At 48.6% G+C, this 125,028-nt stretch overlaps 1 protein-coding gene and 2 long non-coding RNA genes across 5 annotated transcripts; 1 reads left to right on the top strand and 2 right to left on the bottom strand.

Annotated features, from left to right (window-relative positions):
- The first annotated feature begins 4,738 nt into the window (after positions 1 to 4,738).
- Positions 4,739 to 117,043, top strand: htr4 (5-hydroxytryptamine receptor 4). Of its 3 annotated transcripts, XM_086222328.1 has the most exons (8): positions 4,739 to 5,163; positions 44,392 to 44,470; positions 63,138 to 63,251; positions 68,775 to 68,975; positions 78,678 to 78,831; positions 82,988 to 83,589; positions 97,916 to 98,015; positions 111,525 to 111,555. In XM_086222328.1, exons 2-7 carry the CDS (start codon positions 44,415 to 44,417, stop codon positions 97,977 to 97,979), a joined length of 1,191 nt encoding a protein of 396 aa, XP_086078454.1. In that variant the 5' UTR covers positions 4,739 to 5,163; positions 44,392 to 44,414; the 3' UTR covers positions 97,980 to 98,015; positions 111,525 to 111,555. The 3 variants fall into 3 exon arrangements, with proteins under 3 accessions (XP_086078454.1, XP_086078453.1, XP_086078455.1); XM_086222327.1 differs by lacking the exon at positions 97,916 to 98,015 and having other exon boundaries at positions 111,525 to 117,043; XM_086222329.1 differs by lacking the exons at positions 97,916 to 98,015; positions 111,525 to 111,555 and having other exon boundaries at positions 82,988 to 83,593.
- On the bottom strand, positions 23,474 to 29,296 carry LOC147251545 (uncharacterized). The gene is made up of 3 exons (XR_015119080.1): positions 29,251 to 29,296; positions 25,721 to 25,796; positions 23,474 to 25,005 (listed from the first exon to the last, which is right to left on the bottom strand). It is a non-coding gene; the product is annotated as an uncharacterized LOC147251545 (long non-coding RNA).
- LOC147251544 (uncharacterized) lies at positions 77,664 to 80,867 on the bottom strand. Its single transcript, XR_015118970.1, has 3 exons — positions 79,836 to 80,867; positions 79,011 to 79,260; positions 77,664 to 78,901 (listed from the first exon to the last, which is right to left on the bottom strand). It is a non-coding gene; the product is annotated as an uncharacterized LOC147251544 (long non-coding RNA).
- Positions 117,044 to 125,028: the final 7,985 nt, after the last annotated feature.

Below are 125,028 nucleotides of genomic sequence, written 5' to 3'. Positions count from 1 at the left end.
TACATGAGACGATCTTGAGCACTGAGAGGACAGAAGGTGAACGGTGCAGCCAGAGCAGCCATTACACCAGAGCGCAGAGATCCAGCAGGCCCGCCACCTTGAGACCTCCATGAGCCGTCAGGGAGGATAAAGTTTGGTTGCACTTCCTTTGCCCCGACTGCGCATTTGGGTGGTCGGGGTTAATGCGGTGCTTCTGGAGCTGGAGAGAGAGGAATGATGCGAGCGGGAGTATCGGATCATGTGTTATTCATGAACTGTCCTCTGACAGGGTCAGGTGGAGGACCAGGTTAGAGGTAGACGCCCATCATGTTCCAGTACTGTTTGCAGTATCATAATCACAGGCTCATAAAACACCCATGCTTGCTCTTTGTGCTGGCACGACAACAAAACTTTGTACAAGTACCCAGAATGAATTACGGCGCCACATAATGAAAGGAGAGTCTCTGTCTGAGACATTTGCATAATCAAGCAGGAGCTCACGACCCAGGTGAGATGGAGGCTCTCTCTGCAGTCTGCAGTCACTCGGGAGAAATGCAGGGGAGGGCAAACAGGGTTTAGCATCCTAAATTGTAAGAACCTGAAGGGCAAAACACACATTTTGAGTGACTGTCGCGCCGCCCCGCTCGCTTGGTAAAAGTCAGTCTAGCTCGCCCGGCGGCCTCTCGCCCTCTCCCTCACTCCGCATTCACGTAAACAAGAAAGATCATCCAATAATTCGTAACTCCCTTAATTCCCTAAGTGTGGCGGTCGGCATCCTCCAAAAAAAACAAAAGAAAAAAGGAACAAGAAAATAAGAACAACGAAAAGTTCCTCAGTCCTGAGTGAAAGGGAGCAGAAAGAAGAGAAACAAATTCACAGTGATATCAATTTTTAAAAAATGAAGTTGCGCAAATTAAATGGTTTACATTCTTACTTACTGTCACCGCTCTCGTTCACCAGGATCGTACTCAAACTCGACCCATTTCATTTATTTCATTAACATACGTTGGTGTTTTAATAGGGTTTTTTTAAATATACTGTTTGATTTAGAATCTCCAGTGATTTCCTCCGACATTTCATTTCTTTTTATGTCTTTCCCTTTTAGGTTTTAATGACTCTCTCTCTCTCTCTCTGACACACACACACACACACACACACACACACATACACACACAAAAAACATTTGCAAATCCATTTATTTAAGTGTGGAAAAAAAAAGCCCCTGAATTTACAATTAATTTGCTTTCAGTCACTTTATTGTTTAATTGTAGCCTCCAGTTCGAGACTCCGGAACAGCAGCCACCTCGTATGGCTCCTGCTACTGTATCCATCCACCGCTCCCTCCATCTCTGCATACAGATGTCCTCTTCTTCTACAGATGTCACATGACTTCCTGCTCCTCCCACGATGACACCTGATTGTTTCTCTATGTTCAGGTCATTTTCACCACTTGTGTCCTGCTTGTTCTTCTGTTCTCATGAGATTAAATACATTGGGAAGGAAACGACTTCTTTCTGTAATGTTTTACCTTCCGTAACCTTTTGAAAAGCTGCTTGATGACTGAAACGTGCACCTGTTAACAAGCGTCAGGCTCTGAGATGCAACCACTTTCAAATTCTTGGTTTTGTAGTTGTTGTTATTTTTTTAATGACCACAACATCAGAATTAAACTGGTTCAAACAGGGCAGAATCTCAAAGGAGTCAAGTCTGCAAAGGCTTTTTTCAGACACATAACCAGTAAAAGTGCTTCTTCTAACCGGAGGTGAAATCCACTTACGCAGGAGACAGTCGACGTCCATGTCGTCTCCCTGACTGAATTATCAAATTAAGTCACCGACCAAGAATCCTGGATTGGCTTCCAGTGCTTCTTCAGAAGCTTGTAAATGGTTGATTAGGCCTGTTAGTGACGTGCAGCGACTTACCTGGAACATGAGACGGAGACACGGCAGGTTGTATCGCTGTCCTCGTCTCTCTGCAGCGTTTAACGGCCAGTATTTCTGGAGGCGGCGTCCGTTCACGTCTCTTTAAGGAAGCTGCCCGAGCAGCAAATCCTCGCTCCTGCATGTTTTATCATATTTGGCTTCCCGTTTGATCTGCAACAAACCCCTTCATGTGTGATAGTTTGTGCTGGAACACATCCCTGCTGCCGTGGGATTAAATAGTCGGGTGGAAACTCGCACCACAGCAGGAGACAATTAAGCCCCGCCCACCTGACGGGGAAACAAAATGTCCCTCTACATGCCACCATATATTGCGATTTTCAAGTTTTCGTCTGTATCAATGCGCACAAAGATTCAGGAGAAAAACTGTTTGACGCCTTTTGACGGGGGTTTGCTAACACTTCCCACCCACTATCATTCATTGCGCTAAGCTAACTAGCGTTCCAGCAGCCTCAGTTCCCTCGTGGAACACAGAGGAGAGGGAATAAAAAAATCAGTGTGCGTTCAAACCGAGCGCAGGACTCGCAGAAGCAACGTGAAGCCTCGCCCCCTGGAGAGTTTCCTCCCCTCGCCTGTCAGGTTTAGAAAAACTGGTTTTACTTTTGTTGCTTTAATGTCCCACATTTGCTGTTTGACAATCACCAAAGGACGCCTCACTCGTATTTAAAGTCAATCAGTGATGAATGAATAATAGCAGCACGCACACAAAAAAGAAAACACTTGCATTCCATGTTGGAGATTTAGATCATCGACGAGGTGACGCCGTTGTGTCACGAAGATCTGGTATTTCCTGACAGGAGTCGCTCACAACTCACGGACGAGAGACGGTGAGTTCAAGGGTTTGAAGCCAAACCTGCCTGATCACCTTGATAGGTGCACAGCAACAACGCCAACATCCTGTCCACTTCGTCCCGGTGTCATGACACACGGACGCTTGTGCTCTTTGCTGGGACCACCGGGACACCACGCCGTCCACGCCGCTCCTCCGAACTTTGAGAAAGAGCTTTGAAAAGCTCACAAGGGGACGTCTTCCCACAAACACCGTCTCGCTTTTCTGCGGTGGAAAATAAAAATGATTGTTATTAAGTTGGACGTTGTTTCATATTTCAGCACCACAGACGGCCCGGATCGTTTGGCGCCGGCAGCTGAAGTCCCGCTGGTTGAGATCATGAAACCTCGGAAAGTAAAAAAAGAGGAAAAAAAGAATGCTGGAGTGGAAAACAGAGTTTTGATTGTGGTAGTTAAAGCACAGTTTAACATTTATAGATATGTAATGTCTGACGATCCGGCCTGCGCTGCCCTCTAGAGGCGTGTTCTGCAACAGCTTCGAGCTGGGTGGAGTCAGAAGAGCTGCGACCACACCCAAAGTTTGAGTGAATCAATTCATTTTGGCAAAAGTTAAGATGTAACAGATTTGATTTCGCTTCATCCAGGCGACGTGGGATCCCTGAGCCACAGCGTGAAGCTGAAGGAAAAAGGAAAATGGAGTTCAAACGATACGAAAATCCTTGTTCTCTGCCACCCAGCCGTTACCAAACTTCCCTCCAGGGTTCCGCCCCGTTCTGCCGTCTCGTTGCTCATTCGTCTCTTCTGAAGAACCTTAAAGACGTCCTCGCCGCTGTCTCTTTGTTTAACGTCCAACCATCTGAGGGAAGCGACATTCGGAGGAAAAACAGGAGGGATAATTACAGGCCAGACTACCGGACTTCAAAATGTGACGATGCCACCATGACACCACCTGGATATGATGTCTCTGTCGCCATGACGACTGGTGCTGCTCCTGTAACACCGCAGGAATTTTCAGAATTAAGATTCTAGTAACGATACGCACGGTTCGTCCCTCTGAGGATGTCCTCACCTCACACGTGAGAAAGTAAACCCTCCCAGTGGTCACTCGTTTGTTTGGCGCGGAGCATTAAAGTCCTTAAACGCCACCTGCTCTTCGCTCTCGTTTAAAAATTCCAGGTTAGGTGCAAGAATTTTTAAAACGTGTAATTTAAGGAGTTTAACTGCTGGCTGATTTCATTTTTTTAAACCTGAGTGTTCCGGATCAAATGTAGGCGAAAACACAGTGGATGGTGACGCGTGTTTCAGCTTCTGTCCCTTCTTCACTCCTCATCTGCTGCTTATGACACAACAATAAATACATGTGATTTATGGACTTGTGCAGAGGTTTTAGGAATTAAAAAAACCCTCTGCACAAGTCCATAAATCACATGTATTTATTGTACAACAAAGTATAAATCTAACATTCAGTTGTTTTTGTAAAGATTTTTTAAATTATCTCCATTTTTTTATTTGATTCATGAACGACACAAGATGAACACCCTACTATAAACGCCAGGCGTTCACCTGATGATGAGGTAAACCGGCTGAACATCAGAAACTCTTAATTTAATCCTGAGTCGCGTCGTTTTTTCAGCTGTGACGTCACCCTCCAGGTGAAATTGGGGCTTTTTTGAAACCTCAGCACCCACAGGAGAAACCTTTGGAATCTGACAAAGATAGACGGCCATATTTGAATGAAGTTAGGAATCAAATCCTTGTTCAAATGTTTTTTTGAAACAGAAGTGAAACTCAAACAAAACGAGACGAAGCCTCATTATGAAGGGCAGTAAACTTCACATTTAATAATCATCGATGTCGAGTTGCTTCCATCTGATTTATCAGGATGAAATCAAATATTAGCGAAAGCACCAACGAGGCAAAGCTCAGGCTCCTTCCACCGCAGCGCGCAGCGTGACCCTGGGGGGCGGGGGGTCCTCGGCCCGAGCCGGGCTCCCGCCTCCTCCTGAACCATCCGTGGATGAAAGTGGAGTGACAGCGACAGTCAGAAGTGAGGGAGAGAGAGACAGAGTTGCTGTGTCCTTCCCTGGCAGCGGGGCTGAAGAAGAGGACCGACACCAGCGCGGGTTCGTGTCCACGGACGGTCCGGACAAGCTTCGGAGCGCAGCGTGTCCGCGGCGGGCTGAGTGCGCGCCGGCGGGGTGTCCTCACCTCCCCGGGAACCTCCTCCTGTCTCCCCGCCAGCTTCTCCTTCCATCCCGCTGCGGCTTGTGGCGCACGGACTCTCCAGCAGCACCACTTCCCTTCTCTTTTCCTATTTTTTTGTGGGGGCTGGGGGGCTGGGGGGGCTCGGCCATTAGTTTCGCCCTGATCTCGAACTGAAGAACGATGTGATTCGGGCTCGTTGGGGATTTAGTCGTGACACGCTGGAAGGACCCGGCGTCTCCGCTGAGAAATGGTGAGTGAAATCCGCCTTTATTCCCGCAGATTCTCCCGCGTCCAGCTCGCTCGTCTCCGCGGCTGAGGTGACGTGACCTGCACCGAATCGACAACATCGATCCGTATTTTTTGTGTCAGGGGAGTTTGTGAAAGTCCTGGAATCCTCAGCTGGGTTCGCGTCTCTCTGCGCCTCCAACTCAGTTTGTTTTTTCCTCCCTGAGCGTGGATTATGTCATGAAAGGGCTCGCGATGCTCGTCCTGCGTGACCTGGATGACTCACGTCATCGGGAGTCGTTGAGTTCTCAATGCTAATCGAGTTGATATCGAGTTGATTATTGAATATTGCTCGGCAGTCCTGTGACCTCCACGTGTAGACCCCTAATTTACCGCCTGGTATTGATCTCCTTAATGCGGATTAGGGTATAGAGTTTTCCATAAGTGTGTGGGTGTGTGTGTGAGTGTGTGGTATCCTGCAGCTGTGCCTATTATTCGATCAGTAATCGATCTATAACATGGGCTATTGATCCTTTGGCATGTGTCCCCTGCTACCAGCCTTGTTATTGCATTTTTATGGGCATTTCCCCTTTGACCTGCTGCAACATATTTATAGTTGTTGTGACATCCGCGTCGTCTGCTTTTTTGTGTAGTGTTTATTGATTTTTGAGGAACATGTCATGAGCTGCGGGGAGATGTCGAAGGTCGACGGTACTTTTGTCCCCTGCAGCTGCAGAGGAGCACAGGTTTGACTGCAGAATTCCACCAAGTTTGTCAGAAAACCCTCGGCGTTTAGGAGCCTCTTGAAAAAAGTGCCTTGTTTTACCCGGCGTTAGTGGGTTAAATCAGGTGGAGCAGTGGTCCTCACTGTGGCCCCCCAGCAAGAAGGTTGTGGGTGGAGCAGTGGTCCTCCCTGTGGCCCCCAGCAAGAAGGTTGTGGGTGGAGCCCCAGCTGCAGCACGGGGTCTTTCTGGGTGAGTCTCCATGTTCTCCCTGTTCCTGCTGGGTTCTCTCTGGTACTCCAGCTTCCTCCACAGTCCAAAGACATCAAGAGGGACCAGATTAATCCAGACTCTAAATTGACCGTAGGTGTGGCTGGGAGAGCCAATGGTCGTCTGTCTCTATGTGTTGGCCCTGCCATGGACTGGTGACCTGTCCAGGGGGAAGGCTGCTGGGATAGGCTCCACCCCCACCACCCTCAACAGGAGAAGAGGGAGAAGATGGAGGGAGGGATTATTTTATCAGTGAAGCTAAATATGTGATCAGCCAACAGGTTAAACTTCTGCGTTTCATCCTTTCTTGCTCTGAATGGAGCCTCGTGTCAGGCCGACTGCAGGACGGTAAGACTTGGACCGTACAACCTGCACAGATCAAAACCATCAAATTGTAATGAACTACTCGTTGTTGTTGTTTTTTTACTTTTTATACCTTCTTGCAAAATGTGTCTTTTACTGTGCAGACGTGTGTCTCATTTCACTTGCAGGGCTGAATGTAGATGGAGTGGACGTCCTGGACACGTTGTGTGTAAAATGGTGCATTGTGACACGTTGTGTTGTCGTCTACAGACTTGTGTTATCAACTCTGGTCCCCGAGGGCTTGGCGGTGATGATGTAATATTTATGGGCCAGACAAGCCCAGCCCAGTTCGATCAAAGGTGGAGGTGCAATGTGCCGTAGCGGCTGATATGATCAGAGGATCCCACCTGCATCGTTCACAGTTCACGCCTCTCAGCTCACCCGTGACCAGCCAGACGCTGCAGGTAGGGAAGCATGTGAGACGGCTTGGAGCGCCGCTGGCGTGCTCTCGCTTTTACCGTCGATGGAAATTGTTTCACGTGTCAGTTCTGGATCAGTGGGTTTTAATCAGGCTCAGATTGGGGGTGCATGAGACCCCTGGGCACAAGGCCACAGACAAGTAATGATGCAGTCCTATTAAGGTCTTCTGTTTCTAGACACACATTTTGGAGACGGGCTTTTATACTTAAATCGAGGGCGTGTGATTATCGTATTGCTCTTGGAAAACATCAGTAACATCCAAATATTTAAGCAGTGATTCAGACTTTCCTCCCTGGAACACAAGCCATCGGAGTGGCTAAGTGAAAGGTGCCATCTAGAGGTTGTAGTAATTATGACCATGTGGACATGAGACATCTGTACATGGAGGTGGAGGGAGCAGAGGATGGACACAAGGAAGTAGACGGGTGGTGCAGGAGGTGACTGACAGCTGTAGTTCCTGCTGTTTTCATGGGATGTTTGAGCGCAGGACAGACGCGCTAGCAGATACGGCGCTGCAGGCGTCACGTGCTCTTGGGTTTTTTTTTACATCCAACTGACGGAGATCAACTCGGAAGACAACAAAAGTTCACAAGACTTTTGTACGCTAGGATCATCCTTCTGACGTGTAAATTTGATCGCTATGAATGAACTCTTGACCTCATGACTCTGCTGCGGTGGCGTTTCATGTCTGTGGCGACCTCCGCCTTGCTGAGCCACTTGTTAGCAACCGCCATTTTTAAGACACAAACGCTCGGCAAGTCACGAGTGTTGTATTTAATGATTTTTTGTTTTGTTTTTAACCAAATGTTGAAATCTAAACTTGGGTTAAGTGCAGCCGGGATTTGGAGACGAGGGAAGCGGAAGTTCCAAATGCTAACGAGGACTCATCGCTGCTCCTTGCTACGAGGGAGCTGCCGTGACAGGGTTGGAAGCTGTGCTGCTAACCCGTCTGCTGCTGCGAGCCGTGTTTGTTTAACTTAACCCCTCCCTCAGATTTCCTCTCTCTACATGGATGTCCGGCACATTTTGAAACACTGTACTTGGACATCAGGCCGCTGCATCTCAAGCAGACGCCAAACGATGGCTGCAGCATCAGTGGAAGACTCCAGGCGGGAGACCATTGTTAATTACAGGACGAACACCTGTTGCAAAGAACTTTCTAGTACACAAACTCAACACGTGCTGAGTGCATCCTGCCCTCTCCCTCCTCCACTGAAATCTGATCTCTGTCGTGTTGCCGCCCACGTTGGGCAGCAGATTGTTCACGGCCTCTCAGACAGAGAGGAGAGGCTGATTTGGACCATTTAAACAAACAAAATATCATAAAGTGTAGTACTTCTAACTCTAATGCATCGCAAGTTGGATGGCAGTAACATAGGCTCACGTTACTGATGTAGGCTGCTTTTAATGTACCAGAGTGAGTCAGGCGGCGCATCAAACCAGATTAATCTCCAACAACCAGACCTGAAATCAGCTCCAGGTGTAGAGTCACAGGGTTGCATGAACACACTCCTGGAGCTCCATGCTCTCACCGCCGTCACGACAAGAAATCGTCTTCTTTTAGAGGAGACACATGAGAAGGAGTAGCTGGACAGCAGCAGCAGGTCCAGCTGCAGCAGCAGGTCCACAGCAGCAGGTCCAGCTGCAGCAGCAGGTCCACAGCAGCAGCAGCAGGTCTAGCAGCTGCAGCAGCTGCAGTAGGTCCAGCAGCAGCAGGTCCAGCTTCAGCAGGTCCGACAGCAGCAGGTCCGGCAGCAGCAGGTCCAGCTGCAGCAGGTCTAGCAGCAGCAGCAGCAGCAGCAGCAGCAGCAGCAGCAGCAGCAGGTCTAGCAGCAGCAGCAGCAGCAGCAGCAGCAGCAGCAGGTCTAGCAGCAGCAGCAGCAGCAGCAGCAGCAGCAGGTCTAGCAGCAGCAGCAGCAGCAGCAGCAGCAGGTCCTTTTCTTTGTGAAAGTGACGGCTGGAGGTGAATCTCTGCTTTCACATTATCATACATTTATTATATTTATTACAAGAAGCTCTCATCCAAATGCAACTGAGATTATTTTAAGATTTATTGCTTCGGTGTCCTGTTGGGTTCAGGCTGTGCTACTGTGTTGTTGTTTTTGTTTTTTTGTTTTTTGGAAGGTCTGAATAGCATTTTAGTGTGTGTGTGTGTGTGTGTGTGTGTGTGTGTGTTCCTGAATGTGTGCCGGTCTTGAAAATGTCTTCAGGAATACATTTGTGTATTTTTGCATGAAGGCCAGGGACTCGTTGCCACCTGCTTTGGAAATCAGCCTCATAAACCCCCAGTTTCCCTCCAGTCTGAATCACACTTGGCTGCTTTGACTCGTCAGCTACTTGATTGGACAGTTAGCAGGAAAATTTGGACAAATGCATCATTCATTATTTATCGCAGAGAAATGCCAAGTTACTGTTTCTAACAAGCCAAGACTAGTAATATCTTCTAGTCCGAACTATTATTTGGCTGCTGATCAGAGAGAAATAAAATGTTGGTCTCAGCAACTCTGGGGAGAATGTTTCATTAGTTTTGATGTTTTATGAAGGGTGATGGACCGGGAGGAGACCCCAGGGATGAGAAGGGAGCTTCTCTCCCATCAGATTTATGAATGCGCCGGGATCCCCCAGGAAATGTTGGGGAGGGCTGCTCAGCCTCGGCTGGAGACCAAGAAGACAGGTTGATTTTAGATCAAGATGAATCCGTAAGCACAATGCTAGGAACTTTTCTATGTCTTCAGCCTGCTGGAACGAATTTCTGACTTGAATAATCATGCGTCAGTTAAAGTCTTGGCGGCTTTATGGTCAAAAACACTTGGGCAGGAAATATTGAGACAGATTGATTTGAGGGGATGTTGTCGATTTGCTGTCACGCAGTGGCGATTGTCCGCTGAACAACAACATCAACAAAAGGAAGCTGCAGATGAGAATTTGACACCCAAGAATTCCCACCTGCAGCTTCAGCTCGGTTTGTCTCAGCACTGAGGCTTCTTGAAGTCCAATGAGAAAGATAACACAGAATAAAGGTGAGCAGCCAACGACGTGTCTTTCTAGAGATGAAAGATCCGTGACGCGGCTCTCATCGAGCGATCGCTGTGCACGACTTCGGTGCAGAGGTCAGCTGGTAATCAACCATCCACCGCCCACCTGCTGAATGCGGTTTCACCATTTTCTGGTGCTGAGGAGAATAATAACAACAGTAACAACACAAAAATAGTCTCTTTGTTTTCGTTTGACTCACTTCTTCTTCACTGCTGCCAGTTTGTTGGGAGCAGTTAAAGAGGCTTGTGAGAGCCTGAGTCAGAGTTTGGACCCGCAGCTTTGTAGATAACACAAGCAGAGTACTTCACTCTTCACGGGGACGTTGGTGATTACCGTCCCGACCTGCATGGGTCCTCGAAACATCGGCCGGTCCCGTGATCACGTCTGGTGGCTGGAGTGGTCAGAGCTGCTGCTGTACACGCTACAGGCCTGAAGAAAGGACTGAGGTTCATGCCGGCAGAAGATATGTCAACATTTGGTCTGCGGCAATAAAACGTATCAGGAAATTCCGCACTCGTGGGTCTCAAAGTCTCTCGTGTCTCAAAAACCGCAGTTGCAAACAGGTGACTCAGCAAAACTCCCAAGGTTGCTGAGGACATTGAAATCAGGAGTCTTTTAGGTCGTTTGTTCGTGTCATAACGTTTATCTGTAATCATGGAAGCTCTGTTGATTCGCGGCAGTTAGCGACTGAACAAAATTCTCATGAACTTTTCTTTGCAAAAGAATTTATATTCTGAAACGATCCCAAATCCAGTAAAACAGCCCCCCGGTCTTTGGTGGAAAGATGCTAACTTCCTGTTGGACTACAAACGTTCGTCTCTCTCAATAGAAAAAACCTCTTTAACCCCTGAAAGCGCCAGCGGCAGGTGTAAATTAACAGATGGGAAAACATGATGTCTTCATTTATTCAGTGTTTCCACAGCTGAAACTGTGACGGCAGCAGGTAGCGTTGAGCTCTATGTCAAGGAGCGATAGAGAATGTGAATGACTGCTGCTACCTCCTGTGTGTGTGTGTGTGTTTGTGTGACTGTGTGTGTGTGTGTGACTATGTAATGAATCAGCTGATTGTCAGGTGAGGACGGGGGAGTGTGTTGTACCCTTTCCACACTGAAGAACCCGTGTCAACGTGGCTTTTTGGACCTGTGTTTGCTCAGCATCAGGGCTCATTCAAGCTTCCAGCAGACCCGGGTCTGAGCTCCCCCTGTGAGGCTGCGTGCCTGTGTTTCTCTCTCGTACGCCATCGCGCTGACAACGTCATCATTTCACACAAACGTGCGCTGGAACACAGAGGTAAACAAACGACAACATGGACGTCGCAAGTCGAATATTAGCGTTGTCGTTGTGTGCATTGCAGTGTTGTCTCTTTTGCAAAGCATAGAAACTCGGCACAGACTGGAAAATGTCCGAGCGCCAATGCAGCGAAGGCGGATGGAGTTTTTGGCGAGTCTGGAAGGGAGCCGAAGAAGCTACAGGCGAAGCCTGACAGGCGGCACAGTGACAAAATGAGGATGGGACAGGAAGGTCGTGGGAAACCAAGACGACACGGGTTGCATTTTTCATGCTGCAGGCGAGCCGAGCGGAGCCGAGCCGCTAAACACTCGGGTTCAGAGTGCAGTGTGAAGGGGGTATTAGAGACGCATGCGGGAGTTAACTGCGTCGAGATCACCGTGGCGAGCTGGGACTGACGTTACACTCACTCACGTGTCTTTGGGGGCGTGTCCAATCCTTTCACATCACTGAAATGATGAGTAACCTCGTGTGAATGTAACCAATTAGAATCACCTCCCTCTGGTGGATCTGGTGACTTTGATAATTGAAGGTTGGGGCCTGGGTGTTGCGCTCCATTGTGTTGATGGCCAGCCTGGGGGCTGCTGACTCACTCCCCCCTGTTGCCTCAGGCTTCATAGGGCTTCTGGCCAGACACAGTTGGGTGTTTGTGTGTGCGTGTGGGGGGGGGCTGGATGAGGGTGAGTGACCCTGCCGCTGCACGAGTGCCTCCTCGGGTTGGAAACAAAAGACCACCTGGGGCGCTGAACTGCAGCCAGTAGTACGATCCTTCCATGCGCCACGTGAAACCCCTCGCCGTAGGTGACGGGGGACGCGTGTGGTCGTCCACGGTGCTCCCCAGAGCGCCAGGGGAGGTGCAGCCAAGACCAGAACAGCTTGGCAGGGAGAGCTGGTGATGTTCACTTGAGAGAAAGACAAATACCCATAAACAAAAAAGCCCCCCAGCACGGCACTCCTCACAGATTTGATGATTTAAATCATCAGTGACGTCACACTGCTGCTCCTCCAGGGTGAATGAACATCGTCTCTCCTGATGGGGACACGCACTCATGATACATGCTGGGGGGGGAGCAGGATCTGCCACAGAGGCGACGCAGGGAGGGTTTAAGATGTGATCTTTTGCTGTTTCATCTGCTGTGCGTCTGGAAACAAAAATTTTACAGTGTTGTTGCATTAAGGACCAAATGTCACACTGTCGAATTACCAATTCAGACCCAGTCGTCAGAATTATTTACATAAATTAATTTGCATGAATTAGTTTGTGGAGGGAAACTTGCTGACACCAGGTTGTTCTGAGTCAGCCGGGCAGGAAGAAGTGTGATGTCCACATCCTGCAGACAAATGTGAGAGTGGAGCACAAGCGGTCTGGTCCTGGTGCGTCTCACGCTGCCGCTCGGAGTGGGAAAGGTTTTGGTTATTCAGCAGCGAGTTATTGCTTCGACCAGGACAAGGACTTCCCAGCCCTCCAGTAGAGCTTAAGAACCCGTGCAAACTTAACACCTTAGCAGGACCGCGTTGGTGCCGTTGGTCTCGTGCTGCCTGATGATCAACAATTTTGAGTTCAGACAAACTTACAAGAAAAAAAGCCTGTGAAAACCTGTCTGTCTCTGTGGCTTCGTGCTGCTTAGAGTGATCAAAATGAGCTTACGCAACAATCTGGCAGACAGAATCAATAACCCACACACTCACACCAACACTCACACACACACCGACACCCACACACACACACACACACACACACACACCGTGGAGCATCTGCTGAGGATCGATACCCATTCCTCTCCCTCTCCACATTCACTGTAGTCTTCACACTTGACGGGGCGAGAGCCAAGTGCCGCGGGGGTGGGCTGCATAATTAATTGCATCAGAATCACAGTTTTGATAAATGACAGCATTTGCATTTAGATGAGGTGTACTTAAAAACCCAGCAACCTGTCACATGCTGGTACCAGGAGTCATTACCGCGTAAACATGCAACATTTGGAGGCGGCAAAAAACCCGGCTCAACATCAGAGGAACACGACCGGCGGTAAGAACTCCAATGATGCCAAAGGTTTTCTGTAGTGAAGCTGGGTGGATCCGGGTGAGGAGTTTGGCTTCAGCTGGGTTGTTTCCACGTAACGCGCGACTTCTTTCCTAAGTCTCAGAATCTTAGTCCAGCTGTTGGACAGCCAGGCGGCCATGTTGGACTGTGTTTGCTCTGTTTGTAACATGGAGGGCTGAACATCCTTTTTCTTGGGATCTCTGAAAAAAGCTCTGGGATCTAGGCTCGTTAGCTTCACGCACGAAAGCCACTTGATCAGTGTTGGCCAGCGGGTTGGCGCTGTTGCCTCTAGGGAAGAGGGTTCCAGCCTCTGCTGTCCCGGGTCCTCGCAGTGGGGAGTTCTCCCCGCGTGGCCCGGTTTCCCCACCACCAAGCACGCGTGTCTGAGGTTAACCACTCCTGACCAACATGCTGGCAGAAGATCTGGTGTTGGTCCCTGAGACTTCTTCTTCTTTGGGTGTGCGTCCTCCAGCCATCGACGCGTCCATCAGCTACACCATCTTTCAGCGGAGTTTCCATCACTCTTCTGTCATTTCCAAGCATCAGAGTGAAATATGGAAGCACCCGGTGATTCCGCGCCGAGAGCGAACCCTCATCAAGGTGATGCAGCGGAGCGTGCCGGTCGTGGCTGAGTCAAACCGATCTGCCCTCAAATGCGGCAGCCAAACCTCCGTGGTGGCGGTGACGGGGACTGTTCTCCTGCTGATAAGAGAGCACGACAGTGCTGGCACTTCTGAATACAGACTTCTGAGAGTTGGTGCTCATAATAAATCCTTCCTGTGTGAAATATTGGCCTAAACTGGTACCTGACAACAGAACCAATAGTGCCTGTTCCCCGTGGAGAACCACGCTGAGGCTCTCAACAATGACAGCTGATTCCAACATGAGAATGAGGTGTCGAGGCTGAAGACGTTATTTGCATATTTTTTCAGGTCTCTCAGATGCGCTCAGGCTGCTGTGAGCGTCGCAGCAGCTGAATGGAGGTAATTACCTCTAGTCTTCGACATGCTCCGCTGTCAGATCTGCTCCTGAACGCAGCCTCAGATCAACACTGAGGCTAAACACACGCTGATATCATGCCACCCTTCAGATGATTCAGGACGGGGAGACATGGCGGCGTGGGCGCAAGCATGCTAGTGATGAGAATTTAAGGGGGAGATGTATATTTTGTGAAGCGCTGTCTTTGAAGAAGTCAGCTTTCTTCACTATCAGCCTCATTTGTGTTTGTTTTCTGACATCTGAATCTTTGCAGAAGAGGAACAGAGAGAGACAAGACGAGGAAACGCTTTGAGGGACGAGAGCTTTGTTGTCATTGTTCGTGTCAGTCAGCCGCCGTATCTGTGACACCGGTGGAGTGCAAGCTAACAATCTTCATCGCTGAGCTTCATCAACATGAAGCGCCAGGCTAACGTTTCTGTCAGTCACCGTCTCAGGAAGATGTGCTGCACGACAAGAATTGATACGAGCTCCTCGCTCTTCGCTGGCCACGCCTCCTCCATACACCCATTTTTATTTTTTTGTCTGACACTTTTTTGTTCTTTGCTACAATGATCCGGGTTGCAGAGCAGCAGAATCACACCCTCCGAATCAGTAAAGTTAAACGGTTTACGCCCGCCGCTCCTGAGCCCGGCGCCGGGAGTGTCGTGATCCAAGAGTCACACTGATGTTTGCAACTTCGTAAACACGACAACACACAGCGTTTGATGAGGCTCCTCCCTGCTGGAGGTCTGTTGAGCTGTTGGTTGTTGTTGCTGGAGTAAGAACTGCACGGCTGTTGTGGTTTGAGTCAGTCATGAAGTTAAGAGCAGGAAAGAATCTCTGATCTGCGCCCCCCCCCCCCCCCCCCGCCATTTACAACCTGCTACACCCAAATCACTTTGCTGTGATTCGTCTGTTTTTTGTCATGAAAACCTGCAGGAGGAAGGAGTGGTGTCAGAGCTATGCGCGTGAGCACACACACACACACACACACACACACACACACACACACACACACACACTACCCTGCTACTAAGACTAAATTGTCCAGATGGATAAAACAGGTGCATTAATGCAAGGTCATTAACGCACCTGCGTATCGAAGTTACAGTAACTGAGCAATTAGAACAAATGAATGAATGAAGAGGAGGAGGTCAGAGAGATAGAGAGGGACGCCGGAAGAGTGATGAGAGAGAGAGAGAGAGAGAGAGGAGCGGAGAGAGTTCACCAACAGTACAGGGAGAGATGTTTGCAGGAAGTGAGTACGAGTGAGTGAAAGAGAGGCAGATCGGGGAGAGCGGGCTGAGAAACAGCAGCGCTGTGTGGGTGAGAGAGAGAGGAGAGGGGGACAGAGAGAGAAGGAGTGTGTTTATTTTCGGTGTTTCACTTCAGGCAGGCAGTCGGTGAACAGAGAGTCAGTGTGAGCAGAGACAACTTCATTCGACCCGAAAACCAAACCGAGACGTTTCACGAAAGTATGTAAGAACAAAACTACAACAGTAAATCACTTTTTCACTTCTAATAGATGCTGCGTGTGTGTGTGTGTGTGTGTGTGTGTGTGTGTACCCACGCATGTGTGTGCGTGTGTTTTGTTTTGCACCAAAGTGACAAAGGAAAGTGACACATACACGTTTGCCACTATTTTAAGACTTTCCTTTTTAAAAGCACAAAAGAGGAGAAGCGGGAGTGGAAATTTATGGAAGTCGCTGCTGCCGTTGATTTATGGCTGCTTACCGACCACCGGGGTGGAGGAAACTTTACGCCTGGGAAAAAACAGGAAAGGCACCGCAGTGAAAGAGCAGTGGACGGGCTACACTGAAGAGACTGACCAACAGCACATGGAAGACGATTCGACTGTAATTACATGGATCGTGATGTTAAGACGAGGCTGAGGCTGATTTGCAAGTTGTCCGCTGCTCCTTTGCTGTTGTTTTCCAGTAAATATGAGGTCATTTCAGTTGGGGGCCTTCTGTTTGTACACTCTCTCTAAGTCACTCCAAGTGAAAGTGCCAGCTAAATTCCCAAAAAGTGAGAAAGCAAATGTATTCCCTCATGATTTATGCATGCAGGCTGCAGGCTGCTGGAGTCTGCCTTCACCTCCAATCAGACTCAGGCACTTCCTTCAAGCTGAAACACGAGGAACAATGTGTCTGCGACTTTGCTCTTCCTTGACTTTTATCATGACGCAGGGTCTCCTAAAATCCATATTTATTTAGAATCACGTGGTTTATACTTTATTTTTTTTGACATTTTCCCCAATCTTCACCCATCAACAGATGTTTTAGGCAAACTGAGCTCCTTCGGTGCTTTAAAAAAAGCAGATGTTCGCGTCATTAATGTGAAAGCAGTCAACTGAAGCTGCAACACTCATTTTTTGGGGAATTCAGCGCCCTGGGCCATCAGAGTTGGCTGGTATATTGTTCAGAACAACAGCAAAGCACCCCTTTCAAGGTTCAGTCTTCGCCTGATTCCGGGTCAAATGACCCCCAGCAGACACGCGTGCTCAACAGCTCCGGCTCTCACTGGTATTAATGCGAACACGAGCTGGTTTAACTGGTATATCAGAGTCTCACTCCTCTTCGTCAAAGACCGACGTTTGGTCAAATCCCCTGTGACGTCCCCAGCCGACGGTCCCCCTCTGCGTCGCATGGTTGTGTCTCCAACGTTCTCATCCATTTCAACCAGCAACGCGTGACTCTGTCCTACAATTTTGCATTCTGTCTGCTTTTGCTTACTTAACTAATGGTTTTTTTGGTGTCGTTAGGGAACGGGGCAACATCGCGTTGCCTGGATCGCTAATCCCCTATCGTCAAAATCCAAAGCAGACAGATTTGCCCCTACGTTGTCCAGCGCTGCAGCAGGGGTGTCCTCAACGGCGGCCGAGGACGTCATCGGGGAGTCGACCAAATGTCGGTCTGTGACAAATACTAGTGAGACTGTGCTGATGTGTCGATTAAGCCGACCGGAGCAAAAGCTATGAAAGCGGAGCCGCCTGAACACGGTCGCTGCCTCGTGTTGATTCACTCTGGTTTCTGGCATTTATTCTAAGGTGTGTCTACATTTCATGAAGCGACTGTCTGTGTCTGCTCGCCACCTGGTTTGGATTGTAGATTTTCACCATTATGAGTGTTCAACTGTCTGGAGGACTTGAAACTGTTGTTCAGCTTTCCTCACTATCTCTCTTTCTCGCACACACACTCACGCACGCACGGCAGGCTTAAGTAGGCTGAGCAGTACGTTAGCAGAGCAGCTTCAGTCTTCTGTGCGTCCACGATGTGTTCAGACACACAGGGCCGTCTGCACCCACGCGGCGCTCAGAACAAACCCTCCCTGCAGCTGCGTCAAAGGAGAGAAGAGAGAACTCGAGCATACAAATTTGTTAACACAGTTACACGCATCCAGGAGGAGCCCGCCAGGACGCGGCGTGTGTGTTAGCTAAGTGCACCGGCTCTGGTAGGATCATGTGAGAGAGATGGGAGATGTACCGGGAACAAAATTCAGTCGTGGCCAGGACCCCCCACTCCCTGCCCCCCCCTGACATGCAGCCAGCTGCACATTAACTCAATTCAATTTACAGTCAACGCACAAAAATTAATGCCTGCAGGATCGGAACCAAGCCAACATCCCAGCGCCAACGACACATTAACAGAACGCGGATCAGCTCCCGATGCTGAGGCCATGAGCCTCATATTCTCACCGTCATGAACATTCAAGCAGATGAAGTCACACGGTGATGGAGCTCAATGCCGCCTTTCACTGTTTATGGAGTTTGTATATGTCATGACATTGACCTCGCTGGCAGGAGGATGTCTACTGAGCATGCTCAGTGGGCGCCTGTCATTGGACGTCAGGACAAAAACTCCGAGCGGCGTTCTTAGTTTCATTATAAACAAGCAAAGCATCACAATGGCGGAGCCACTTTAACGGCACTGTGGCAGACGGAGTACAGCTGGGCGTAACCTTCCACGCCAGGGCTCGCACAACAACAAGAAGCAGGGCGCTGGTGTGGTCAGGTCTGCTGTGAGGGAACTTCAACTGGGACGGGGATTTGGGAAGATGCTGACGGTCGAGGTCACGTCAAGTTGACAGGATGTCCCTGGAGGGCCTTGAGGGGGTTCCTCACAAACGTAGCATCGTCGTCTACTGGACTCAGGGATGAACAGCAGGTTTTGGTGGTCAACAGTCAAGGTCATCGACAGCCATGTAACAAGTTTCTCCCCTCGGTGGCGGCGGCCTCGGGGCCGTCGGAGCCTGGCTCATTTATCTGAAGGTTCCAGTCAACCAGGCTGGTTTTATATTCAGAGAAAAAAGCTTCTCCTTCTGTGTTAGGAAGCAAAACGTAGTGAAGAGGTGAGTGAAGCCTGAGAGCAGTTAGCCTCGCGTGGCACATCGCAGATGCTACATGGCCGGAGCAGCGGCGATCCCCTCTCCATTCCTGAGTAGACGCTCGCCCCGGGGAGCACAAGTTCAGGCACACGTGTACTTTTACCAGCTTTTAACATCAAACCCAGAAAGCCAAGCCAAGCAGATGAAGCCAGAGAGGAAAAAGGGGCTAAAAAAAGCAGCAGTTGAACTCTGGAGGGATAAGTGAGATCCTGAAGCTGCACACGACGCTGACCTGACTAAGGGATGCAATGTTTACTACAGCCGATTGCCTACGAACTGATGAATGTCATCAGACGTGTCCTGAAAGAGGGAGGCCCGGGGCTCTGCCTTTGAGTGCGAAATGATACAATAACACATTGCTTGTTAGCAGGGGCGAGGGGGAGCGCAGGGTCAGGACTGAGGACGCGTACGACCACTGTTGTATTCAAGGAAGAGGGAGGCTGGAGGATGGTGTGAAGGATTTATGAAGACCCGTCAGTCCTCTCTCTCTCACACACACACACACACACACACACACACACACACACACACACACACGATTATATTAGACGGCATTCATTATCCAGCAGGGAAATTCAGTTTATTCTGGTCGATGTAAAAACAGACGAGACAATAACAAACACAACGTTACAAATATAGCCTCATGGAGGACCAGGTTCTTTGTGGAGGGTGTCGTGTGTGTTGTGGTTTGTTTTTGGCTTTTCTTAAAGAAAATAAATACTGAGGTTGTAGATTTAAGCCGTTGACTCGAGTCAGACCCAGATGCAGATGTTTGACCCCTCCTCAAAGACGGGTTCCTAAATCAGGGTTTGCTTCAACCACCTCCAGGGACGATGAGGGGCCCCCGCTGCCGGGAACCAGCTCCGGTTCTTCCCAGTGCCTCGGTCGGGACCTCTGACTGGATTATTTCACACTTTGATGGTGGAGGGACCCAGAACTAACCCCCCGCGGAGGAGAACATGCAACATGATGTTTCCTGAGAGAAGTCACTGCAGTGAGCTTCCCTCTGAGGCGCTGGTGTGTGTGAGACACGGTCGGACTGTTTCTGTTTACCCAGATGCTTGAACCGGGCCAGGAGTCGAGCAGTGACCTCTGGGCTGACTCGGACTAAACTCTGCGTACTGTGTGTTCACATCAAGTCTTTCTGTCTGACGGCTAGCGTGGTCCCGAAGGAGCAACGGGGGTTTGGAGAAGCATCGCTCAGGTGTCCGGTGTTGTGGGTTTTAATGAGTGAGTGAGCGATGCAGACAGGAACGTGTGTGTCAGACTGAAGCTGGCGTTAAAACGCGTCTCTGAGGGACGTCTACACCAGACTGCTGTAACCAGCGTGGACCGAGGAGAGCCAGGACAACCGGCCAGACGCTTTAAATCTCTCTGATTTCAGACCTCAGAGGTGATTCATGGTTTTCCCCTAGAAGATAATCATGGCATTTATTCACTGTTAAGACGCTGGAGCATGGACGCCATACCGGATGATACAATTTGGGCAGGCAGTTGCTAGAAGCTCATTAGAAAAATGGGAGCGGATGAGAAAAACCCTGAGCGACGGCAGACGGAGAGTCCAACTGGGAACACAAACACTGACATTAATTCCACTTGAATTTAAAGCGTCCCAAAAAAAAGGGGAAAAACTAGACATACGGCATCGTGGTTGTACGCCTGCCACGGTGACCTTGACCTTTGACCATCGTATTGTTTTCAGGTCATTCTTGAGCCTCAAGGCGCTCCGGAGGTTTCACCACTAGGACGATGGACAGATTAAACCTCAGTAGACACCTGAGCCATGATGGAGCAGCAGGTGCGGCCCAACTGCACTCATTACACACTCATTAGTGCGCAAACACACACACAAAATACTAGAATCCCTTTTAAATACTTGTGCACCTGTTTCCCCTGCTGCTCGCTTGTTGTGTCCTGAGCTTCTGAACAAATAACCGGAATTTAAAAAAATAAAAAAATACAAAAGCATGGTTAACGCCACACTGATGTAACCGATATTTATGCATGCTAGTATCATCATAGAAACTAGCTGATAAGATGTTCACACTTTTTAACATACAGGAAAACACATGTAAATAATGGGAATAGTTTTATTTAAATGGACGTGTGTACTCACGTGCCAGTGACTTTATTCGCGGGCCTTTAGACGGCGCCGCGGCTGCTGGTAAGCACCTCTGGCGAGGTGCTGTAAAGTTCCGATCTCGGCGGATCTCAGAGATGTTCCCCAGAACAAAAACTCTCGTCAGAGGGTCCCAGCTCCCTCACGCGGTCGTCCAGGCGCCTGCACGTCCACGCCACAGTGGATTGATTGCTGTCACTCTGTGGATTGTCACACCGACACTCTCACTCTCTCAGCTCTTCCACCGGCTCTTCTAATTACCTGAAACAACACACAGTGTAGAAACAGCAGCACTCAAACAAATTTTGTTTTTTTAATTTCTCTTCATGTCTCCAAAAAATAACAATTGATCATAAATGAAGTCAGATCCTCATCAGGACGAGTGCTATGTGGAGGACTTTATGAAGGCCTGCGCAGCGTCTTGGCGAGATTCCAACCCGTAGCCCAAGGAAAGGCAACTAAAGACTTCAAATTCTGCAGTAAATTGCTTGAAGAGGTATTTTTTATTCATGTACTACGCACAGGTTAGCATGGCTGCTTCTTTATGAACTCGCTCTCGGTGTTTTCTGGCACAGTGAATGTCTTGGTTATCCCAGAGTGGTTTGATAGATGTCTTTAATTTCCTCCGTCCCTGCAAGGCGACCGACGATTACGGTCCAAGTATTGTAGCTTTTAAATAGTAGGAGTAAAACTTTGCTGCTGTTCGACCACAAAAACAAAACAAAATAAGTGGACAAAAACTGGCCTGCAGCTTAATGACAACCCAGAGAAATGCGTCTCTGCTCTGGAGGTCAACACTTAGCATGGCGGCGCTGCTCCGTATGCCACTGGCGTATGAATGTGTGTGGGTGTGTGAATTTGAGGCTTTGTCAGGATAAAGGTGATGTATAAAGGCGGCCCTCAACCAGCCGTGAAGCAACACTTCACCAGGCTGGAAAAGCGACAGAAAGAGACTGTTTCAGTTGCTTCAAACAGCAGCAGAGTGATAATGTGTTTGAATTCAGTCAAGACCAGACGAGGTCGTCGGCGGAGGTTCAAGGACTCAAGCTCTTCACAGAAGTGCTGGTTCGCGGCAGACGGCGAGCCGCACGTGGGCTCATGTAACTTTGCGCCGCCGCCGTCCTCCACAGCTCCACCGACGTGTCGCGTTAACGGGAGACTGCCTTTCCACATTGATGTGTGAGACGGGTGGTGATGAAAGGTGCTTAAGTTTTGCGTCAGAGGTTCGGAAAATGACTTACGTTGGGTTTGGAGCAACTTCTGTTTTTTTGACTGCTTCTTTAACACTCTTCGGTGTGTTCCAGAAATTCCCCCCCAAAAACCTGTGTGCCTATTAAACTGTCCGACGCAGGGCAGAAAAGTTTACGATCGTTGCTGACAGAGACGGAACTGTAGTACGTGGCTCAGGACCTCGACGAGGAGTCAGGAGACGAGTCAAAGGGAGTGTGAGCCGTTGGATCTGACGGTGCGTTTCCAGATGTTCCGCGTGGGAAAACACACCACTGACGTTTTGCTCATCTGCATGGATTTTGTTCTTTTGAGAAAACGATGAGCAGCCACCAGCGGCCCTCTGCTCTCACAGGGCAGACAGACAGAGAAGGAGAGAGAAGAGAAGTCAAATGAAATTTACGAGAGGGTGAGCCAGCGGAGAGGTTGTCGCGCTCTGTAGCGAAGACAGAGAGACAAACAGAGAAAGACGAGCATTCCTGGAGCTGCTGACACTTGAACATCACTCCACGAACGCCAGTCTGCAAACTGTTTACCTTCGGTTGTGAGGTCGCTGTGAACTCATCAGTTTATCCTGGCAAAGCTGTCGGGGTAGTCAATAACAGCCGGCTGCTGAGATGGCACCTCAGTCTCACACACACAGACTGAAAACACATTTTATTTAGCTGACACGGAGTGCAGCGGCGAGACAGGGCTGGAAAGTCACACCAAGGTCGCGACCTCTGACCCCTCAGACCCATAGCTCTTTCCCTAGACGCCACGCTGTCCTCCAGCTGGTACGTCCACCGAAACACGCACAGGTGAACGTCTCCGCTGACAGGATGAGAGGTAGAAAATGGAATCAATTCACGTATTTTTATTTTTCTTCCAGTGAGGATGGAATTCAGATCCTATTTTGGTTGAGTTGGGTTTTGGATGAAAACCTTCATTAAGAAGTTGTTTTATTCCAGCCAGCAAACTCATTTCCCCACAGCCTCCTCCTCCATCTGCATCCAGCGAGACTTATTTTTAGTGGCTCTCCAACAGGAGTTGATTTAAGAGGACATGTTTCCCATCACACTCTGTTCCCTGAGAGCTCCAACTGTCTCCTGCTAATATATGAACTATCTGCTGAATTAATGTCCTGGTTTTACAGTGGGATAACGGCGACCTGGGAGACTGTTTGGTTGTAAATATTAAAAAGTGATCATGGAGAAACTGTGAGGAGGAAAACTTCCTTTGTGGGTTTTAATCCTGAGGAGTCATTTTCTTTCTACATTTAGAGTTTCGCGTCCCCTCAGTGGAAACGCATGATTAACTTTTATTTAAATTTATTACTGTTGATTTAAGGTTTTTTTTTTTTTTTATAAAGATGAGAGGCTGTAAAACATTATGTCCGTCCAAAACACTCCACATGAAGACAAGCGTGTGGCTCAGGCAACGTTCATAAATAACATTTTACTATAAACATTGTAGAAAATATTCATCCACGTTATGGGTTGAATATATACAAGAGGCTTTAATTTCAATTTATGAACAACAACTTGATCACCCGACAAGAATCTGGAGAGCAGCTGGAGTATTTAGTAACATATTAGCCGTTTCACCCATAAATTGTTAAAAGCAGCCAATAGTCAGATCCAGAACGCCATCGTCTTCAGCCTTTGGTAGCAAAAACCCAAGATGGCGGTGTCCAAAATGTCGTGGTCGAAGCCTTGGGAAGATTCATCCATCCATAGTCCGAGTCATTACCGCTCAGAGAGTCTCCTTCCGAGCAGGAGGCCATGGCGCCTGATAGCAGGTGACCCACGCACCTCACAACCGAACCTGTGCTGCGTGAGCACCGCCCACACCTGGACTTCAGCCTGGACATGCTAGTGAGGAGGCTAACGCTAACGCTGGTCTGACTCCAGTCTCGCTCTGAGGTCACAGCGCTACCAACCAGTATCCTAACAGCATCGTCCAGTGCGCCGTTTCACTGATGCTACGTTTTCTATTTTGTATCTTTCCATTTGTCTTCCACAAAGACAAAGAAAACCGATTTATGTCAACTTTGAATCGTATCAGAACTCCTCAGACGTGCTGACAGTGAAACAGCTCTGAAGCGAACGTTTAGTCTCAGAGGGCTGGAGGGAGTTTGAGTCCTGCTGAGGTTCCCCGGGGGCCAAGCGGCTCAGGGGGCATAAATAATCTCGCTGGTGGGTTTAAACCTCAGAAGGTGGCGCTGCATCATCACTCCTTCATCTTCAGAAACATCAGCCTGACGGCTCCTGTTCCTCATACTGGTCCCAGTATTCAGAATATCTCTGCCGTAGCATTTAGCTTAGCATCGCTTGGTTTCTTGGAGGTCCATTGTGATGTCTCACTCCTGATCCGCTGGAGTGAGTCAGCGCCGGCCCAGCCAGTGCACTTGTGATGTAATGGAGGCTATTTTTAGCCGACGTCCTGCTGTGTTGACTGGTCTACTTTGAAGACGGCTCCTTCCTGCAAACATCTGAATGGCTTCACCTCATACGGCCTCATACCATTTGATCACGGCATACAATGAATACGTGCGTATTCATCACAAAGAATTAGAGCTGGGTGATATGGATCAGATCAAATCAGTTTTGTAAAAAGCCTCAGCATCGATATTGTGGCACTGATGTAAGAATGACGATCGGTTCTTTCACAAAAATTGGTTCAATCACCATCAGAGCTGTTAGAACACTGTGGTTTCCCTCTGCAAGCAGAAATAAACACTCAGGCTGTAGCTGACTTATCGCCATCCAAAATCCGCCATGGTATCTGGGACTGCCCTGACGTCACACTTCCAGATTTACTCAACATCAGGGGGAAGTGTTGGGTGTCCATGCGCTGGAACGCTGTTCGTACTGAAGGCTCAAAGCTATCAAAGACAGGAGAGCCTGTTTTCTAATGAGCTCTTTGGAGATTTTGGCTTCGCTCGTCTGGCCACGCAGACTTCAGGGCTCCTGTTCTCACCTGTCTGGCAGCAGCAGCAGCAGCAGCAGCAGCCTCTGATGAAGACGAACCCTCCTGCAAAGAAAACAGAATGTAAAAAACATCTTAAGATACACAAGTTTGATCGGGTAGCATTTTTTTGAGTTGCATCCAGCACACAAAGAATATAGTTCTTCGTTTTGTTTGTGGCCTCCTGGAAAGCCACCCTCACTCACATACACTTCACTCCCACTTGTGTTTCATCCAGCTATCTCCTCATGGTGGCCGGCTGCTGATGTATTGTTGCTCATCCTTCACTTTCCTGTGCGACGTGGTTCGGAGTGACAGTAAATCTCATCTCTTATCGAGATCTATTTCACTCCGGGGGAAAATCTGTCTCTGTAACAGCTTTCTGCCCTTAAACTCAAAAAAGCTTTCCAAAAACCAAATGTTCCTCTGTGCAGAGTTCAGGTTTGATGTGGGAAAAACACACGTACTTCACATGTGGTTCAGTTTCATTTTGGTCACGTTGGTAAAGGTTAGTTAATGCTAAGATACATGTAAGAGTGCTAAATAAGCACGACTTCATCACAATTAACATTTATTAATGGTATTTATGACCCTTTTTGGTGTGTAGCTGTAACTGTTGACCTCAGCATCTAAGTTTAGGACGGAGTGACGCGTTTGAGAGGAAGAACAGGCCCAGCGTTGCCATGTCAGGCGACGTCAAACCCACTTCAGAGCTCTCAAAAATCCTCTTTTTTTGGGGGGGGGGGTTCTAGTTCAACAGGCTTTTCGTGTAAACTTCCACCTTTGGAGGTTTGAAGTTAATTCTTAATCTGCGCCGTCATTTGCTCATGAAGGAAGAACTCCATCATCCCCAAGATCTGAAAAAAAAAAGAACCTTCTTCAGGCTGTGCAGAGGTCAAAGTTCATTCTTGGTTGATAATCAGCATGAAGGTGATGACTGTCGTTGTGGCTCATCGCCTCAGTCCCTTCAGTTTTTTTCTAATTAACTCTTCCTGGCAGCAGCAGGTACAGAAGATGCTTTATCTGTTTTATTGTTGCAGGTTTCCAGCTTTCAGCGGAGTGAAGGGTTTAATCTAATAGGAGGCAGATAGCCGCTTCATAGATGGCTGCTTTTTATGATATCTGGAACTCACAGCTGCTGTGGACTCTCAGGTCAAGTCGGTTTATCGACTTTCTGCTGCCAATGTGCCACGAGCTGCTTGCTTAAGACGACCGAGATTATGGCACCGCAATAAAAAAAGTGTTAAAACACACACACAAACACACTCGCACCTACCCAGGAACTCAGAAATGACATTTTGCCACATTTGGAACGGTGCCGTCCAGGTTAGGGCTTTAATCACCAAAAGCAGCTACACCGACCACCGCGTGACGCATTGCCATTTTCGTCACAACGGGTCTGTTTTTTTAATGACAGAAGCTCCGAAGGACGTCCCAGAACACAGGAAACTGTGGACGTAGCTGTCCGGCTACAGGCTCAGATCTTTTTAGAACCTGCCACGGTGTTCAGGACCCTTCGCTGCCTTCAGCCACTGATTGCTGTGCTGGAAAGCGATAATAACTCACCCCAGCACGTCACTGCTTGCACCCGTGAACAATGCAGGTCAACGCCATTGTGATTAAGGGGTTTCAAGTCGTAAACACACGCACACACAAATACACAGTCGCGTTCTTGCTGTGGACGCACACTGAGACGCTGAACTTTTGTACCATCTAATTGTTACCACTTGTTCTCTGAAGGGCTTCTGACCCTCCCAGCTGTTTGCCAGCTCGTTGTGAAGGATGAGAATGGCCTAAATGGTGCTGCGACATCTGCTGCCGAGTAATTGGGAGTCCGGCGAAGCGAACTTGAGCTCAGGGGCGAGAGGGAACAGTGAGCCAACCTGAGCGCGCCCCGTGAGATGGCTGCTCCCCTCGCCGGCATTCTGATGTGTCCTTCAGCAGATCGAACCGCCGCTCAACATCAGTCATGAATTCCACTGTCAGGCTGGTTCTCACAGGAGAGCTTTTACGTGCTTATTGAAACTGTGATTCATATAAAAGTGTTTCATTTGGTTCATTGCTGTTGGTGCTTTCCCTCTATTGATCCCTGTGCTACCTCGCGTGCTAGTGTTGGAGGTGTGTGTGTGTGTGTGTGGATGAGCTCAGTATGAATTCCTCCAGGGATCAACAATGTGTTCCGAATCAGAATCTGAGGGTTCTGATCCGAGCATCTGTCATCGGCGGGTGACAGAGACGGAGGAGGAGCACGAGGACCAGCTGGTAGACCGGCTGGTTTGTTGACATTATTAGCCGTTTATTTTCAGAACAGCCATTTAAATACGCGCACGAGTCGGTTGTGAAGTCTCAGGAGAAACGTTGTTCACTTTGATTGTACCAGTAGGACGCAGTATTTTTCCATGTTTCACAAATGTATTGAATTTAGATTTAATTTTTCTACTTGTGAAACAGCGCGCTAGTTTGTAGAGCTGAACGATTCTGAAAACATCAAACTGCGATGGTTTTGACCGAGGCTCTGACATCAGATGTGATCCTCAGCCTTTGAGGGAACCATCATGACTGCGTCACGTCGACTCACATATAAATACAGGTTTTAACAGGGGGTGATTTCTCTGTGGGGATCTGAAAAATATCTCTGCAGTACCTCGATACTTCATGTAGAATACTTTTAGTACCTCCCACAATTTTGACGTTTCACAAGTCCATGTTGTGATGTGTGATGATGTAATTGTCAGTCTTCATAAAGCTTCTTTGTCTTCACCAATCTTCGAGCATAAGCCGTGTGTTAACAGTGTTTGTTTTTCATGGAATGATTTCCATCAAGAACACAGAGGAGAGTCGTACGCCTTAATTTGACATCTGATAGGAAACACACAACACCTGTCCAGGATATTGGCACAACACTCAATTAGTGACTCGACTGCTGTGCTCCTTGCGTGTGCCGACAGTCGCTGAATATCACCTTCAGAAACACACAGCCCGCTGGCCGGCTTGTCCACTGATCTGCTTCCTGTCGGGTTCTTTACCCAGCGGTTTGACCCGAGGTCACAAGCAGGTAGCGGTCTCCACCGTCACCAATGAGCTGTTAAGGTGAAGCTCGTCAGCTCCTCTCCATGCTGCTCAACAGACACAACCATTAAGGGTCACTGGACTGGAAAGGCAGGCCGGCTCTGATGAACTCGTCCCCACACGGCTCCGCTGTGTTCCTCTGACTGTGTTTATAGGATTAAATGTCACTTTTAATGGCACGCTTTGAAAAAGTCTTTCATGGATTTTCAGGTTCCAAAGCAAATCCCTTCAGGGGAGTCTGTACTGGAGAGAGATTTTAACTTATGGGTTGGGCTCAATTCCAAGCAAGTCCCGCAACATAAACCACTTCCTGATACTGCGGCACCAGTAAGTTTGCTCTGATCGAACTTTGTGTTGCTATGGATGATACCACGATAGACGGAGAGGGTGCAGCCCCCCGAAACGTCTCTGGATCAGCTGTTAGCTTCACTCCGAGAGCACATCCATCCATTTTCTACTGCTTAGCCTGTTAAGGGTGGTGAGGGGGTGGAGCCTATACCAGCAACCTTCCCCCTGGACAGGTCACCAGTCCATGGCAGGGCCAACACATAGAGACAGACAACCATTGGCTCTCCCAGCCACGCCTACGGTCAATTTAGAGTCTGGATTAACCTGGTCCCCTCTTGATGTCTTTGGACTGTGGAGGAAGCTGGAGTACCAGAGAGAACCCGCGTGTAAACCCTCTATTGTGACTTCCAGTTTCACTGTTTTATTCCACCGGTCCTTTTTAGACAATACAAAACAAACGAACGGTGGTCGGTGGCTCCTGAAAAAGGAATGACCATAAACACAACAACATGATCGTATAGTTTTTAAAACACAAAAGTTAACATCATGAAACACCTTGATTTTTTTTTTTTTTTTTTGCGTATAAACCCATTCTCCAAAAGTAAATGCAAAAGACACTTTAATGCCAAGGGTTTCAGGGAACTTTATGATGTACCTGTTTTAGTTTTGGTTCAGTTGAAGAACAAAGCAGCTCCTGCCCTTATCAGGAAGAGAAATCACCATCAAGTCTCCCTCTTCCGGAGAAACACAGAAGCTAGCTAGCTAACCACCAGTAGCTAGCACTGGCTAGCCAGCTAACCACCAGTAGCTAGCACAACAAACTAAAAACAGAATGGCGACTTACTGACCGACTCAAAAGGTTACAAAACCTTAAACAACTAACAAAATACACTTTAAGGAAGGATAACTTTTCTCAAAACCGCACTGTACGACAGAGTTGTGTTCAGAACCTACCGCTCGGATCGACGACCGCAGACAGGGAGGAAGCGCTGACGACGTCCGGCTCCACTATACCACCAACCACCACAAGAGGGCGCCCAAAACAAGAGAAGCCTTGCACAAACAAACTGGACGTTTCCAAACAATACAAAACGAATGATGAATATAAACTACATTTTGAGGGATTTCATCTTTTAACAGAAGTGTACACACGCAGGCACAGGGAGAACACGCAAACTCCACACTGAAAGACCCTGTGCTGACCCAGAATCTTATTGCTGTGAGGCCACTGTGCCGCCTCCGAGTGCTCATATCTCTGCCTAATTGAACGTTTCACGCTCAGGTTCTAATTAAATCCACAAGCAGTGATGATCTCTGTGCATGTTGCAGTCTGTGTCTCTGCCGAGTGACAGGGACCTGAAACCTGCCCACCATGAAGGAGCAGGCTAAAGCTGCACTGTGGGGCAAATATCACCTGCTGCATCCACTGAGTAGCACGAGAGAACACACGTTCCATTTGGTGTTGCTGTACATCTAGCGGTTGATTCATTTAAGCACTAGGTGGCGCTATGGCTTGAATTCAGCTCATAGATGTCTGGGAGGCTGGGACTCATTGAGTCTGGAAAAGATCTGACCTCCTGGTATCCAGTCGCTACAGCTTCCTGGTATGTGACTGTGAGGTGGATCTGGTCGACACACCAGGAAGACAACATCAAACTGTGAAAACAACAACAACAACAACAACATGCAATTTCCTGCTGCCAACGAATGACGAATCTGTACAATTTGAATGGGCTCTACCTCGTCCCACAGTCCTGTTTTTATTTCGGTCGTTGTAGTTCTGTCTCGTGTGGAGAACCGTGCACAAAGATAGTTTAGCACCTAGCTTGACCGTGTGGATGAAGCTTAGCCGCTGCAGTTTCAGCTGCTCGGAAGTGATCCGCCCCCTCAGCTGTGGCTGCGTTTAACCCTGTCAGCAAGCCCCTTCACCTGGATGTGCATGTTACATAACACACCTGCAGAAGGAGCAGAGCGCACAAGCGGGATATTCCTCATGCATTCTCCACAGTCCACCATGTAACCCGCCTATGACCTCCGGGATTGTAAAGACTTGGCGGAGGAGCTCTGGCCCTGGACTTTGCCCTGAATTACCTGAATGAGAGGAACTGGTGCTCGCGGTAATCATTGTGAGATTGTTGCTGGTGTTATTGTGTTGTAAAAATATGGCACGTTAAATCATGCTGGAGACAAGGGGCTGCATTGTTCTCGGCCAAAGAGAAAAGAAAAGGTTTGTCCCTGTATTGGAAAGCTGTGCATGTGCATGGGGAGGTCTGCGTGTGAGTGTGTGTGAGTGTGTGTGTGTGTGTGTGTGTGTGTGTGTGTGTGTGTGTGTGTGTGTGTGTGTGTGTGCAGGTATGTATACATTCTGAGGTTTAGCTGAGGCTTTAAAATACTTTCTTTGGAATCACTGACTGGTGAATTTGAGTCCCTCAGTGTGAACTGAAAATTACGATCACAAAGTGAAGTTTATTCTGTGTAATTTTCAGTGGCTTCATGAATTTATTGGATAGACTAGGTTTGATACTGAGGCTTTGAACAAGATGTTCCACTGTGAATTACATCCGGTTCTCAGTGACTTTCATTTAATCGCTTAATTCAGTCTGAATCTCATCTCAGTCCCCGTCTTCTTTTATTCATTTAACTTCCACTTTGCTCCTCTCATTAGAAATGTCGGAGTGAAAACCACATTTTATTAAAGATGGACTTGAGGGCCTTCAAATAAAATGTGGAATTTGATGAAATACCAAAACTAAATTAAAGGTTCTTGGTATTAACTAAACACTGAAATATATATTAAGTGTTCCATTAACCACAGCGAACAAGTATTTCATATTTGTTCAGTCAAACATGCTTTTTTTAAACTCAGGTATCCGTATCAACATTTTCAGCTGGATGTCGAGGTCAGTTTTGATCTTGTGACTAAAGCACATGTGGCTGAACACACAAAAACACAACTAAACACTGATTTTCAGTTGGTTGTGAGTAAATTACGTTTACATTCATGCGAGTATTAAGTTAATAAACTTAAAGATGTGAAGCACGCACGTCCACGCTGACGATCAGGCGCAGGGCGAAGGACCAGCACGAAAACTTATTCTTCTTGAACTCCAAAAATACAGGAAAAAGAAAAAAAATCACAAAGCAGGAAAAAAATTCCAACACACAGAGGAACAGTGATGATCTGTTGTTTGTTTATTTGAAAAGCATTTCACAAGTAATGAAAGAAGAGTGAATCATTCAAACCAAGAGGCAGGGGGGTGGCTTCGCAAGCGGCGCACTCAGGCGTGTAATTTGCAGATTAACCTGATGGCCGGTTCTGTTTGTTGAGGCCAGACGCTTGCACCTGATGTGTTTTTCCAACTGGTTCATGGATGTTGACCCAACCCACATAAATACAAGTGGACTTCCTGTTTATGGTCTGATGAAGAGCTGTGTGGTCGAAATGCTGACTTCCACTCAAATAAACACAGTCGGAGTGATTTTTTTTTTTTTTCCACTTCCCAGATTCCGTCTTTCAATGTCAGCACTTCCCAGTATGATCTTTGACGTTTTAGTAGGGGAAGAATTCCTAGTTCTTGCAGAATTGGCGTGAGATGAGTTGGTGGCAGGGATGTTTTGTACTGGATATTTCGTGTATGTCTGAGGAAATGGGACAAGGTAAACGACGACTGATCTGTGTGCAGCGCCTCCTTCAGGCTAGCTCGCACAGCACAGGCGTTTTAGTGTTTTTCTTCAAAGGAGGAAGGACAGCAACGAGACAGTGGAAGGTTACCGACACAACTGTGACATACATAATAAAACGGTGTGTGTCTGAATCCAAGGAGACTGTAGAGATAATGACTCATTGACTTATTGCATAATTGGATCTGTCAGGGGTGCTCCATTAGATTAGCGTCTCGCCATTTGTCCTCCGTGAGCTGATTCCTTTAGTTTCTAGTCAAACCTGTGTTCCGTGTTGGCGGCGTCCAGCTTCGACATTTATAATTCCCACCTGCCGTTTCTGAGATGCCTTTACAACGACTTTACGGCCACTCAGCGACAGGGCATGTTCAGGTGTGAGTCACTTGCTCTCCAGGTGCTCTTTGGACAGGCGTTCAACAGGTCTTATAGCTTGAGATGCTGAAATCTCCGCCGAGTCACCTCGCAACGTGAGCTCCTGTGGACGTACAGCGAGGACACACCGTCAGCCGGTGAGACATTCAGGCGGTATTGAAAGGTCAGTTTCCGACGGCTGCTCTGAGCTGAGGGACCACTCCTGATTGCTTGAGTTATTAAGTGTTCTGGCATTCAGTTCAAGTCAATATCTGAGCAAAATACCAGCTGACGTTTATTCCTCCTCTCAGTGTTTTTTCTACCTGCCGTGAGTGGGCTGATTCCTGATTGAAGAGCTTCTGATGGGCTTCTTTCTTTGATTCTAATATCTCTCAAATTACGAGCTGCCCTCATTTTCTGGATGAAAACACAAGATATTGGACATTTTGGCGGTAATAGGAACCGTTTACATAATGCCAAGCTTCGTCAGTACGAGCACTCGACATCCAAAAGCCCATCAGTGCGAGTGGGAGGAGTCATGGCTTCTGGGGGATCGCAAACACAATATTCTCCTGGAAATTTATGGTAATGTTATGACTGTTGCTTCCAAATAGTCCAACCTTTAAGTCGCCAGCCTCTGACTCTCTCCTTGCTCTCCTGCAGTTCAGGTTTGTTTTTTTGCAGTGTGTGGCCTTGAACTGAGACTCTACTGACATTTAGCAGGGCAAATAGCCATCAACTACCATCTGTTGTCAGATGATGTTATTGTAGGAATCAATAACACAACGCGACATGCACTTAACTCTCGGCAATGTCTAATCAGCGGCGATCTCTGGTTCCCTTTTCTCTCCGTTAGATTCTTAAAGTGATGCTTCACCTGCCAAGTGTTGTTGTTTTGTTTTTTTGTTTGCCTTTCAAGAACTAACAAGCTCACAAAGATGTATTTTCCACACCTGCAGTACTGATTTGTGACTCTAGAATGCAGGAGGAGCCAGCCACGTATATTTAGCTTGACGCTAACGGAGACTGACCGCTAACAACAAACGCTCAGTTCATGCTTTCCTCCTCTTCCTGTTTTCACTTCTTTATTTTCCTTCAGCCCACTTTGAAAGTGAGAGAGAAGGATGAAGTATATGTACTGCAGACGTGTAATTCAATAGAATTCGTAGTAATAAATATATAATAATATAGAGTATTTTTTTTATTTATTCTTGCCTGTAAATCATTGAATCAGAATAGAGGGTTCATGAATAGACGCTTGCTTGTATGTGGTGAGATAAGCCAACTTCAGTGGTGTTGTGGTTCTTCTCTTTGTCCTCATTTTTTTTAACGTCTCTCATGACTCGGATGTCAAGTCCCTGTTCTTCACTTACCTCAGAGAGGCTAAATGTTCACGCAGGGACGAGCATCAGCTGGCTCAGTGAGACTCCAGGGTGACTGCTGAATGAGCGCGTAGATCGGAGTTTGAGCGCGGTTCTAGAGGTGTGTGGACTTGGTCCTGTGGTTGCAGGAAACCGCTGTCCTCCGACAGTTGTGGCTCAAACCTCCTCGCCTGCCGTGACAGCTCCCGTCTGTCACACTGAAGTAATAGAGATCCACACAGTTGGCAGCAGGTTAGCCCCCGAACGACCAACCAACAGGCAAATTTAATTGCACCTGTCAAATAAACCAAACAGAATCATTCATGTTCCTGCGCTTGGAGGGAAACTCAAGTTGTCCCAGATGTCTGAAGGGTGATTTGTGTTGCCGCTTAAAAGACGATGAAGAGGAAAGTGAGATGAATAATGAGGCTGGGGCTGGAGTCAGAACACAATAGCAGGCAGATAATTGGAGTGAGTTACAAAAGAGGGGAAGGATACAACGGAGGACGGCAGCTGGTGGTGACAGAAACTGGCAAGGACTTAGCCTCGACCTCCCGAGAGTAGATGGAGCGGAGTGAAGATTTAAATCAGCCTCCCTGAAGCCTGCACGCTAATTAGCGAAGTTTAGCTCCTTGCCAGCAGGTGTGTAGAAGAAGAGGTGTGTAGTCTTCCTCCGCGGTGTTCAGATCCTACTCTTCCATCTTTAAAGGTGGTAGCTTTTGAAGTAAAGGACATTTTATCCAACATTTACAATGGTGTGGGTTGAACGCTAAATGGCTGCTGACACACAGACACCTCGCAAGTCGCAGTGCATTCAAACTGTGTGTTCGCGCCAGACGCCAACGCGAATTTCGCGTCGCCGGATCATTTTAGTGTCCATTTGTGTCATTCGCGCGAATACGCGAATTCGCTCACCTGCCCAACACTGTCAAACTGTTGCCTGACGTTGACCGTCAACTGTTGGCGGTGTTACTGACTTTGAATTTAACTAGCATAACATTAGCGGCTAACGGAGCCAGATGTTGCTGAGGGGATGAGATCTAGCTATCTTGCTATCTATCTTAGTGGAGTTTGTGTGTGTCTTGAGACCATGGTATAAGCTGTACAATGATCTCGCAAGAGTCCATTAATCAGGAATTACGGACGGTTCAGGCCACCTGTCGTACGTTAACTCCTGGACACCCTGCTTGGCAGTCCATCCTACTCAATTCACGATGCTCGACCTCACAACTTTTAATGACTGTAATAGTGCAGAATTTGGCATTAATCACAGTAAATGTCAGGTCAGCAAGTTTTATAAAGTGCTTACACAGGATTTGTGTGGCTCCTCCGGCATCCTGATGGAGTGTGGGGGAACGGACACCTTTAGCGACTGATGCAGGTGACATCAGCTGGAGTTAGAAACTGATTTCAGCGGTGCATGTAGTCTCTGTCTCCTTTAAACTGTATTAAGATTTGAACTTTCTGAAGTTTTAATCTGACTGTGAGGTTTCCTCAACCTCATCCAGGTGCTTAAGAGTAATTTTAGCTCAGCTGCGTATGTATTCTGCTGCATCTTATGAATTCCTCCCTGCTTTGCCTTCAGCAGGGCAGCTTCACTGCTTGGGGACCATCATCGCTGCCAGAAGTCCTGCTTAAGCTCACTGGTCCATGACAGGGCCCAGCACACGGAGGCCTAATAGGCCTCTTAAGCCATGTTTCCATTACACGGTGTTGACTTCACTTTACTTGCATTTGGTAAAAGGACTTCCTTTTCCTCTGCACATACAGTAGCTGGTTGTCATGGTGATGGCGCATGTGGCGTTATCTATAATGTAACATCAGAGGGACTAAGAACTGCGAAATGATGGTCACCAGTTTATGGACGCGCTCTGCAGCCATGGAAACATCATGTGTCTGTAAATGTGTGAAACAGAGATGGCACTGGGAAGCTTCGCGTGGGGTGTGACTAGCTTCTGCTTTTCATCCTGTGTCCAGTGTGCACGACTGTACAATCATCCAAAATAATCAATGTATTTTCTGAATGTTCTTCGTTTTTTTCAACAGTCGAATGTTTCATGTCCGGCGCTACACCGGCGTCACGGTGCTGCTGCTGGGCTCCAGGAGCCACGTGTTGAGCTCCAGGTCCTGCAGCTTCATACTGATCCTGCTGTCTGCTCTCCATCTGATCCATGTGCAGCAGGGCAAGGCTCTCCTCCCTGCTGGCTGATGAGCCTCTAGTTCCAGCACTAGTGCCCTCCGCCTCCAGCCTGACAGCAGAGAGAAGCCGCTCCGTAGCTGCCCGTCGCAGCAGGGCTGGCAAGATCTTGTGCGTTACCATCAGATCGCATAAGTCGATGACTAAAACAAATGATGGCCATCAGTAATCTTTCAGAGATTCTTTCCAGCTGAGCACAAAAAATACCCTATAGCCACAATTGATCATTTTTTTGCCCGATAGAAAACTTTATAAATGAATTCTGTGTCATGATGAATGGAACCCTATGGAGGATTTTTAGTTGGAAGATGTACAACGGATGCGCAGCTGCATCAGTTCCACAGTTGGTGTGGTGACAAGACCGCACAGCTGCTTCATGACAAACGCTAACATCTGGCTGATTTTTTGGCAGTCACTGCAGCTTTGCATCCCTCATCCTTTTGCAGCAGACATAAATCTGTCCCAAGTGCATCAGCAGACAGATGTGACCTCTTGTTTCCTGCATAAAGACCCGATGCAACACGTCTGACGTTCACGCGTACGTCTGTGGCGACCACTTATTATCGCGTGAGAAATCCAAACTAAAATGCCTCCGCGTGACGTGATGTTTAACAGTTTTAAATTGTTGCTCACACGAGAAGGTTGTGGGTTGTGTGTGTCTTTTGATATACATGCAAACAAGGAGGCGTCATCACGACCATCTCCAGCTCTCATCTATCCTTAGACATGTTGCTATGGTGTTGATATTCTGCATCATGTTACCAGCTGGTAATGCTGAGACGTCAGCAACTGAGTTTTTGTTGTTGTTGTTGTTTTTTTACCTTTCCTGTTATGTACTGGAATGCAGTTAAAGTGGAGAAATGATTATTGTCATTTTGATTACAATTGACAATTTAAACACTTTGTTGGCTGCTGCTAAAATAATAATAATAATAATAATATAATAGCATAATGCAAATGAAAACTTTATCTTAACGCTGTGACTGTAAGGTCCATTGAGGAGATATGCAGTTTTTATTTTCACCTTTTACTTCCAGGCTGGGGTGTCTTAAAAGTCCTTTAATACGCCTGGTAGTCTGTTCATTTCCCGTGAGCGCGCTAGCACGAACCAGCTAACGTTATGCATGCATGCAAGAGGTGCGCTTGTCGGCTGAGTGAAGCAACAGGCAGTTACGGTCTGTGCAGCTTGTTCGGAGCGAAACAAACAAATAAATAAACAAACGTTCCATTACCTCGGTTCCTGCGAGGCGTGTTCGGCCCCCAGCTACCTGGGAAGTATTCTGTGTCTTTACCCAGGAGAGGAGCAGAGGGAGGTTTTTATCCGCTGGGTCCAAGCTGGAGCTACTCTTCTGCTCACTCCGGTCCTGGTGGAAGCTCTTGGCTGTGGCCGATTTAAATCACAAAAGACGGCTAATATCATGACGGATTTATTGTGTAAGGACTCCAAAAAGCCACTTGAGTTCCAGGCTGAACTGTTAAGATCCTGAGTTGGATAAATTCACTCCGGACCAGATTTCCCTCTGCTTAATGCTAAGTGCCCGAGGTGCTCCTGCTAGCTAAACTCGACGGGAGTGAGCAGAGGGGTGAACACTGCGAGATGCGTGGGTTAGCCAGGTATGTTGAGACTAAAGCCAGGGTTGTCAATGTCATGAAGGTGGCTCTCTTTTAAGCTGGCTAGATCACCATGGTAACTGCTGCGGTGAACTCAACCTGCTCCAGACCAGCGCTGCCCTGTCACAAACCGCCTCTTTTGAAAATGGCATCACCATTTTTGAGTAATCTGGTGGACCTCGTCTTTTCCCGATGTCCTTCTCTATGAACACAGACTCTCAGCCGAGGAAATACGGCACTTATTCCAAACTGCTCCACAACCCTCCATCACAGCCTGTTGTTCTTGACTTAAGTAGGCGGCACGCAATCTGTCCATTTCCTAAGAGTCACATGACGCGTTAGACACACCTTTTTTATGGGGACGCGCACACAGAGCCTGAAGCAGAAAGCCTTGATTGACAAAGTAAGACCACATCCTCCGGCGTGATACCAAGGATCTCTGATTGCGAGTTTTAGGGTTTGTCGAGCCGGCTTATTGAAAGAAAGCCTTGCTCAGTTGAACTTGCTTCTGAGTACACCCCTCTGGTCTTCTCCCGTTTCTGTGTTTTGGCGAGGAGAGGTTACATCTGTGTCTGAATGTGAAGTGGATGCAGGGCTAAATGGTGCCCTTTCATGTTACACAGGGTCATTGTTAATGTCAGAGATAACTTTATAACTTTTAAATGAGATTTAACCTTTGGCCCTCCAGGTGCCCACTCACATCCTTTAATTGGGCCCTGCCGCGTCTCAAGCTTCACTAGCAGCCAACCAACAGATGCCATAACCTGGAGAACCGGGAATATTCACCTGCAAATAAATGCTTCATTACTAACCTGCTGATGGCTTTGATTTGAATGCATGTACGGGATGTGTGTTTATATGAAATGAAGGAAGAAGCAGCTTCAGAGGAGGCGGTTGGTGGTTCTGTGTCTCATTAGCATCTCTCTCTCTCTCAGAAAAAAAGACTCCTCTTGTTCCTGAAAGTATAAGATCTCAGTGGAGAGGCTTGTGTCTTTCTAAGTAAACTGTATCTCCTGGATTCCCCGCCGGTGTGAGGAGCTGTAAAATGATGCGGTTGTGTCAGCAGGGTGCCACGTGGAGATAAGCAGCGGGGGAACTGAAACCCTGACTAACAAAGAGGAAAGATGGATTACCGTGCTGGAGATGAAAGCGAGTTCTGAGAGGTAAAAATCAATTTTTGGAGAAATGAAAACAAGCTAGCAAACAAATCGGCTTTGCTTCAGACAACGATTCTCTGACGCTTCAGATCTGGCAGGGTTACGTTGCGCCCTGTCCATTTAAACTTTTTTTTTTTTTTTCCAAAGGGTTGTGTTAAGGATTCCTCAAGAGACAGACAAAGAATGGCGTTATTCTGTTATCACTCTGTAACAGACGTCCGCTCAGACTCTGGGGAAGTTCTGGTGGAGCTCTGAGGTCGTTTAGAAACTCTCGAGGGGTGAGGCGCCAGGTACGGGGGAGACACGCCTCCCCCGGTGCTACCCTCTGGAGGGGGTCATTGCAGTTTACCAACCAGACCGACTACCCTTGGGGTGTCCTGTTGTGGGTGCTGTGGGCCATCCGAGCTTTAGACGCACTTTACCTGTGTGTGTGTGTGTGTGTGTGTGTGTGTGTGTGTGTGTGTGTGTGTGTGTGTGTGTGTGAGTGAGAGTGTGTGAGAGGGTGGATTCAGCCTGTAGCGCTCGGCCAGCAGGTGCAGACATTCCCCATTTTCAGTACAAGTCGATATCATCACACAGAAAAACAAACAAAAAGCTCAGTTTATTTCAGTCTCACAGACGTTTGTTTATCTTGTATATTTATTCCGTTTATAGTTAACGACTGTGTACATTGGAAAGTAATTTTGTTCATTTCATAATGGATCCAACTGGGGATGATTATTGTTTATAATTGCATGAAAAATCTTTGAATAGGAAAAGACTGCAGGCAAAGATAAACGACTAATAATCGTAATTTTGTTTCTCGGACGACTAATTCATTAATTACCTCCGCCAGGGGAGTCGTGCTCTGTGTCATTTGTGTTCCCTGTCCGTCAGAAAACTACGATGCTTTCCGCCGAGCCTGGTGGAGGTGTGGACTGGGAGGAGAGGGTAGAGTGTTGGGGTAGGTGAGGCCAAGCGGCTACAGCTCTGAGACTCCCTGGCGTCCACAACAACATCGCAATACACAAAAAGAAGAAAGTAACTAAATTAACATTAAATACAAACAAATAGGAAGCACAGCACAATATAGAAAGTGTGTGTGTGTTATCTAGCGCCGCCTAGTGTCAGTGGGGTTGGCTCGCCTTGGCGGAGGTCGGCCCTCTAGTTGACTTAGAGTTTACACTTAATTTTGGGCGGACGGTTTGAATTGCGCCCCCTGGTGGAGTTGTTCTGGGTCCAAATGCAGTTGGTGCTTGTGTGCGCGTGACTCGGCAGGCGTGAAGTTCACTCGTCCGTTCCAGCCGCGCTACAACAGCCTGGCACGGCGCCCTCAGCTCCCTGAGCTACAGCCATGCGTTCAGTGTCGGGCCCCCCGAGTGTTTCCCACGAGGCTGAGCAGTAGCACCTATGGAGCCAGCTGACACTTCAATACAGGAAGGTTCTCTTCGTGACGTATGTGAAATGGGATTAGAAGCATGAGCGTAATGTGATAGTTTAACAAATACTTTGTTTTGGGGTTTGTTTGTTTTTTGATAAAAGTTTAATCTGCACAGAGGTTTTAGCCCCGCCTCTCTGGGAACCTTTGGCTGAACCTCAGGAGACCCGATCCAGCACCACCACACACTTAACAAAGTCTGACATGCCCCCCCAACCCCGGCAAGCCTGACCACGCAGCAGCAGTCAGTCTGGAGGTGTCCGGTGGTCTCGATGCCCCTCTTTGTCTGTCTGGTTTTGTAGTTGGAGCTCATTAGTTCACTTGAGCCTCCTCTCGTGTTTCTCTGCTTTTCTTGTTTTCACGCCATTTTCTCGTTCACTTCACATCTCCGGGACCTTTTTTAATCAAAACAATTCTGTACTAACCTTGTTTGATTGTGCGTGTGTGTGTGTGTGTGTGTGTGTGTGTGTGTGTGTGTGTGTGTGTACCCTGAGGAAGAGATGGCTATGGTGTAAGTGCAGGTTATCCAAGACTGGAGGTGTTCTCTGAAAGTAATTACTACAGTTTCCAATCCTACCTAAACCCCCTCGTTTGTTCTGAATGTTGATATTGACCTTGGACCATTTTTGAAAGTATATTGTTGAACTTATATTGCCGCCCCCCCCCTCCCCCCCACACACACAAACACACGCTGGTTTCCTGCCGAACATATTTTTGGAGGTACTCGTGCAGGATTAGCCTAAGCTGATCCCCTGTGGTATGATATCTATACCATACAGCGGCCTATTTTTGCTGTTATCTCCTTTTCTACTGCATTTTGTCCAAACTCGCGTCTGTCGGTGGTTGCGTCTTTGTGACACGAAAGGATTTTTGTGGATTCTTGTGGATTCTTGTGGATTCTTGTGGATGTTGTGCAGTCGCCCGAATTGAACCTGTCGTTGACTCTGGAACTTTCCCGGGATTTTACTGACCACTTCAATCTTGTCGCCCGGTCGAGGCTGTTGAGCTCCAGAAATATTGAGTTTTTTCATGTCTTAAAAGTCCCATGAAATGAAAAAAAACAACAACTCCCTATTTCCAGTTTTAACCATCTTGATAGATCCCAAATGTATGTCCAAAAATCAGGAGGTTCCAAAGAAATCCCCGTTTTTCTCTTCCGATTGAAGACAAGTCAAACGATGCGTCCTCCGCTAAGGGGCCTGTGCTAATTTTGCGTCCAATGAAAATGCTTTTTGCAAAACCTGACCCTGAAAGATGGAGATATAAACTAGTGGATGAATAGTTTTGATCTGCACACAACGCTGCTGAAATGGTTAGCAAAAAGTTCCTTTGGGGCTTCAGGATTTTACCAGAAACGCGCATCGACAAGGAAGCAAATACTGCTGCGCTCTGATTGGCCTGGAATTCATTTCTGTAGCAGGAGTGAGCAGCTGCGCGTGGTCAAAATTAGTTTTTCAAGTCCTCTCTCTGCATGTTAGCGGAAAGCTAAAAGGAAACCGTCCCCCCAGAGGCAGGTTCAGTGAGGTCATTAGATGTCAATATTTACAGCTCTTTGTGGCTCACTTGTAAGTGAGTGACCTTGCTTCCATCTTGAAGCGGCAGTTCTTCTTAGGATTCGGTGAAACTGCTTCACCTTCGCCACACGTCTGAGTTATTTAGAAGCGACTGACCTTAATACGCTCCCAGGACGGGGAGACACATCAACACTTGACTCCACTCAGACTTCTTTCCAAAACGGAAGGCCATCTGGTGGATGAACTTTTAATATTTTATTAAGAGTCGTTCTACATGCCAGAACGCTATGTCAGATGCTTTAATGAGTGAAGGGAGACCCAGACTCCGAGTAAACAGACTTGGCCAGGACCAGCAGTCCCCACAGTTATAACGAACACCTGACGCGTCCTCGTCCTATCGCTGGCTCTGTTGATCGCTGTATACATTAACCAGGTGTCAGCTGTACTCTGGCTCGGTGCGCTCTTGAATGTCTGCAGCTGTCTGCCTCTCCGTGTCGTGCTGCCTGGAACAGACAAACAACATTTCCGTCCTCCCACCGTGTCGCTCCTACACTTGAAACAGACCTTCCCCGTGAGACCTAAAACAACTAATTTAGGGTCCGGTGAAACCTCCTGGCACCTTGAACCGGACTTTGCATTCTCTGTGTTCATAACTGTTTTGAATGGACTGGACTCGCCCTAAAGGCATTCACGCCTCACGCCTCGTTTCCACAAATGGACATCTGACGTCAGTAATTTTGGATAATACGTATACACGAGTATAAGCCTGCGAGGTAATCGACGTGGTCTGACGAGTCTGGGTTGAGAGCCTCATTTAGTCTGTTTGTGTGGCCTATCGAGACCAAACAGTGCAGAGGTAGCATGTGAGTTAGCTTTCTAGCGGCATTCGCTTGTTTTTGTGAGCCCAGTGCCTTCAGCAGAAGTTGAACATTGTCGGTACTTGAGGCCGACACCGGACGGAAAATTAACAGTAGGAAGAGCTTCACCACCTCATCAGCCACGCCTACGGTCAATTTAGAGTCTGGATTAACCTGGTCCCTCTTGATGTCTTTGGACTGTGGAGGAAGCTGGAGTACCAGAGAGAACCCAGCAGGAACAGGGAGAACATGGAGACTCACCCAGAAAGACCCCGTGCTGCAGCCGGGGCTCCACCCACAACCTTCTTGCTGGGGGCCACAGGGAGGACCACTGCTCCACCGGGCCACCATATTATGTTTGTGTGTGAGCTTAACTGGGTTGTTCTTACTCAGTTCTTGTGTTGTCACATTTCGACCCACTTCAGACTGGGAACCCTGCGGTTCACACGGTCATGTTCTTGTACTTCTCATCTCCACCTCACATGTGAGGCTGGATGAGACCTGACAGAGTCGGGTAAACCCTCTCCGTGGCCTCAGCCATGACTGCAGTTCTGTCATGCGTTCGCCCCCCCCACTGTGTCTATTACAAAACAGAGTCAGCAGCAGGCCTCAGGACAGTGCCAACAGGATTTAAGCCCATAAATTGCAGTTTTATAAATCCGGTGTGGATTAATGAGCGCTTGGTTACAGCAGGGCCGTGACCTGCATTCTGCACATGGAGGAAGAAGGTGGGAAAATCTGCAGCAGCGCTTGAGTCACCAGAGGAGTTGTGTTGCCCTGAAAGATTCACGCAGTCAAACCGTCAAGTGTTTTTACATGAGAGGTCTGTTCAATTTACAGATGCCTGCGAAAGCAATGACGGGAACTCCCGGTGGCGTGTCCCTCCTCTGGTGTGTGGTAAAGCTCATGTTAATCAAGAACTTTAGTCAAAATACTCCTATAAAGCTCGCTTTTCTCTATAGGATCTTGTATTTTTCAGCAATTTTATGGGGAATTAAACACATTTAATCATCAATAGCTCGCTCACACAAACGATTATCCATTTCCCAAAGCATAAAGTCACGACGGCAGTGTGGACACGTTGAGTATGAGTCATTTAAGCCCCATCAGGAAGTCGAACATCTGAAGATACCTTTGTTTTTCTAGGAGTCTCGACTTTACCAAGACATTTTCTGTCCTCCTGCATCCCTGTGACTCCGGAATGCAGAGAGAGAGCCGGCCACATGTGTCTAGCTTGAGGCTAACAGCAGCTACACTGCAATGTCCTCCTCTCAGCAGCAGCACCCGGTCTAATCCATGTCTTCTCAATCCATCCGTACGCTCAGTAATCCCCAAATACTTTGAATTTGTGGCACAAACAAAGGAGCTGTAACACCTCAGGTTTGTGGCTGGATCTTTCTGCATCACGGTATGAATTTAAAGATTGAGTGCAGAGGAGAAAAATGTCATTTTGATGCTCATTTCTGAGCGCATTACAGGCACAATACATGCACTTTTTGGGTGAATTGTGGCTTTCATGAATATCACATTTACCAAACATTTCCCGTCTTCAGCCTTGGCTGCTTCAACACGGAACGCGTGACATTCCTCGTCACTCTTCTTTTTCCAAGATAAAGTTTTAAATTATTTTCGACCGTCCACCTCAAAGATTAATTTTTTAACCAGAGGAGGTATTAATTGGTGTAATAAGACACTGACATGTGTTAATCCTCTGTTAATTTAAGCTCATCATCAGCTGCCAAGTCCATTAGCGGCAGACTTCAAATGTCAAAGAAAAGTGTGGCATTTGCATAATTCAGGTTGTGTGAGAGGTTTATGTTAATGCAATCTAGTGAGTCTGAAATGCCTCGACTGTTTCTTTTGTGCGCGCTGTTAAAAACGCTGCCTCTGATAATAGATGCCACCGTTATGACGGTATTAATGTGTCATTTGTGGTCTTGTGTCTGCAGGGACTCCCGGCCTTGATGGGTACATGAATGTCAGCGCTGCAGGCCAGATGCCGGTGATGGAGGAGCTTGTCAGTGAGAGGTGAGCGCGAATCAGCCGTTGAGGTTTGAGCTCCTCACATGTGGGGACACGCGGGTCGTGGGTGCATCTGTAGCCCTCAGCTCAGGTGAGGTGCCTGGCAGAGACGCTGGGGACGTATCGATCCACCATGTTGTTCTCTGATGATGATCATGAGAGTTCTGAGGGAACATGAGGAAAGGAAATCAGACATACGACGACATGCAGTTTGTGTGGATTGTTCAGCCTCGTCATCCACAGAACAGTTGTTCTCCCTGATCCATCAGGGGAAGCGTGTTGCTGCGCTGCGTGATGAAGCATTCTCAGCAGTTTGAGGATCAAAGCTGACTTGGCTGCCCTGGTTTCCTCTTGAAGGCCCTTCTCCTCTTCCATCTCTGCGTAGGAAACAACAGACAGCAGCGCTGGCTGCCTCTGTGGCCTCAGGCTTGTTGGTTTGATTAAAACAGGGATCCTGTAGAAACTGTTGCTGCTCTGCGATACGAAGAGTTGCTTCATACGAACGTCCTTCAGTGGGGGGCCTTTTATCCTGACTGCGTTTTGTAATTTGCGTGGTCTGATAAGCTACGACGACAGAGGAATATAAAGGAGAACAATCTGAAAAAAGAAGCGTGGAATGCAAAAAAAGACAGAATGGTGTCTTCTATGTCTGATGCACAGACGCCTGTGCTGTCCTCCCTCCTGACTCCAAGGGGCAGGTTTATGCCCCGAGTCTTTTCTATCATCTTTAACTTTAAATGACCGCTGCCCAGCAGGGTGCTCGTGCGAGTGGAGAATTCGCTCTGACCCTCAGTGTCCGTTAGCGCTCATGACATAATTACACATGTGGGGAAAGGGTTACATTTCCTCGTCGTACTCAAGGTACGTCGCAGTGTTGCCCCCCCCCCCCCCCCCCCCCCCCACTGATCATTATCTGTGCTTCTTCAGGACACGGAACATGTCGTGGGTTTGTCTGGCCGTCGGGACTCCTTGTAAAGTGAACATCTCTGCTTTCAGCGAGTAGATCTGACATCATTGTGCGGGTTGGTGGAGAGAAACTCCTCATGAAAGGCATCGTGTCTGTCGTCCTTGAGCGAGACCCTGACGCTTTATCAGCCGTGTGTAAGATAACGTCCCTGTAAATATCAGCGTTGCATCGCTGCCACGCTTCCATTTTTTTTTTTGCATGTCAAACAAATCCGGCTCTGTCATTGGTCTCGTCAGGGACTTGGACGCGTCCCTGTGGAGTGCAGTCTTCCCTGGACACAGAAGATCTTTGCTTCAGCCATTAGTCGATAGGCTGCAGTCAGTCAAACTCATGGTGACCCCCTATCAGCGAGTGTCTGTTTCCTCTTCGAGAATCAGCTTCCCCTCCGGCTCTGCTGTTTCCCCTCCTCACCACCTCAGGTGTCCTGTGACAGATCCTGTTTTCTGGATGATTGCTTTCACCGAGAAAGTCGGGTCTCAGACGGAATTCCACCAAGCACCAAGCTCCGTTACAGTACCTTCGCCAATTATTCCTTCATTGGTCCCTCTGTCGGCTTTTTTTTTTGGTGCGTATTTGCTTTGAATTTCTTGTTCCCAGTGAATAAAGAAAACCGGCAAACCAAGAGAGGACAGTGATGATTGTTAATGGGAAAAAAAAAAAAAAACCTGTCTGGATGCAGGAGAGAAGTGCAGATATTTTTTGAATTGGTGCGACATGACCAGAGTAAACAGAGGGCTGTGGTCTTCCCATCTGCTGTCCCAGACTGCTGGATCACCGCTAACACCGTCACTCTTGTACTCTGTACTCAGACGTCTGTTTCGCCACGCTGGCTTTGATTGACAGCATGTTGGATGGGTTGTTTAGAAATCGGAGGGCTGCCCACCTCTCCATCCGCCTGTCTGTTAAGGTGGACACGCCACAAGTATGCTGCTCAGACTTTAGCGTACAAATGAGCAGGAAGATCCAAGTGCAGTTCTTTCAGCGACATGGGGGGGCACTGTTGTTCATTTACAAACAAAAGCCTCGTCGCAGTGATGCAAAGATTCCCCTGATGCAATACGCAGCTGCATGTTCAATCAAATGACATTTTATAAAACATCGACTTTCAAAGAATTACTGCAAACTGCACCGTTGTCCTTGTATCCCAAACGCTTGCTTTACAGTTTTACTCCGAAGCGGTGCTCCAGGCTTCCGTGTTGGGACTCACGCTCCAGCAGCGGCGCCCTGCCTCCAGGCAAACTGGTGCAGAGGTCAGAGTTCTCCCTCTCTCGATGGATATTTGGTGGGAAGCCTACGCTTTGCATCCGGGCTCTTCAGTTCAGTGGTAGAATAAGAACCTGCCGCTGTTACAGCTGAAGTTAAAATACCTGCATGCTCAGGCTTCTTTTCATGTGAGATAAAGTTAAGTTGAATTTGTATTTATTTATTTTTTAGAAATTTGGTTTATCCTCTGTATACGGCGCATTCTTCATTCATTCGGGGATCCATCCATTCATCAGCCTTCACCTCACCTGTGGATGATTCCGACACTGCACTGGCGGCAGCATAATCCCGCTCTCTTCCCGCTTGCTTCTATCCCTCCGTTCAAGCCCCGCTGATGTCGCTGGGTGGCTGCTTTGACTCGGGAGCCAACACAGTACATCATCTTTTTCTTTTACACAGTGAATTAAGCATTCAGGAGCCTCTTATGTAATCTCAATAAGAAATTCTCCATTCATACCAGAATGCTTTTGCAGAAGCTGAGCATGCACACAAGAGTGATGCTGAAAGGAAACACAGGATGCCTCGGCTTCCATTCAACTCAAGCACCATCCTGTCCGTCAGGCGAAGCCGTCAGTAATGGAAACGAGTCAGCGAGTCAGTCAAGTCTCTGAATCTGTTTTCCTCCCAGGTGGTGTGTGTGAGTGTGTGTGTGTGTGTGTGTGTGTGTGTTTGGGAGGTTGACTCATCCATTATACAGTGATTCCATTCTGCTATGCGAGGCAAGGCAAATGCTGGAAGAGTCGTTGAAGAGGGATTTTTGAGCGAGCGGCTTAGGTGAGCCTCAGAGGTCAGGGAAGAATCAGGGGATGAGCTGAACCCAGGAGGCAGGAGTACTTGGAGACGAGGAGCGGAGCAGAGCACGGGAGGGGAGGAAGAAACGGCATCCAAAGGAAATGAGTAAAAATACAAAAATGTCTTGGAGGTAAATTGATACCGCAGCTGGTTTGATCTGACAGGTCGAGTGTGGCGTGGCCGTGTATTTGCAGATGAACTGAGTATTGAATTCGGTGCAGATGGTGTGGTTCTGAACGGATCGATGATAAATGTTAGCGAATCCCTGGAAGCGTAGCCAGGGTCGCTGCCTGGACTTCATCCTGAACCCTTCCTCACCTCCCCCTCTTTCAGCCTGTCACCAGAGTAGTTAAGGGATTCCTTTGATGGAAGTTTCACATTTAATCATAGATGGATGGATGGATGGATGGATGGATGGATAGATGATAGATGGATGGATAGATGATAGATGGATAGATGGATAGATAGATAGATAGATGGATGGATGGATAGATAGATAGATGATAGATGGATGGATAGATAGATAGATAGATAGATAGATAGATGATAGATGGATGGATAGATAGATAGATAGATAGATAGATAGATAGATAGATAGATAGACAGATAGATAGATGGATGGATAGATGGATAGATGGATGGATGGATAGATGGATGGATGGATAGATGGATGGATAGATAGATGGATGGATCTATGTGTGCGGTCCACAGGTGTACGTGGAGGCAAGAGGTCCTTGACAGAGGAAATATTCACCACGTTTCCTTCTGGCTTCATGATTTTAACAGAAAAACCTGCGTGGAAACAAAAGGTGCCGACGTCCATCTTAGATCAAGTTTGCAGACGAGGGCAAAAACAATAATGATAATTAAAAAAAACAACCTCAAAGTATTTTACTAACTGATGCACGACAGCGACACATGGAGAATGTCTGACAGGCGACTGTACTGACTTGAAAATAATGAAAATGGCCTTCAGCTGATAATCATTTCAGGGAACATTGAGGAGATGGAGGAGAGCTGGAAAGAAGAGGGGGAACGTGCCTCTGTCGGCTTCTTCGGGGAAATAAACGTCCCACGTTTCAAGTTCAAGCGCAGAACAATTAGATAATTTGTGCCGACAAGTGACTCCGAGCAAAAGTCTGGCCAGTGTTTTCACACAGAGTTGTTCTCTTTGATACACACATGAGGAGTGCAGCGATGGTGTTTGTGATCTAAAACACACACACACACACACACACACACACACACACACACACACACACACACACACACCACTTCAAACCCGTACTGTCGCCATTCTTTGCTCTCAGGCACAAACAGCCCCTCGCTTGGAGAGGTGAGGAGGACAGGCAACACCTCAGTTTGTTTTGGGTTCCTTTGCTGTGGTTCCACCGTCGCCTCGCTGCTGATGAGAGCCAGCAGATTCCTGGCTGTGTGGAAAGGATTAAACCAGGAAACGGAGACAGGCGAGCGCGAAATGTACCGCTGCGGGGGACGCACGCAGGATATTGAGAATCAAATATTTAAAGGAATATCTTCCACCTGTGTAGCATAAAACTTTCTGTCTGGCGCCTGAGCCTCGGACGGAACCTTAAAACAATGACCCTTCAGGGGTGCAGCGTTAAGAATTTAAAGCTCTGAAATGTTCATGTTAGGTAAGACACTTGGGAATAAAATAATAATGCTGAGGAATCACATTGTCTTTTAGGAGGAGGAAGTGCTGATGAGAGCAAAGTGCTTCTCACACATAAAAAGTAAAACATAAAAATAGAGACGAGTGCTCTGAACCAATCAGAAGTGCCGATGGCTCCTGTTGATGGACACTCAGGTTTATGCAAGGGTGCATCGGTTTTCATTAATTGTCTAAATGTTGCATGGGAATAAGGTGAGTCACTCTGTTCCAACTACAAGTTATTGGCTGCAGTGTGAGTTCAGATTAGACTCTCAAAGTTAATTTAGCTTCAACCCTGGGGTTTACCTGGGGGAGCGGAAAGCAGCTCGGTGCATACGAAGCGGTTTGCGGTAACCAGGGTGCGTTGACTCCTCTCCCTTGTGCATTGTGTGACTGATGATTGTGTGAAATCTCCACTCTTCCTGGTCCCCGATGTGAAAAGGAGGAGGAACTTCAATTTGGGTTCAGCCCAAGTCCCTGCGTAAAAACCCCTGTGTTTATTGAGGAGGGCTCAAAAGGGCTCACAGCAATTTGTATCAGAGTTATGTTTTCATGCCCTTTGCCTCAAAGCACTTTGCAGGAGGACGTGTTCGTTTTTTTAAAAGGAAAAAAAAAAAAATCTGAAAGGCAAATTTAATCTCCTGTTGTGGAAAGCGCCGGTTGTTGACCCGAAATTATGGCTCATTTTCTGAATGTGTTTAAGAGAGGCTCAAGGGCAGCACGGTGAGCAGGCAGGCTGTCCTTCAGCCACCGAGGAGCCGAGGAGCTTTCCTGTTGGCACCTGTCGTCGTGGTCGTAGGTCGTTTCCCAGCTTTGTAGCCTTTGGAATTACACTCACTCTTCAAAAATAAGGTGTCACGATGGTGTGTCACTGGCTACATCAGTATCGGTGGCGATATGATATAACATACACAGTATAATACAGCAACCAGGACGATAGGAGGAGTTTTCTGACCACCTGAGTGTTGGAAACATGTCTACACCTTCACTGCACGATGAAGTCCTGCCAGAGTTTTGGCAGCTTGGCTTCTAGCAGTCCAGCTGCTTGAGGACACGCGGCCCCGCTAACAGCCCGCGATACAAACTCAGTGCTCTTGGTTAGTGACATGACAGCTCTCAGAACCTTCCCCGCTTGTAGCGGGATGGAAACACGTTCAGGTCGAAGTTCACCAGGAAACTCCAGCACGGCGCAAACGTGACGTCGCCAGTTGGGCTCGGAGCTGCAGCACATGAACGGGATCGTGAACGATATGTTATTCACAAAATGTAAACACTCTGAGTGAAGCGTTGTCTTATTTAGAATGGAATAGCGAGACGGACAGACTCCTTATAAACTTATCCAGGTGTTCAGGTCTGCTTTGGTTTAAGAGCAATGAAGCCCTCGGTGAAGGTAAAACTCTGACTAATCTCCCGAAGCCATAAGAGTTCGAGCGTCCATCAAAGTTTTACCTGTGGCCGCCTGTGGCTTGTCCAGAGCTCAGTGGCCTGGCCGTGAGAGTGGAGGGCAGGAGGCTGTGGGTTGGACTAAGTGGTGGAAGAGAGGGAAACCGAAGTCTCCATCTCCATGAAAGACTGGTCACAAGACCCTCGAACCCTTCCAGGGTGGACCTGGAGCTGTGAGGCGAGGCCGCTGGCTGCTGGTCCCCGTCATGCCGCGGATGTGCCGGCGAAGCATTTCATGTTTATCAGCAACCCCTCTCTCATTTATTCATGCATTTCTATTAAAATAGGGCGCGGAAAAATACAGAGTTAAAATGTAACAAGTGGCCGTTCCTCCTTGAGTCACAATTTTGCTGATTCAGTGGCTTTTGTTTTGTGAGAACGATCAACAGTGATGAATATTCCTTTATTTCAGGATCAGAACAATGTACTGGTACGGCTGCAGAAAATCGCTGAAGGTGCGACTGAGAATCTCCAAACAATACCCAGTGCTAGCCTGGAGGCTGGTCCCAGCACAAGCAGTGATGAATGGATGTCCTCTAGAACTGGTGTCTTCTCTGCACCTTCTGCACGGGGGGGGGGGGGCTACAGCAGCAATCAGACAGAACACCTCCTGTCTTCATGGGCTGGTGGTACCAGAGCACGCCGGGATCAGGATTTGCTCCTTCGTGCCATTCTTCTGCCGCTTCTGTCAGAGGAGTGAGCAGCTCTACGTGGCTCGCCAGCGACAGCGCGGCCATCACGCTCCTCATCTCACGTGCCAGTGTCCTGTAGGCCTCATCCCGCAATCATCCTCTCTTTTTTTTCTTCTTGTCCAGCTGAAAACAGGAGCTTCTCTCTACAGCTCCGCCTTCTTCGTGAGATTCACAGCGGTGGCTAAACGTCGCGGCGGCTGGAACCTCCGACCACCGCGAAAGCTCAATGGTTGAACGAAGGTGACCGAGCATGTGACACGGTGTGGTTAGCATGTAGCAGGCTTCAGGCCCCACAGTGCTTCACGCATACGTGCTTGAGGACTGTCATGATCAGGACAACAATTGCTAACAGTCGACCAACAAATAGCTTGCTCGCTGCCTGAGATCGCTCCCAACATGAACGACTGGAAAAGAAATGATGACCATCCAGTCCACTTCCTTGAATTAGTCCCACGTGTCCTGACAGCGCTGATTTGATTACCACAGTCAGTTTGTATCTGAATATTCCTTCAACTGCAGTACATGCAGTGAACGCAGCTTTGATTACCGACTTGCTGCAAGCCCCTGGCAACAACAGCTCGTCTGTGGAGCCTGAAGAGCAGCGATACGGAGAGAGGGACACTGTCCTGTGAGCCCGACCCTGATTCCTCTCGCCAGAATTGAGGTTTGGATGTGTGTCTGAGCTCAGCAAAGGTAACGACAGAGTGATGGATGCGTGTGGGTCGGTCGGACCAAGGTGAGACTTGGACCAGACACGTCCTCCTCCTGCTGCTGTCTGTCAGCTCTGTGATTCGCTCACATTTTGGCCGTTCCGGTTCCTTACACTTGACTTTCGTCCCGCTTGTCGTCCCATTTGTGTCTTCCCTCTCTCATGAACCTCTGTGTCTTTGTGTCTCTCCCACGCACTTATTTACCCTCTGAGCTCCTACATGGGAATCCCTTCAGCTATATATGCACTCAGTATTGCTCTCATCCTGGATCTTAAGAGCTTTAGCACACATCCTCAGGCAGCAAACAAAGCGTCCTCACAAATACACTCCCAACCAGCTGAGAGGAGCTGAACGTCAAGTATCTTTGCTGGAGTCGCTGCTCTCTGTTTCGCTTGATACGTCAGAAAATCACGAATACTCGTGAAATCCATTACTTTTGCAATGGCAGAAGTCAATCAGCCACAAATTTGGTATTTGCATGGGCTGGCATTTAACTAAAAGTCTTTTTTTTGGGGAGGGGGGGGTTGTTTAACGATATTTATGTAACCTTTTGAAAAGTTATAGCCAACAAATAAAGGCTGTCTTAGAATAGAAGCCTCTTTCCTGTCACTTATTTGTATTCATGCTAGTCGCCTCAGTATCTCCCTCTCAGAAGCTTAACAATCCAGCCTGAACTCGACTGAACCGCTCTTCTTTGCACAGTCCGTCCATGCCAGTTTGAGTCAGTTTTCTCTGCACTGAAAACGGTCCGTTCTCTGATTGGATTCACAAACAAACCAGCGCCTTTGGTGTCGCGCAAAAAATGTTCAACGTCGTTAGAGTGGCAAGCAATTCTATTCAGCGTCACACCGTAACAGTCCGACTGTCAGTGTCACACTAACGCAGCGTGCGGCGAGATGGAGAGGCTGATCCTCTCTGCTGGCGTGATGAGGACCAAATAAAGCAATGTACGCTTGGTCAGAATGTGTTGCCAAGCAACCCCAAACTGGTGCTTGAGTCACAGGCTTCGGATTCCTCGGGAGCGCTCAGGAGACAGGTGTGTCTCTGTGAAAACCAAAAGACTTGCATTTAGAATGTAAGTGGGAGCGCGTTGGCGCGGCGCAGTCCCACAGGATTGTTGTAGTCATGTTGCACGCAGTCCCTCAGTCGGGGGAAGAGCTTCATTCACTCTCCTGCCAATTTTGAAATACAGCAATTGGAACAAAGCGGCTGCAGCTTATACTAAGTACTGCTTGTACTTGTCAGGGCCCCCTGGGGGAAGTACTCACAACTGAATATGAGATGGACTTTGACTGATCAGACGCCTCATTCTCCACCGCTGACACTGACCTGCTCCTCCTGGTTGTAAGGATGTTTTAGCTGCTGCTGCCTTGCGGAACATTTTGTTGTTGAAGAAACTGAAGGAAGGTTTCGTCCTAAATGTTATCAGGGGATTTCAAACAGGACAGCAAGCAGGTTGACCTGATGTCAGGTCGGTTATCCTTTGCCTCGCTGCTGTCAACAGCCTGACCACGCTGGGCTAATGTTAGCTACCTAGCTAGCCTCAAAGGCAAATGAAATGCAACTCTGAAAGACGCATATGAACACATGAAAATGGTCTCTAATGTCATGTATTAATAACGGGTCCTGTATATTCTGAGGGCCTTCCCACCAGTGGTGTCCTGTGCTGCAGGCTCGGTCCTCTGCTGGTCTCTTGGTTTGACCCCCACCCACCGTTCCGCCTGTGTCAGGATTCAAGGTGCAGCTGAGGCGTCTTTTGCAGGTTAATTCCTCAGACCAGCGGTTAACCCCTGGGGTAGGGACGTGTTTGCAGGCCACATGTAGTGGATGTTGTTGTCGTCCATCACCAGGATGCTGGGTGGAGTTGATGTCAGAGCTCAGAAGGCCATGAGACGAGGAGAGGAACCAGCTAGCATCTGCTTAGCAACGTTCATCGTCCTCTGTGTTCCCACTCATAGCTGTTTTCACGTCCGTTGTTGAGGGAATTTCAAAAACAAATCATACAAATCTTGTAGCGACTCAGGACAATTCAGGGAAGACGAGTCGCTCGCTCGCCGTCACGGAGACTGTCTGCCGTGTGTTTTGGCAGCTGTTTCGCGATTTGGCTTCGGTGACAGAGCGCTTCTTTGTCCAATGACGCTGGGGGTGGAGGTGAGAATGTGGCGGCAGGGCGGGCATTAGCGCCTCCTCGAACCTGAGAAGTCGCCCCAGCCAGACATGTGCAAGCCATCTTCAGATTTCCCCTGTCGCAACACGGGACTTCAATATGAAGCAAATACATGATTGATAATTGGAGGGGAAATGAGTGAACTACCAGGGAAAATGATGTAAAGTAATTGGGTGAAACTGAGCTGTGTGTTTATGTGGAAGCTGCCAGGATCACGCCTCCTGGCTTCGGGGGGAAATTGTTATGAAGACAATTAGCCTCGAATGATTCACAGAGCTTCTTATTCCACATTAACAGTAATGGCTGTCTGATGCCACCCACACACACACACACACACACACACACACACACACACACAAACTCTTCTGCCTGCAATCTGAATTTGAATCACACAGGGAATTAGCGGATGACTCTGAGATGTTCCCTTCACGTCTGACTGATCTCAGACCTGTTTTCTCTTGCTCTGACATCACGTGACGCGTCTGCGGCGAGAGACCCGCGAACAGGCCTGAAGGAAATCTCTTTAGAAATCACGCGGAATAACCTTTGACCTTCGATGACCTCATTGGGCAAACACAGAAAGCCAGAGTATTTTTCCTCCTCAAGGATTTCCTCTGGTATAATTTACCTGTAACCGACACAAACACCTTCTCGGCTGAGGCGACGACACCGGTTAATTAGAGACCAATTAATTCGATTAGATGAGATCCGGCTGGAGCAGTTTGTCTAGATTTAATCGCGTATTTAACACGCTTGCTTCTGGTGAAAGCTTTCTGAGGGTACTCCGCAAAAACCCCATGTACGTTTGTCTTATTCGTCGTGGACCTAAAATCACATGACAGTTTTACACGAGACAGAATCACTCCATCGTTGTGAGGCCTCGTTTGTTCCCTGGGAAATCAGATCATTAAATACATGCCCCACACTCAGCCTTGCCACCGACGGGACCGACCGTCTGCAGCCCAAACACAGGGTTTAGGAGGACATGTACACGTCGGCTCAGATTACAAACTGAAGAGATGACAAAGGATTCTGTCTGGAGTTTCATCACAAGCATCCGTCACAAATGAACCTCAGTGCAGAAAATCCGCCGCCCCAAAAACACAAACGCTACAGGAAATATCCCGCCATGTCAGAGGGAAGAGGAAGTCGCTCATTTGGCTGCATCTTTAGTCGTCCACGACAAATGGACGTCCCAGGCTGAAGGGAATTTCATCATCAGATTTCACACTGAGACACACACACACACACACACACACACACACACACAAAAACACACACACACACGCCACTCCTTTCTATTCCAAACACTCCCTGGTGCATTCAGTGTCCGGGGCGGTTCGTGGACACTTATTGTCCTCGCCTGCCTGCGCTATTGGTCACACATCGTTAACTGTCCCATTCAGGGAGGCGGGTCGTCACATTACGTTCAGGCAACCACCTCGGGAGCCCAAATGAGTTCCATCAGCCTGAGATGAGTTCGGCTATTCTTGGAAGATCAGAGTGAACGCCGCCAGGGAACAGAACTCCTGGTTTCTTTTCTTTTTAAATACATTTAAATCGCTGCAGAAAAGGAAACATGAAGAGCTCAGGTGGTCGATGAGCTGATTCTGTATTAATACACAATACTGCAGTACTTACATGATACCGTTCCATCCATCATCAACCCCTTATTCTGTTTCAGGGCTGCGGGGGGGGGGGGGTTATCATACCAATTTAACCCCGATTACTTCGTATGGAGTCTAATAACCACCAACCTCAGTTGATGCTTAACAGACTTTTAGCGAATCTTCTGTGGATAAAAGACGAACATGAATCGCCTGCATTTGTGATTGATGTTTTTTCCTTTTCTGATTTATTTTCACATTTTAAGGAAACATCCCAAAAAACTAAAAGTGAGGGTGAATCAAGTCTTTCGTGCGGTCCCATATTTGTGTGCGCAGGCCTCGCGTCAGCCCTCCGTGGCGATCAGGCAGTCGTTTGCTCTTTAGGTAATGAGGCAGAAAGCAGAGGTACGCCCATCAGCTGGGCTTGGAGATGAAGGGCGCCGCCTCCATGACGGAGGACACTGGTGTTTACGTCCCTTTTAAAAACTGCCATCAAAGGAAGCCTTCGGTGGATCTGCTTGTCGTCCATCATCAGACAGGAAGACGGAGACGCTTATCTCCTCTGCGGTGCTTTTAAGGCGCCGCGTCAGATTACCGCGCACGGTGGCGTTGTCAGGAAAGTAGTTCCGGCGGTGTGTCTGATGACCCACGACCAGCTCGCTGGAGGTCTGCTGGTCTCTGTACCGCTCAGCTTAATGCAGCACAGTTGGCACCACGGCCTCGTGTGTCATTGGCCAAATGTTTTTTGTTCCTAAAACGAACTTCAGAACAGAAAGCAGGAAGTGGGATTTTATTCCTTTTTAACACCTGCAAGTGGCAGTTGTTGGATGGAAGAAGGAACAGTTGTGGTTACGATTAATAAAAGATGCAGGGTTTACAGGCTGCAAGCCCTCAGTGTAGCACCTCTGAGGTCGGTCGAATTAGAATGAGGAAGTCTGTAAACGGTGATGGATGTTTACCGAGGACAAACAGGCTGACAACCTCACTGTGTGCTTTGGTTTTATTGTCAAAAATAAATGCAGCTAACCTGGGGTTTGTTTACAGCGAGTCTGACTGCACACATTTTTCGGCCAGTCAGACTCGCTCATAATGGTGTTGAAGCTGTGCCAGCAGGTCCAGAGCGGGGGGGGGGGGGGGGGGGGGACTGGGTACCGCAGCTCAGAGCGACAGCCTTTGGTCTGCTTCATTAAAGTAGTGGCCAGCAAACACAAACACGAGAGACTCCGAGTTCTGCAGGGTTTAAAGTCAGCCTCCGCTTGTACGACTTAATTCATGCAGTCACCACGGAGATCCTGTTTTAAGTGGCATCTGTTTGTTTCAAAACTTGTTGAATGGGTGTTGTATGTCGTGAAGAAAGAAACCGGGGACAACTCGTCATGGCGCCCCCTAATGGCAACAAGAAAATGAAAATTCCCGGACGGCACAGCCACACACTCCAAGGGCCCGCCCTTCGCTGCTTGCAGCTCGAACAGTGAGAGTAACCACGGCTGTGAGCTCGGCGCGCCTCCTGCTTCTTTAATAAGCGGTTCAGGAAGCACCAGGGTCGTGGGTTTTACTCCTTGGAGTCGTGCTCTAATTCTTGAAAATGTCGCCGCATATTTTTAAAAAGTAACGAACCCGTCCTCTCCTTTCACGCCGTCTGCTCACACTTGCAGCGCTCCTCAACCTCTGAGCCATGGAGGTAGCAGCCAGATTTCAAAACTGCAGTCGTTGGCACCGTCACAAACGCTTTCAAGCACTCACCAGGTCTCCGACCGCCAGCGCGCTCCAACCAGAGTCGGCTTCCTCGCTCCCGGGCTGCTTTACCCTGCAAACCCTCCCTTTAACTGAAGCGAGGGAAAGATAACATAGCCTAATTGGAACATAACTCCAGGTCTGAGCGGAAAGCGAGACCTCGCCATTCAGCGGCGAACCTCTGCTGCCACAGTATTTGTCACAGCAAAGAAAATAATCTCCCGGGGTTGTGAAAATAGAGCTCGCTTACGCAGCAGCAGTTGAGAGGTGGGCGCCGTCACTCCGACTCAAACAGAACGTCAAGCGGTGACGGGCAAATCTGCAAAGGTGCACAGTTCTAGACTCGGAACATAACATCATTATTGATGCTGGAGCCTGTTAGGGATTTTCTGTTCACGTAAACTGATGAGATAAAAGTCCTGCACTCAACATCTGCCCCTGGCTGCTTGTTGCCCCGTGCTGCTCTGAGGAAAAGTGAAGGTTTTTTCCCTGAAGTTCAGAGCTTCCCTTTAGCTACACACGCTCACTTCATTTTATTACCCTAAGAGCTGCTGGAGCTTGGACGGTTGAATTCAAAGAAAGCAGGTGAACGGTGTGATGTGTGTTGAAAGGAGAGTTCCTTCGCTGCTTCCTGCGATGCACACATTTGTTGTTCTTCTTCTGCTGCCGTCGCCAGAGCCTTCGAGTCTAATTATTATTTTTTCTATCCCAGCTTTCACTTTCCCGTGAATTGAGCTAACAGGGGACTCTGTCACGACCCAGTCTTCTCTCCTGACACATTTTATCACACTGAGAGGCAGCACTTGATACCCGTCTGGACAGCACCCGTCGCTTCTGGTGCATGTCTGCACAATAGCGGGCTTGTCTTTGCCTGCTGAGAGGGAACGCCACTGTCCAGACAGCCATTGTTTGCTCTATTAGGGATTTCCAGATAGCCGTTCAGCGCTGGCCAAAGTTGTTGTTTTGTTTTTTTGGGTGGTTGCTTGGTGTGTTGCTCTCCTCCTTTGTCATCAGCAATCTTGCCATCGCAGCGATGACGGCCAGCTGAGGCTGAGTGTGCTGAATAACAGGTGAGTCTGCACACTCAGCGCTGCAGCTGCTGCTGCTGGAGCTGCTGCTGCTGGAGCTGCTGCTGCTGGAGCTGCTGGAGCTGCTGCTGCTGCTGCTGGAGCTGCTGCTGCTGCTGCTGCTGGAGCTGCTGCTGCTGCTGCTGCTGGAGCTGCTGCTGCTGGAGCTGCTGGAGCTGCTGCTGCTGCTGCTGGAGCTGCTGCTGCTGCTGGAGCTGCTGCTGCTGCTGCTGGAGCTGCTGCTGCTGCTGGAGCTGCTGCTGCTGCTGCTGGAGCTGCTGCTGCTGCTGCTGGAGCTGCTGCTGCTGCTGCTGCTGGAGCTGCTGCTGGAGCTGCTGGAGCTGCTGCTGCTGCTGCTGGAGCTGCTGCTGCTGCTGCTGCTGCTGCTGCTGCGCTCACGAGCGGCGCGCCTGCTGCCTCGGTGGGGTGGTGAGCTAAAAGGTGTCCCGGCAGATTTGATGATGATGTTGTTGTTGAGGAGTGAACTCAGCTGGCTTTCACACTTTCAACTAACAGGAGGTGTAGAATCGCTTCCGGAGAGCTCCTGTTGCCATTCGCCTCTGTTTGCTTGGCACAAAAACACACACGACAGCATCGGCTGAGGCCGGCGACGTCTGAGGCGCCGGCAGCAGGCAGAGCTGCTGGTTATTTGTGAAGCTGACTCAGAGTTGGAGCTCCACAAAAGAAGTTTGTTGCATGAAAAATGAAAAAAAAAAAAGAAGAAGATGAAAATGACATCACACAGCTGCTGCAGGTTCTTTTCACCGAAGACAAAGTTTGGTTACATCAGCCGCTCTCACAGAAGGAACAAGGTGGAACGAACCCACCACACACAGCAACAGCAGTGACACCTGAGCACGTTTCCTGTCTGTTGTCTGATGAAAATCAATGAATTGCTGCGGTTCAGGTCTCATCAGGTTCAGGAGCCTTGGTCAGGCTCAGGAGAGTCCATGGTTCTGGGTTCAAACTAATACTGCTGTTACGAACTGATAGTGTTGTTCAGGTGAGAGGAAATCTGCTCCAGTGAAACGAGAGTGACGCTGTGCACATGGACGTCCGCCACAAATCCCAATGAGATGCACCGTTCTTGTCTCAGTTGTGTCGGCCCCTTTCACGCTCGTGCTTGAATTGAAATCTGGCCTGAGGAGCACCAGAGTCCCCAGCAATTCCGTTCCATCTGGACACTCAGGTTCCCTTTTTCTTTTCTTTTTTGCGTTGAACTTTTATCCCAGCACACAAACTTTCACTATTTTCACAGTAAGTCAGCAGAGGCCTCTGAAGGCAAATCTGCAGTCAGCTCACCTCCGCTGACTCTCACGGCGTCGGGATTTCTGATGCACTCAGCCTGCAGCAGCAGCGGGTCTTTGGGGGTGTTGGTGAGGCCCACCAAGATTCCTGACTCCTTGTCATCAGGGCTGATAAAAACCCGCTCCTCTGAGCCAATCAGCCGGCAGCTCAGTGGCTCACTCGGGGAGGTCGGCTGGTATGGAACCAGGCTGGAGCCCCAGACCAGAGGAGCTGGGGAGGCAGCAGGAAGCCTTCTGAAGCAGTGCAGGTGATGGATGTCAAGTGTTATCTTGCTGGGACAACAGAGGATGTTATTACCGCTCTCCCTGGGATTTTATAACAATTTTGTCTCGCTGTTGATTCAGCAGAGGCTTCTATCGGACTCAGAGCCTCAAAGCTGTCTCGCATTGAAGGTATGTGGCGCTATTGGAACCAGCTGCCCAGCGAGGGACTGGATCAGGCCTGTCAAGCATCTTGTCTGCGTGGGGTATTTCCTCAGTCGCCCCTCATTTGTCTCTGAATGGTTGATTGAGTCTGCTGAGTGCTGATTGCCCCGCAGAGGCTCGGCGGAGCTGCAGCTCCAAGGTCACCAGGATCAGGTGTCAAAGCAAGTTACCGCTTTTCTGTTTCACTCAGACTTTTCTGCCCTACCCTGAATCTCCTCAGAGCCTGCTGGGAACAAAATTTGGCCCTGGCAATATTGGTCTGGACACACACACACACACACACACACACACACACACACACACACACACAATGACTTGATGGTTTTTGCTCCAGCGAGTAAAGCTGTGGCCCCTTGAGCTGTGACTCACGATCGCTACACACACATAGGATGAGGGTGTGTGTCCTGGTTGCTTCACTTGCCCCGGCCCGTCTGGGTCTACGAGATCTTCCCACCTGCTTCGTCATCCTGGTAAATCCTTCGGCGTTATCGGTGAAAAGATGCTGCCAACATCGCCACATGTGACAGAGGAAGCACGTGGTAGACCGGGGGGCTCCCCGCAGCAGCGGAGGGGGCGGAGCAACAAAGATCCAGAGTAAATGACACATTAGCTTGAGCTTGTTCAGATGTAGATGATCTCCTTACAAGTGCTTCCTGCCCACCTGACGGCGAGTAGAGAGTTTGCTCAGTCATCGTGCGTGAAGTGCTTGTGTTGTTTATCTGGGAGGGAAAGCTGGGCTTTGTTTGAACGAGCTTTACCCGGAGAAGCGGTGGCTAATGGGGGACAGCCTGGTGCTGAGCTTAACGGTTCCTCGTCTCTGTGTGAGAGGACGCCGGCGGCTCCACCGGCCGACAGGCAGCTAATGGATGTTTCAACACCGAGGGAAAGACTCGGCCGCTGTCGCCGCCATCATTCACCGCTGGAGCCAGAATCAGGAGAGGCTCTTCCCTCGAAGAGGACATTTATGTGCTGCCTCTCTCACACACACACACACACACACACACACACACACACACACACACACACACACACACACACACACAGCTTTATTAAAAGTTTCTATTACCATTATGTGCAAATCAAAGTCTCGTTTAGAAGAAAGGTCAGACTGTGGGCTGACAAATTCAAGATGAAAGGAAATAAGTGCAGTGTTTCAAGGCCTTGGGGGGGGGGTAATGATGGTTCTGCTGAGATGTTCTCCGTGTTCCCATTTGATCTGATTAGTGTGTTGGCACCTCTGATCAAAGAACTCATTTGCACCCTCACAATCACTTTGCCTTTGAACCAAAGATGCTGAGAGTAAAATAATTTGGCAGATGGGGAGAGCACGCGGCTCCTCGCTCTCCTAGTGACTCCATACTTTCATGGAACGCAATGCTTCTGGTGGAGGAAGTTAAAATGATGCTTGCGACACGGAGCAGCCCCCCCCCCCCCCCCCATGTCAAAACTTTGCGAGAAACCGCAAACTTCAGGAGGATTACTGTAATGGATTACAAATGTCAAACAAGATTGAGATTAAACAAGTCAATTTCAGGGTTCTTAAACCACACAGCTCACTTCCAGGGCTTTTATTCATTATTCACGTCAGCTACTTTGCTGAAGACAGTTTGTTGATCCTTTGCCAAGGTTAAATATACAAGATTGAAAACGCAGCATCTGCAGTTTTAACGTCCTACAACGTATCGTGTTTCGCCCTGGCAGATCATGACTTAGCACCTTACACCTGGCTTCCTGAGACGTGTCAGTCTTGGTTGGAAGAGAAATTACCGCCGTCACGTTGAATAAAAAATACCTAGCATGAAAGTGTTGGAGGGGAATTTGCAGGAAGAATGAAGCTGCTGCTTTGGCGCACATCGCAGCAGGAGAATCGCTTTGCATTTCCTGTTTTCAGCTTTGAGTCGAGCAGATTTACCCCCCCCCCCCCCCCCCCACGGATGTTTTTGTGGTCTCATCAGATCTTCCCTCACGAGCCAGGACCACTTTGGACCACTGCAGTCCGCTCATCTGGAGCTGCGACTGCGTTCTGGGGCCTCCCCGCTCTTTCAGAGCAGCAGTGGCTCTCACCTGAAGTTGGCGCTGGCTTTGACTCACGGACATGAGGAGGCAGACGAGCTGCAGTTCATTCTCCTTGGACTTGTTGGAGGTTGACTTGTTGGAAGAATGTTTTTGAAGGTTTCTGTAACGCCTCTGAGAGGAGCTGGGGTCCTGACCCCCCCCCCCCCCCCCCCAGCTGTGGGCTCGGGCATCGTTAGCGTGTTACATATGACGGACAAGCACCAAACACGGGCCGCTGCAGCAGGGGGGTGGTATGAAGCTTGTTGTACGTGTGTGGAGGTCGGGCTGAACCCCAACATGTGATGGATGAGACATCTGAGACTCTCTAGCAAGAATAAAACTCCGCTGTTTGTTGGAGAGAAAACGATCGGCTCAAAAGACCCGACGCTCCGCTCGTGAGGCGTCCTTGACGTCCAGTGCTGACTCATTCTCATTTAAAACAGCAAATATGCGAGTGGTGAAGACGTTTCCTCACTCAGAAGCTGGCGCGCCGATGCAGTGACGAATTCGCAGACTTCACAATTCTGAGATGAAGTTTTTTTCGTCTCCACACAGAAACTCCAGCAGGACAAAGACACCGCATTTTGTTATTAAAAGTTTCGCTGCCAAAAACGGCGCCGGCGCCTGAATGTTCCTGGGATGAATGTGGTGATGAGGGTGAGGATGAGGAAACTGATGCTTTGTTGTTGTTGTTGTTTTACCAGTCTCCAGCAGAAGATGCGTTTTACTGTCGCGCCACTAACCGATGTGTGTGGTTCCTTGTTCCCATAGCGACAGCATGCCAAAGCGGATGGCTCTGATCTGCTTCCTGTCTCTGGTCATGCTGATGAGCATCCTGGGAAACCTGCTGGTCATGGTCGCCGTCTGCAAGGACAGACAACTCAGGTACGACCGGGCGTGCTTTCTTTGTAATGTTAACTGACTTCCTCTCCAAGGTTGCGTTTGGCGACTCCACAGCCACGGGGCAGTGGCGGTGAACGTCAGCCTCCATTAAACTGGTAAGGTGAGGTACCACTGTACCCCGAGGCTTCACATACACGGGAATGAACACTGGTTCCTTCTTTCAGCAAAAGCAGGGTAACACACTTTCCCTGCAGGGGCTGGTTTGCATTCCTGCCTGGATTCAGTCTTATGTTTGGGGGGGGGGGTGCATTTCTGACATGACGCAAACTTATAAAGTATCTTCTGACAACATCAGGCACAAAATTACCCAACACACTCTCACAAAACCTCCTCTAGATGTCCTACGAGAAAGCTTTCATCCGTCATCTTATAAAACTTGAACCTCAAGCGGAGTTTTGTTGAGTTTTTCCTCTCTTATTCTCAGTGAAAATCTGTTTTCCGGTGCTTGTGACACCTCTGCTGTTCGGGGGTTAAGATAAAAGTAGATGAACAGATTCAGAGACTGGAAGTGTTCTTGGTTCCAGAACGGCCGACTCAGACGTCCTGACGTCTCGCTCCTGGATCACGTTGACGCGAGCGAATTACTTTCTGTAGGATGAGTGTAAACAGCCTGAAGTAGCGCAAGTCATACTTGTGCAACCGGGACGTGCACGCGAGGATTTGATCACACTGAGACAGAGTGATCTGTGTGCCAACCGCGACGTGAACACGTGACACGTGACGTGGCGGCCGAGCTGGCGGGTCAGGCTGAGGACGGCCGATCATGCGGGAGCTGCTGTCACCGCGATGATTCATTATTCTTCCTCTCCTGTCCTCTGCTTTTCCCCCTTGAGTCATGGCTCTCCTTTCTTTGTGGCTGTCTCTTGCTGGCTCCCCATCTGATCGCTGGTCTCGCTGTCTCTTTCTATCTGGTGACACCTGAGAGCGCAGGGTGACCTTTGTCCCCGGGTGTTAACAGAAGGTGTGTGTATGCTGGGGAAGTGCATGCAAGGAGATGTTGATGTCGGCAGGTGTGTGTCAGCTGTGAGGGTGAGTATGGCCAAATTAAAGTAACCAAAGATGTCATGTGTTTACATTGTTTTGTGTGTGTGTGTGTGTGTGTGTGTGTGTGTGTGTGTAAGAACACTGACGAGCGACAAAGTCACCGCTGTGATGTCTCACCTCCCCGGGGAGAGAGCGATGACACGCCATCTTTGTTTCTTCCTGCCTCATTGTCTTTTTGTCCACTGGGAAATACTCACACACACTCTCACTTTCACACACACTTTCACTCTCTCTCACACACACACACAAAAACCATATTCCTAGTGAACATAAACTCAGTTATGAAAAAGAGGCATGTGTACAAACTCTCTCAACAAACTACACACGCACACACACACACACACTTGGTCTGTGCCTCGGAGTCCCGTCGATGACTTTCTGACGAGAAAACAAGCAAAAAAAGTCGGAGCGTAAACTTCTCAGTGTGGACGGAACAGACATGAAACTAAATCCCGAGCTTGTGTGGTTGAGCCGGTCGGCCTGTGGGCCACTCATCAAATCCGCCTGTCATTAACTGACTCCGCCCCCACGAGACGAGAGGGAGTTGCGTGGTTGTTGTGCGCATTTATTTGTGAATGGTCATCTTGTTAATTCCTAGTAGCACGAGCAGTGCAGTAGCCCGGTGGTAGCCGCTAGCACGTGTGGGTGGTAGCCTCCCACGCTGTGGTCGTGTGACCAGTATAGAAGACTGGCACGAGCGAGCATTGCATTAGCAACAGGCCAGTCTAGTGAATGATGTGCGCGGGGACCCCTACTGGCCACCTGCCTTCCCTCCCTTCTGCAGCCGTGTGTCAAGTTGGTGTTTTTTTAAGCTGACAACTCATGAAGCACATTCTTCTTTCATATAAATCTAGTAACTCTGCACTCCAACCTGAGGACTCGTTTTTGCCAAGTCATGCTACTCATGCAGAGCAGAAGAAAAAAATATACAGTATCAACCAGAAGTCAAGGGCCCGTCCAACCTGCTGCTAGATGAGCTTACACACACACACACACACACACACACACACACACACACACACACACACGTCAGTAGGGGGTCGACTTCAGCAGAATGTGATTCAGGGGGTGCTGGACCACTCATCAATTATCGTGACACAAACACAACCACGATTACCAACCTGCCTTTGTTTCTATCAGTGTGTCATGTAGAGAGAAGACACACACACACACACACACACACACACACACACACACACACACACACACACACAGCCTGTTTAGACTGGACGTTTGACAGCTCTGTAAGTTACTGCACCAACATAAACGTCTGCTCATGGCAGCTTTGAAGCCCCCCCCCGCCACATTCTCTTCTGGCTTCAACTCTCATGTCCACCTTTTTCTTTTGAGTACAGAATCCTGAAAGTCTTTGAACTAAAGGTCCCGTGAAATTAAAACTCCATGTGCTGTTTTTTAATTTTTTAATTATGATTCTTTATCTGGTTTGACGCGTGATTGACGTTACTCTGAATACGCATGGGCCCAAGTACTACCAGACGTAGCAGTCCCGCCAGCGGTAGCCTGGCTCGCGCTGTACGAGGGTTCGGCACATTCCGCTCCACGCGCATTCAGGACCTGCTCCAACTTCCTCCCGAGCGCCGCGATCCCACCTTCAACTCGTTAACATTCAGAAACGAGCTGTGATTCTGGGTTTGCTGGCAGATCTGAGAGCAGCGCATCGGAGGAGCATCACTTTCACACAATTTGCATCATCTTTTTCTCTGGGTTGTGATTTCTTCTCCCATCCTCCAACAACCTCCTCCTCCTTCAATATCAAAGCAGACGTCCCTTGCAACTGTGATCACACCGACTCTGACCCTGTCACCCTCGCTGAGGAGGAGTCGGCGTCCTGCTCAGGTGGGCGGTCTCTGAACTACGACGCTCATTAATTGACGGCAGGAGTTTATGTCCCGTTACTTTGTGCTTGTGTGTTGGCACGTTACAGGCGTGTGATTAGCGTGTGCTCGCCGAGCCCAGCACGTAGACGGCCGCCTGCCCCTGGCACTTGCAGCCAGTTTAAGGGGCTGTTTGGGTTTGTGACAGGCAGATGGAAAACCCTCTCGGCCCGCCGCCCTGGCTGGAGCTATTTATAGAGCAGCTGACTGGCTGCTGGTCGGGTTAACGTGGCCAGGCGGCCAACTTCAGGCACACAGGAAAGACCTCGTCAGTGCTGTCATGGCTGACTTTCAGTTTGATACCTGCATGACTGAGCGCCTGAGAGGAGAGCTGCGTCACTGCTGTGCTGGAAGGATGAGCTCGGACCAGGCAGATGAACGGAGCCGCAGCTCTTTTTTAAAAGAATTATGTATTTAGTCTGGTTAATGCTGGAGTTTATAAAGATGAGCCTCTTTGTGGAGCCTCTGAGGGAGCAGCTGGCGGGCTCCCCCGCGTCAAGTTAGTCTTTAATGAAGCCAGCGTGGTCCTGGTCTGTGTCGAGCACAAGGTTTGACGTCGTGATGTGAGTGCGTGAGAAACAGAGAGACTTTATATAAACTCAAGGGTCCAGTTCTGGGTCCGATTCGTGTCTCCTGCCATGCTTTCGGCCATCTGTCCAGTCTGTCGACCCGGTATGCGCCCCCTTTGACCCCGAAGGTCTACACAAGGACCCTCGCAGGTCAACTGTTTGCCATCTGAAGCATTTAAAACTCCATCTCCCTTGTCCAGTCTTATTTGTGCCTCACTCTGTGACATTGTTAGCGCTGAATAAATAAAGTTCAGTGTTTGCCTGGAGGTCAGTCGTCCCGTCCACGCGGGTTTAAGAGCAGCAGGTTTTATTTTTAGGGTCCTGAGGATCATGGAATATTTGTGGTGACCATACAGCGCATCACGCCGTCACATCACGCCCCAGCGATTTCCCAGTCGTCAAGTGTGAGTGTTTCCTGAAGTGACGGCGTGATGCTGGCGGTCCACCAACTGCCTACCTGCGCCTGCACAGGGAAAAAGGAACCGCATGTGCCAGTGACGCACAAGGGTTTGTGTTTCAGGGGACGTAGCGTCACTGTGTTTGATTTAGAGCCGTCCTGGATCACATGTACGAGGTGCCTGCCATCGGTCTGATACGCTACTCTCACTCTCTTTTATGAGTGGGAATGAAGAGCAGAATGAGAACAAATGAAGGCATCGAGCTGCCGTGTGGCTCCGAGCGCCGGCAGTCTCCCCCGAGTCGGTTAGAGCCGTACGCAGAGAAGGAGACATCTTCTAGCAAAGTTTACAGTCCAACTCTCACCGATGACACGTGACCCCCCCCCATCTGAGAGGGAGGGAGGGAGGGAGAGAGAGAAAGAGAGGGAGGGAGGGAGGGAGAGAGAGAAAGAGAGGGAGGGAGGGAGGGAGAGAGAGAGAGAGCCGCTAAGTCATCATCATACTCAAGCTGGATTTACTCTCCAAGTCTCGGTTCTCTACATCCCTGCTTAATGCAAATCCACATTTTCAGTGCGTCTGACCAACACACACACACACACACACACTCTCTCTCTCTCTCTCTCTCTCTTGGAAGTTATCAGATGGATGTTCTCTCCTATCTCTCTTGTTTGTGTTTGTTCTCCTGCCCTCCTGAGCGATAGCAGTGGCATAATTACCTCCGCCCAGGAGGTCATGTGACCGCCGGCGTGTGTCTGTTTGTCTGATTGTTGACAGGATAGCTCCAAAACTAATGGACAGATTTGAATGATTTGGAGGGAAGACATTACATGGAACAAGAACATCTGGATCAAATTGTGGATCCTGAGTCGTATTCCAGGCCGTCGGCGGGACTCAGCAGGAGTTTTGTGTACCGCACGTTCTAAAATGGCTGATATCTCCCCGAACATGGGAGCGTATTTTAAATTTGCTGAGACGGTACATTATAATTAGAGAATAAGTACTTTAAGGCCTTCTGCAAGTCTCAAATGGCAGTCGGTCTCCTCTGTCATGGAGAGGACGTGGTTCAACCCAGGTTTGGGGAGCTGCTGTGTGGAACTTTCACTTGAGTTTAGCTGAGGTTGCCTCGGTGGGTGTTCCTCCAAGCGGCCTCAAGAGGCTCCGGTCCAGCTGCTATCAGCTAATAATAATAATAAGCTAATAATAATAAGCTAATAATAATAATAAGCTAATAATAATACTAACACTGAATGCACTTTAAGTTAAACCTAAAAGTGACATCATTCTCTGCTCATTTAAGTTTGAAACCTGGGCGTCTGCATGGAGCTGCGAGGGACCAAGATGGCCGGTCTGAAACGCGTCAGAGCGGACATCCGTTTGCAGGAAGAGTAGAAGTACTCTTAAGAAGTACTGCTTCAAAGACCATTCTACCTCAAGTTAATGTCAAACAGCAGCCGCGAAGCCTCCCAGCAGTAAATGCACGTTCCCAAGGCGTGGGGTGGGGATCCATCGAGGATCTGAGCTTTCAGTCGTGAAGGGACGTCGACTCTCTACGTTTGCGTCTCAAACGTTTCTCTGCCTCTCGTTTCTTCTCCAAACCAGGAAAATCAAGACCAACTACTTCATCGTGTCTCTGGCGTTCGCCGACTTGCTGGTGTCGGTGCTGGTGATGCCGTTCGGCGCCATCGAGCTGGTCCATCAGCACTGGATCTACGGCGACACCTTCTGCCTGGTCCGGACTTCGCTGGACGTTCTGCTGACCACTGCGTCCATCCTGCACCTGTGCTGCATCGCCCTGGACAGGTGAGACCTCCTCAACAGAGTGTGTTTAGGAACCGAGGCTTGGCAGGTGAGGTGGTGGAGAGCCAATTACGAGTCTGATTCCTGTCAAAGCGCCACAGACTGACGGGGCGCCGGTGAGAGGAAGGACACGGGATGAATTCTTTTTATTACCTTTCACGAGAGGGGAAAGACGCGGCGACATGACGGCGTCGCATGAATTTGAGCAGAGCGGCGGACATAAAGATAACAAGCTAGAGGGACACAGAGGAGCTTCTGACTAGACCAGGGTAGAGGAGATGCAGTTGTTGGTTTTTTGTTGTTAAACTCAGTCTAAATGATTGAAAGAGGGTCATGTGATTCATCAGTGCGTCTGCACAAGTCGAAGGGCCGCCGGTCAGAGCAGGAAACACTCAAGGATGGCGAAACACCTTTTTGTGAGCACTAGAAAGGCGGAAGTCTACTTTTGGGTGAAGCATCGCTTCAAGATGCATCCTGATCCGTTCACAAGCGTCCAGATAGCGACGCGCCCGCACATGAACAACCAGGTGACTCCGCCCTCACTCCCCTGCTTCGTATGCACATAAACATCTAAACGTCACGCTGCGCGAAAATGAAAACGGCGAGTTGAGCAGAGCAGAGCTGGTGAATGCCGGCAACCAGGCAACGTCAGGGTTTCTGTGCTGTTTCCTGCCGCAGCTCATCACCATTGTGTGTCTGGTTCACACACACACACACACACACACACACACACACACACACACACACCCATCAGCATACGACTGCAAATGTTGGTTTGCTCCCTCTTCAGCTTTGATCGATGCAGCCAGCAAGAGCGCACAGAACCAACAAATAATGACGGAGCCTCCCGACCAGGTCTCATTTGCCGCGTGAGGCTGAGGCTCGGCGCGTGAATCAGACCAGACGGTCTCATCATGCAGGCGCTGAATTGACGTCCACCTCAACCTGACACGCCCCCCAATGGAAATGATTGCAACCAAAGTCACAGCGTCATCAGCAGCTGCTCTCAGATTGAGTCGACGCCACCAACTTTTAAAACAGTACAAAAACATTCAAGTAATTCTGCCGCAGCTTTGCGGGAACTTTTCAGGTGAATCCGATACGACCGGGTTCCATCAGGGGTTCTCTGGGTACAATTAGTGTACGCGCGGAACGTAGCCAGGTAGCGTCGGTGCTAATCGGCGTAGCAACACTCAGCATCTGGAAGTGGTTGGAACAAAAAACATCCAAGAACTGATTCAGGTACCAGGGCTGGTTGAGACCCTGGGTTCTAACTACTGGGTTCTAACTAGAATCTCTTCAAGAACCCTCGGCTCCTCCTGCAGCCTTCAACTGACGCTACTTCCTGTTTATCAACATGCTTTTAATCCTCGTTTCTTCTTTTTCTTTTTAGTTGGTAGGGAAAAAAAAACTGGGGATTCAACAACCAAAAAAATCGATGAAAAAACATTTAGAAAAAAAAAAAAGAAGACCCACAATGGAACTTTTTTTTTTTTTTAATTGAGCTTGAAATGACGAAGGATTAAATGGTGGCCCCCCCAGCGTCCAGCAGGCAGGATATGACCTCATTCAACAGTTGCTCCATGGATGTCAGTGGTTTCAGCCCAGCAACAGAAAGATTTGGAACCCCCCCAGCCTGGATGTGCGGGGGGGGGGCACTCTTGCAGGGTGGTAATGCAGGTTGATTGTAGGCCGATTGCCTCCTGGCAGGATAATTCAGCTGAATGTGCACATGAGCTTTCATGTAAATGATAATTGAGGCCACAAACACAAGAGAAAGTTCAAACCAAAAACCAAAGACGCGAGGAAATGGACTCTGTATTCGATTATCTGGCTCTGGGAGCTTTCTGCTCGTCTGTGCTCGCGTCTGCCTCCACATCCTGGAACAACACAGCCTCCATTACTGATTTATCAGGAGGCAACGGCGCTTCATTAACCCCCCCCCCCCCCCCCCCCACGCCCAGTGAATCACGTCCCATCTCCCTCCTTCACCTCCGTTAATTGACTCGCTTTTGTTATCGTGTTGTTTCGTTTGAGGACGAGTAAACTGCTGCTGCCGGCAACTTTGCCATTCCCTGCTGCTGGCCTGTTCAGACGCGCTCCTCGCCATCCTCCCTGCTCGTTTATTCTCTCACGCCACTTTTATTGGCGCTGTGTATTACTTTGCTCTTCAGTTAACATTTTTATTGAGTTTCTTATTGTTTGCACCTCATTATCGTTCCAAATCCCCCCCCCCCCAGTCTGTAATTGTCTTGACTTTACTGGGAGAAGAAAAGCATCAGAATGATTTACAATAAACCCCTCAGTACCTGTAGTTTTAACGCCGCGCCGTCCGCACGGATTGCGCCTCACTCTCACCTCATGTTTGCTGTTGAGGTGACATGCAGAGACGGCGACACAGGTTTCCATTTCTAGTTAACACGGGGCCGCTGCTCGTTTTCAGGCAGGAATACGATCATATTCCTGGTAAAGCCATGGCTGCGAGGGGTCTTTGGCTCATTTTAGATACCCAACGCATGCGTGACACAAAAACAAGGGGGGCGCAGGCTCTAAAGGTTAGACAGTAATTAACAACCGACACGTCTCATTCCAAGACTTCCCAGTGTTCAGGAGTTCATCCGCCAGAATGAGATATTTCACTATCGCAGTGACGCACAAACAAAGAATGATAGATTTAGACAAAGAAATATCTTTCCTCCATTCCTAAGAAGACCCAGTCATAACCCAGATCAACCCCGCAGGTCCTGCACTGTTGGCGGCGAGCCGTGTCCGTTACTTTTTTGGAAAGTACTGACTTAGACTTCTGGAGTTCAATATAAAGTCTTAACTGTGAGTGTAAAAGTTTTGTCTTTTAAGAAAAGAAAAAGGAGCAGACTTTCTGAACGATTCTGCTAAAACTGAACGACTCTTCTGTGAATCTGCAGACCAACCCTTCCTCTTCTTCTTATGATTATTTGAATTAATATCTGTTCTCGTGTCAGGTTTAAAGACTGCCACGCCACTTTAAGTGTATTTGTTTAAATTCATTAAAATGAACAGCTGGTTATCATTGGCAGCTCGTGACGATCCTCCCGCCTGCCCCTGTGTCAGCAATGCAGCTGCTTGAAGCTTTCCTCCTCAGCGGCGGCACGTCGGACGTCAAAGGCTGAGTATCTCCGTCAGGTTTTCCTGGTTGCTTCTGTTCAGACAGCCGCAGGTGCCGCAGCTTGATTGATGCAGCCGCCGCTGTCATTTAAGAGCTGATCGAGCCCTCTTGGATCACTACGCCCTCGTCAGCAGGTGTCCTAGCAGGCTTTGTGCACCGCACTCGCTCCCGTGGACGCGGGGCCTCCGCCGTGACTGACTGGCGGCCGTGTCCCCGCTCGCTTGCTGTACGGCGGCTGATAACAGCAGCAGAGAGTCTCTGAGTGTCAGCTGCCGCAGGACAAGTTTACTGCTGCACTGCGACCACGAATGTCTGATCATCCTCAGCGAGCACACGGCCCCTCCAGTTAGAGAGCCAGATTTACGAAGACCCGATGGCCTGACTCTGGTCCGTGGGTGTGGTTTATGAGCTCGTAAACACAGCAGACGGTAACGGCGCTCCTCATCAGCAGGTTTGTGGTGCTGCACAGGAATGAACGGACTCAAAACTGACTCGGGCTTTTCTGGTCCACGTGCTGCACGCGTTGTTTGTTCAGCAAAATCTGATGTGCACACACAGACGAAGCTGAAGTGAAGGAGCTCAGACCTGGTCGTCGCCCCCCCAGGCGGCTCAGCTGCTCAGTCTCTTGTTCAGTCCAAGGTTGGATTCAGGTCTGTCATGCCTAATGGAGGAGGATTCGTACTTTGACGGGCAGCCCGGCCCCTGAGACCCATCTCAGGGCAAAACATTAATGAAAGCAGCTTTGTTGGAGCAGCAGGGGTGAAACGCCTCGGGTGAGGGCGCTTTGACCAACACAAGAAACCTGTCATGGCCTGCAGGCGCCCACTTCCTCAGACCCCTCAGGATTTTAGAGAGCAACATCCATCTGGAGTTGCAAATAGTTTTGTGTCTCTATCTTTCAACACTCCTCCAGAGTCCAGGCTGTTGCAACAGCACTTAGTGGTTTAGTTTATTTGAAACAAGAGGAGATGTTGCAAAAGAAGGTTGCTCCAGTCGACTAACGATCACAGGGACTCCGGCTGAGCCCAGACCTTCCGCCTGGTCATTGGCACTGGAAGAAACGGGGAAGATGAAGAAAGAAAAGTCGGACTGTCGAAAAAGCAAACTGCATCAAGAGAAAACAGAAACGAGTGAAGCAACAGGGAACTGTGATGAGAAAAAGTAAGGGGAGCAGAAACTAATTGGGACAACCGAGACACATCCAGAGACACGGAGAGGACCCGAGAGACTGCAAGGATTAGACGGAGAAACCCAAACCACACGCGCTGAACACGAGTGAGGGAAAACAATCCGACAGTATTTAACTCGCCTGCAGAGTCCAGGTTTACATTTACGATGCGAGCCTTCAGCATGGCTCCGCACTTAAAGTGACACCCCAGAATCGTCGTCTGTGTATCGTCGAGTCTCGGCGTGAAGACCTGCAGGTTCTCCCACGTAGGACTTAGGAGGGAATCCAGAATTCAGGAAGCACAAGCAACCGGAGAACGAAAATTAACAGCAGAAGTACACAAGACGGAATTTACTGCGCAGCTCCCCAGTTAAATAAAATATTCTGAAAGTAACGGAGCAGCAGAGAATAATTATAATGAATAAAAGGACACAAATAGTTAATAAATCACCAACGATAAAACTGGAGGCAGCGTGAGGACGCGCGGGCGCGACTCCACCATGGGAGGAAAACCTTCACGTCCGTTCACTGTCTGAAACATAACAAAGACATTCATGTCAGAATCCACCGGCTTCTAACTGAGACGATTAAAAAGCTCCTCTAACATGAAGAGATTGTGGTCAGTGGATTTTGGCCGATCACATGATCACGGCCAAGGAATCGTCCAACGTTTTGTGAGAGGCTTTGGGCTGCGAGCTCAACAGGAATGAATGGTTTTTAATCAAAGGTAGGTTTAAGAAGCCATTTTAAAAGGTGTCATCAGTTCTTCTCCCTCAGATAATTAGGGGAGGACCCCTGAGGGGAGGACCCCTGAGGGGAGGACCCCTGAGGGGAGGACCCAGGCCTCAAACAGCCTAGCCTTGATGTGATGGCAGCAAACCAACAGCCAGCTTTAAATTCAGCCTCTAAATGTGAGAATTGGCCTGAAACTCGCGGGTCACCAGTGAAAGGAGACGAATGGTGAAGCGATCTATTTTCAGCTTGGGCCTGAACACGGGAGATCAGAATAGTCGAGGCAAGCGTGACCTTCCGCGTGGAACAGAGGATCCGTTCGGATGCTCGTCAGCCGGAGGAGGGCCCGTTTGTCTGGCTGAAGGTCGCCGTGAAAGACCACAAACGGGTTTGTAGCTGCCGGGTGAACTTTGGAGCATCAAACGCAGTCACGTCTGATTTACTTGCGTTTAACTGAAGAGGGTTCCAGCGCTGGATTTCAGGGCAGAGGAAGTTCTACTGCTGACCACCTCTGACAGGTTCCTCAGTGGAGACGCGTGAGCTGTCGACGAGGGGGGGGGGGTGTCCGTGTCACTGTTTAAGAGCAGAAAACGAGCCTATTTAAATGATTTTTAACTTTTTTTCCAAACTCTCCATGATTGGAAGGGTTATAAAAACTGCGACTGGACCCAGTAAAACCAGGCCTCTGCCTCCAGTGACCTTTAGTCTCTCCGCTTTGCTGTTGTGATGCATTCCTGCCCACGACCCTCTGCTCGGGGAATATTTAACTATTAATATGATCTCCAGTGGCTTTGCTCTATACGTGCGCCCTGATCTTTCTGCTGCCGAGTGTGCTGGTATTTTAGGGAGCGGTTGTAGTCCTACCTGCCCTTTTCCTTTTCAGGCATGCCAAAATGTCTTCCCCCCCCTTTGGAAAACAGCTTTCTCCTCATCAATGTCAAGCCGGCTACAGACCTCGTCGTTTTAGCTTGCAGAAATTCCAAGGTCATTGTTGCTGTCACACACACACACACAAAAAAAGTATCACGACAGAAAAGAAACATCTGTTGCCTGCAGTTCATTTCCGCTGTAAGAACTTGGCCGACACACAGCACCAGCCTGTGTGTGCGTGACGGAGAGAGTGAAGGAAAGAAGGACGCCGGGAAGACAGGGAGGAGAAAAAGAACAGAAAATGGGGGAACAGCTGCAGGATAGAGCTGCGCATTCATTTTTTTGTCTTCAGCTAACGACGCTGAAGAGAACCGCGAGGAAATGAATCAAGGCTAAAAATACCAGAACTGTCACGAGGAGGATGCTCCAGCACAAAAGGTATTCAGTGAAGAGGCTCGCATAGATTGTCTCCTCGACTCCGAGACCCAAGAAGACGCAGAGCGAGAGATAATGGGACAATAGGAGCCGCGAGAAAAGGTAGACAAAGACAGATGTGGAGGGAGCTGAGGGGTTCAATGCTTGAGAAACAAGATCCATTTTCACACAATTTCTGGTGTGCAACCAGTTTTGGTTTGTTTGTTTTCTGACAGAAGAAATAACAAGAATCAACAGATGACAAAAACCCTCGTTATGCTGAGGCGGGACAAGTTGGGACGTTTTTCAGCAGCTCTTGGGTTTTTTGTTTTAACCTTGATCAGGTGAGCCCCCTCACCCCGGTGAAGCGATCGTAGCCACGGGTCAGCCTGGCAAGACCACAACTTGAGCTTCGCAGCGACATCTGGATCAGCTCTCTCTAGAACCACGAGAGGTGGAGCTGTTGCCTTGACAGACAGTCTCCTTCAGCCAATCAGCAAATTGTGGCACTTCAACGCATCAGGAGAACAGTGAAAATATCTTTTCTGCCTAGAAATGCCAGTGAAGTCGTGGATGATAAGAATGAGTCAGGAGCTACGTCACCGTCAGGCTGGGGGCAGAGGAGCAGTTAGAATGCTGTTCTGATTGGTTGATTACTTTCCTGTCGTGGGTCCAAATTGGAAAGCTTCCGGGTGTTGCTTTGTGTTGAGCTGGGGGGGTACCACCAGGCTAGGACATGCTAGCTATGCTAGCATGTGGAGTGAGGTTCCCTCTGTACAGTAGGGTGGGGTTACTGTTGCACACCGATCACGTGTGTGCCTGGACATTTGTAGCGTTACGCAGGAATAATCAACTCTTTCTCATGAAGATAAGTTGTGTGATACCTTTTCCTCTGGAACCTCAGCGGGGAAGGGTGATGTGGATAAATGTAGCCGGTGGACATGCACATGCGTGTGTTTGCAGCGTGCGCTCTTTCATCCTGGTGTGGGCCCACGAGGGTCGTGCCTGTCAGACCTCCACATCCACCTGTTAAGAGTCAGTCAGCAAGGCAACCATTTTTGGATTTCAAATTAAACAAAAGAAGGGTCTCTTGACCTTTCTGAATGCCACAGTACACGGTGACCACAAACACAGCCACTCCAAATCACCGATGGCAGCGAAATGCCAGGCCCTGTGACTGGGTAATGAGATACGATCACAGCATCCACAGCGACGACGACTGGATCAGCGGGATTATCGCTAATGCTGCTGCAGCGGAGCAGCGTTCCCTCAACCTTGGGAGGATGAATCCAGCCACTGAGGAGGAGATGAGCTTTAAAGTTACACTTTTGAATAAAGGGCACACAATACTTTTGATTATTTTATGAAATACCGATCACGTATTTGGATAACAAAACACAGCCACCCAAAGAGGATGAGAGCCAATTCAGAATCACCTCAGAGCCAGCGAGGACACTGGAGGACGTTCGTTCCGAGCCTCTGACGCGACGCGGGTTTAGCAGCGTCTGGTTAGCAAACCAACACAGCAGTGTTTCAAATCAGCAACGTTTGGACAGGAAGGAAGGAGCCGACTCCGAAGTGTCCGGTCATAACACCATTGATGGAACATGAGGTCGACGACCGCGACTCCAACCGAGCCTTTCCTGCTTTGAAATGTCAAGTTTATTCCACCCAAATCCATAATTAGCATGAAAACACCTGTGAAAGACAGAAATAATAAAGCAAATATGATGTGAGTAAGTAGCTTTGGTCCTTTTACACCTGAAACACAGGTTCACTTGCTACAGTGTGGTGGTGGTCAACTACGATGCATTCAAGTACTCGTCAAGGTGGTAGGAGACAGTCTGAGCTCTGACGTGGACACAAGGACAGCCTTCATGCTGCTCAGCGCACAAACTCACATTCACACTCAATATAAACTCGCACACACGAGAAGTTACAGTGCGTCAGAGGGTAATGGAGGTCTGAGTGGCGCGGCTGACTTCATCTGTTTCCCATCACACTGGAAATGGTCAGAGCTCTGGTCAGTGCCGTCATGGAGGCCAGGTAAACTTGTAGACAGGAGACTTGCAACACAGAGTTATTTGAGTTCTTCCACCTGTCTTTGAGACTCGCTCTTTATTTTTCTTTCCTCCATGCTTCCTCTCTCAATCCTCCTCCCTCAACCTCTCGCAGCATTTCTCCATCTCTCATGCGCCTCCATTCATGTAGCTGAGCATCTTAGTGATATCAGTACCTGTCAGCTGTCTGGCTGCGAGCTCCGGCAGCAGCACCCCCCCCCCCCCCCCCCCCATCCTCACACAGCAGCTCCAGAGAGGAGCGCCTGGCAGAGACAACGACGCAAACTGAACCGTTTCTACTTCTTCAAGATCATTTCAGTAAATCTGCACCTTCCTGTATCAGTAGAGGAAATAAAGCAGGTTGGGAACGTGTAAAAAAAGAGTAAACATGAAATCTGATTATGGACTTTTGAGTTTTCTTTAAAGTTTCCACCTAAAGGCCCAGTTTTACATCTGAATATACACTGGAAGAACCCAGCGACCTCGAACGTGGCGCACGGCAGATCATCAGCCCCTGACAGACACTTCTGCCCTAATTAAAACACACACTGAGGTGTGTGTGTGTTGCGTAGAGTGAGAGGGAGGTGAAACCAGATATCTGAATCGAAGCTGAAGCAGACAAACGCTACACTGTGGTGCTAATATCACTTGCTGCATCCACTGGGTGGCGCTAGAGAACAAACACTTACTCATACTGAGAGGAAATGAGATGAAACGCTCCGGATGATTTCAGACCCTTCCGGCGCTGTTTCAGTCTGTTAGAGGTGGAAGTGAGAGAGAAGGAAGGACTTTCAGTGAGACAACAGGTGATCGCAGGAGTAGTGGGGAGTGGTTGAAGCACAGAGAAGAAAGGTAGGGGGAGACAAAAGTGGAATCAAGATCATTGAGAGAGAGCGGCGACGGCGACTAGAAAGCACAAAAGAACCTGAAAAATCCAAAACCATCAGCAGGGCGACCTTGACAGAACTGAAAGAGCCATGTGATGAAAGCGACAGAGACATTTAATTTCTGAAAATGTCTAGTGCGTAATTATTGGTGATTAGCATATCCAGCGGAACGCACTGGCATCAAACACCCTCTTGGTCTGCCAAAGGAGCTCATTTGAAATGGGAAAGGCTTTTAGCAGCGGTGCATTGTGATTTCAACATGCTTTTGGATCTTGTTGTTGGCTGCTTGCAGCTGAGTTGTGGGAATGAGGTTCACGTTTGTAGAGAAGAGAATGAAATTTGCAGCACAGTGGATGATTCATTAACCCTTTACAAAAGACTCGTTCACGCCATCACATGCCATGTGACTAACGCTCATCCTGTCTGCAGGTACTACGCCATCTGCTGCCAGCCGCTGGTCTACCGTAACAAAATGACGCCCATGCGAGTGGCTCTGATGATCGGCGGCTGCTGGGTCATTCCAACCTTCATCTCTTTCCTGCCCATCATGCAGGGCTGGAACAGCATCGGCATTGACCACGTGGTGAGTCCTGTGGCAGGTGTGTGGCAAGGTTTTACCTGTAGATGGAGCTGCTAGTGGGAGCTGGGGTGGCCTGCAGGAAACAGCCCAAGTGGAACAAATGTGAGGCGGAAACATGTCCGACGTGCCCCGAGAACCACATGAGAATTTTGGAGAGCAGTGTTTACAGACAGAGGACGTACAGCATGTGCTGCCATGGAAACCTCATCAACATGTCAGACCAAGAGGCCGGGGGACATGGAGTCCAGTTGTTTCTCTAATGTCGTCCAACTGATCCCACCCAGCGCGCGAGCTTGTAGAGCACTCGACGCTCCGAGACGTGACGCCTAAACACAACAGCGTCAGGGAGGTTGAGGAGTTCCGCCGTTGGAGCTGTGGACCTCAATAGCGTCTCCAGCACAACGGAGGGGTGTCTGGCGCTGTGACATGAGGCTGAAATACAAATAAGAACATCAGGAAGTGAGCTGAGAACAGGAAGTGTTGCAATCTGTTCAATGAGGTTTGTTTTCAGGCCTCTTAAATGTTCAGTTGATGTCATGTGAGCACTGAAGACCTTCCCCCTCAAATTCCAAAAGTTCCTGCGTATGAAATCAACCTGCAGGTTCCTCTGGTCACGATCTCGAAGGCAGAACTTGTGGAGAAATATTGATCAGCTCCAAAGGTCACAGGCCAAATAGGTGTTAAAAAAAAAAAGAGCTGCTGCTAATTCCACCAATCATTTCACGAGATTAAAGGATTACACAGAAAATCAGAAACAGAATAAGGTTCTTTTCATCAATCCCTCTTTAATCTCTGGACATTTGATTGGGATATCACGCTCTCAATCATTTTGGCCCTCAGACATAATTTTAGTGCGTAATGAGGAAGTTTGTCCCTCGTGTGTGTTGGTGTCCTGTTGTCTTGTACTCAAGTTAGCCATCATGCTAACCGTGTTAGCGTACCAGCACGAGTGAATCGAGGTGGATGAGGGGACACATCACGTGCAAATTCTGGAACATTGCACTCACAGTGAAGGATTCACAGCAGCAGGGGGCGCTCTGGTGCCCTCTAGTGGTCATCATCGGGGGCGGTGTAACAGACGGCAAAGTCGAATGTGTGGTATGTTGACTCACTTGTGTCTGTTAGCTGTCCATTTGCTGTCTTTGCCATGACTCGAGAGACTGATCTGTTTATCAGGTCAACAAATTACAAAAAAAATTCATCCATTTTCTACCTCTTATCCTGTTAAGGGTGGTGGGGGGTGGAGCCTATCCCAGCAGCCTTCAGGCGAGAGGTGGGGTTCACCTGGACGGGTCATCACAACTGCTTCACTACTGTGTGTGTTACCATTCTCCTGATAAGACATTAGTATCTGAACGTCATACATGTTGATAGACTTCAAGTATGATCAGGTGTTCAACTTGCTGTGTCACCGAACAGAGTCCTACTCTTGTTCAGTCAAATCTTTGTGCTACAGTAACATAACAACACCATTTGGCCGGTGTTCATGTTACTGACATGTCCCGTCGCTGGGGGCCGTGGTAACAACAGTGGTACTCCTGACAGTAGGCGAAGAACGGAGAAGTGAAGACACGCAGCGCTAGGGTTTCGCGCCATCGGCGGAGGGTGCGTCTCTTTACCGCTCCCCCCCACCCCCTTGAAGCGAACACCAACGTTCCGCCGCACTGCTTCCTCATAACTAAATTTTTTTTTTCTCTTTTGAATAAAATAAACACAAAAATTTCCTGGAAACGACCCACAAGCACATGGGCCCACAGACGAGGCAAAAATGAAGACATTAAATGGTATCGTTGTGGCCATTCCCCCCTCAGGGGTGCCCCATTCTTTGGGAACGCTGACAAAGTTAGCAGCTAAATAATGGACGAGTCGACATCCCAGGATAAAGACGACTCAACTCTAAAGATAAGGTTTTTAAATAAGAATGTAAACTAACAATAAAACGTTATAAACAAGACATAGCCATGGCGACCGTTTTACTTTAATTCAAAACAGTTCCTGTTACCGGACCGTCTCTCGAACATAGACGAAACCTGCCGCCGCCGTCTCCCGCCTACCGAACACCCTCGGGACCAGGGAGGGAGGGGCGAGCTGTGACGTCTGCTGCCTTGAAAATAAAAGCACGGATTTCAAAATCAAACAATTTTGTCCCCCGCGGTGTCTTTGTTGGTGGGACAAATGACAGACGACCATTGGCTCTCCCAGCCACGCCTACGGTCAATTTAGAGTCTGGATTAACCTGGTCCCCTCTTGATGTCTTTGGACTGTGGAGGAAGCTGGAGTACCAGAGAGAACCCACGCAGGAACAGGGAGAACATGCAGAACCTGCAACCTTCTTGCTGGGTGGGGCCACAGTGCTGACCACTTTTAATGTGAATCTACGAGGTTCATATTGAATGAAAAACATCAAAATATGCCATAAAAATTTGCGTTGATGTGAATGAAAATTATATTAAAAAAATAATTTATTGAAGAAAATCACAGCAAACAAGGAAAAGCAACATAAAGAGGAGGAGAAGCAAAGAGAGAGAGAGAGAGAGAGAATCCCCAGCCACGTTAACCTCGCTCGCCCCCATCTGCCTTTCTCTGAATGCCAACTAAGGATGTTCCAAGCTGCCTGTCAACATCAGGACCGACTGGCTCATGTTGGCAGCGCATTAATCTCACATGCACATACCTTTACCTTCCCTACTCTGTAACACACACACACACACACACACACACACACACACACACACACACAGCAGTGGTGCCGCGGTGGCAGCCTCTCTCTGTGGGTCTAATTAGAACTGTTGAATATTCTGAGCAGCTCGTCAGCTCTGGCACAAACCGCAACAGTGAGCCAAACTTAAAAAAAGAAAATAACCAAAACTCGCTGGCAGCAGGTGCTGAGCCTACTGGTTCCCAGTATTCTTTGTGGCTCTGACTGGCCAGTTAGCAGCCTTTAGTTTCTATCTGAATTATCACTTGCACATCGTGGGATCAGTCGAGCGTGTTTTGGTTCTTTGGTCAGAGGCACAGTTGCATCAGTCGGTAGTTTATCCCTGTCTGGTGTGTCTGAAGGCCCCCGTGGAGGTGGCAGAGCTCCTCATCCTCAGGTCCCCCACCCAGGACAGCCTCCTGTGAGCCTGCAGGCTGATAGCCCCTCACACAAGAGCCATAAGTCAAGCCTGCTCCCCCCAGTGCATAGTGACTGGATTTGATGATCACTGGACGCCTGGAGGCGGGGTTAGCGCTGGTTACCTGGATACATACTTGACCACCATGCAACCCCTGATGTTACCCTCGTCTGAACTTATGTCACATTTCACACACGTATAATTAATAAAAAACACGTTAGCAGCCACAATTGGTGGCTCAACACGCCGCAGCTGAAGAAAACACACGTCTCTCACACACACACACACACACACACACACCCCTGTGTGATGTCACCTCACTTGGTTTGTACGTCTCCAACTGTTAGCTTGATTCACATCTTGTGCGACAAAATAAAACGACAACAAAACTTGATGTCGGGAGACACATTTCCTGCGAGGGAGCGTCTTCATCACCGCGAGGAATTTCCTGACTCAGCCAATAAACAGATGACCCAATGAAACTTCCCGTAAAAGCCCAACATGACATATTTAGGTTCGGATTAAACAAATTAGTGAGAACGTGATAATGAGTCAAATTCACAAGAGCCTGCAGACAAATATTTTTAAGTTTGGATGGAGAGAGACGAGCTGTTCCCATCTGCTCCCAGTCCGTCCTGAACTAAACAGTTTGCCTGCTGGCGCTAACTTTGTGTTTAGTGTACAAACATGAGAGTGATATAATCTCACTCTTGGCAGGAAAGTGAACACGTGGGATTTACCCTCCAAACCGTATATTACTACGACGACTGGTGCCATAGTATTTGTTCCATCGACCAGACAGAGTAGTTTGTATGTACTGCAGTATATCCTTGCACCTGAGATTGATTACAATGGTGATGTTAATGGTAAAAGTGAATTCATGTTGTCCTCGCCCCCCCTGGCATCGCCTCATAATCTTAACTCATGACTTGGTGTTGATCCAGAGGTTGAGAGGCCACTGGACCTGCTTCCTGTGGGATCAAGTTTCGTGGGTGGATGGAGAGGCAGGATGGAACTAATCTGCTTCTGATCCGTGTTTCCAGATCGAGCAGCGACGCTACTCCGAAGGCAGCAACTCCACGTCCTGTGTCTTCATGGTCAACAAGCCATACGCCCTTACCTGCTCTGTGGTGGCCTTCTACATCCCTCTGGTCCTCATGGTCCTGGCCTACCAGAGGATCTACGTCACGGCCCGAGCGCACGCCCTGCAGATCAGCATGCTGCAGCGGGCCGGAGGCGCCGGCACCAGCACGCCTGGTACCTCTGGTGGCGGTGCCGGCATGGGTACGGACTCTGCCGATCATCAGCGAAACCACCGCATGCGAACTGAAACGAAGGCAGCCAAGACGCTGTGCATCATCATGGGTTGTTTCTGCCTCTGCTGGGCGCCATTCTTCGTCACCAATGTGGTGGACCCCTTCATAGACTACACAGTGCCGGACAAGCTGTGGGCGGCCTGCCTGTGGCTGGGCTACATCAACTCCATGCTCAACCCCATCCTCTACGCCTTCCTCAACAAGTCCTTCCGCCGTGCCTTCCTCATCATCCTGTGCTGCGGGAGGAAGAGGTACCGCCGGCCGTCCATCCTGGGCTCCGGCGCCGCCTGCACAGCCACGCAGATCAACGGCTCGACACACGTACTCAAGTAAGTGACTGACATCCCACGTCTACATGATCCACTGTCATTATCCTTGTTTGTTTAATGAGTTCGTAGATGGACAGAGCTGATGAAGAGAGAATTATGTGTATTCGTGTTGCGTGTGTGTGTGTGTGTGTGCGTGCGTGCGTGTGTGTGTGTGTGTGTGTGTGAGTGAGTGTGTGTGTGTGAGTGACTCAGCGTGAGTCGCCTCGTCAATCACTGGACAGACACTGTAATTAGCTTCAAATGGCAGCTAATTAGGGACGCTCATGCGTAGAAGGATCTGGAGTTTCTGGGATGAAGTTGTTTTCAGAATTAAGTGAAAGTATTTTCTTTTTAGGAGGAGTTTACTGAGCAGGACTTGTTCCTGCCCTTCATAAGGAACTTTTAGTTGTCAATGAATCAAAGTGCCGGTGCGGTTGAGTCTCAAGCGACCTCCCCCAGAGGCTCCGGCAGACGATGCTTTGTCAGACAGCATTTTTCTCAAAACAGTACGTTTGTATGTCATCTTTCATGATGTTGTGCCAAAAATACAGGTTGACTTCACCAAATCCAGGGACGGGCCTCCCGCGGCTCAAACAAGAAGTTGGTACTTTTTTTTTTTTTTTTGATAATGTCGCATGTTTTCAAACCAGTTTTTAACGTGCGACAGAGGCTTCACAGCTCAACCTTCTCTTTTCTGAAAAAACAAAAAACAAAAGAGCGGAGTAACTTGGAGCGCGAGGGGATCTTCACCACAGCCAACAACAAAGGAGGAGCGGTGCGGCCGCAACCGCAGAGGCACTTCCTAGTTTGGTTTTTTCTGCTCTCTCAAAACCGCCTCCTCGTCGTTCCGCATAACACCAGAGGAAGTCTCCATCCATCACCTTCCCCTGCGCAGTCGCTCCTGCAGGCTTTTCACAGCGAACGTGACGGAGCTTCTAATGGCGCATCAAACCCACCCTGATAAAGCTGCCTTTTTCTCAGGCGTGCTGGAGATTATTTTATCTCCGTAAACAAACCTTTGAGCCCGTCGGCTTTCCTTCCAGGGTCTTGATTTATCACCCTGCTGACCTATTAAAACTTTAAACACAGCATGCGTTTCGCGGTGATGAGAAGTTGCCGTTACGACGCGGAGTTCTTGATACGGGCCTGCCGAGTTTGCAGAGTGGGTGCTGTTGTTTTTCCCTGGAACCTTTGTTCCTGATGAGCAGGTCTGATAAACCAAACTGCATTCACACAGTGTCACTGCTGTTGAGGGCGATGGTAGAAAAGAAAAGAAACTGCCAACGTGTTTGCTTTTTGTCCCTGACCACAGCCAACTGTATGCAACATTGTTCTAATTGCTGTTTCCATCAATGAATAAACTAAGCTGCGCAATATAGAGTAGAAGAAGAAGAAGTTGCCTCCACCCTCCGCAGGCACGAGGGAGATCCTTAGTTTTCCCATGTCGGGAATGTTTGGAATCTAAGAGTAATTGAGTTTTTCAAATGTTTCCTCTCCATCAAACTTCCCGAAACGATCGAGATCCTTGATGAGTTTTGACTGAGTTATGCTAGCCTGCCCATCCACGACCATTCATTGTGCTAAGCTAGCTAGCGGTCAGCTGACGTCTGTGAGTCTCAGCTCCCGAACGCATGAACATTCGCGTCCTTCGGCCCCAGCAGGCGATGGCTCACGTGCTTCTCATTTCTAATGCGTGAACGCTTGTTATCTGAAAAGTGATAGGTTGAGCTCCGTGACACTTTTCACCCCTCATACACTCCACACGCCAACTCACAATGGCTTGGTCCTGTTTGGTTTGTTCGTTTCTCGTGGCTACACCAGCTCGGAGTAACTGCGGGCATTAAGGCGGTGTTCCTGCCGGCACACAGCAGTATCTCTTCGAAACGTAGACGCGCAGAACACCCGCCACTTCCCCCAACAGGGTCGGATTCCCTGAAAGATAAAGGCTTCCCGTGGTGCTTGTACAACCACATGTTGCTGAGCAGTGCAGCCACCACAGGTGACATGTGATCAGCATCAGCCGCCTCAGCGGGGGTCATTTCCTATGGACATATACATACGAGGTGGAGAAACCGTGTTGACACAATGGAGGAGCGGCGTGTTTACAGCAGCAGTGAGTGAGCGTTCACTGTGAGTGTGTTTAGAGAGATGGCCATCATTTACTGTCCATTCCGCTGACAGTAAGTGGACATTTTCATTCACTCGCTGACATTCCTGGAGCACCTCCTGAGGGTTGTAGCTGTGGATGGCAGGCAGGCTATTAATGTGAGTCGGCCCATATGGAGGTCATTGCTGCGCTCGCTTTACACAGATGGGAGTGCTACTGAAATGAAATGACAATTAAAGCTCATTCAAACTGGAGTCCTGCTGCAGTGAGAGGCTGGTGTGTGATAGTAGCAGGTCCCTTCCGTCTTCATTCCACCGCAGATTAAACGGTGTCATCCATTAATGGCACCCGCGTCTCCGCCAGCATCAGGGTAATTTGGGAGATTTTTTTTCTTTATCGGGACAGGATTGAGAAAGTTCGGGTCTGAGCTACAAGATGTCTCCAGGCAGGGCTGGAAATTAAGATTGCAGCTCAACAGCCAGATGTCTGGAGGACGAACACGTCTACCCTCCAAACTGTCTCTCAATCGAGATCTTCTTATTTTATTGGCTGCTATTTTTGGCGGTGTGGTATCTTCAAATAAACAAAAGGGTGAACTCGAGTCAGTGAGGATGTGGTGTCAGCCGTATTCTCTCCGTGTTGATATGTGGCTTTGAGCTCCTTCTTCTTCTTCCTACTTTTTTTTTAAATGCTGGCACGCTGCTCAGCTCGAACAGGAGTGGCTCGCAGGTCAGAGGTCTGTTAGACGCCGTTTCCCCTCCTGGCTGCTCTCAGTCTGCGCCGCGCGTTCTAAAACAAAAGTCAGAACAACCTCCCTCGTCATAAAAGTCAAGAGAAGTTTGTAATTTCCACCTGTGGAAATTTCATATTACTTTTGTTCACTCTTTTTGACGGCGTTTTTGTCTTCTGTAGCAGAGAGGAGGTGATATTTTGCAGCACTAGTTGCTCATTCGACCTCCTCCTGTGCACTCCATGCAGCTCCGCGGTGGAATGACACCTCTGGAGCTCCGGGGTTTGTAGCTGTGTGAAAGCAGACATCCATTAGTGAGTTTTAGTCACCCGAGGGAGGCGTGAACTGGACATCTGAGAGGCTCGTCAGGCTGCAGTTGGCATCACCGCAGTCGTCCTCCAGGCGGCACGCTCGCGGCTGCACATCAACACACAGACGCAGCAAGAGGAGCCGGTTCAGGGTTCATCCCTCTCATCGTCAAATACAAGCGCTTAGCGAGTTATTCTGACCCAGCGACCCTGCAATAAAGCGGCGCCTCAATGACGGTCGTAATCTTCCCTTCCTGCTGAAGCTCTTTGAGAGAGAGAGATTGATTTACTTTAAAGGACATCGTGGAGGCTCCGGCTACCCTCTTTCACGATTCCTAATCCCACTTACAAAATACGATATGTGAAACAGCCACGCCATCATCAGCTGGGGGGGGGTTCTGCTGTATCTCTAGCAACAGAAATGGATGCTCTTGGTGAGTTGTTGGGTCATTGAATGGCGTTGTCCCGGTAACAGAACCAGGTTTTTCTAGGGAAACCTCAGAACTTTGGCAACAAACTTCTGCTGACAAGATCAGATGGTTTTTGTTTTGTTTTTTGTGACCTGGTGGGTTTCAGTCTTAACAGCAACATTGTCACAACAGTCTCAAAGTACTGCACGTTTGAGAATAAAAGGAATGCGCAGTATTTCTGCTTTTGGAGCAGAGCTGCAGCTATCAATTCTTTTATTGATCGAGTAATCGATCGATTATTCTGGCGGTTAATCGAGTTATCAGACAAGAAGTATTGCACATTCTGCAGTTTTTCAAATACGTCACTTTTGCTTTATTTAAGAGCAATGGTGGTACGATACAAAAGAGACCATAACATGAATGGACAAGTACGAAATGCTAATGTAGAAGTACGAAGTAAAGTAACTTTAAAGTCACGCTCTCCGTCTTTCTGTCAGACTGACAGCAGGCGTCTGTGGACAGCAGGATGTTCCACACTGCAGGGTTTCACACAGAGACCTCACCTGTGTGGACACTCAGGTTTTGTCATTTTTTAATTTTTTTTAATCACTCAGAGGGCGAAGTAATCGAGTTACTCGAGTCACTAATGTTGTGACGTCCCTGTCCGTTGGCCTGGTTGTAGCGGGAGGCTTTCCTAATATTTTGTTCAACTCTGAGTTACGTGTTTACCTACGTGATGCGAGTGTGCACGTGCAAAGCTTGACACCTCTAAAACCCACAAAGACCCAGAGAGAAACGCGTTCATGAAATGACTTTTGCAACACAAGATTCACAAAGATGCTCGGAGCCATTAAAGAGAGATTTCTGTCAGCGGTTTAGTTTGAGGGGCTGTTAAAAACAGGAAATTAATTTGACTGCAAGCCCTGTCTTCGCTGTTCTGAATGCACTGAAATCAGTTCGCACCGTTTCCTCCTGTCAGGTTGATGGAGTTTGACAGTTGCAACAGGAAGGGGTAATCAGATCCTGGTAATTAGCTGTCAGTTTGCTGTATTTTTTGGGTCTTTTTTTTTGCTCTCTGTTTGTAACTGCGGTGTTTCTGCACAGACATCACTTGTCATGTCACACACCTTCCATGTCAGATTAGCTTTGCCTGCACTCTATATTTATGTGGAATGTTTACGTCCAAGATAGAATATCTTACAAAATGTCCTTGATCAGCCCAAAGGGTCAAGTGACTCATGCCAGCACAAAGTGGGATTTAATGACTGTGTTTTAATAGTTTTAGTTGGACTCTTAGCCAACATGTCTTATTATGGGTAAGAGATCTTTTACCCATAAATGAAAATATAACTTGTAATTGCATAAAAATCTGTGTGGTAGGCCAAAGTGGAACCAAAAACACCAGCTACTAAATCTACGTGATGTACAGGACGACAGCTGGCAAACCCCCTCAATGTTTCCTTCTATTTCTCCTCCAAGCTGGTGAATAAAATGTTATGATAACTGAAGAAAATGGCTGTCAAAACTATGAAATTAAATTTGTAGGAAAAACACATTTTTTTTCTGTCAGGAAGGCTCAAGTTCGTGTTTTAATAAAAAGCAACAGCCAACAGTGACGGCGGGAGGCCAGTAACGCACCCGGGTTTTCTACTCTCGCGTCCGGACTACGACTTCGTCCTGTGACGTCCGTCTGTGCAGGATCCTTGAATCAGATGAGTCTTAACCGCTTCGTCAATGTCAGTGTCAGTGCTTTGTCATGTTATAGATAGAGGAATGAGGGAAAATCATTAGATTTTCATGCAAGAAAAAAAAAAGAAGAGCTTTGCCCTTGCCAGGAACCTTCTTCATCAACGGCATCAATGACTTTTGCTCTTCTGATGAATCTATTCAGGCTGTTGAAATGACCCCAGGGACCGGACCGCTTCCTCTCTGGGATTCTTGAATTACGTCCTCTCTTCCTCTGCTGCTGCTTGAAGTCAGAGTGTTTGGTGCCTTATAACTTAGCAAATGTTTACCATCCTACTGAAGCTACCTTCCCGGGTCACGCCGAGAAAGCAACCAGCTTCATAACCTTCAACATTTTCTTTGCAAATGTATTCATCTGTTTTTATGGCAGAGTAATTCCCTTTTATTGGAGACATTTGATTCACATTTAGTGTTAATTCTTTTCTTTGGAGCCTGATAGGTGAAGCTGTAAATATAATACCGAACAGGTGGGCGCTGGCTAATGTTTAGCCGTTAATTAGCTGGCATTGGCTACTAGCTAGCTAATGGTTAGCCGTTTGCAAGTGCTGACAGCTGGTTGTAAAAAGCGCCTCGTGGTCAAATCTGTCTGCATCTCAAACGTGCTGACGGTCGTAATGTTTGCTTTTTGTGTTTTTTTGTTTTTTACATCATGGGCACCGACTCCAAGATGGCCGACCGGCATGCAGGACAGGGAGCGGCCGACTGCTTGATACCTGAGCTAAAGAAGCGCTAAATCTCTTGAGTAGATTTAGAGTAGGACTAATAACTTAAGCTGGACCTGTTAGGAGGGCTCGCGGGCAGTTTCATATACCGATTCAGTCATAACATGGAGCTCTGCAAGCCCCTGGAGAGATTTATACAACACAGACCCCACGATCCATTATGGCAAAGCCATGCGGCCTCACAGAGGTAGCAGAGGGGTTCAACAATAATGGGAAAATAGCAGCTCTTGCAATGGCTTTTAAAATGCCAGGGGTATGTCAGCTCGGCTGAGGCTGAGCGGTGATGGGTGCAGCACAGGAAGAGCTCAGGAGTGAGACCCGCGGTGGGATTAATGTGTGTCGGAGTGACACAGTGTGGTGAGTTCAGGCGCTGTCTGTGCTCTGTTATTATCTGGGAGAGGTGACAGCTGCAATTTCTCCCCATCCGTCTTTCTACAAGTCAAAAACTTTTACACAGGTATGGGCTCTCTCTCCGAAGGTCAGGTCACACGAGGGCGTGATGCAGCTGTGTGTGTGTGTGTGTGTGAGAGAGAGAGAGAGAGAGAGAGAGAGAGAGAGAGAGAGAGAGAGAGAGAGAGCTAGGGCACACTCATCACATACAAACATAATGGCTGTTGAAGAACAGTCACCCTGCTGCTTTTTTCTCAGAAACAAGACCAGAGCATTTAAGTCGTTGGCTCGTTTTAAAGGGACCAGTCTCTGTTTGACCCCCGGTGACCTCAGAGCTTTCAGGCGTCAGGGTCATCACTGGCTGCTGTGGAAAGGTCGGGTTTTTGTTCCCCACTGAAGAAGGTGGTGGCGTGATCGTGGCATCGATGCTCTCCTCCACCAATGGCGATGAGGCCTACGGGTGACTTTCTTTGCACAGCTGTGAATGTGGTGAAACAGCTGGAGAGTCCGGATGCAACCTGATCCTGGCACTGTATTGAAAAAGCAAATATTGACGACGCCTCAGCTGAAACCAGCTCCAGCTGATCTACACCTGTGGTTAGTCGGCTTAATGGAAGCTGTCGATCGCAATAATCCAGGCAATCTTTGAGACGCTTCAAGTCGACGCCTCACACTCAGAGTGCAGCTCCAAGTCTTCCTTTCCATCATCAATCATGAGTGACTTAAAGAGTGTGTTGCCGTGTACCGGTGGAAGTCTCACTGGAAAACAGAGTCCCGTTGTGTCAGTAATATTACCAGGGAAAATCAGAATGACGGGATCGACGTATAAAGTGATTGAGGCCGGCGTTTTACAGACTAGAACAAAGAACAAACATCAAAGACAAAATTATTAATCCCATCTGCACTGAAGTGATCATTTTTTAACAGTTACTTAGTTTTTCTGCATTTCACGTGTGGAAACTGGATGTTATTGTTGTAATGATGATGTTAACATGAGCGTGATGTGTCCGGCCCGCAGCCTCGGCTCTAAAGCTTTGTTGTATCAGGCGATGCAACTCTTCCCAGCCAACGGTAAAAAAAAAAAGAAAGAAAATGTAACCATAATCCCGTGAATGTGAATTATTACATATGAATATATTATACACAATTCTATATTGGCTCAGCTTTCATGTCTAGCCTGCTGGCTTCACGCTGTTCAGTCTTTCCTGGCCGCTTTGATGATTTGCTTTGATGTTGCTTTGATGTGGTGGGTGGTTTGGTTAGCCATCCGTTTTAGGTCCTGAAGGTGGACGGGGCCGTTAATGCAACCGCGGTAATTTCCTGAAACAGATGTTGGATGTTGTGGTTTCTAGCAGCTCAGGTGGAGGTAAACTGTTTTGGTAGGGGACGTTTCTGCTGCTGAATATTTGCTCGATTCCATCGAGAGGAAGTTTGGAGAGACACACGACCCCAAAACCTTGCTAGAGTCATCGTGGTCATTACTCATTTCCCTCCCAGTCACTCAAACTTTTGATCTTGTTGAACTGAAATGAAACACTCAGATGCTGACAGACCTAAATCGAATTATGTCAACGACAAAATATTAAAACCTGGGTAAATCAGGGACTTGGGTTAATCCACCAGCTAACAGATGGCGGGGGGGGGGGGGGTTACCTGAATATTCACATTTATGTCTCAAACTCACCGCAAGCAAAGGTCAAAGATGCAGTAACGCAGTTTTTATGCCTTCAAAGACCTTGATCTGTAGCACCCCTGTAAAGACGCGCCGATGACAAGCTAGCTTGAGATCTGGAAGCTCCCATATAAGACAGAGTATTACGGCATTTCCGCATTCTCTTTAGGTGACGAGACGACGGCTCCGTCTGCATGTCTGGCCCATGCAGCGCGCGCTGCAGCACTAAAGACGCAACATTAAATAAAGAACATAAAAGGTCCCGTCTGCTGTCGTGAAAAGTAGCAGACCTGCAGTCAATCAGTCAGTCTGTCTTGTGGAAGTAGAGAGACGTCGAGCGTGACGAGCAGCCGCTTGATTCATTCACAGGCTGAATGTCATCCATCAGACAGGGAACCGCAGCCAAGTAAAGCAGCAAGCACAACAGCTCTGTTTTCTCCAGGACATGTGAATGCAATCCACGGGACGCAGACAGACACGGCGAGCGTGAGCCTGCCGAGTGTTTAGAGCCCGATGGGTATCTGAAGCCCTTTCATTGCTGAGAGGACAAAGTGTTTTTCAGGAAGGAGAGGAAAAAAACAGGGTAGACAGCTGGAGAAAGAAGAAGGAGGAGGAAAGGAAGGATGGAGGCGAGAAGTAGAAACGTGAGGAGCAAAGACAAGGTAGGACTCAGGAAAGACGAGAGGAAGATGAGAAGGATGGAAAGCTTCCTGATGTGTGTGTGTGTGTGTGTGTGTGTGTGTGTGTGTGTGTGTGTGTGTGTGTGTGTGTGTCAAAATCCACCAAAAATGATGTGTTCAGTTTCACCTAAAGAGGTGTTGTTTCCAGTAGGAGGCCATGAATTCATTAATTCACCTGCTGTGTATTTTAATCGACACTGTGATTAACACTTTGATGTCGCGGACGCAGATGGAATGAACTTTTATTTTCCCTGAGATATCTGACGTGAGGTGACGGAGACTTTTTGCTGACTTCATCGGTGCGTCCGAGTGGACGTTTGTGCCAAAAGGAAAGAAGTTCCAACAAGGAGACGTGGCCTTAGACCGCCTCGGTCTTTCCATTTCATTCTGGAGACCCGGCGCATGCAAGCAAATTGTTAAGAAATCCCCTCAAGACGTCCCTGAGAATGGGATGGAGGGATGAAGCCATCAGGCTCTCGGCTGTAGCAGAGGAAGAGATGGAGGGATGGAGAGGAAAATGAAGCCATTTCTCAGGGTAATGTCGGATTCTGCTTTATTTACACTGGATTTCTCGTCCTCCAGTCCTGTAAATGACAGTCAGCGTGATTTATGTCTGAGTGTTTTAAAGCCTCAACGTAATGGGCGAGTTCCATCACCGGTGACATGCAGCCGAGGCGCCGCCTGCAGTGAGCCCAACAAACACGCTGAGCCGGAGTCTCTCGCCGAGGGCTCACCGGGCTGGTATGCGCTTGCCAGGTTTGGTTTCTGCCGTGAAACCCAGGAGGAGGTTAAACACACAGCAGCGAAGCGACTTCGACTGTGCTGAATAGTGAGGAAAAATGAATATAAATCACAGCGATACCAGAACGACTGGACAAGTGCTTCATTTTCTAGAGAGGAAAAAAAAACAAGCACATTTTGGGCACACTTGTGGAGAAATGAGAATTCATACCTGACAGCAGAAATACGCCGATGATTCACACGTACCACGGTAAAACATCACTTCATCCCTTTGGCGTCGCACCTGTGAAACGTGGTTTCACTCGGGCTGGGGCGCCGTCTTTGGTAGCTGCAGTTCAAGCAGCATGGAGGACGGTGACGGGGCTCCTGCTGTATCTCTGCTCTCTCTAACTCGGTGTGAGGCTGAACAGTGCGAGACGGCTGCTGGAGTGCAGACGGGTCATCCGACCCGCGGCTGAACCCTGATCAAAGCTGTTCCCACTCCCGCGTAGAAGCGAGTGTTTCTACTCCAGCGTTTCTTCCTTCGGCGCCTACACGGTTTCACCAGACTCTCAACGGCTGGTTTGTATGTGGAAGCCTGAACTTCTCTCCACACCTCCAGATTCTCGCCAGCCTGTGTCCCTCCGAGCCTCACGGAGTCTATGTGTTCACGTCCTCTCGGCCGCCGGGTTCACGGAGGTTTGCGTATCGACGGAAGCGGCCCGGCTCACCTTTCCAGAGAGGTGAGTCCGTGCACAGGCCGCCTGTGGGCAGGTACATTCCTCACCCAAGACTCCGTGCACACGACCATTCTGAAAATTAAAACATCCCGCTTCTTTTGAGGGTCATCAAACGACCTGCCCCAGTTTGGACGCCTCAGCTGCAGCAGCTTCTGATGAAGACCTGAGGGATTCACGCGTTCTTATTCAGGTTCTGGAGCGTCGTTTGGATGCGTTTGCTGCGGGTTTGTTATGGCTGCCATCACGTGGAAATTTAACTTGTCCAGCTTCTGGAGAACACATTCAAAGTCTCACTCATCCCTGAACACTCGTCGTGACGGAGGAGAGAAATGACAAGCGGCTGAGAGTCACTTCCTTTTTTTTTTTCTTTTCTTTTTTTTTTCAAGAACACAAATTAAAGATAATAATTTCTCAGAGCGGGTGTCATAATTCCACAGCCTCGACGGACAGCAACGCTCCTCAGACCTGTAAAGCGCTCAGCTCAGCCGCAATGTTGTGATTTCTGGAGTGGAAACGGCAGTGAAAGGCTAAGAATCCTGGGTGGACGTAAACTCGGCCTGGCGTTTCAGTTCCTCCTCCGTCCCTCTCTCCCAGTGCGTGCGTGTGTGTGCTCCTCTGTTTGAGATCTGAAGCTGTAACACACACCATGCTCCAAATTACAGGTGTGTGTGTGTGTGTGTGTGTGTGTTGCATTGTCATGTGGGTGTAAACAAAGCAAACAGAGAAAAACACTAACAGGATATGTGGCGCACAGCCTGTTAGACACTGCTATGATGCTGTCGGCCGCATTTGACCAAAAACTCAACAAACAACGGCAGCTAACGTCTCTCTCATACACACACACACACACACACACACACACACACACACACACACACACACACACGAGCTGCTTCTCCTTTTACTCTCACAGGAAGAGTAGCATCCAGATCCTTGACAACTAAAGGATTTTAAAATTCATACTTGAGCAGCTTGGCTCACGCCCTCTTAACCTTCCAGTTCTTTAAAACTGCGTTTCCCTGCCTAAACTTTCCTGCACGCGCTTTTAAATTCGTTCATGTTTAAAAGATGGATCTTTCCAGGAAGAACGTTCCCGTCATCGTTTAGTCCTGAACCCCAACCATCACGTTTGACTCCCGCCCCAGCCTGAAGAGAAGCGGTGAAGAAGCGGAATTCCACCGCAGTCGTCTGCTCGTGGTTTCTACCGGCATCAGAGTGAGGAAGCGCCAGAGCGGTGCAGCAGGCAGCTTCGGGCTGAGCAGGTGTTGGCGTTAGTAGCCTGCTGGTTGGTTTCCATAGCAGCAGGTGAGCTCCAGGAAACTGCTGGTCCTGGATGGCGTGAAGCAGCTTGTGAGTGTTTTCACTTGTGGCCTGCGGTCGGGAGGCCGGTTTGATGAACCGCTCAGTTCTTGGAAATAACGTGGTGGCAGACGGGCAGCGGCCCTGGTGGACGCCGCTGCAGTCAGCACGCCAGCCACACGCAAAAACAAAAGTGTCGCCTTCATATTTTGGTGTAATAATCATGTATCAACTTTGATTTGGCTGTTCAAGCCTCATCACTCACTGAGGAGCGGGAAACTTTTGGTTTTATCTGGATAAAATTAAGGTCTTAGCTCATTCTCAGCTGAAAGATGTGGCAGCTGTACGTAAACGTTCGTGTACAGCGGCGGCGGCGGCGGCGCCCGCCCCCTCCCCTCTCATGATTGGAAGCAGAGTTTGACAGGGTGGGTCTACGATAAGACGTGACAATCATTCTAATTGCTCTGGTTCTGTGTGTGTTAAAGGCATCAAAGCAGGACAGAAAATAGAACACGAGTTAGTTAACTCTAGTTTGTGGTTGTCAAGGTTACGTCCGTGAAAAGAGAGGGACGTCAGGCTTGAAGCGAGCGATGTATCCCTTTATACATTCCTCGTTTCCTTCTCGGTGTTGGGCGTCCGCCTCTGCCCGGACGCGTGCTGATCTCAGCGATGGAGGCGCTCAGCGCGTCAGTTTGATGTTGGGAGAACGTTGTTCATCCTGTCCGTCAGCTCAAACTGGACTTCTACACCCCCGGATCCGCCGGATTCTCCCCTGGATCTTTCCTCCCGATAAAGGACACGATCACCAGCAGCTGAATCTGTCCATGTTGTGAGATTCATGAGTCGTAGCTTTTTAATATTTTCCGCGTGACGTGGCAGCTTGTCCGGTGAATGGGAATCATCACTGTGACTTTGTCCGTCTGAGGAAACGTTTCTGTCGGGAACTTTCTAGTAATGCTCTTTCCAGGATTTCCTGAAGGTTTTATGTTTAGTGGCAGATTCATCCCCGTGACAGATGCCCTCAGCGTGTCGCCGCTGTGTACAGTGTGTACGGTGCCAGGCTGTCACTCTGTCCACTAACAGGATTGTCAGGGTCTCGGGGGCCTGCTCATGAGTGTGTGTGTGTGTGTGTGTGGGGGGGGGGGTCCTCCTCCAGAGTTTGGGGGCTTGTTATGTCCACACGAAGACTCCGAGTCGCCATCACAGGCCGACAGATTAGGGTCGAGCTCATTACGTGTCAGATTTAGCCAAAGTGTAATGGTTAGCACCGAGCTGATCACAATTTTGTGTGTGTGTGTGTGTGTGTGTGTGTGAGAGAGAGAGAGAGAGAGACAGAGAGAGAGAGAGCGCGAGGGCAAAAAGTGAGGAAGAGGAAGAATCTTTTTAATGAGGCTTGTTGGTGTTCAGCCTCCACGGATTATGTGTGTGTGTGTGTGTGTGTGTGTGTGTGTGTGTGTGGACTCTGTTGACATTGTTTGCATTATTTATCCAGTGTGTTCATATTCTTCCCGTCTGGAATACAAACTGTTCTTTCTCATGTCCATGGATCTCAGTTTTCCCTCCATTAAAGCTGCTGGAAGATGTTCACACGCTAGCATGTCATTTAAATTAGCAGCATGCTAACGTCGTGAAGGTCCTCTGAGAGACAAGCAGCAGTTGAAGCTCCACAGTGCACCACCGTATTTTCTGTGGAATTGAAGGTTCCGGGTCAGTACGTCGCGTTAACCCTCTAGCACCTGGATCCTCCTATCGTGGGTCTGCTGTGCTGGAGGATGTTTGTCAGGACTCCTGGCCCGGCGGAGAGAACGGTTCCACAGAGATGTAGAATCACAACCAGGAGTCCTGTGAATGAGGGGAACCTGCTGGGGAACCTGCAGAAGTCTGAGCCTCTCTGGTTCCGTTCGGACAGAAGTTGAAGGTCTTTTGTTTCTGACGCAGCGTAGGAATCTGTTCGCCGTTGGTCACTTTTGATTCTTTTGAAATCTGAATCACTCCTCATTTGATCCGTTTATTTTTAATTCAGCGGCAGTTTACTGACCTCTTTTCCTGTGGTGCTGCCGTCTACGTCCAGTCTGACGTTCCACAGGCTCAGTTCCTCTACCATGTTCCTAGTATCATTCCCAAAGCTTTAGAACAGGAGCGGAACCTCACGGGCGCCTGATCTGGAGACTTCCGGACATTTCCAGCCCGTCGAACTTCAACTTTGAGGGTTTAAAGGTGATTTAGCGACTCGAACTTCTGAACTTGTCTGGAATGTTTGGACCAGCAGGTTCACGTTGTCTGAGCTGATCCTCTTCAGCAGTACAGTCACACGCAGACGTCTTAGTTTACCCACAGCACACACACACACACACACATCCTGTCTTGTCTGCCGTCTGATTGGTTGTCTGTTGTAAACTAACCTTGTCTTCCCTCTCTCTCTCTCTTCCTCTCCCCTCCCTTCCTTTTTTCTGTTCTTACTCTTTAATCGCTCCTTCACTATTTTTTCTTTTTTACGATTTTGTCGTCAAACCTCCTGTCTTCAACCTCACCTCGTGTCTCTAACTCACACTCACTTTGCTCTATTTCACGTTTTCTCTTTGTATGTCTCTTGTCTGGACCCCCCACCTTGTATTTTACTCATTTTTTGTTTGCCATGTCTTTAATTCCCTCTCTTCTATCAACTACACGTGCTTCCTCTCCTCCTCCCCTCACCTCTCCTCCTCTGTCTAATCATGGATGTGTTCCTACTGCTGCTCTCACCCTTGTTCCTCCATCGTTTCGTTCCTTATTGTACGACCTCCCTTCCTCTTCTATTTCCTCCTCCTCCTCCTGTATCTCCAGCGGCTGCTCCTCTGCCTCCAAGCTGCTGCTCTGGTTCTGCAACACCAGGCCAGTGCCTGTCTAGCTGCTGTATGTCTAGGGCGTCTCAAAGCTCTTTCAAGTGAGTCTGCTGCTGCATCTCTCTCTCTCTCTCACACACACACACTCTCTCTCTCTCTCTCTCTCTCTCTCTCTATGAGCAGAGTTGGACAAACTTACAACATTTTTCTACTTACTTCATTTTGCTCTTAATGAAAGTTCCCAAACAGCAGGAACGTTCACACCGGCGCTCTAACCATCAGGAATCTCACTCTTGGTTCTAATTCTGCTCAGGTTAACACACACACACACACACACACACACACACACACACACACACACACACACCAGGCCTCATGCACCGATCCCAGACGCCAAGAGAAGGTGCGTGGAAGGTGATCATACTGCCGCTGCGTCCAGGCCAGTAAGTGACGATTGATTAGTAATTCAGTGGGATCACGACTGCTGATTGGATCCTGAACTTTTAAACCCTGACAACAGTGTTTCAGTATCACGCTCCCCCCTGCCAAGACCGCGTCACACGCTCTCGCAGGACATTTGGCTCAAACGTTTTTCATCTCTCAGCGACGAGGGCAGGAAAATAACAGCAGGAGCTCAGAGCCGAGGAGAAGCTGAGCGCCTCGTTATGCTGCTGGCGTTCGTGGTGTAAAGACACAGTAATCAGAGAAAAAGACACGCCGGCGTCAGGAACTGAGGCTTTGATGGACTCAGGCCCTTGTAGTCATGGCCGAGGGACACAAAAATAATTTTAAAAAAGCCTTTAATTTGATGCTAAATGAGTTTTTGTTGTGAAACATTGTCTGGGTCGATGGCGCTGCTCGGCGACCGCTGCAGCCAACCAGCCGCCACCTTTCAGAGAGAATCGGAATGTGACCAGGACCAGGTAAACTCCAGCTCTCCGGCCGGGCTGATTTCCAGACTCATGAATCGCATCACGTTTCTTACCTGAAGGCAAAACAAAGACTGACTTGGATTAATTACAGACCTGTTGGCTTCTGAATGTGCTCCATCGGTGCCCGGCAAGTTTCATTCAGTAATCTTAAGGTCGTGCATCTTGTGAAACAAACAAATGAGTCTCAGCAATTAAATACACAAAAGATGAGGTTAGAGTGAAAGAAAAAAGTCAGGGGCACTTTACACAACATACTGGAGGGTTGGATGATGAATGTTGAGGGAAACACATCCAGACGCCGGCTGCCTGCTGCCTCTGGGAGCATGGAGGGCACGCCGTAGAAGCTCAGCCGACGTTTTCCAGGAAGTTTCAAGGACAGTGCCTGTAGATTCGTGGAGCGTGAAACACGCTGGAAATCAATGAGATTTGTGTGAGTGTCACGACTCCTGGGGTCTTGAACACGCATCCTCACGTGAGCGCCTTAATTCCTCTGAGCTCTTACTCAACGGAAATGTTAAATCTTGTCCATAGAGAAATTACGTCGATGTTCTGAGTTCATTCAAGTGTCTTGTTGAGGGCAAAAGACGTTTAAGAAGAGGCTTCGGCGTGAAGGTCGGGAAACACTCAGGAATCCCTCCTGTACTCCGGTTCCAGGGTCAGACACCACAATGTCCGGCTCTCGATCTCAGAATCGAGCCGAAACATCCCTGTCCCGCGTGTCGGTCCTGACCAGCAGGTTCAGGTCAGCTGCTTCCACCTCCTTTCTGCAGAGCCGCGTTGATGAGATGAAGATCGGAAACGCCGGCTGATGAAAGAGCCGCCCGCGTGCCTGAGAGCGCCGCCGTGAAGGCACAGGTGGCAATAACGACACCTTTGTTCAGTTCAGGAGTCCCAGTGAAGCAGAACCACCAGCAGGCGCCCTGAAAGAACCCTGGGAGAGAGACAACTAAATGGAACTCAGCCGAGATCAATGTTTTGTGTGTGCCGCTGCTCAGTGTGGAGACTGACAGGTGGAATGATCTTCCCTCTCCTGCGTCTGTTCACCGCCCCACAGATGTGTGTAAATACGCACGTGCGTGAATAACAGCGTGTAGGAGGGACGGCGAAGCGTTCTAGCAGCCCGGTAGCTCTGCTGACGTGCGTCTAAATGCTTGCAAAACGTTGTCTGACTGATCTGCTGCTGTCGCTTTTTCAGTTTGTCTCATTCTGACACGGATTCAGCAAAGTGACCGCATGGTTCCAGGTGAACGATGTGGTCTTGGGTTGTGAGTGCGAGGTCAGGAGGTCGTCGCCGCCACGGGTCAGGCTTTGGTTTGTGGTGGTGGAGAAAAGTGACGAGAACTTGTCCGCGTGAAGAGTCTCTGTCCAGGGTTCAGACGGGTGACTTGAGCCCTGTGAGGTGTGTGTGTGTGTGTGTGTGTGTGTGTGTGTGTGTGAGGTGTCGTGTGTGTTCTGAGACTGCATGCGATGAAACTCCTGACCCTGCAGCTGAGATCTTCGGTTTGTTGCAGATTGCAGCGCCATTTTCAGAGCTATTAGTGAGTGAAAGTTGTCATAGCTCTTTAAATGGTACTGCTGTCTGCACTCAACTAACCTGCAGCGTCAGCCATGTAGAGGAAGTCTTCACGGAGGAATCTGGAGGACGTTTGTGCTGGGGAGTGTGTGTGTGTGCGTGTGTGTGTGTGCGTGCGCGTGTGTGTGTGCGTGCTGTCCTCACTGTCAGACTCTTGGTCACGTGTCATCCAGCAGCCTCTCTTCACACAAACTGGTCTGTTTTTCATCTGAAAAGGAAAGAGCCAACTGATCTTTGTTTGGAATTTGTGTCGATCACTGGTTCTGTCACTGGTTCTGTCACTGGTTCTGTCAGAGCCGCTAAGACGAGCTGTTTACACGGAGGGCGCCGGCTTCCTCCTCAGGTTTCTGTCGCGGGCTGCCGAGGTGACGGGTTTCTTTGATTCAAACCCCCTGGAAAGTTCTGTTCAGTTTGTTGCTGAAAGAAAAAAAAAGCTCTTGGTTCTGAAAGGTCGTCTTCACAAATGAACTTGTGTTACAGGTGAGGCAGAGAGCTGACGCCTGGTTGACGAGAGTTGAGCACGTTTGATAGTGAAAAGTAAAACGCTCACATCAGGTTTTGTGGTATTTCTGAATGCAGCAGCAACCACGCCTTCGTTCGTTTGTATTTCAGGAGCCACAGCTGAGAGGTGAGTTGCCAGGACTTGTGTTTTAGACGTCTGCGCTCCGTAGGCGTGTTGTGTGTTTGCACCTTTGCCTGTGTACGTGTGCGGTTGGGGCTCAGTTCTTGTGCCAGATTTGTTTCTTGAGTCTTTGTCGTGTGTGTTGTATCCACGGAGCTCCTTTGTGCGCTCGCCTGCCGCCGGAGGAGAGTGTGAGTCTTCTCTGGTGGCGATGGCAGGGGTCTGGGTCGAGACTCCCTATTTCTAATTTCAACACGCAGCGGCTCCTCTCACGTTCGTTGGTTCGAGTGCGGTTCTGTTGTTCTACGAGTAGTCGAAACGGCCCACTTGAGTCCTCACTTAACAGCCCAGCTGATTAATGGCAGGAATTATTATCTTCTCCTGCCAACCACCAGTGAGCTGTACTGCTTTCTCAGTCACAGCTGGTGAGCTCAAGTTTCCCTTAAGTCTGCTCTGCAGCGTTGACGGTCTGCCCCGGTGGTTGACAAGACACGCAGGAATATTGAGCAACGAGAGCCGACAGTAACCACATTAGAACGCTCAGGAAGGATTTCCACTTCCTGATTGAATTAACTCCTTGTGTGGGCTCAGCAGAATTCTCTCTCTCCCTCTCTCTCTCTTCTGTCCTCCTGTCCCGCTCCACAACACACAACTCCCGTCTGCTCTGCTGAGATGAAAAGCGGGGATGACAATAAACAACATGGACGCCTCTGGAACACATGTGCACGCACAAACACACGGGATAAACAGCTGTTACCTTATGGCTCTGCCCAAACATGTTCATCAAGTGGAGCCAGAGACAGCGGCCCCTCCGTGACACCTAGCGTGCGTTCAGTGACAGTTGTAGACAATAATCACTGAGCGCGTTCGTCACCAGATAGATGACGGCGGCCTGCGGGCGCCGATCCTGACAGAAACAGAACCGGCTGGGTTTCTTGTGCCAGCTCTCTTTCCTCGAGTGTTGTTTTTGTTCCTTCTACTGCATCAGACTTTGATAAACTACAAAACACTTGTCATTAAAAACTGAAACGTTTTAAATGTAAGGAATGTACTCCAAAGCAGTTCAATAGAGCCTTTTCATGGTGTGACGTGTGAGATCCGTGCCCGAGCCTGTCGCCATGTTAGCTGCACGCAGCTCACGCTAAGTTAACGCTAAGTTCAAAAGGCTAACCCACAAAATGACCGTTAAAACAACAAAACGTGGTCAAAGTTCCATTTTTGAAGCGGCTCTGGTCAAAGCACCTGAATCTTTTCAGTCCCCCCTTGAGGACATACCTGTCATCACATGACTTCCTCTAATGGTGGCGGAAGATGTCGACGCCTGCGTTCTGCTCCTCCAAACAACGACAAACACGTGGGTGTATTTCACTCGTTCCTTCCATGTGACACCAGCTGCAACAGGAAGTTAGGGAGACGTAAGGCCGTACAATGAGCCTCTGCAGGAGCAGCGAGGGATGTCTGAGGCCTTGGGAGTTTTCAGAAGTTTCACATGGACATAAACACGCTAAAAGAGAGGAGAGGCCCCACCAGGTGTTCTCCCCATGAGCCTCTCCACCTGCTCGACGCGTCAGAGTTGTCCCCTGCTCTCTGGTTCCGTTTGTGCGATGACACACTCTCTCGCGTCTACTGAGATGTTAGTTTTGAGACACGCAGAAAAGCTTCTCTCGTCAGCGTGTGTGGAAGCAGGAAAGGTCAGCAGCAACGAGCTTAGAAATACTTTGAACTTTTCGTCATGGTGGCTAAATTGAGTGGTGTGTTGCTAAGGGTTACAGCGAGGAGGAGGAGGAGGGCAGCAGCGTGACGCTCTGATTGGAAATAATGCAGCGTGTACATCAGGAAGTTAGCCAGACATCATACAGGTTTGTATACTTTGAGAGCACACACACACACACACACACACACACACACACACACACATTATTGATGGAGATCTGCTGATTTTCTCAGTGTGAACTTGTATAAATGCGATTGTTGTCGCCTCTCTACACCCCAGAAGTGCAGTGTTTCCTCCCCTCCAGGTAGGAAGCTCTGCTTGGGGGGAAATCTCCCACGCTGGCCGCCTCCTCTGCGCTTCAGACTCACGCAGAGGTCTGAAGTTGGTGAAATATGCAAAGAAAGAAACGGATTGTGGGGGGGGTTTGCTTTGCATACCCGCACAACAACAGAGGTCATTTGTCCAAAACCTCCCAGGCAGACGTGATGATTTAAAAATATGCACTCGGAGTTTTCTGTGGTTGTGTCTCCGCTAAAAGGCAGGTTTTGTCGTGTTTGGAGTGACGAAGCCTTTTGAGATTCCACTTCAGAATTCTTTCTAAGAATTCTACTCGTCTCAGGCTTCGTCTTCCAGACGAGGATCTTTTTTTTTCTTCTTCTTCTTTTTTTTTTTACAACTGCAAGAAGACATTTGTCAAGAGAATACGAAGACGTTACGATGCCGATAACAACCTTTAAATTTGTCTCTGTCGGTCCCAGATGCAGCAAAAACCAAAATATGCATTAATAACTTCATGAAGATGTCAAGCACCTCAGAAAAGTGTTTCAGTAAACGTATTTACTTCACACTGAAACAGCTGGAGCCTCCTGCTGAGCCTGGACGTGGCCCCGGGTCGGTGGCTCCCACCAGCTGACGCCTCGGGCCAGCGGGTCCTGGTCTCTGGAGCTACTAGAGCGTCAGTGTGAATGTTCTCACACCAGACAAAGACAGAAAAACCTCTTTTGTCAATGTGGGAGGATCTCAGACAACCAGAGCAGGCGGGCAACCAGCGAGACTTAATGGCCATCAAGTGCAGCGATGTGAAAATGGGAAGGTCGCAGAACCGTGCGTTCCCGTCGGAGGGAAGCGTGCTATTTATTAGCGCAGTGTGCAGGAAAAGATGCTGATGCGTGTCAATAAGATGGAGTCATTAACTTCAGCCGTCCCAGACTGAGATGAGAGCAGCCTCACATTTCTGAGATCGTTTCTGCTGCACTTGTTATCGTTCGGTAGGAGAGCGCTTGTTAAGACGACGACTAAATGTGAAGGAGAGAGAAAAGAGCGACAGGCTTGTGTGTTCCATCGGGGAGGTTCGGACAAAATGATGCGGTCATGAAGGACCAATCAGGTTTGCAGAAACATCCCAGTGTGATCAATGGTGAGCCGTTCGTGCTGGTAAGGAGCGACGATCCAGAGGTTGCAGCAGCAGCAGCTTTGACCTCTCTCCCCTTTGACTTCCCACATGTCTTCTCTCTCAAGGTCTCTGACTCTGATTGGTTGTTAAAGGAACCCATACAAGTAAACACACATGCGCGCGCGCACACACACACACACACACACACACACAGCTGGGACTTCCAGTCATGAAAGCAATTAGGCGAGGAACGATGCGTTGCAGGAGTCAGTCATCCGGAGATAATCAAACCTCTGATCTACGGCAACTTCCACCTCATCAGGACTCTCTATACCTCGACAGGACCCACTCGGTGTCCCGACCTTCCGTAACGAGTCCATTCACCCAAAGGTCTTCAAGTCCAAGTGGCCCTCAAAGTGACACGTATGAGTAAACACACCCTCGGGGTCGGGATTTCTCTTCATTCCAGTCATGGAAGCAATTAGGTGGTGGATGGTGCGTTGAGGGCATCAGTCACCCATAAATAATCAAACCTCTGATCTCTCTCTCTCTCTCACACACACACACACACACACACACACACACACACACACACACACACACACCATTGCCCGAATACAGAAGCTGCTCTTGTGTGTATTTTGAGATCTTCTTTAGAAAGAATCCAGCCTGCCTATAAATGTTGATCCTTTTCTGGTGTGTTGTGTGTGTGTGTGTGTGTGTGTGTGTGTGTGTGTGTGTATGTGCCCTCGTGTTTTACAGTATAAACACACACACACACACACACACACACACACACACACTAACCCCCACAGGCCTGCCTGAGTATAACACTCTCATGCCTCAGTGGCCGTGCCATGCAGGCTCAAGCCTGTTTCATTGTTCCAAGTCAAACAGCGGCGACCTGCAGCGCCGCTCAGCTCGCCGCTGCAGGTCGGAGTCCAACGCCTACAGCCCAGCAGACTCTCCACAAAAAGCACTCACCATAGTTTCCAGAAAAAGGTTCTTAAAATCACCCACTGGATGGAGAGCAAGGGTGAGGGGGGAAGCTGCGTTTGGAATCTCTGGCAATGAGCTCCATTTTCAGTCTTTCACTTTTGTTGGTGAAGATTCTGGAAACAAACTTTGATTATTAGAGGAAGAACGACTGGAAACTGTCTTTTTAAGTCAGAGACCAACGCTGGACACGGAAAACTCTCCTGCAGGAGCAGTTTGAAAAGTCCCCGTTGGAGCTTTTGCTGAATATGTCAACTATAAGTTGGTCTTTGCTCTGACAGAGACGATTATTCAGCAGCTGTGACTGCAGCCTGGCGCCCAGTGTGTGTTTGGCCGCTTGGACTGCAGGCGGTGGCTCAATTTTTGACTTCATGTTTTTGTGTCACAACAACCTGATATTTTTTGGATTCTTGCTTCTCCACATGTTCACTTGATTCATGAAAAAAATCCCAAGTGTTCTAAATTCTCCCCGGCCAGATGCGTAGTTACCACATAGAAGGTGGCGGAGAGCTGCTGCCCGTCTTCTTCCCTCCTGTCCGTCATGTTGACGTCTCCTGTCATTTGTTGAAGGTTCGGCTCTGATTCCTGGCTCCGATAGTTCAGGTCCATCACCCCGAGTCAGATTGAAGCCTGTAGGCTACACACATTAAAACCTCTTATCTGAGAGAGGGGAGGCAGAGGGGGAGGAAACGTCTGCTCCGATGGCGAGCCCCGGCGCAGACCCAGAGGAGACCCCGCCAGCGGGGTGACGGACAACCCCGCCCCCGGTCTGGCTCTGAAACAAAGCTTGAAAATTGCAGATGGTATCGCTGTGGCAGGAGAGGGAAGCGAGTTTTTAAGTTTTTGTTTGCAGTCGGTTGAAGCGAGCTCCAGTCAGCCCCTGAACATGGGGGGCGAGGAAGAGGTGGGGTTTATTTTCTGCTGTTGTGAAAGTCTCACCTCTCCAGCACGATAGCAGCGTCTCCTAGAAGAGAGAAGACTGCAGCGTCCTCGTTCCCCACCACGGTTAAAAGATCTGGAAATTCTCTTTCATTGTACAGGAAAACGTTCACGGCCTCTTAATGAAACTCGCCGTTCCGGGAAGGGGGGGATACGCATTTTTGCCATCGTGGCCAGAGTCAGACAAGAAGATGAAGTCCCCCAGTGACCAGCTGACCGCTAGTTAGCTTAGCACAAAGAACGGTCGTGGGCAGGCAGCTCTCCCCGCCCCCTGTCCTTCGGCTGCTGCTGGGTTCTTTCTTGCCAACATTTTGACTTCCCTTTCCTCAGTGGCTTCTCATTCAAGCCTCACCTCCGCCCCTCTGAAATGTTCTCATCGCTGTGGAAACGAGGCGCTCGTGTACCGCCGCTTTCCTCCATCAGCCCGCTGCTCCTCTTCTCTTTGCCTTGGGCAGATTAGGCGTTTTTGGCCCGGGTGAATAATCTCCCCCTAATGCTTCCTGACGTGTCCTCAGACCGGTCCCATCCAGCGGGACGGGGGAACTAGCCAGCAGGATTTAATCCCATGAAAATCCAACTTTCTCATTACTTGTGCGGCGCTCCTGTCAGGAAGGTTGCATTAACACTGACGCCTCTAAACTAGAAGCTGCAACTCAGCATCCAGCCTGGGGGGTCGGAGACAACTGGGGGTGGCACCTAAGTTACTGCTCCTCTGTTTTTCCTGCTTCATCTGAGTCTGGAATATTGGTGGAGATGCAGACTTTCCGTTCTCCATTTCCTCGAGTTGGATGGTTTCCTCTCTTCTTCTGTGGCATTTTCAATGATCACATCGGAAAAGTTTGACAGAAATGGAAAAATTCACAAAACAAATAAGTTTTGGTGCTGGAGGAGGTTTTTTTTGTTGTTGTTGTTGTTTTTTGTAAACAAGCAAACGTGCAGAAGATGGAAACCTTTTTAAATAAACTCCTCATTAAATGTTGTCTGGAAGCAGATTCTTGAGTTCAGTAACAAACGATGCTTCTGAAATTCTAATCATGGAGCTGTACCTTGTTACCACGACCTCGTGATGAACGAAAGGTGTGGGTGTGCGAACTTGTTTTGTTTTTTTTATTATTTTTTTGCATAAAACCTCTCTGAGGCGAACTCCCGCTGCGCCGTCTCACTTCTCTTGAAATCCGGTTCTCTTGTCTTTGTCTCGTCCTCGTGTCTCCTCGAGCAGCTCCTCTCATCCTGGCCTCCCTCCTCCTCTCGTCAGCATGGCGGCCCGCTTTGACCTCTCGTCTCTCGCTCCGTTGTTCCTGCACGGAGGCCGCTTGCTGCCGGGGTGTGAGGTGAACTGGTCAGAAATGGGGGGGGGGGGCACGGCTCCCTTATGGTGGTGATGATTGTACTTCAGGCAAAAAGGACTGAGTGGCATCATCAGAGGACGAGGAGAGGGAGAGGCAGAGTGTGTGATTAAAGGAGGTGAAGAGATGAGTGGGGGGCTGTTGTCAGGCTACAGGCTGGGGAAGTGGGGGGGGGGTTCAGCTGCGTGAGAGGATGATGCAGTCACACTTTCACAAGCAGGCCTCGCAATCCAGAGACTGAATATGAAACCAATGAGTGAGTGAGTGGGAGTGGTGGGGGCGCGGCCGAGCTCCTGTTGGGGATGAAACAGAGGCTCTTATTTTCATCAGGCGTTGAACACACACTTTCCAATCTGCTAAATCGTAGACGCAGTTGAGCCCCCCCACCCCCGGGTTCCATGCCTGTTTGAGAACCTTGGGCAGAATAATTCACACGTTCTCCTCTAAAGTCATTCGTTCCACAACTTTGAATTGTGTTCACAGCTGGAAAAAAACAAGCAAACTTTGTTTTTCTTTGTGACGACATCTCACCCATCCTTCCACCACCCCCCCCCTCACTATAGCGACACGTGAGGGATGAACAGGCGTGACCATGTGTGAACACGCTTGACTGTGCGTGATGTGTCACTCAGTCTTGTCACATCGTCCGTGTGTGAGCCAGTGAACCGAAACCAATCTGGTTTAGATGGTTAATTGCCGACACTCGGTCACGTCTTCATCCACAAGGGTCTAGATCGTTGGCAGAGGAGGAGGGAGAGGAGAGAGGAAAAGGGGTGAGGAGGGAGAGGAGTGAGGAAGAGGAGGGAGAGGAGTGAGGAAAGGTAGGGAGAGGAGAGAGGAAGAGGAGGGAGAGGAGTGAGGAAAGGTAGGGAGAGGAGTGAGGAAGAGGAAGAGGAGGGAGAGGAGTGAGGAAAGGTAGGGAGAGGAGTGAGGAAGAGGGGTGAGGAGTGAGGAAAGGTAGGGAGAGGAGTGAGGAGGGAGAGGAGAGAGGAAAAGGGGTGAGGAGGGAGAGGAGTGAGGAAAGGTAGGGAGAGGAGTGAGGAAAGGTAGGGAGAGGAGTGAGGAAGAGGAGGGAGAGGAGTGAGGAAAGGTAGGGAGAGGAGTGAGGAAGAGGAGGGAGAGGAGTGAGGAAAGGTAGGGAGAGGAGTGAGGAAGAGGGGTGAGGAGGGAGAGGAGTGAGGAAGAGGAGGGAGAGGAGTGAGGAAAGGTAGGGAGAGGAGTGAGGAAGAGGGGTGAGGAGGGAGAGGAGTGAGGAAGAGGAGGGAGAGGAGTGAGGAAGAGGGGTGAGGAGGGAGAGGAGTGAGGAAGAGGAGGGAGAGGAGTGAGGAAAGGTAGGGAGAGGAGTGAGGAAGAGGGGTGAGGAGGGAGAGGAGTGAGGAAGAGGGGTGAGGAGGGAGAGGAGTGAGGAAGAGGAGGGAGAGGAGTGAGGAAGAGGGGTGAGGAGGGAGAGGAGTGAGGAAGAGGAGGGAGAGGAGTGAGGAAAGGTAGGGAGAGGAGTGAGGAAGAGGGGTGAGGAGGAAGAGGAGGGAGAGGAGTGAGGAAAGGTAGGGAGAGGAGTGAGGAAGAGGGGTGAGGAGGGAGAGGAGTGAGGAAGAGGGGTGAGGAGGGAGAGGAGTGAGGAAAGGTAGGGAGAGGAGTGAGGAAGAGGGGTGAGGAGGGAGAGGAGTGAGGAAGAGGGGTGAGGAGGGAGAGGAGTGAGGAAGAGGAGGGCTGCTCCATGTGTTGACTCTGGTCACATGTTTTGTCTTATTTCCGTCCACATCCTTGTTGCTTGCGTCTCTGACACGCTGCGAGCCGCTGTGACATCACGGTTCTGCGCGTCCGTCTGTACTTCCATGTGGTCGTTCGCTGACCCATCGTAATCCCGTTTCACGTCCAGTGTGAACTGGCCGGATTATTTCCCCCCCGTGTTTGGACGAGATTAATGGCCTGACGCATGTAAAGCAGGACCTCAGGCCGCACCTACGTCAGCTGGAGGCTCGGCTTCATCGTGGCTCCTGGTCGGGTCCGAGGTGGTTTTTCCTCAGGAAAAACTCAATCTGGTGTTCTCGGTTCTCAGGGCTCCCAATTAACCTGTAAATGAACCTTCGCAGAGATTTTGCAGAGAAAAAAAAAGTTTTTCTGTTCAAATCTCCTTTGAGCACAGAGCGAGAACGAGCCAAACACCGCTGAGGTTAATGCTCAGGCTGACCTCGGCCTGTCAGCGCCTCTCTGGTGGCGGTTCGGAACCATCAGGGGATCTTCCAAGTGCTGACGCTGCGCAGCTCCGACCTTCATGACTCCATGTTCCCATCTGTTCTCCAGCAGTGTGACTTAAGAAACAGTTGTCCCGACTGAGTTGTCACGGTTTCCGTGGAGCTGCGTGTCGCCCGTCTTTGTAGGAGTAACCAACGACCTCAGGAGGGAGGGCTCCGTCCCACCTGAGCGTCCTCTGGTTCACGGTGTGGCCAGAACAAGATCCTGTTTCTGGAACATCAAGTCCAGACCCAGGCTGTTCGGTCTGTTATTCTGCAAGTGCAGCTTGACGCATTTGACATGTTTGTTCTCGACCAACCAGAGTCCATGATGGGAAGTTTATTGTTATTTGGACTTTTGATCTCAAATTAGAAACTGTGGGTCAAAGCAAGTCCTCCCCAGGCCCGGCTCAGCCGCGTCTCCTCGGCCGTCCTGGTGCAGGGCCCTTGATCGGGGAGGGGGTGTTTAGTCTGAGTGTAATCCGGCCGTCTGTCCCCGGCCTCATTAAACAAATCTCCGTCCTGCCAGTCGGCCTGTTGGCTCAGCTGTGCCCCGACAGAACGAGGAACAAACACAGGACGGAACGCGCCACATGTTCTACCCCACAGCTTCATTTGATCCCGATAAACAGTTTGTTCTCGCTGTGTGCGGATCATGTAGATGTGTCTGCAGTAGACCGATCACATGGTCTGTGTACGGTCCACTTTTAACGCCGGTGCAGCGCTGCGGCTTTGACTTCCTGCCATTAATGTGTTCAATGAGAGGTTGGGAATCAGAAAGAGTTCATACCTCCTGGAGTACCAACGACTTAAATTTAGAATATTCTCACATTGTAACTGTTCCATTTTATTGAACCCCAGCGGTTCAACGTGAGCCTTGTGACAGCCGGAGGTTGTGTGGTGATTGCGCAGATGGTGGAAGGTAGAAATACAGCGACGAGCCGCGAGCGCCAGCGAAACCGCAGCAACTGTTTTCCATAACAAAGTGGCAGGACTTAAAAACAGCCGCAGTCCCCGGCAGGTCCCAGCAGCCCGGTGGGTTTGTGGGGCAGGACTGTCAGAACCAGGCGGAGTTGCTGGGATTCTTGGACCGCCTCCGTTGCGAAGCTCCAACGTCTTGATTCACAGCGACCAGCGCAGCAGCGTCACACTCACAGCTGCTGCTGACAGTTCAGCGCCGCAATGTGGCAGTAATTTTGGGTTCCGCTCTGGTGGGAACGTGAAGCCTTTGAGCTCTGAATGTTCTCGAAGGTGAATTTCACGGCCAGTTTGGCAGCAGGAAGTGTCTGTTGTCAGGGTGTTTGTCTAAACAGTTTTAAATGATCGCAGCTCACGGCGGGACGTCTCTCTCTCTCTCTCTCTCTCTCTCTCTCTCTCACACACACACACACACACACAATGTACATAATAACGTACTGTATGTAGGCGCATAATCATGAGAAAATAAACACGGGAGGAGAACGCTTGCACGTGCTCCATCTGTGGCTCAATTTAAATGCAATGAGGTGGAGGCGCTGGTGGCTGCCAGAGCCTGAAGTGAAACCTGCTTTCACGCCGCCGCCTCCTGCAGGCTGCCGCTCTCACGCACACGCTGAGCAGCGTGGAGGCGCTCACGCTCATAAATCAGCTCCAGCTTATTGTTTCTGTCGCTGCCATCGATTCCGGATCAGTTTTTCGCTGGAATTATCTGTCTGTTTTTCGGTGTGACTGGTTAGTTTGGCTGCATCAGCCTGAAAACCTTCACCTCCATCACGGTTCGGACGGCGGGGAGAATGATGTCACAGAAACAAATGCGACGAAGCTTTAATTGAGAGCTTAACGAAGACCTGCAGAGTTGAAACTGTTTCTCCCTCTCTCTCAGGTATTCTGTCCTTCATAACGGGAACCACACGGAGCAGGAGAAGAAGTCGCTGCACACCGACATCGAATCCCTCGAGTCCTGTTTGTGACCAACGGGGACTCCTTCGTCACATCTCCAGCGAGTTCAGCTCACACGCCGCCGCCACGGGAGCCGGTGGGAACACGCCGCAGCCTTCACACGTTCAGAGCTGAAAACCCGACGCTCCGAACTAGAGCCCTGAGGGGCCTTGGGATCCAAGCCAGGGATAGAAACTCAACTTGTGGTGTTCTAAGTCAGCAGGGGCCTGGTGGACTGAAGCAAAACCAGTTCTCTGATGCTGGTTCTGTTGCACCGGTCCTCCCGTCTGCTTCTCCACAGAGACTGAGCGGTCCAACTGGACCTGAACGATCCCAGCAGCTCTGAGGACGTGGAGGCATGTGGGGTCTCTGAGAGGTCCAGGTTTGTCTCTGGAGAACCGAACGAGATGTGATTATTCAGCAGAAAAGAATTAAGTTGCCAAAGCCATTTGATATTCGACCCAGCAGATCCATGCTCGACGCCCCCGCTGCTTCCAGGAAGGAAGAGGAGAGTTTCAAGACTGACCTGTAAAATCTGACAATAACATGAACTTATTTATGACAAACATGAAGCTGCTGAGGGGAAACGGACAAAAATGAAAATAAATTTAAGCCCCTCGTGCTCAGCAGAAACCCGGTCAGCATGAGAAACTTCTCTTAGTTTTTTTTTTTTGTCCACGTCTCCTGGGGGCTCTGTAGAGAAGCAGCAGCATTTAGAAACAGATTTATTTTGCTAAACATCACACGTCTTCTCCTTGACACAAAGCTGAAGAGTCCCAGCTTTGCCAAATCCTCGCCGAGCTGTGAGGAAACTGCCGTTGCAAGGCTACGTTAAACCCATACTGTCCAAGTGCATTATTTTAGTGGCCGCTAGCTCGCCGTCCATCACGCCCTCCGTCTCTCCACCGGGCTCATTGTTTCTTTTTCAAGTTCCATGCAATAAGTGGTTGAAGGGCGAGAGTCACTGCTTTTGAATCATTCAACATGGATGCAGGAGCAGTATGAGCTCGGGATGTGTATGTTTGTTTCCATGGTGATGCAGTTTCATACAAGTGTGTGTGTGTGTGTGTGTGTGTGTGTGTGTGTGTGTGTGTGTAAAGGGTCCTCTCCCATCATCCCACGGTGTTTAACTCCCACTCCCACCACAACAGCCGTGTGTTCCAGCCTCCCCCTCCAGTTTGTGTTGACAGACACCTCCACCACGACCACCGCTCCGATCTCTCACCTCTCTGATCTCTCACTGCTCTGATCTCTCACCTCTCTGATCTCTCTTCACGAGCCCTGACATCTCAGCGACTAAAAGATCTGCGTGTTTGGTTGCTTTTCTCTGAGTTTCTCACAAAAGTTAAGAACAGTTTGTTTGTGCAGGTTCCTCTGAATCTCCGACAGCAGGCGGCGTCTTTAGGAGAACAACATCGCAGGACGTGCCTCGTGTCTTTTGTTCTCATTAATGTAGCAAAAAACAACAACCAAAAAAAAAATGTCTCGTTAGCCCCGTTAAAAGGGCCGAGAAGCAGTTCCAGTCTGGTTTTATGTGTCTGATGCTTGATGTCCTGCACTAGAGGACAGATGAACAGGCAGATTAGATCCTCCAGACTCCAGCGGGGGGGGGCAACAGCCCCCTCCAATCAATTCATCAGATGAAAACAAGGTTGAGTGCCGGTTCAGTGGCAACGTCAGGCAGGTGAGGTAATTAGAAACCCTCAGACGAGCCCGTCGACCCATTTTCGGGAGCCAGGGATCAGAGGGAGTCGCCGATGTGGAGCAGCGTCTCGCCGACTCTCCTGTCTCTCCAGACACAAACAGACGAGCCTGCTGAAGCTGCAGACGAGGAAGCATCACACCTTGAGAGCAGAGCACAGCAGGCACGCATCAATGACACAGGGTCGAGCAGACAGACGCCAGCAGACCTTGACAGGATATCCCGTCCTCGATGAAGAGCCCCTCTGGTCCGTGGGGATTATTTCTGCTAGCATGGGAGGGGAACGATCCAGCCGGCTCAGTGTTCCAAAGACACCAGGAGAGAAGATGGAGGTTGTTACAGGAGTGTTTTACAACCGGTTCTGAAGTCACGCAGCTCCAGCAGGGAGAGGCTGGAGTGTGGCTCTAATGAAGTCCACAGGATAAACCCCTCCAACTGTAATCCCTCACTATTCCAGGCCGTTTGTCCACATGATGTTCTCTTCTAATTAAGCTGCGCCTCCAGAGGAGAACCGCAGCTTATAGGTAATACCTCTGACTGCAGAAGTCCCGGGAATCCCCGCAAAACACACTGTTCTAAATTCAAGAGCAAATCCACCGCAGCTCCGTGCCTGGCGGTTGGTTTCACCCCTCAGAATCAGATTTCGTCAGGTGAAATCATGAGAACGTGACTCCCAACGGCGAGCAGAAGCACGGCGAGTAATCCTCGGCTTTTATTACCGTCAGAAACGCCAATCCCAAGTGTCGGCCGACAGGAAGTAGTTCCTCTTCTCGCTGACGAGCAACTGTTGATGATGTTTTTGTCCATTTTGTCCGACTGTGACCTCTTTCATAATTGAAGCACAAGCACTTTGAGATGTCGGGAGAGAGGCGTCGCCCTGGTGTCACCTGGACAGGTGAACGAGGGAGCACTGAGCTCTGAAGGACGAGCTGTCGATGTAGGACTTCATCGCTCCCCCCCCCCCCCTCGTGTTCGTATTTCTGTATTTTTTCTGGTAGGAACAGAAATGCGAGGAGGGAGGGTCGTCATTAATTTAAATAATACATTTTAAAAAGGACACTGATAAGGAAATAAAAGGAACAAGCAAATTGGTATTTTTTCACAATCAACTGATAAACTTGTGTTATTATGTGCAAAAAAAGGGAGATGAAGAAGTAATAAACATTTCATTGCGAGTTCAGTTGATTAAACCAAAGTTCGTTGTGGTGAAGCCGGAAACTCGTCAGATTTTGTTTCACAACCGGAAAAAGTTTCGTGTGGATGAATCTCAAACACACCTGGGATGATTTACCGTTGGAGATGTGATGATTTAAGCACATTCAGATGAGATCAGCTTTGGCTGCGACGCCTCAACCCCAGAAAATAATGTTGTTTTTCATGACGCGTTTGTTTTTACGTTCTATCTTTCCAACCAAACCTCTGTTTGTTTGTGGCTTCTCCAACTTGTGTTCATCTGCCTCATTTTTGTCTTCACTTTGCTGGTAAATCATCACCCGCTTTGCTGTTTCCATGACATCTGTGGAAGCTTAACATCAGGCAGAGTGTGTGTGTGTGTCCATCCATGTGTGTCAGGAACGTGTGTGTGTGTGTGAGCGCTGGCTGTGTGGGAAGCTGTTCAACAGTCTAAAATAGGGAACATCAAGCCTGCCTACCTTCATGAAATTTAATGAGTCAGAAAGTGTGAGGAGGAATATTTTTGGAGAGGAACCATCAACGTCACAAGATTGTTAAAAACAAAAAAACAAGCCAAGTGTGTTGAAATTAGGATCATCAGAGATTCCGGGATCATCAGAGATTCCGGGATCAAGCAACTATTTCAGGTTAGAATGACATCAAGAACCCCACACTCAAACACTTTCAAGTCAGAAATGTTTTTTTTTCTGTTCTGGACTTCAAAGAAGCAGCTGGAGCGCCGGGCCGGGCCGGGCCAGTGCCGGCCTACCTTTGAGATGATATCCCGGAGCCGCCGTCCGCATCCTCGGCTCATTAGACGTGATCTGATGTTTTCACGTGATGGTCAACAGTTCATGCCCAGGCCTTTGCTCAGTGTTCCAAAGAGAGATTAGGACCAGCAGGGTGAGGCGCCGACCCACAGCGCCGAGCGAGAGCTTCTCTGCAGAGCCGCAACCCCGTGGAGCTCTACGAGTGATGCTGAGAGAGAGAGAGAGAGAGAGAGAGAGAGAGACATCCATCACCACGGAGACGGAGAACAAAACAGCCGCCTCAGTCACTGATTGATGACCTCACCGATCAGTTACCAATCAACTCCGCAGAGCTTCACTTCCCCAACCTCACTGTGTTCAGTCAACGCTCTCATTCCGCTCAGTACGACAGTACTACAGTACTACCTAACAACCAAACATCTACTGAGTACTGTGCAGAGTCATCGAGTATTAGATGTACTGCATCGATAAATCAGGACGCAACGTTACTCCATGAGGCGTGGCGTCAGGGGGTACCAGCTTGTGCCGGACATGTTGCTGCTGTCCAGAGACGACGGCGGCAGAAGCATCCGGTCGGCCAGGTGTTAAAGTTCGGCTACGCCAGAGTTCCAAGGGGTTTCTGTCTCTCTTTTCGTGCTTTTACTCATTATAAGAGAACATTTTAAGCTAATTTAAAAGAGTTTGTCGCTCTTTTCGAATGCGGCGCTTCAGAATGCAGCACTGGGTTTTGTGTTTGTGACCCGGTGAAACGTCTCCAGTCCATCAGGGCTCTACTTAACCCCCGAGAGGTTCCAACCACCACTGGCTGGATCCCAGTTTCCTCCGAGAAGCTAAACCCTCGCCACGTCCTGCCCTCTGCGTGTCTGCATCCCCGGCACGGCTCAGTGGGTGCGTCTGACGTGGTGATGCCATCCATCACTGTTAAACACATTTAGCTTGAGCAGCGTTGGTAGCCTTCAGATCACTTTTGCCTCCCAAATGTCCCTGAAGATGTTTGTCCAACTCCTCTAAATTCTCACTTTGCTCTCACTTTTAATAAAAGAAATCATTTATTATCTCGCCGTCCTCTTCCAAACAGCTGATCAAGTCATGTGATAACAGTCCCACTTCATTTTACTTTCAAATGCTGGATCATTGACTTCATGAAACCTTGCAGGTAAAGTGTGGCGAAGAGGTTCTCAGTGCCTCTTTGCCTTTCTTTGTTTCTGCATTTTTCGGAGGACGGCGCAGTTCAAGTCCTGTTTGTTTTCTCTGCGAGGAACGTGAACGTATCCCAGCTGTGAGGGGTTCCAGCGGGCCTGAGAGGGGCGAGCGGTTCTACCAAGCCCGTCCTGGGACTTGGCCTGCGGCTCCCGTCTGTCCCTGCACGCCACCACCTCCATCTCATCCTTTTCTTTTCTTTTAATGTATTCATTTTGCAGCTTACAGCATGAATGTGTTAATTAAGAACAAGACTCCCACAAACTGTCCAAAGGTCACGCACACACGCACTCACACACACACACACACACACACAAAAGCGTCTTTTATAAAACTCTTCAGTATTTATTTTGACAGAACAAAATGGGTATTTTCATGTATTAAAAGAACATAAACGGCTTCTCTTGAGCAGGAGCTGGAATGTGTGATTTTTCTGTTGCTATGTGACAGTTTGGATAAAGGCTAATTAAAGATACCGACATGTTGATAATCCCCGGTGTCGACTGTCTTTGTGGCTTGGATCTTTTAAGCGCCCAATTTAAAAAAAACGCCGTCGTTTGCGTGCCGGTTTGACAGGAGAAGCCAGACTCCCTCCTGAGACAAACCCAACCTCCTTTCCCCTGTTTCCGCTGAGGTGGAGAGTCGAAGGAAACTGCCGCTCCTGCTTCGGTCAGTTGGTCCAACGAAGAGAAACGTTTGACTGGAGCCTCCATGAACGATACATTTTCCTATCAGTTTGTTTGATTATTTCGCTGATGAGTCGATTAAACAAAACCATTTCGTCTTGACTCCATCTTGTACAGCCGACTGGTCCGTCCTGATTTAAATAAACAAAAGGGGTCAGTAGTTCGGCTCCAAAAGAAATCTTAGTTCTCATCCTGAAGAGCTCCTGTCTGTTCTCACTTTATTAATTAGTGACCACCGCTAATTGATTAGTTTGTTCATTAATCATTAGTTTGACGCCGCCAACACAGCTGGAGACGGACGTTCGTGGCATGGTCCTCTGTAGCGGCCACTCACGCCCTCCACCTTCAGTTCTTCCAGTGCAGTTGGCAGTCAGCGAGAAAGTGAAATCAGGTTCCCGGCACCACTGGTACTGGTTCTCATCAGGCAGCCAGATCACCTGAGCAGGCGGAGGGATACGTGTGCTCCCTGGCCGAAGTTCAAAGTCACCTGGTGATCAGGCTCTTTGAACCCACCCTAGTTTCTGAACCCAGGACGTCTTCAGCATCGCAGCGGAGCCGCAAACGGAAATTAAAAGCTTTGTCCAAATGTCTCACAAACAAGTCAGAGGTACGACCGACCTGGACACCCCCCACCACCACCACCATGCTGGTGTTGTGGAGCTTCACCTGGCAGCGTCTCCACAGGCTGTTGCTTCTCCAGAGCATCAGAGGAGCTTGTGTGTCCTCGGAGAGGGATTCATCATCCAGGGCTGCAGAGGTGAGAGCAGAAACGTGACATTTCCTCCTCCACGTTTGAGCTTCTGATTCTGGAACAAAAACGACTTGTAATTGTGGATTGTTGCTTCAAGCGAAGCTGTTTTGACCTTGAATGCATCAAACCCAAAAGAAAAAGGCTTGATTTTTCTCCACAATGTCCAAAAGCTAAGAAACCAAAGCGTCCATCATAAACCAGGAGAACTACGTGGTGCTGATGATATAGGAAGAGTCAGAACTGTGTTTTAAGAATAACACCCAGAACCTGGGGAGCACCCGAGGTCACGTGTCTACACGCGAGAACATGCGTGCACCTCTTTCTGTGTGGACTGCGTGAACAGAAGCATTTAACTCCAGTTGAAGCAGCTCTCAGATGTTTCCGTGAGGTCGAAATATTCAGTCTCATCGCTCCTGAACAGGGCGAAACGTTTTGAGTGGAAAATTTGTGATGACCAGCAGGTAAACGCTGGAGCTCCACGCTGCTTAGCGGTGCATCACTGCGATGCGCTACTGCCTTGCTGTAAGATTCATAAGAAAATAATTAAAGTACACAGTAAATATTAGGATTTGGTCTCTGCTGAAACTCTGTTCACGAGATAGATCCACTGCCCGAGACCACTAGAACGGAGGTCATGATGCGCCATGTCTACTTGTCCTGGATAAAACGCCAAATACAAGTACTAGGATCAAATAAAGACACTGAAAAGAAAACTGCAATTTCAGATATCTTGGAAATGCAGTTTTACTTGGACAAAGGAAAGTCAATGTTGCTTTAGATAGGATTTGTTAAGTTTAACTGAGACAATTTGAAGATAGAACGGGTCCGTTTGTCTCATGCTTGCTGTCTTTTATTGGCTGTTTCTGTCAAAAGTGTTTCTTGAAGGGATGGTGTTCCATATTCAGCTGAAGAACAAACCAGGATAAAACAGATACCTGATGACGAGACGTGCTGGCAGAGACGGTTACGTTAACGAGGCGGCCGGCCCACACATGGAGACAATTTAATAAGGAGGAGAAAATCCTTCCTGACGAGGGTTTAACATGGTTAGGGATCGAGGACAGCCTTCTGACTGCCTCTTGTCTGTTGAAGCGACTAAACTGAACCGACTCAAAAGCTACTGGAGCAGTCCAGCATGAAGCTGGAAGCACGGCGTATGAGTGTCATGGGAAGATATCCAGAAACTTGAATTTGTCTTTGCCACAACTCCATTTATTTAAGACTAATTGCATTTGTTTAAATTGCTGTGTAATGAAGCGTTTGAAGCAAACTGGCGAGGACACAAGTTCATGGTGAGGTTCAGGTTGACGCAGCGTAGTAACTTGGATTCTCCATCCATTTTCTTCCGCTTATCCTGATTAAGGGTCGCGGGGGGGGGGGGGGGGGTGGAGCCTATCCCAGCAGCTTTCTGGCGAGAGGCAGGGTTCACCCTGGACAGGTCGCCAGTCCATCACAGGACCAACACATAGAGACAGACAACCATTCACACTCACAGTCATACCTACAGTCAATTTAGAGTATCCAGTCAGCCTAGACCCCAATTACATGTCTTTGGACTGTGGGAGGAAGCCGGAGTACCAGAGAGAACCCACACAGGAACAGGGAGAACATGGAGACTCCACACAGAAAGCTCCTGTGCCCAAGCAAGGACTTAAACCCAGAACCTTCTTGCTGTGAGGCGACAGTGCTGACCACTGCACCACCGTGCCGCCCTAGCTCAGATTCTTTCACACCCAAATCTGTTGCTTTGGTCTGGACCACTGATCCAGATACAATTCTGTTACAGTTACGAAGAGAGAAACTGGGCTGAGGGAACTGGCATGGCGCTCGCAAACTGCAGCATCCCCTTTCCTACCCACAAAAGATTGTGGCTTGGTTGGAGGTCTGGTTACATTTCTCACCTGAAGCAAATCCAACCGAGGATCACTTGAAAATGTTCCAAAGTTTCTTTCTAAATGATCTTGAGATGTTGAAATAACTTTACAGGACCTGACAGTACCAGAGCGCCAAATTAGATAGGCCACCTTATAACTGATGATCCCTCTTGGGCAGCTAACGGGACCGTGACCATGGAGAAGCTCGACAAAGAGACGCCAGTCATGTTAAGAGGAGTTTGCTGGTCACAGTATTTAACTTTGCACTACCACCTTTAGTCATTTTCACTGAATTCTGCTTTTTTGTGCCCTATTTATTACCCTTAATCCCTTTAACTGCAATACAAGTGTGCGAGTGTGTGGTTTCTCCAGATTCCTAATACATCTATTTGTCTGTCTATGTGCATCAGCTCATTTCCGCGCATACGCGTCCACCATCTCGGACCGCCACCTGCAGCAACACCACTCAGGACAAACAGTGCTAGCAAACCGTTAGCATCACGCTAGTTTAGGTGAAAGTTATTGTACTGTAACTGCTCATACATTGCTAGCAAACCATGGGGTTTTATGGCGCTGTATGGGTTAAGAGGTTGTCATGACGGTCCTAATGGAAGCACAAGACAGAGAAGCGTGCTATTTCAAGGAAATATTAAAGTTGTAACATGTTTATGAGTTTGCTCAGTTCTGTGCGTGTGTCTGACAAGTGAGACAGAAAGGCAAACATATTGAGGTGGACAGAGATGGAGACTAACTGGTTTACAGCCTAAACTGGAGCAAATGAGTTCGGGGGATGATAATCATCTCCGTCTGGGCCAGATGTGATTGCTTATTCACAACAGATTTGTACAGGATAAATTCAGTTACACAACTGTTGCACGGACACACACGTGGAGTGGAGTCAGAGTCCAAGATGCGTCTAATTAGATTCTTGAGGCTGAGAGACAAAATAAAAAGCGTAATTCATAATGTGGAACGAGACGGACAAGAGGTGCACGTTAGTGGAGTGGACGTTGATTTGCCTGTGGATGGATGCTTGTGGTGTCCAGGACATTTTTTGAATGTGATCTTCAGCTGATGAATCCCTGAGCAGTCCTCCATAGCACCTCCTGCAAAGATGTTCTGTGCCTGCAGCCATTTGTCTTTTATGTCTAAAGCAAGGCTGCCTAAAGTGGAGCCCGGGGGCCAGATTCAGCACACAACGTGTTAAAAAAAACCAACAACAATAAAACGCAACTAATGAAAATTATTAATATAGGAGGAAGAGGCAGTGGCACAGAAACAAAAGGCATTTTAACAAGTGTTTGCTTTTGGACCGTAGCCCACCGTTCAGTTTGAGTTCTTTTTATTGTCATTATATCACTGATATCTTTTGTCAACATTTGATGGAAAATTAGCCTAATTTCAAAGCTTCTCAGCAAACAAACAGAGTTAAAGAAATTGATTTTAACTAAAACTGGAAGCTTGTGCGCCCCCCGGATCGTGATGCACCACATGACCTTAACATTTGCACATAGGAACGATATCTTGTCAGCAAGCTAAAAAGATAACGTAAATGATGTTCATGGAGATCACGGATTCTTTCTCCTTAATAAAACATCTGGTTGACGTCTCCCGGTGCTCCACACGGAAGCTAAAAGTAGAAGCAGTCTTCATTCTTCTATTAGACAGGCTGACAGTGGGCCATTATTCCCTTGTTCGTATCAAGTCTTTTCATTTCTTGCCCGTGTTAAATGGATTTTCACTCACAATGTCCATTTTCAGAGCCCCATGTAATTGTCTTGGTGGGAGGAGGCTGTGTAAAATTAATAAGCAATATCAAGGAGGGAAAAGCAGAAACAAACCATTGTTTCCGGGCCTGTGTGTCTGACATTTAAGGTCCACTGGCTCTGATTGGCAGACCTGGACAACAAAGGCAGCAAAGCTCTGGTGTTGTGTTGACTAATAGAATAAATATGAGGGAAATAAAAGAATGAAGTCATGCACTCCCCTGTCTGATGATGGCATTTCCTGCATGGCCGTGAGGAAGAATAGTGTGGGTGTTAAAGGTCTCTGCAAAGCTGCGTGTCAAGTTTAGGAGCAACGTGTTTGGAATTGCAACCAATTCAGCATTCACCATTTTCCTGTAGTGAACGTCCAGTTTAAAAGTGTGGCATTCAACCATTTATTTAGTTTTTGTATGCAAAGATTTTGAGAAACAGGACATTATCATCACTATTATATATCAGGTCAAGTTTATTTACAAATCACATTTCATAAAACTGGTGCTTTGGGGATGGAGTCTGTTACTGAACTGAATGTTTTTCTCAAGCAATAACTCTGTTTCTGTGGTACTAATAAACAAAGGAAATTCATCATTAATAATATTGTAAAATTCCTCATCCAATAAAGTTCTGTTGCAATAAAAACACTGTTCATTACTACAGTACATAGCACGGACCATAGAAGGGACTTCGCACTGTTTGGCTCAGCTATGAGCCAGAAAGCTAACGCTATGCTAGCACGATTCCAAGTAGATAACGGTGTGTACGTTTGACGAACAGTAAATTGACAGTTTGACAAGAAGACCATCAAGTTTACCCAGAAATGTCATTGTCCCCGAATCAACTTCAAGATTTTCACAACAAATGTCTGGGTAGAAGTAAATAATACCTTAATTAATACCATTAGTACAACTGTCAGACAGGAATAAGTAGTTAATACCACAGTACATTAGTCTCTGTTTATTAATGTACCCTGTTTGCAAAGCAAAGCATTTCTCTCTCAACTGGGTCCCTTATTCTTTATTTATCTTTTTTTTTTTTTTTTTACAAACTCCACTTAAGTTTACCTCCCCGATGTTAAAGTGAAAAAAAAAGAAATCCATTTCAGTCACACACACTATCTTCCCCTTTCATTTCCTCCTGGCAATAGATCTCACATCCCACCACACCATTTTTCATTTTCCTCAAACGAAAAGCACTTGTCAAGTAAAAGTACTTCTGTTTGCATCAGAGAAAACTACAGATGTGTGTACCCCCAGAAACATAGCTGCATTTCTGAAAAACTTCTGGACTGGATGGTGGATGTTGCTCATCACACCACAAAACAATCAAGAATCATTAGTGACATTATAAAGATGTCATCCATTGAGGCGATGTGGGTTTTTTTTTTTGTGATAAAGACAATTACACAGGTGTCATCCTTCGCTCTTTACATCTGCCTTTACAGCTAATGACTCACTTTCCTCCCACTTGCTCATGATTTGGTTCCCTATACGTTCCTGTCTCCCTCCTACGTATCATCTGTACACGGATCAATTTAGTACACGCGCAGTAATAATCACACGCACCAGCTACGTGTATGTGACAGGAGATTCCGTCAGTACTCTGTTAGCGACCGTTAGCAGCTGTGGTTGCTGTGTTTGTCTATATATTTTATAAATGTAGGAGTTGTTGTTGTTGTTGTTTTTGCCTAAACCCTTCAATCAAAACAACAAACAAACAAAAATCTCACTAAGTAATTAAAGTTGAGAGTAGAAATTTCAATTTCATATTTTATCGTGTGTAAACAGACGACGACAATTTGCAGGGTACTGTCTTATCGTTCTGCTGTCAGATTCACAAGAATGTTGGTTTGGATGTGAGAGGAGGCTGTGTGATTTTGGGATTAACTCATTAATCTGTGCTGTCACAAATTGAAGATGTCTCGGCGGTAACGTGAATTAACTGTGACACTAGGAAGTAGTTTTTGTGTACATGTACATTTTGTTTTGTTTGGCGCATTAGTGAGTTAGTTTTTCATTTCCTCTGGGGTTAAACCTTGTGTGAATGCATTTCATTTTAATAGTGATTTGAGATCTGTGTGTTTCTGCCTTTTGATGTGAAGAAAGAAAAGATCTGCACAGAAATGGATATTCCAGCTGTTCTAATACCCAGACTTTCTTTTTTTAATGTTTTATGGTAAAGTTGACTAATATTGCTGGAGATATAAAGGTTCTTGCACTAAAAAGCGTTGGAGGGTTTGTCCCACAAGTGTGTTGGTGAGGAGAAGACGCTGATTCTGGATGTGCGGGTTTCCTGAATCACCAGGTGTAGTAAATCGGCCGTCGGCCAGGAAGCTAAAGAAAGCGTGACAGCCGAGCTCCGTCACATCTCCAGCTTTTTATTCATCTTCTTTACAAAGACAAATATCCCTTTTTGGATCTTCCCCGTGATTTCTGGAATGCTTCCTCTCGCCCGCAGAAAAGAACTGTATCTGACTTCTGATACCCCTCCTGTGTGTGTGGAGGCCAGTGTTAGTGAAGTCTTGAGAGAAAGAAATAAGAGTGCTGGGTATCTATTCATCCTTCAAATGACGGTAGAATATATATATACATATATATATATATATATACACACATATATATATGTGTGTGTGTGTGTGATGAGTTTTTGCAGGATTTATGCACAGCATTTTGTGATTGCCATCGTAGAGAACTCAGCACCGCTGCATCATCCACGCTGAGAATATTGCCCACATCAGTCATATTTCTGTCTCAGAACACTAAAGTTTCTTCACGCGTGGACAGAATACAAACCGTCTCACTGGAGAAGAGCAAGGACAGAGGGTTGAATCTACTACCGCAACATTAACAGTATGCAGCGTCATTCCGCTCTGACAGGGACGAACCGACCACACCGCTGAGTCACAGCCTGAGACGTTCATGACATCCCATAGATCTGTGGATGTAGTAACTACATTGTAGGTTTATTTTATAATTATCAGACGGTCGCTGGTCATCCCGCCATCAACAGCGAGTTCATCTTGTTCTGAAATGCGTGTTTACTGACAAGCTAACGGCACATTTGAGTCTTGTGAATGCCAGAGATTTCTGTCCCTGCGCGGCCGGTGCAGGAGGTTTTTCTGCCTCTCTGATGCCCCCCTAAGCCTCCTTTCAGGGATGATTTACAGAAACCAAACGAGCCTCGGTTTCCTCACTCAGCATTTTCTGACAAATTAATCCCTGAGAGTCAGCAGGGATTTTTATTGCCTTTTAACACTACTTTTACAAAGCCAAGTGTTCCCCAGCAGCCGAGGTTCCCTCAGGGGTTCTAGTTGCCATTTAGGTGCCGTTTCAATATGCAGGAGAGTGAAGTCGCCCCCAGCAGGCAGAGGAGGAACAACGTGCAGTGAAAACGCCCGGTGATCTAAAAAAAAAATCACATGGACATGATTTTAATTAGTTAAACTAGTTGAGATCATCAATTTGTCCTGGTCTTGTGTGCGGGGGATTTTTGGAGGTCCCGTGATTTGGTTCTAGTCCAGAGTTCCATG

This window comes from Aulostomus chinensis, chromosome 13 (assembly GCF_037954235.1).
Source record: "Aulostomus chinensis isolate RoL2024-O1b breed Wild chromosome 13, RoL_Achi_v1.0, whole genome shotgun sequence".
In the NCBI taxonomy this organism is placed as follows: Eukaryota; Metazoa; Chordata; class Actinopteri; order Syngnathiformes; family Aulostomidae; genus Aulostomus; species Aulostomus chinensis.
The sequence above is the reverse complement of the archived record's forward strand: the minus strand, read 5'-3'. Positions and strand labels throughout refer to the sequence as shown.

What these genes read in the sequence shown, in the direction of transcription:
- htr4 (XM_086222327.1), top strand. Translation starts at nt 44,415, where the DNA reads ATGAATGTCAGCGCTGCAGGCCAGATGCCGGTGATGGAGGAGCTTGTC. An exon ending in TGCAAGGACAGACAACTCAG is followed by an intron (nt 63,252 to 68,774) that starts GTACGACCGGGC and finishes TCTCCAAACCAG; the next exon opens with GAAAATCAAGACCAACTACT. An exon ending in TGCTGCATCGCCCTGGACAG is followed by an intron (nt 68,976 to 78,677) that starts GTGAGACCTCCT and finishes TCCTGTCTGCAG; the next exon opens with GTACTACGCCATCTGCTGCC.